At 37.6% G+C, this 134,348-nt stretch overlaps 5 protein-coding genes and 1 long non-coding RNA gene across 7 annotated transcripts; all 6 read right to left on the reverse strand.

Moving 5' to 3' along the window:
- Positions 1-8,735: 8,735 nt before the first annotated feature.
- LOC18111198 (disease resistance protein RPV1) lies at positions 8,736-64,775 on the reverse strand. The gene is made up of 7 exons (XM_052445382.1): positions 64,628-64,775; positions 27,173-27,241; positions 12,558-13,088; positions 11,200-12,280; positions 10,693-11,100; positions 9,947-10,616; positions 8,736-9,403 (listed from the first exon to the last, which is right to left on the reverse strand). The coding sequence occupies exons 3-7, from the start codon at positions 13,052-13,054 to the stop codon at positions 8,736-8,738; spliced, it is 3,324 nt and encodes a 1,107-aa protein (XP_052301342.1). The 5' UTR covers positions 13,055-13,088; positions 27,173-27,241; positions 64,628-64,775.
- On the reverse strand, positions 20,436-64,666 carry LOC18095349 (disease resistance protein RPV1). Its single transcript, XM_052445383.1, has 7 exons — positions 64,559-64,666; positions 26,374-26,904; positions 25,043-26,120; positions 24,722-24,943; positions 23,698-24,459; positions 23,050-23,608; positions 20,436-20,572 (listed from the first exon to the last, which is right to left on the reverse strand). The coding sequence occupies exons 2-7, from the start codon at positions 26,868-26,870 to the stop codon at positions 20,436-20,438; spliced, it is 3,255 nt and encodes a 1,084-aa protein (XP_052301343.1). The 5' UTR covers positions 26,871-26,904; positions 64,559-64,666.
- On the reverse strand, positions 36,834-95,001 carry LOC18102848 (disease resistance protein RPV1). The gene is made up of 8 exons (XM_052445384.1): positions 94,505-95,001; positions 93,060-94,023; positions 92,598-92,906; positions 91,367-91,542; positions 90,852-91,261; positions 39,046-39,189; positions 37,487-37,614; positions 36,834-37,384 (listed from the first exon to the last, which is right to left on the reverse strand). The coding sequence occupies exons 1-6, from the start codon at positions 94,999-95,001 to the stop codon at positions 39,113-39,115; spliced, it is 2,433 nt and encodes an 810-aa protein (XP_052301344.1). The 3' UTR covers positions 36,834-37,384; positions 37,487-37,614; positions 39,046-39,112.
- LOC112325546 (uncharacterized) lies at positions 88,294-90,419 on the reverse strand. Of its 2 annotated transcripts, none has more exons than XR_002979545.2 (3): positions 90,293-90,419; positions 88,734-88,861; positions 88,294-88,632 (listed from the first exon to the last, which is right to left on the reverse strand). It is a non-coding gene; the product is annotated as an uncharacterized LOC112325546 (long non-coding RNA). The 2 variants fall into 2 exon arrangements; XR_002979546.1 differs by lacking the exon at positions 90,293-90,419 and adding an exon at positions 89,590-90,004.
- A 15,146-nt stretch (positions 95,002-110,147) lies between the features above and the next one.
- On the reverse strand, positions 110,148-111,371 carry LOC112325550 (uncharacterized). Its single transcript, XM_024592249.1, has one exon. The coding sequence runs from the start codon at positions 111,369-111,371 to the stop codon at positions 110,148-110,150; it is 1,224 nt and encodes a 407-aa protein (XP_024448017.1).
- Positions 111,372-119,661: 8,290 nt separating this feature from the next.
- On the reverse strand, positions 119,662-120,209 carry LOC18102849 (stigma-specific STIG1-like protein 1). Its single transcript, XM_006377103.3, has one exon. It carries the CDS (start codon positions 120,121-120,123, stop codon positions 119,662-119,664), a length of 462 nt encoding a protein of 153 aa, XP_006377165.1. The 5' UTR covers positions 120,124-120,209.
- Between the last annotated feature and the right edge of the window lie 14,139 nt (positions 120,210-134,348).

Consider the following 134,348-nt stretch of genomic DNA (forward strand, 5'->3'; position numbering starts at 1 on the left):
TTTGGGTGTCATACCAAAAATCACGCAACCTACTTCCATAGTAACAAATTAGAATTTAAAACATTAAATTATAAAACAAAAATAAATATTATTTTTGATGTTACCTAGTTGCCGCGTGATTCTCCCATACCCTCCTCACAACATTGTTGTCCGCCCTATCCCACTCAAATTTGTTCTGTGTATATAAATAATTTATATAAAATAAAAATAGTACAAGATATAAAATTATAAAAATCATTTATTAAAAATAAGCTGGAAATTAAAAATTAACACCGACCTGAAATCGCTTAAACCATGCATCGATATTAGGTTTCCACTCAGGATGTTTGGAAACCTGGCTCCATTGAAACAATGGAATCTCCATCGACGATTTAAACGCCAATGTTATAGTCCTTGCATCCTCAATGTTTGTAAACCTGAAATTAAATAAAAGTAGTAATTAATATTAATTAGTTGTTCATAAATTATGTTATAAGTATATAAAAAAAAATCTAAAACCTAAACGAACTTACATTGAGAGGTCATCCTTCCATTGTGCCTGGTACTTGCGGGTGAATTGACCCCACTGTGAAGGCACACCGCTTCTGCGCTGTGAAACCGCGCTAGAAGAGGCAGCATCACAAGTTGGCGTAGATTCCTCGCCGTGATCAGCACCTAAGGATACGTCCTCCTCGCTGCTAGAAGAACTAGCTGCAACCGTCTTTTGACGACGTGCTGTAGATTTCATTCTACGCATCTACACACATGTATACGAATAATTAACTTCGATTATTTTAAAAAAAAATTCGACAGAGTCTCCCCTGTACTGGGGGGTCCCAAGTTGTCGACAAAATCATATTACACTTCCAATTTTATTTCACATCCCGATCCAATCATCCTGGATCTCAACCCAACTCATCATCATCAACACAACATTTTATTCAATAACATCATATAGAATTACAACGATGAACATTCAAAGGAGATCCTAAAGAAGAACTAAGAAGAAAGGCAAGGCGATAGAGAAAGGAACAGAAAAGAAAGCAACAAGAACAAGGAGAGGGAAACGAACAGGGGGAAAAGAAAGCAACAAGAACAAGGAGATAAAACGAACAAACAGAAATTCAACAATAACAAGGAGAGCAATACAAACAAGAAGAGCCTAAAAAGATAAACGAAGAAGGAAAGCAAATAGAGAGAAAGGAACAGGGAAAAGAAAGCAACAAGAACAAGGAGAGGAGAAACGAACAGGAAAAAAAGCAACAAGAACAAAGAGAAAACGAACAAACAGAAATTCAACAATAACAATTATAACAAGACAAACAATAAGATCAAAACTAAAAAACTAAAATTAATAAATAAAATTAAAAAACTAAAAAACACTACACAACACACAAAATTAAAAAACATTATATCAATTCAAAATAAATTTGGGAATAAAAAATGCTTACCTTAATAATGTGTTGAATTTAAGATTTTATCTACAAACAATATACAAAACAAAGAACACCAAAAAAAATAATCATAATTAAAATAAAAAAAATACAAAGATAAAGAAAAAAAATACATACCTTTTGAAACTTAACTTGAGAAGAAGATCACACTTGAGAAGAGGAGAAGAGAAAGGGAGAAGAGGAAAGGAGAAGAGGAGAAGAGAAGTGAAAGGAGAAGAGGGGGAGAAGAGGAGAAGAGAAAGGGAGAAGAGGAAGGGAGAAGAGGAGAAGAGGGAGGAGAAGAGGGAGAGACGACGGGGGAGAAGAGGGAGGAGAAGAGGGGGAGACGACGGGGGAGAAGAGGGAGGAGAAGAGGGGGAGAAGAGGGGGAGACGACGGGGGAGAAGAGGGAGGAAGGGAGGGGGAGACGACGGGGGGAGAGGAGGGGAGGGAGGAGACGGTGCGGGGGGGGGGTGGGGGGCCGGTATATATAGTGAAATTCCGACGGAATTACCGACGGCCCTTAATTGCTGTCGGTGCGATTAATTTCCGTCGGTAATTCCGCCGGAAATTAATTGAAATGCGCACCAAAAAAGTTCGAAAATCCCGCCAAACTTTTCGATCCGTCGGTAATCAGTCGGAAATGCCGTCGGTGATGTGCAAACGGGACACGTGTCAGACATGCGTGCAGACAATTCCGTCGGTGATGCCGTCGGAATTGGCGTCGGCAACGCCGTCGGAAAGCCGTCGGTGAATGTGGCAAAATCCCGTAATTTTTTTGCAACTCTCTGTGAAATACCGACGGGTTATAGTCCGTCGGTATATTCGTCGGTGAATGTGGCAAAATCCCGTAATTTTTTTGCAACTCTCTGTGAAATACCGACGGGTTATATTCCGTCGGTATATCCGTCGGTGAATGTGGCAAAATCCCGTAATTTTTTTGCAACTCTCTGTGAAATACCGACGGGTTATATTCCGTCGGTATATACGTCGGGAAACCTGTAATTTTTCTTAATTTTTATATGTAACCCTCTCAAAAAATCTTGAATTGCTAACTAAAAAACACACACAACACAATAACAACGGCTGACCCTTAAAGAAGAATAAATATTTCATGTTTCAAATTATTACATTATAAAAATAAGGCTTTATAACATGTTTAGTTAGTCGGAATTTTCATCTTCGTCTTCCATTGAATTGTTATCATCAGCTTCATCGCACTCTTCAATTTCGTTATCATCTTCTTCAACAACATTCTTTTTTCCACTAGTGGAGCTCAGAACAACATTCAACTCCACTGCGTCAACATCAACAAGACTATCGTTGAAAACGCGAAAATTCGAATTTTCTTCTAAGTCAATCGACGGAGCAACTCGGTATGGTTCAACCAACTCACTAGCTTGAAAGACTTCATCTATCACACTTGTGTCTTCGTTCTCATCCTGAACAACCTCGACACGACCCTTGGGTTTTGTTTTTAAAACGGATAACCAATCAACTCTTGATCGGTCCTTTCTAAAGGAAGGGGTGTATGTGTAATAAACTTGTTGGCATTGCTTTGCGAAAACAAAGACGTCGTTTACGTTGCGGTGTCTAGCTTTTGAATTGATTTCAACGAGACCATAGTGAGGATCTACTCTGATTCCTCTGTCAGTTGTGTCATACCAATAACATTTGAATAAAAACACTCTATTTTGCTCGCTATGATATTGCAGTTCGATGACCTCTTCCAATCTACCGTAGTAGTCAACTTCAAACTCACTAGAAGTCGATCCCTTAATACAAACACCGCTGTTGTATGTCTTTCTTCTATGCCCGTATTCTTCAGTATGAAAGACATATCCATTGACAAAATATCCATTATAGCACTTGACTTTTCTTTCAGGGCCCAGACATAGTAAAGACAGTGAAATAGCAGCACTACCTCCCATTTGATAAACCTAGCTTGTAAATTAAATACAACAATAATCAATAAACGGATATTATGTAACATTGACTACAATTAATTACATTGCAAGAGATAATGAGTTTGTGCTAGGACTTACATGTGTTCTAAACCATGTGGCAAATTGTTCATCTTGTAATTGAAAGATCTGGGATTCGGTCAGCTGTGAGTTATTGGACAGTAAGTATCGTCGATGTTGCCTGCAAGGTTGTTCCAAAGTATATGAGTGTATGGTATCACAAAACATAAATAGTACACTCTTGACAAAGTTTAAGTCGAACATCTACTTACTTAATAAAAGGTCTCAGCTCATCACAGTTAAATAGGACATAATTGTGTGCTTGTCTGAACTCTATTTCAGAAAAATATCTTCCCCTCACGGCATTTTTAGGTGTGGGTCGTCCAGGATTGGAGAATATTGACAAGTTCCCACTTGAATGCACTTCACCACCATCATCATGCCGTGGAACACGGTTTATCCTCGTTCTCAAATGAGGTTCGAAATAGTATGAGATAAATGTTGAGATCTCCTCAACAATATACGCCTCACATATTGACGCCTCAACATGCGCCTTGTTCTTAACCTTTTTTTTAAGATTGAACAAGTACCTGCATATATATATATATATATATATAAAATTATCAATTAAAAACATTAAAATAAAAACATTTAATTATAAATGTCATAGCAACTGTAATATCTAACCTCTCGAATGGATACATCCATCTGTACTGGACCGGTCCTCCAACTTTTACCTCAAACGGTAAATGTACGGGTAGATGCTCCATTGAGTCAAAAAATGATGGAGGGAATATCATCTCAAGTTTGCATATTGTCTCGACGATATTCTTTTCAAGCCTCTCAATGTGATCAACATTCAACTTGCTGGAGCATATATCTCTGAAGAAATGACTAATCTCCGTTAGTGCATCCCATATCCCCTTTGGCAACAAATCACGAAAAGCTAATGGGATGAGTGTTTGCATAAACACATGGCAGTCATGACTCTTCATTCCATATAATCTGCATTCCTCCGTATTAACCAGCCTTGATATGTTCGAGGCATGTCCATCGGGGAAACGCAGACTCTTAAGCCATTTGTAGACTAGTAGTTGTGCGTTTTTCTCTAGCACGAAGCTTGCTCTTGGTTTTGCGACCCGTGACCCATCACAAACCAACTCCATATTTTTACGGTTACAGAACAGCGCTACATCCAATCTAGCCTTGATGTTGTCCTTTGTCTTCCCCTTCACATCCATGACGGTGTTGAAAATGTTCTCAAACATGTTCTTTTCAATGTGCATGACGTCAAGGTTATGGCGGAGAAGATTGGTCTTCCAATAAGGAAGCTCCCAAAATATACTTCGCTTCACCCAATTATGGGTCAAACCAAAACCAGGAAACTTCTGCTTACCTGATTGGAGACCAAACACAATTTCACCGTACTCTGACACAACATCAAACAATTCTTCACCGGAAAGACGCGGGGGTGCAACATCATTTTCAACCCTGCCAACAAAGAAATCCTTTCTGTTCTTTCTGTACCTGTGGTTATGTGGCAAGAAACGACGGTGACAGTCAAAAAAAGAAGCTTTACCCCCGTTTGTTAGCGTGAATGCCTTGTTGTTCTCCATACAATATGGACATGCTAGCTTTCCATGCGTGCTCCAACCAGAAACCATTCCATAAGCTGGGAAATCATTGATAGTCCACATCAAAGCCGCTCTCATAACAAAATTTTGTTTCCTCGAGATGTCATAAGTCAAAGCTCCAGAGGACCACAACTGCGTCAACTCATCAATCAACGGACGAAGACAAACATCTATATTCCGCCCCGGACTGCTCGGACCTGGTATGACCATAGATAAAAACATGAACTCCGGCCTCATACACATCCCCGGTGGCAAGTTATAAACCGTCAGTATGACCGGCCAACAAGAATAAGGAGCAGCAAATGACCCGAATGGATTGAATCCGTCTGTACACAACCCAAGACGCATGTTCCTTGATTCAGCTGAAAAGGGAGGATGCATACTGTTAAAGTGTTTCCAGGCTTCACCGTCAGAAGGATGAACCATCACTCCGTCAACCGCATGGTGTGATTGGTGCCATGTCATGTGCTCAGCAGTCCTTGGTGACATGAATAACCTCTGCAGTCTAGGTGTGATTGGGAAGTATCTAAGTTTTTTATATGCCACGAGAGTCTTCCCTCTACCAGTTCTGGGTTTGTAACGGGAATGCCCGCACGTCATGCACTCGGTCATCTCGGCATTTTCAAGGTAGTATAACATGCAGAAGTTAGGGCATATATCAATTTTCTGGTATCCTAAACCGAGGGGTTTCATCATGGACTTGGCAGCATAGAAGTTCTCTTTCAGCCTGTTCCCTTCAGGTAAAATGCTTCTCGCCCATTCAATAATCTTGTCATAACCGGCCTCACTCAACCCGTGATCTGACTTGATGGTGAACACCTGTGCTCCGGCTGATAATTTACTGTGGTTCGTGCAGCCATCCCATAATGGTTCGTCAGAATCTCTCAACAGATCAAAAAACCTTGCTGCATCTGCATTAGGTTCTTCTTCTACGATTGGACATCCCCTGACATTATCTTCACTCATTCTCATTGCATCCATAACCATAATCCTGTAAGGATTACTGTTCTCATTTCCAACTTCATGCATGTTACTAGCACTAGAAGTTGACCCAACCACCTGTTCTTCCATGCTCTCATCAGGAACAAATAGTTCTCCGTGAGCATACCAACACAGGTAATCTTCCATGAACCCTTTGGTTAGAAGATGCATCGTTACAACATCTTGATGCAGAAACTTTAAATTTTTACACTTCCTGCATGGACACCTAATACCGCCATCAGTAAAATTCCTCGGAATAGATGTTGCGAAATTAATAAAACCCTGGACACCGTTACAATAATCCATCCTCCGCAATCCTTGGGGTGAGTTCCGATACATCCATGAACGATCATCCATGACTTCTATTGAACCTCTATAAAACATAACAAAAATATTGGTTTTCCCCGACATTATCCAACAAGCTAAAACAACACTTATGTTAAATATTCATTATCAATTATCAACTATCAACGTTCATACATACAAATTTATACATATATAAATTTACAGAATTACTCACAACTTCGAAATATAATTGATAACAATTAAACAAGACACTTAAATAAGCTATTAATTATTTATTTCATCACAACGACACATTTAATTCGGTGTAATTCAAACAAAATTTCAACAATTTACAAACAAATATAATTTGACAAAATCTAAAACAACCTATAACAACTACAAAATTATACATTCATACTACAAGTTTCTTTGACAAATAACAATTAAACAAGTACAAACGTTAACAAAATACATATACTAAAACAATAAAATTCACAATTAAATATTAAAACTAATTAAAAAGGATAGATTTACTTACAAAAAAATGATAAAATCTACAAGAAACGGATATTGTGACCACGTACAAGATATAAGAAACTTGAGTGCTCGTGTTGAGAATAGTGGAGAGTTTGGGATGGGTGTTTGGCTGCAGTTTGGGAGGAGTTTGGGAGGGGAGAGGTGGGATGAGAAAGAAGAAGAAGGAGAAACAGAGGATGAGAGTGTCGGCAGATGGGTGCATATAATGGTTTTTTCCGACGGTATCACCGACGGAAGGAATCCGTCGGTGATACCGTCGGTGATGCCGTCGGTGACATCGCCACGTCACTGTACGACTATCACAGTTTGAATCCCTCGGTACTTTCCGTCGGTAAAATCCCCTGACGTCACCATGCCGTTGTGTATTTCCAGACGAAATGTATATTCCGTCGGTGAAGTCGACGGTATATACCGACGGAATATTTCCGTCGGTATATACCGACGGAATTACCCACGGAATATTTCCGTCGGTATATACCGACCGAGTTTGAGACGGAATTATGTCCGTCGGTAATTAATACTGACGGAATATTTCCGTTGGTAATTCCGTTGCTTTTCTCCAGTTTTCTGGTAGTGTTTGAACATGGGTGAGTCAAACTTTTGGATTAATTCTTGCTTTATCCAATCTTGGAACTCGACTAAGTGATCACAACCATCTGCTTTAGTCCACCAGATTAGTTTTGGAACTCTTTGCAGTCAATAGCAAAAGGACACATCCAACGAGCCCAAATGGGATGGAAGCTCTGGGAGTGCCTGAGCGATGAGTAAAGTACTTGTGCGAGTTGCAGGATTGATGTCGATAGTTCAAGATCGACGGCACACCAATAAGCTGAAGTATTCATATATTATTATCTTACTTTATCTATAAAACAGTTTTCAAGTTATTTCCCAGCAATCAAATCCTCCATGCCCCTTCAGAAAAAAATATGTGTACAAATGATAAATCTCTATGCTGAACCAACAAAACCGGTTGATGAGATCATCAATAATTAGTTTCTAACAGTGAATTAATTTAAGTGATTCTCAGTTACAGCAGAGTTACATTCCACAATATAACATAATACTAAAAGAGATAAGAGAGAGAGAGAGTACCTGCAATCTTCACTTTCCCTTCGCTGATGTTCTCTAATCAGTTCACCAACTTTCTGTTTTTAAAGAAAATATTAAAATAATTTTTTTTTTATTTTTAAAAAATTATTTTTTTATATCCGCATATTAAAAAAATTTAAAAATATAAATTTTTTTAAAAAAAACTTTTAATTTTTTTAAAATATTTTTGAAATATAAAAATAAAAATAACCGTGGAGCCATTTTTATGTTAGGACTTTTTTTTTTTATTTGCTCAAATCATTTATCACGCGTTTACTAGGGCCAGTAATTCTTGTTATAATTACCAAAAGGGACACTAGACATAATCCCTCAGTTGGGGGGCCATCTGCTAAACCTAGCCCCCATCAACTCTCACGGTTCTTCTTTGCAGGATCGTTAATCGGAATCATGAACAAATTGCACCTTTTGATTCAGAAAAACCAGACTTTCGAACCAAGATCTCAAAGTACCTATTTTTTATGAAAAGAAAGAGTCTCAGTGAAAATTTTAGGATTTTCACTTTTTGATTATTGAATTTTATTTCTATCTGTCTATCTTTTCATTTGATAATTTTCAATCAAAATTGATCTTTAAATTTTTAATTTTGATAATAAAATGATATTATGTGATTTTGAAAAAAAATAATTTAAAAGCCTTTACAAATATTTATAAATAAGGTAAAAAAAAAAAAGATGGAAGATTACTAGAGATACAATACTCTTTTCATGATAAGCTTTTTTAGAAAAAAAAATCTCTCATAAGCTTTTAAGGTTTTTTTTTTTCATTTATGTTTGAAATCTAAAAACACAAAACTCTACTGAATGAATCCTATATTAATACAGGTTGAAGACCTTTCTTTGCCAAAAACACCAAGCGAAATCGCCATCATAAAATTCAGTACGGAAAGCACAATAATAATTTCTAAAAATACGGGAAGCTATTTCTACTTTGGCTACGTGTGCTGCATCATCGCTACTGTAGTGGGCATTGATAACTTCATCCTTTGATTGGATATCATCATCCTTTCCTTCCTCTTCATACAACCATCGTATACCAATCGTCCTTGTTTGTATAGCACGTGGACGCACTGAAATACTCACGTCATCACCATTATCAAATGTAGGATCACCGACCCGTAATTTGCAGTGGCATAGCGATTGGTATTCACGAACCCCACGCGGGTAACCCCAAGCGAAGATAGAGGCTTGACGACGCAAGGATCGACCACTGGTATTGTTTCTGATTTCCATATAAAAAGGATCATTGTGACTGTACCCTGACGTCACACAAGACCTTGTGAACAGATTAAAGCCACATATCCGGTGCGCAGGAGGTGAGGACATTTTGAATGAAAAGTTATCTACAAACTCATTCTGAATTAACCATTTATCCTCTTCTTCCTCCTCATGAAACCTCCTTAACATCTCATCTTCATCAAATACATATTCGACAACGTTGAATATGCCATCTATAAATATAATCTGTACCACCGAAACAATGTCTATAAAATGAGCAAAAGAAAAATATTCAAATGTAGATTTCAAAGAAAATAACATGGGCGAGGGAGGACCTGAAATCTCGATGGCTGTATTTGAGCACTAACCGTTTCCATTATTCTGAACATGTGTGAGTCGAACTTTTGGATTGATTCTTGCTTCATCCTGTTGGGTAAGTCCAGAACTCAAACACACACAAATTTACGTGGTTCGGCAACTTGCCTACTCCACGGAGCTACTGGTTTGTATTAATCAAGCTTAGAAACAATACAAACAACAAAACAAGGAGGAGGAGAAAATCTTCTCTACTCAACTCAAGCTCTCTCTCTCACGTTTTTCTCTCTGTGTTTTCACTCTTCACTGCGTTCTTCACACACAGGCACACAGCTCTTCACTGAGCATACATATATATTAAGCTAGGAGTGAAGGGCATAAATCATGCCATGATTTATGCCCACCGTTTGCCTCCACTTGTGCTAAGTGGAGATTAGGTATTCCCACTAAGCACATAGTGGAGGTGGGACATTGCTTGTCTCCAAATAGCTAACAATCTTGGAACTCGACTAATTGATCACAACCATCTGCACTAGTCCCACCGGTTAGATTTGAAACTCTTTGCACTGAATAGCAAAAGGACACATCTAACAAAATCAAATGGGATGGAAGCTCTGGGAGTGCCTCAAGCATTTTGCAATTTCTTAAATATAGGCCTCTGAGTAGACCAAGATCCTTGATGCTTTTTGGAAGAAAACGAATTGGAGTTCCACTTAAATCTAGTCTCTCCAAGAAGCGTGGCAGTGAAAACAAGGTAAATCTCAACATTTTCCTAGCTGAAAACCTAGAGGGAAAGAATAGCTTCAATGGAAGAGATGTAATGTATGATGTACTTGCAACAATTCCATCGCTTTGAAGCAAGCTATGCCCCTGATGATGCTCTAACGCCATATTCAGGCTGTCAAGATTTGAGCAACCATCTACAACCAGCTCTTGAAGTGAATTCAATCTACTCATTTCTTCTGGAAGCTCCATAAGACTTGTACAATTTCTTAGATTTAAGATCAACAATCTTTGTAAATCACCAATAGATTCGTGAATTTGAACCAAACGGATGCAGTCTTCAAGTATTAGCTTTTCAAGGGCTGGGAGACCCAAGAAGTTTGGGGTTCTAATAAGATCAAGAGAGTGACGGAGATCAAGAACTTTCAATTTTGGAAGAAACTGCGAAAATACATGAATTTAGTTGTTATCAATTGAAAACGAAAAAGATAGCTATACAGAGAGACTAGATTCATACCAGTTTGCCTTTCCAAGCATCAATTAGATTGCTTCTGGATAGATCAAGAACCACTAGCTTCTCCAAGCATCCATGATTTGGTATGGATCTCGAAGAGAATCCATGCCAACATAACCATATCAAATTCTTAGGGAAGTGTTCAAAACTTCCATAGAACTTCGTGTAATTTAGTTGGAGAAATTTTACAACTGGCATCTTTTTAAAAGCATCCTTGCTGAGGACAGGAAACAAACTTGTTTCGCCAGTTTGTAATTTTCCCCCATCGAAAAAATCAGAAAGCCATTGTTGAAAGAAGTTAAGCATGCGGCGCTTGCGACAAACCATTGAATCAGTACCGACAACTTCTGCATAATGATCTTCCATTAATGCATGCATATCAATGGTAAGGCCACGCAATTTTTCAGCATCCTGTATTAAAAATATTAGAAGTACATAAGAAAGGAATGAACATGTCAGGGCACCACACAAACCATTTAAGCAGACATATAAAAAAATTGAGCTACTTACAGTAGTTCCTTTCAAAACTGTAAAAGCATCCTCGTGACGCCATATTCTTTGACATTTGGGTGATTCTTGACGAGCAATTTCCCTACCCATATCTCTTACTAGTTGATGCATCCACAACCTTTGATCACTAGTGTTGATTTCAACAAGGCATATATCGATGAGATTGTCAATCCCAAATCTTGCACCTTTATCGAGCCCGTCCAGTATCCTAACTACATCATCCACATCCATTCCATTAAAGAAACATGCGATATCAAGGAATAAGTTCTTCGGATAATCACCATCAAGAAAGTCGTAACTTATTCGAAGAACCTTTTGAACTTCAAAATTAGGAATCACTTCCATTTGTTGTAATGCGCTTTCCCATATTTCTCTTCCTTTTCCGGACAATGAAGAGCCAATAACTCCAAGAGCTAATGGAAGTCCATTACAATGACGTATTATTCTCCAAGAGTCTTCTACAAAACCATCAACAGGGTCAGCTTGTCCAAAAGCATTCCAACTGAAAATCTCAAGTGATTTTTCATCATCTAGCGGTTCAACTTTGCACCGGACCCACTCAATATCATTAGCTGAAAACAGACCCTTATTTCTGGTTGTTACAATGATTTTACTTCCCTTACAAAGCCAGTTTTGCATGCCAATGATTTTATTAAATTGGTCCCTTTTGTCCACATCATCTAGAACAATAAGAGTTTTTCTGCAACACAATGCATCCTTAATCTTCAGAATTCCTTCATCTTCATCATTTATCTCATCAACAATCTTTTTTAGGATGTCGGAAAGAAGTTGCCTTTGTAGGCAAACTATATCCTTTGATCTAAAATTTGATAGGAAACTCTTTCCTTCAAATTTATGAATATTCTGATTAAAAACACTCTTTGCTATGGTTGTCTTCCCAACTCCACCAATTCCATAGAGTATAGCAATGGCAGCATCATGGGACCCATCTTGCAACCATGAGTTGATATAATTTACTAGAGGATCTCTTCCAATGAAATGAAGGGGTAAATGAAACATTTTTTGATCCAATTTCTTTGAGACCTTCTCCACAATAGATTGGACAAACTGTGCCTCGTACCTACATCAAAATGTAAAATACAATGTGCGATTATTAGTAGTCTCTCTATAAGTAATAGAAATAAACAACATTTAACTAAGAAATTAAAGCAGGTTGCGTGTCAATGATTTGATAGTTAATGATTGAAAAAAAAAAAACAACGAAGAAATCATAAGTATTTTATTTTATTTTTCTTATATGTTTTCTTATCAGTACACTTAACTGAAAGAAATTAAGAGTTCACGACCAGCATTCTTGTCTTATGCTATGTGTAGTTTCATCAAGAGATGCAACTTACCCATCTCCTAAAACCATTCCAGCTAAATCTGTAACTTCTTTCAAAGCAATCCTCCACCCACTCACCCGCTCCTTCTCCTCGTTGAAGCTCTTTTCATGTTTCACAAATGCTGCAGCGAAGCTCCCTGTTTGACGTCCGACTTGGGATGGATCCACATCATAGAATACTGGCAAAACTATGCAGTCATCATTCCTCTTACGTTCCATGATCATTACAAGTTCATCGAGGCACCATCTCGACGAAGCATAGTCTTTGGAGAACACGATTATCGATATTTTTGATTGTTGTATTGCCTTCTGGAGCTCGAAATCTATATTCTCTCCTCTCCGAATTTCATCATCATCTCTAAATGTGTGAATCCCTGCTTGAACCAGGGCCATGTAGAGGTGATCGGTAAAGTTCTTGCGGGTGTCTTCACCTCTAAAACTCAAGAACACTTGATATTTACAATTAGAAAACCGTGAAGAGTAGGATTCTTGATACTTCCCAGCAGCCATTCCGAGTCTAGCAAAGATAAGACTTCTCAAAGATCTGAAAAAAAAAAAAAGAGTTGCAGGATTGATGTCATAGTTCAAGATCGACACAGCACACCAATAAGCTGAAGTATTTGTTAAATAATATTTATGTAGTCTTATTTATTAAGGGTAGAATAGTACTTTCAGTTTGACCTATATATACTTTATTTGTATTTAGGTTAACACTATGCATTCATAATAAACAGATTATTCAGAATTGTAGCCTCCTTTTTGTAGTTGATCTCAATTACTTTAACATGGTATCAGAGCTAGTTTTATGGAACGAAGCTTAATCCCGAACACAACTTCGCGGATCCAACTTCTGCAAAATTTGGAGTGAGATTTTGTCTTCCGCTTCTGCAAAATTTGGTATTTCGTCAGTTTCTGCAATTATTTTGGTATTTCGTCAGTTTCGTCTTCCCTTCAGCTTTTACAATTTGGTAATTCCGTTCAGTTTCTGCAAATTTGTTTTGTGTTTTGGAGTAATCGTATAAGTTTGAGAAGATATTTGTTTAGTTTCTGCAATCTCTGTTCAGTTTCTGCAATTTGGTATTTTGTTTTCCGCTGCTTTTGCATTCTGGTTCTTTGTGATTGTTGATTATGGCTACTGAAAGAGATGATTCGCTTCAGTCTGTGAGTGTGAGGTTGGATGGGAAGAACTATTCGTATTGGAGCTATGTAATGAGAAATTTTCTTAAGGGTAAGAAGATGTGGGGATATGTTAGTGGAACTTATGTGGTACCTAAGAATACTGAAGAAGGAGATATTGTCTCGATAGATACATGGGAAGCAAACAATGCAAAGATCATTACTTGGATCAACAATTCTGTTGAGCATTCTATAGGTACACAGTTGGCAAAGTATGAGACAGCAAAGGAGGTTTGGGATCATCTGCAACGGTTATTCACGCAATCAAATTTTGCAAAACAGTATCAGTTAGAGAATGACATACGAGCTCTTCACCAGAAGAATATGAGTATTCAGGAGTTCTATTCTGCCATGACAGATCTTTGGGATCAATTGGCTCTTACAGAATCGGCAGAATTAAAAGCATGTGGTGCTTATATTGAACGTAGAGAGCAGCAACGATTGGTATAATTTTTAACAGCACTTCGCAGTGATTTTGAAGGACTTAGAGGTTCAATTCTGCATCGTTCTCCACTGCCCTCTGTTGACTCTGTTGTCAGTGAGTTATTGGCTGAAGAAATACGTCTTCAGTCTTATTCTGAAAAGGGAATTCTTTCTGCTTCGAATCCTTCTGTACTAGCAGTACCTTCTAAGCCATTCTCTAATAATCAAAACAAGCCTTACACAAGGGTTGGCTTCGATGAGTGCAGTTTCTGTAAGCAGAAAGGTCATTGGAAGGCTCAGTGTCCTAAGTTGAGACAGCAGAATCAAGCTTGGAAGTCTGGCAGTCAGTCACAATCTAATGCTCATCGATCACCTCAGGGTTATAAACCACCACACCACAATACTGCAGCAGTAGCTTCCCCAGGCTCTATTACCGATCCTAATACTTTAGCTGAGCAATTTCAGAAGTTTCTCTCCTTGCAGCCACAAGCAATGTCCGCTTCTTCCATAGGTCAGTTGCCTCATAATTCCTCAGGTATGTCACACTCTGAATGGGTCTTGGATTCTGGTGCTTCACATCATATGTCTCCAGATTCCTCATCTTTTACCTCAGTGTCCCCTTTGTCCTCCATTCCTGTTATGACTGCTGATGGCACTCCTATGCCCTTAGCAGGTGTTGGTTCTGTTGTCACACCTCACTTGTCTCTCCCTAATGTTTATCTTATTCCAAAACTCAAATTGAATCTTGCGTCTGTTGGTCAAATATGTGATTCTGGTGATTATTTAGTCATGTTTTCTGGTTCTTTTTGTTGTGTACAGGATCTGCAGTCTCAGAAGCTGATTGGGACAGGCCGTAGGGAGAATGGGCTATATATTTTGGATGAGTTAAAAGTGCCAGTTGCTGCTGCTGCCGCTGCTGCTACTACTGCTGATTTGTCTTCCTTTCGTTTGAGTCTTTCATCTTCTAGTTTTTATTTATGGCATTCCCGTCTAGGTCATGTTTCGTCTTCTCGTTTGAGATTTTTGGCATCCACAGGAGCTTTAGGAAATTTGAAAACTTGTGACATTTCTGATTGTAGTGGATGTAAACTGGCAAAATTTTCTGCTTTACCTTTTAATCGAAGTATTTCTGTTTCATCTTCACCATTTGATTTGATTCATTCTGATGTATGGGGACCTTCTCCTGTTTCCACAAAAGGAGGGTCTCGATATTATGTCTCTTTTATTGATGATCATACTCGTTATTGTTGGGTTTATTTAATGAAACATCGTTCTGAATTCTTTGAGATATATGCAGCTTTTCGAGCTCTTATCAAAACTCAACATTCTGCTGTGATCAAATGCTTTAGGTGTGATTTGGGTGGGGAATACACCTCTAATAAATTTTGTCAAATGCTTGCCTTAGATGGAACCATCCACCAAACTTCATGTACAGATACTCCTGAACAAAATGGTGTAGCTGAAAGAAAACATAGGCATATTGTCGAAACTGCTCGTTCTCTCTTGTTGTCTGCTTTTGTTCCTAGTGAATTTTGGGGAGAAGCTGTTCTTACTGCTGTAAGTTTGATTAATACAATTCCATCTTCTCATAGTTCGGGTCTATCTCCTTTTGAAAAGCTATATGGGTATGTCCCTGATTATTCCTCATTTAGAGTCTTTGGTTGTACTTGTTTCGTTCTTCGTCCTCATGTAGAACGCAATAAGCTATCCTCTCGATCCGCTATTTGTGTCTTTCTGGGTTATGGTGAAGGTAAAAAGGGGTATCGTTGTTTTGATCCAATAACTCAGAAACTTTATGTGTCTCGTCATGTTGTCTTCCTTGAGCATATACCTTTCTTTTCTATTCCATCCACTACTCATAGCCTGACAAAATCTGATCTTATTCATATAGATCCTTTTTCTGAAGATTCTGGTAATGATACCTCTCCCTATGTTCGATCAATTTGTACTCATAACTCTGCAGGTACTGGTACTTTACTCTCTGGCACACCTGAAGCTCCATTCTCATCTACAGCCCCTCAAGCTTCATCTGAGATTGTGGATCCACCTCCACGTCAGTCCATCCGCATTCGTAAGTCCACAAAACTACCAGATTTTGCTTATTCTTGTTATTCTTCATCATTTACTTCCTTTTTAGCTTCTATTCATTGTCTCTTTGAGCCCTCTTCCTATAAAGAGGCAATTCTTGATCCGCTTTGGCAGCAAGCTATGGATGAGGAACTTTCTGCTTTGCATAAGACAGATACTTGGGATCTGGTTCCTCTACCTCCTGGTAAGAGTGTTGTTGGTTGTCGTTGGGTGTATAAGATCAAGACTAATTCTGATGGGTCTATTGAGCGATACAAAGCTAGGCTGGTTGCAAAAGGATACTCTCAACAGTATGGTATGGACTATGAGGAGACATTTGCCCCGGTTGCCAAAATGACTACTATTCGTACTCTTATTGCGGTAGCTTCGATTCGTCAGTGGCATATTTCTCAGCTTGATGTTAAAAATGCATTCTTGAATGGAGATCTTCAAGAAGAAGTTTATATGGCACCCCCTCCTGGTATTTCACATGACTCTGGATATGTTTGTAAGCTTAAGAAAGCATTATATGGTCTCAAACAAGCACCTCGTGCTTGGTTTGAGAAATTCTCTATTGTGATCTCGTCTCTTGGCTTTGTTTCTAGCAGTCATGATTCTGCTCTTTTTATTAAGTGCACTGATGCAGGTCGTATCATTCTGTCTTTATATGTTGATGACATGATTATTACTGGTGATGATATTGATGGTATTTCAGTTTTGAAGACAGAGTTGGCTAGACGATTTGAAATGAAGGATTTGGGTTATCTTCGATATTTCCTAGGTATTGAGGTAGCATACTCACCTAGAGGTTACCTTCTTTCTCAGTCGAAATATGTTGCAGATATTCTTGAGCGGGCTAGACTTACTGATAACAAGACTGTAGATACTCCTATTGAGGTCAACACGAGGTACTCTTCTTCTGATGGTTTACCTTTGATAGATCCTACTTTATACCGTACTATTGTTGGGAGTTTGGTATATCTCACCATTACTCGTCCAGATATTGCATATGCTGTTCATGTTGTTAGTCAGTTTGTTGCTTCTCCTACTACTGTTCACTGGGCAGCTGTTCTTCGTATTTTGCGATATCTTCGGGGTACAGTTTTTCAGAGTCTGTTACTTTCATCCACCTCTTCCTTGGAGTTGCGTGCATACTCTGATGCTGATCATGGTAGTGATCCCACAGATCGCAAGTCTGTTACCGGGTTCTGTATCTTTTTAGGTGATTCTCTTATTTCTTGGAAGAGCAAGAAACAATCTATTGTTTCTCAATCATCCACCGAAGCAGAATATCGTGCCATGGCATCTACTACCAAAGAGATTGTTTGGCTACGTTGGTTACTTGCTGATATGGGAATTTCCTTTTCTCATCCTACTCCTATGTATTGTGACAATCAGAGTTCTATTCAGATTGCTCATAACTCGGTTTTTCATGAGCGCACTAAGCACATTGAGATCGATTGTCATCTTACTCGTCATCATCTCAAACATGGCACCATTGCTTTGCCTTTTGTTCCTTCTTCCTTGCAGATTGCAGATTTCTTTACCAAGGCGCATTCCATCTCTCGTTTTCATTTTCTGGTTGGCAAACTCTCGATGCTTGTAGCTGCCGCATCGTGAGTTTGAGGGGAGATGTTAAATAATATTTATGTAGTCTTATTTATTAAGGGTAGAATAGTACTTTCAGTTTGACCTATATATACTTTATTTGTATTTAGGTTAACACTATGCATTCATAATAAACAGATTATTCAGAATTGTAGCCTCCTTTTTGTAGTTGATCTCAATTACTTTAACAGTATTCATATATTATTATCTTACTTTATCTTTAAAACAATTTTCAAGTTATTTCCCAGCAATCAACTCCTCCATGCCCTTTCAGAAAAATATTTGTATACATGATAAATATCTATGCTGAACCAACAAAATCGGTTGATGAGATAATGAATAATTAGTTTCTAACAGTGAATTAATCTAAGTGATTCTCAGTTACAGCAGAGTTGCATTCCACAATATAACATAATACTAAAAGAGATAAGAGAGAGAGAGAGAGAGTACCTGCAATCTTCACTTTCCCTTCGCTGATGTTTTCTTATCAGTTCATCAATTTTCTGCTTTTAGGTGAACCTTACAAGTCTCTGTGGTCCGGGTCACTTTCGCGCTAGGACCATTTTCATTTTTTTCCTTTTTTTTTTTTTTTTCAATTTGCTTAAATCATTTAACACTCGTGGAGTATAATCCCTCTCATCAATTCACACGGTTCTTCTTACTTCACCCACCAGTATGAAAAAGGCACGTGGAGGATCAAGGCTCTTCATATCTGACATGGAAAGCTTAGTAGGCTCAAGCCTGTAATTATTGATTCTAGCTTTTTCTTTCAATTATTATAGTTTATTTGATATTTCAGCACTATTATTTTTTTAAAAATATATTATTAAAATATAAAAATAAACAGGCTCATATATATATATATATAAATGCAAATTAAAGTTTAAACTATATACATTATTAAGTATCAAGTCCCTATTATTCTTTAACAAATATTCCATTAGTTTTAGTTATTTACTTCCATGTGATGTGAATATCAAATTTACTTTCTACAAATATATATATATATTCATGAAATAAAAATATTCTTGAAATTTAAAGCTTATTTTTTTACTAAAAATTATTAATTTTATTATCTGAGGGTCTTTAAACTACACCAAAAGAGATTTTTTTTGCAGGTATTAGATTTTTTACCCCTAATCATCTACTTTCAAAGCTTTAAAGAATAAATATTAATCTGAGATTAATCACTATTCAAATATCAAATAATATTATTTTTTAACATGCTAAATTTTAAAACATCATCGAGGAGGAGGAGGGGGGATGCGATAGTTTTAGCATAGAAATGAGAAATGCCATCGATGATGCTAATCAATTGTCCAAAAATGACTTGTGACATGTAACCTCCTGGTTTCTAGTCACTGAGAAGCACTGTGTTACCCACTGCCCAATAAAATAAGACAAAACATTAGCTAAAAACCCTTCACCCACATATTCACCCGCTACGTGGGTATGGATATGATGGAATTTGAAGTGTTTAATGGTTTGTTTTTATCGTTAAAGAATTAATTTAATTTAATAATTTAAGTTGTTAGAAGAAATTTTAAAATATGATTTATATTATTTTATCACACACTTTTTAAGTGAAAACCTTTAAACTTGAAACTTGCACAGACTCACATTACCTTATGCTTAATTTTTATCAAATATACTGAGATAGTGAGATTCAAACTCGTGACCGTTTGATTATCAAGGCTCTAATACCATGTCAAAGAACCAATTCAACCCGATAGCTTAAGTTGTTATGTGAGGTCCTAAGATATGATTTATATTATTCTCTAACAGATATAAAAAACTATAACTTAGATTTTTTATAAATAAAAAAATATTAATTTAACTATATCTTGTTAACTCTTACAATATCAAATAATTATTCTTAAAATAAAAAAATAAAATAATTTTATTTTTATAAAATAATTGATTTGAATTGATTGTACAACGCAGTTACCCGAAATTTATTTTAGATTTGTCCTCAGAGCAAGTCTACAACTGGGCCCAAGACGTGGGCGAATGGTTTTAAAATTGAGAGAGAAAGGGTGGATTGTAATTTTAAGACAAGTCATCCCTACAAGTCCACTCTCTCTCTATGGTATGGAACGTTTCCGCGTGAGGACTTTTTTGGTTTTATTTTCAAGACTTGGATGCACACTGAATTTTCCTGAAGTAAGAAATTGTTTTAAAATTGAGAGGATTGTAATTTTCAAGACTTGATGGCTATTCACATCCTGAAGTAAGAAACAAGTTTGAAAAATCTGATTAAGAGAAGTTGATGGCTATTGACATCATTTCTGTTTCTCTCTTTTTTCTTCTCAAATCTTTTGCTTTGTGGTTGGTATTAGTGTGTTCCTTTAACATTTTTTTTTTGTACAAAGTAAATTTCATATTTACATTACATGGAAGTAAATAACTGAAACTAATGGAATATTTGTTAAAGAATAATAGGGACTTGATACTTACTGTATATAGTTTAAACTTTAATTTGCATTTATATATATAAATATAAGTCAATTATTTCACTAGTGAGATACTAGCTAAGAATCATGAAATAAAAATATTCTTGAAATTTAAAGTTTATTCTCTTATTTATTGCAATCTTTTACTAAAAAAGACCATCAGCTCAACCGGCCCCAGGAACCCGCACATGACAGCGCCCACAGACGTCGTCCCCTTCCTCATCCACAAGCTCTCCTTTGCATAGACCGGCCACCAGCAGCTGCACAACCGTCGACAGAAACCCATTCGCCTGTCGGCCGCCTGAACAGAGAAGAAGGCGAAACCAAGAGAAAAGCTAATCTAAAATGGAAACAAACAGATCCGTGAACAAGAAAGAAAAAAACTAAAATCAACTGCTTGTTGCGTTTTTGGGTGTTTTGCAGGTCATCGCTGGCGTAGGGAGACAGAGAAGAGGAAGACGTTCCCGATCCACCGGTTTCGTTGCCTTCATCGGCGGCGGCGAGTGGAACAACGCGTCGCCACTGTTCCAGCACTGTTCCCGAGGGTTTATTTATGTTTTTTTTGTAATTTTCAGACATTGTTGTGTATATTTAGATTACTGTTTGATTTATTTTGAACTTTTAATATTTTGTAACATGCAAATGCAAATGTGGGTGAATGAGAAAAACATAGTAAAAAAAAGGGATGTGTGTGTGTTTGTATTTTTTTTTATGTAGGTTATTGAATTAAAAAAAAAGGAAAATATAGTGAAAGTGAATGTGTCGTTTGTATTTTTTTTATGGATGCTTTTTTTTTTTTATGGTAAAATTGAAAAGAATAAAGAAGAATTTAACATTTTAATTTGTTCACGGTCAAGAATTATAAACTTACACATAAGTCGTATTTCTAATATCCGATGAAAATATAATTTTTAAAACTTCTTTAACACATCAAAGCCATGAAGCAGCTTACCTCAGGTAGGGTGTGTTAGGGGTGCTAATACTTTCCCTAACCACAACTAGTCCCTTACCCGTGAATCCCTGACAAGACCAGTACACCTGAGTTTCCTAGTAGCCCTCAATTAAATATTAGGTGGCGACTCCCAACGAATCAAATCAAGCAAACGAACAAAAAATCACCAGCAGACGCCGCGCAAGTGACGTGCGACACTATTTTACATGCCCATGTTATGTTATAAGTTGGGTAAAAAAGAATGAACATAAAAAAAAAGCCAATAAAAAAAAATATTTGATATTATTATTAAACTCATATTAACAGGTCAACTTTGAAACCTTATGATTTGATTTTTTACCTAACCTGGATTTAAAATTAAATTATATAAAAGTTGTTTTGACATGACCCAATTAACTTGATTAATTTAAAGATAATCTAGTTAATTGGTAAAAAATATTTAAGGATAAAATTAAAAAAAAATTAAGAAGAAAAAAAGAAGAAGAAAAAAACAGATAAGCTTCATTATTTACATGTAAAGTGAAATTCCACGTGCTTTCCAAGTGTTTTTAGTTGTATGAGGTAATTTCCTTTCATTTCATCATTGCACATGTAACAATGGCGAGTCCCATTTTGACAATGCAATGCACTTTTGTACCTCTTATTTTCTTCCTTTATTCTTAAGTAGGTCTCCTACTTTAAAATTGTTTTTGTTAATTAATTGATAATGCCGTTTTCCATTCTCGTGATTAAGAAAACAACACCACGTAGTTTAAAAGGAAAAAAAATAATAATTAAAACAAAAACTTAATTTAAAAACGATGGGATCTATAGTTTTCGAAAAGTGTTGTGTCGGTATCAATCATATAGGTGACCCATATGCTTACAAAACCACACCATCATCTCATTTATTCGTCTCAATTAACCTGTCCAGTTGCTCAAGCACTCGGGACTCATTATTGTCCTCCATTCATTCACACCGGACATTTGGTGACGCTTCGTTACAAATTGTGTTGTAAAAGCACTATACTTATTAATTCGTTTCGTAACGGTGGGTCTTTCCCCCCTTTTTTTTTTTTTTAAATACCTTTTGAATTATTTTTTTATTTAAAAATATATTAAATTAATATTTTTTTATATAATTTTGATATACTATATTAAAAAATCTGAAAAATATCATTTTTATACCTTTTAAATTGAAAATATACTTTTGCAAAAGCATTTTAAATTAAAAATCATACTTTTACAAAAACATTATATAACGTATTATTAAACATACACTAAAAATAACCAGTAAAAAAATAAAGCACTCGACTAAAAATTGTTTTCGGAATGAAATAGCAGATTTTAGATGGTTTTTGCTACCCATAAAAATATAAACTCAATTTTGGTTTTCTCCGTGCTAGTAGATTTTTTTTAATTTTTTTTTAAAACACCCTAAATTCTTATAGGTTAGCCGCACATGCAGCCTGAAATTCTAGTAGTGCTGTCCACACGCCCATAAGAAGAAGACGACTAAGTCAAATACAAATATTATTATTTTTATTAAAATTTATAGTAGTATAAATATTATTATTTTTATAATAATTAATATTATAAATAAAATAATTACTAAATTAGAAAATAATTATTAATATTATTGAAAAACAATGATAGATTTAATTTGAAATATAAAATTAAAAATTATTATTATTATTATCATCATTAATAAATTTTAAAATACTGTTATTATTGAATGAATCCTAAATTAATACAAGTTCAAGACCTTTCTTTGCAAAAAAACCACCAAGCGAAATCGCCCCCATAAAATTCTATACGGAAAGCACAGTAATAATTTCTAAAAATACGAGAAGCTATTTCTACTTTGGCTACGTGTGCTGCATCATCATCATCGCTACTGTTGTGGGCATTGATAACTTCATCCTTTGATTGGATATCATCATCCTTTCCTTCCTCTTCATGCAACCATTCTACACCAACGGTCCTTATTTGAATAGCTGACGTGACAACCATTGAAATTATCACGTCATCACCATTATCAAATGTAGGATCATCGCCCCCTAATTTCCAGTGGCTTAGCGATTGGATTTCACGAACCTCATCCTCGAAACGCATATCTAAGACATGGGCTTGACGACGCAAGGACTGGCCACTGGTATTGTTTCTGATTTCAATACCAAGTTTTTCAGAGCAACTGTACCCTGACATCACACTAAACCTTGTGAACAGATTAAAGCCACATATCCGGTGCGCAGGAGGTGATGATATTTTGAATGAAAAGTTATCTACGAACTCATTCTGAATTAGCCATTTATCCTCTTCTCCCTCCGCACAAAACCCCCTTAACATCTCATCTTCATCATATACAAATACGACAACTTTGAATTTGCCATCTTTATATACGATCTGTACCACCAAAACAATGTCTGTAAAATGAGCCAAAGAAAAATATTCAAATGTAGATTTCAAAGAAAATAACATGGGCGAGGGAGGACCTCAAATCTTGATGGCTGTATTTGAGCACTAACCATTTCCATTATCCTGAACATGTGTGAGTCGAACTTTTGGATTGAGTCTTGCTTCATCCAATCTTGGAACTCGACTAATTGATCATAACCATCTGCTTTAATCCAAGGGTTTAGATTTGTAAGTTTTTGCAATGAATAGCAAAAGGACACATCTAACGACCACAAATGGGATGGAAGCTCTGGGAGTGTCTGAAGCATTTTGCAATTTCTTAAATATAGATCAATGAGCAGACCAAGATCCTTGATGCTTTTTGGAAGGGAACGAATTGTTGTTCCACTTAAATCTAGTCTCCTTAAGGAGCGTGGCAGTGAAAACAAGGTAAATCTCAACATTTTCCTCGCTGAAAACCTAGAGGGAAAGAATAGCTTCAATGGAAGAGATGTAATGTATGATGTACTTGCAACAATTCCATCACTTTGAAGCAAGTTGCGCCCCTGATGAAGCTCTAACTCCATATTCAAGCCGTCAAGATTTGAGCAACCATCTAAAACCAGCTCTTCAAGTGAATTCAATCTACCCATTTCTTCTGGAAGCTCCACAAGACTTGTACAGTTTCTTAGATTTAAGAACAACAATCTTTGTAAATCACCAATAGATTCGTGAATTTGAACTAAACGGATGCAGTCTTCAAGTATTAGCTTTTCAAGGGCTGGGAGACCCAAGAAGTCTGGGGTTCTAATGAGATTAAGAGAGTGACGGAGATCAAGAATTTTCAATTTTGGAAGAAACTGCGAAAATACATGAATTTAGTTGTTATCAATTGAAAACGAGAGAGATAGCTATAGAGAGAGACTCGATACATACCGGTTTGCCTTTCCAAGCATCAACTAGACAGCTTCTAGATAGATCAAGAACCACCAGCTTCTCCAAGCATACGTGATTTGGTATGGATCTCAAAAAGAATCCATGCCAGCATAACCATATCAAATTCTTAGGGATGTGCTCAAAACTTCCATAGAACTTCGTGTAATTTAGTTGGAGAAATCTTACATCTGGCATCTTTCTAAAAGCATCCGTGTTGAGGATGGGAAACAAACTTGTTTGGCCAGTTTGTAATTTTCCCCCATCGAAAAAGTCAGAAAACCATAGTTGAAAGATGTTAAGCCTGCGGCGCTTGCGGCGAACCATTGAATCAGTACAGACAACTTCTGTAAAATTATCTTCCATTAATGCATGCATATCAATGGTAAGGCCACGCAATTTTTCAGCATCCTGTATTAAAAATATTAGAAGTACATAAGAAAGGAATGAACATGTCAGGGCACCACACAAACCATTTAAGCAGACATATAAAAAAATTGAGCTACTTACAGTAGTTCCTTTCAAAACTGTAAAAGCATCCTCGTGACGCCATATTCTTTGACATATGGTTGATTCTTGACGAGCAATTTCCCTTCCAATATCTCTTACTAGTTGATGCATCCACAGCCTTCGATCAATGTTGATTTCAACAAGACATCTATTGATGAGATTGTCTATCCCAAATCTTGCACCTTTATCAAGCCCATCCAATATCCTAACTACATCATCCACATCCATTCCATTGAAGAAACATGCGATATCAAGGAATAAGTTCTTTGGATAATCACCATCAAGAAAGTCGTAACTTATTCGAAGAACCTTTTGAACTTCAAAATTAGGAATCACTTCCATTTGTTGTAATGCGCTTTCCCATATCTCTCTTCCTTTTCTGGATAATGAAGAGCCAATAACTCGAAGAGCTAATGGAAGTCCATTACAATGATGTACTATTCTCCAAGAGTCTTCTACAAAACCATCAACAGGGTCAGCTTGTCCAAAGGCATTCCAACTGAAAAGCTCAAGCGATTTTTCATTATCTAGCGGTTCAACTTTGCACTCGACACACTCAATATCATTAGCTGAAAACAAACCCTTATTTCTGGTTGTTACAATGATTTTACTTCCTTTACAAAGCCAATTTTGCATGCCAATGATTTTATTGAATTGGTCCCTGTTGTCCACATCATCTAGAACAATAAGAGTTCTTCTGCAACATAATGCATCCTTAATCTTCAGAATTCCTTCATCTTCATCATTTATCTCATCAACAGTCTTTTTTAGGATGTCGGAAAGAAGTTGCCTTTGTAGGCAAACTATATCCTTTGATCTAAAATTTGATAGGAAGCTCTTTCCTTCAAATTTATGAATATTCTGATTAAAAACACTCTTTGCTATGGTTGTCTTCCCAACTCCACCAATTCCATAGAGTATAGCAATGGCAGCATCATGGGACCCATCTTGCAACCATGAGTTGATATAATTTACTAGAGGATCTCTTCCAATGAAATGAAGGGGTACATGAAATAGTTTTCGATCCAAGTTCTTTGAGACCTTCTCCACAATAGATTGGACAAACTGTGCCTCGTACCTACATCAAAAAGTAAAATACAATGTGCGATAATTAGTAGTCTCTCTATAAGCAATAGAAATAAACAACATTTAGCTAAGAAATTAAAGCAGTTTGTGTGTCAATGATTTGATAGTTAATGATTGAAAAAAAAAACGAAGAAATCTTAAGTATTTTATTTTATTTTTCTTATATGTTTTCTTATCAGTACACTTAACTGAAAGAAATTAAGAGTCTTATGCTACGTGTAGTTTCATCAAGAGATACAACTTACCCATCTCCTAAAACCATTCCAGCTAAATCTGCAACTTCTTTCAAAGCAATCCTCCACCCACTCACCCGCTCCTTCTCCTCGTTGAAGTGCTTTTCATGTTCCATAAATGCTGCAGCGAAGCTCCCTGTTTGACGTCCGACTTGGGATGGATCCACATCATAGAATACTGGCAAAACTATGCAATCATCATTCCTCTTTCGTTCCATGATCATTACAAGTTCATCGAGGCACCATCTCGACGAAGCATAGTCTTTGGAGAACACGATTATCGATATTTTTGATTGTTGTATTGCCTTCTGGAGCTCGAAATCTATATTCTCTCCTCTCCGAATTTCATCAACATCTCTAAATGTGTGAATCCCTGCTTGAATTAGGGCCTTGTAGAGGTGATCGGTAAAGTTCTTGCGGGTGTCTGGACCTCTAAAACTCAAGAACACTTGATATTTACAATTAGAAAATCGAGAAGAGTAGGATTCTTGATATTTCCCAGCAGCCATTCCGATTCTAGCAAAGATAAGACTTTTCAAAGATCTGAACAAAAAAAAAAAGGAGTTGCAGGGTTAATGTCGATAGTTCAAGATTGACAGCACACCAATAAGCTGAAGTATTCATATATTATTATCTTACTTTATCTTTAAAACAATTTTCAAGTTATTTCCCAGCAATCAACTCCTCCATGCCCTTTCAGAAAAACATTTGTACATATGATAAATTAAATCTCTATGCTGAACCAACAAAATCGGTTGATGAGTTACATTCCACAATATAGCATAATACTAAAAGAGATAAGCAGAGTTACCTGCAATCTTCACTTTCCCTTCGCTGATGTTCTCTTATCAGTTCATCAATTTTCTGCTTTTAAATCAACCTTAAAAGTCTCTGTGGTAGGGGTCATTTCCGCGTTAGGACCTTTTTTTTTTTAATTTGCTCAAAATTGAGAGAGAAAGGGTGGATTGTAAATTTAAGACAAGTCATCCCCACAAGTCCACTCTCTCTATGGTATGGAATGTTTCCGCGTGAGGACTTTTTTGGTTTTATTTTGATCAAGACTTGGATGTTCAATATAATCACTAATTTTGGTGCCGGGAGTTGACGGCTATTGACCTGGTGAAGTAAGAAAAAAGTTAGAAAATAAACTCCAGAAGTTGATGGCTATTGACATCCTAAAGTAAGAATCAAGTTAGAAAAACCTAATTAAGAGGAGAAGTTGATGGCTATTAACATCATTTCTGTTTAATTCTCTCTCTTTTCTCAAATCTTTTGCTTCGTGGTCGGTATTACTGTATTCCTTTAACAATTTTTTGGTGAAGTAAATTATTATTTAGTTAATCCCTTTATTTTAATAACATAATATTAAATCCCTAAATTTTATATCTTTTTGCCATTAATTTCTCCTAGTTTTCCATTTCGTCTAATTTCCTTTGTCTAAAATATCTCCTGTATATTCCAATCAGTTTCTCTGACCTCACATGCTTTTATAAATGTTTTTTTTTTCTTCATAAAACATCGTTAGTAGACCAAACAGCATTTAGGAACGTTTTGTATCTAATGTCTTTCAAGTAGTTGAGCAAAGACAACTGATCATACAAAAAACAAATCGGGATTGCTTTCAATTTACTCCTAACATTTAGGACTAATGCAACTTTTGGATTATTTTTTAATATAATTTTAATACGTTTGATGTCCAGAAAACATCATTTTTATGTATTTTAAATTAAAATTATACTTTTATGAAAGCATTTTAAATTGAAATTATACTCTTATAAAAACACTATGCATTTCATTATCAAACATACACTAAAAATAACCAGCAAAAAAATAAAGCACTCGAGTAAAAATTGTTTTCGGAATGAAATAGCAGATTTTAGATGGTTTGTGCGACCCATAAAAATATAGACTCTATTTTGATTTTCTCTGTGCTGGTAGATATTTTTTTATAGACGACTGAGCCACACGGCCATCATATTTGTGCCACAATTTTTTTACGTGTCAGACTTTATTATATTGGCAAAGAGTTGCTAGTGGGCACTCCGTATAGCTAATGTTGGCGATGATCATGTTTGTTGGGATATTGCCATTTATTGGGCAACAACATGTGCAGCCTACCCTAAGAAGAGAGGGTTGCCATTGTCAATGGTAGTTGCACCAACCATTGACAAAATGGTGCAACCCATGTGCTGGCACCATTAATGCAGCCACCATACTTGCCTATAAATAGGCATACGTGAGAGAGCAAAATGTGAGAGGGAGAACGTGAGTGTGTGAAGAGAATAGAGAGAAAAGAGAGAAGAGCTGCAATGGCAGCAGCTGCAACATAAGTGTGTGAGATGGGAGTAGAGTAGAGTGAAGTGATCCTCCTCCATGTATTTGTATTGTATCCTTTCTCTATATCTATAATAATATGAACTCTCCCGTGGATGTAGGCGGTTTTGCCGAACCAAGTTAAATTTTGTGTTCCAGTGTGCTTAGCCTCCTTTGAGCAACTATCAGTACATCATCGGTCCGCGCTAGGGGAGTCGGAATCCCCAACAATTGGTATCAGAGCCTATGGTTTAAAGTGGTGTTTGATTTTTGCTCAAACATGAAAGTTGTCAAAATTGTGTATTGACCATACCACTGTGTAGAGGAGGAAGAGACGAAGCCACTGGTGAAAACGGCGTCGAAATCGAACGTCAGAAACGTTCGCACACGTCGTCACGCGCCAGCAAGGTTGCTGGTCACGCGCACAGACGCCCGCCACGCGTCACACGCGTCTTCTTCACCCGGATGGGCTGACCCGACCCACGTGCCAGACCCGGATAAGGATGACGTCATCATAACATAAGCATGACGCCAGCATGCAAAGTTGGCATGCCATGTCAGCGTCCAGTCAGCTGACACGTCAGCACAGTGGGACCCACCTGCCACGTCATCAGCCGCGAGCCGAGCAGAGCCGAGCCGAGTTGAGCCGAGCTGTTTTGGAGCCAAGCCGAGCCGCGAGCCAAGGGAGAAGATTCTGTGCAGCGGAGTCTACGTGCAACCGGATTTGAGATGGAATCTGGGCCGTTCATCAGGCCAGAATTGTTTTGATCAAATGTTAGCCGTCTAAAATGCGATTTGGACGATTCAGACTTGTTTCCAGCTAATTTGATCGTTCCAGATGCAATGGTACGGTCTGATCGTTGATATTTGAGACCAAAAGTGGTGGTGGTGAATTAACAAAAGAGATTGCCCGATCAGGAGGCATCTGAAGGTCATCGTGGTGGTCGGTGGAGATGAAGAAGAGGACTCACATGTTTGCCCAATTACATGTGTTGAACTGTTAAGTGGGGAGATTTGATTTGCCATTGAGGAAGGCAAAATTGGGACACTCTGGACACCCGGTTATGTGGACAATTAGAGGTGTAGAGTGAAAATTGATTAAGACTAATCTTGACGAATCTAAGCACTGGTAGTCTCGCCAGATGTTGAGAAATCATGTATTAAACCAGTATATTCCAGATCACTTGTAAAGGAAAGTCGCAACAAAGCTAGCAAATAGTTGTATATACAGAAAGACAGTACGATGGATAGATATTGCCTAAAGAGTTCTGTCTAGGAGATTGGGTTTTAAGCGGGACCAGTGTGACCTCCCCAATCTTTCCTGAGAACTTGCTTAGTGGAAGGATTATCCATACGGTACTATTTTCGTATATATAACAGTTTGTAATGAAACGGTTGAAGACTAGCAAGATGACGGCACAAGGGAGCAGTTGGGTTCCGTATGTTCAAGGATTTGATGAAGTGGTGATTTCTCTAAAGAAGTTAGATTTGGTGACTGTGATTTCTTGAGGGGAGAATTGATGAAGACCCTGATAATGGAAGATAAATACAGCAAGGGGATAAAGATTGGCACCCTATTTTGACTTGGACAGGTGTTGTGACAGGATGAGCTTTTGTCAAACATAAACAAGGAATAGGGAGAAATCTGGAGAACAGAAATTGCACGATAACACACGGAGATTGTGCAGGAGTACCCGTAGGATCCAACGAGGTACTGTAATGAGACAACAGGTGCAAGGAGAAGAAGTGTTCCCAGATAAAGCTCAGGGCAAAGACTATGTGTGAAGGTTGTACAACAGGAAGTCTCTTATGCTTTTGATGAAGACAACAAGCGAAGACCTTTCCGATGCATGCAAGGATGGAAAGATGAGCTGTTGTAGAAGCACCTAATTAAGGGGGTGCAAACGCCTGTGATAAAAGGCGACCGCCTATGATGAAAGGTGAAGACACCAAAGAGAGTTGGTGTAAGTGGAGCTGTCAAGCAGAAAGGCATAGAAGCTCCAAACATAGAAATCGAGGTGGAGGATTGCGAGGAATATACCGCAACTTTCTCTTTCTATGTAATCAGTGGCAGTGATCTCCCATAGTCCACATGATGGTAGAGAATTTTGGAGCCACTTTGAAGCATCTCAGTTGAAGAAGGATGCGACCGCCTATGAAAGGCGAAGACACCTTAGAGAGAAGGTGTGAGGGCCATGATAGGAGCCCCAAGTTCAGACCGCTCCATGACAACGAGCGAAGACACCTTAGAGAGAAGGTGTGAGGGCCACGATAGGAGCCCCGGATCAGACCGCCCCATGACAACGGGCGAAGACACCTTAGAGAAGGTGTGAGGGCCACGATAGGAGCCCCAGTTCAGACCGCCTTATGACAACAGGCGAAGACACCTTAGAGAAGGTGTGAGGGCCGTGATGGAAGCCCCAGTTCAGAACGCCCCAGAGCCAATATGATGGCTAGATATGAGTGGACAGGTGTATAGCCAATGAAGTGGCTATGATGAGTATGAAGACAAATGCAGGATTGAATTTCATGGATATTGCCCCCATGCTAAAGATCAATGAGCTAGAAGACATTTGCCTTGGACAATAAGTGGATGACTTGTGGAGCATTAAGACGCAACTGCTATGAAGGAGCAGAGGGCATGCGCAGGTTCTGGGAACAAGTTGACTCTTGTCAAGGTGGTGAGCTCGGTAATGGCATTGTAATACTCAGAGTATGAAGACAAATATGGATCAACGTTTAATGGGTTGCCCCCATGGTTAAAGGTAGAGAGCTACCTGGCCTCATAAGACTAAAAGCGAGAGACTCACGGAGAAGTAAGGCGTGGTTCCTAGGGTGGAACAGAGGGCAGACGCAACTCCTGGATGAGTAGACTCTTGGAAGAGTGGTGAGCTTGTGATCACATTGAAATACTCAATGACTGTCGCACTTGGAAATATTCCATTTGAGGGGGTGTTGTAAGCCTTGGTGTAAGGCTTGAAAAATCATTCCAGACCGAGCATGATTGATACGCTCGAAGGGGAATTTTGTGTTGAAGACGCTCTCAGAATGGTAAGCTTGGAAGAGCTGCGAGTTGCAAGCTTGTGGTGCTGAAGAAGCAAGCGGACAGTTGCCCCACATAAATGTCAAAGGGGGTGATTGTTGGGATATTGTCATTTATTGGGCAACAACATGTGCAGCCTACCCTAAGAAGAGAGGGTTGCCATTGTCAATGGTAGTTGCACCAACCATTGACAAAATGGTGCAACCCATGTGCTGACACCATTAATGCAGCCACCATACTTGCCTATAAATAGGCATACGTGAGAGAGCAAAATGTGAGAGGGAGAACGTGAGTGTGTGAAGAGAATAGAGAGAAAAGAGAGAAGAGCTGCAATGGCAGCAGCCTTGCTGCCATTGCAGCAGCTGCAACATAAGTGTGTGAGAGCTGGGAGTAGAGTAGAGTGAAGTGATCCTCCTTCTCCATGTATTTGTATTGTATCCTTTCTCTATATCTCTAATAATATGAACTCTCTCGTGGATATAGGCGGTTTTGCCGAACCACGTTAAATTTTGTGTTCCAGTGTGCTTAGCCTCCTTTGAGCAACTATCAGTACATCACTGGTCCGCGCTAGGGGAGTCGGAATCCCCAACAATGTTATCATTGGTGGAGGAGTTCAACGAGCCATCAAAAGTCAACTTGCTTTCCGCTGGTGTCTTTAGAAGATAAACTTATGCCAAGAGAGAGAGAGAGTTTCTCATGTTGGAAATGCAGAGTGTTTAACTCAGAGTCCTGTCTTGAACTCTAAGGCTGAGAAACATAAGTAGGTTTCCTCAAACTGGTACTACAACTACAAAAGAAGCATGCAAAAATTCGGGAAAGACATACAGAAGAATTTTGGATGGTTAGATCTCGGAAGGAAGGTTTAATACTCGGGAGGATGGATTGCATATTCAATTTCCTATCACTGAAAAGTTCTCTGCGATGATTCTGATAAAGCATGGTCACGATGGGGATGCGTTTGAGGAGGGATGATAATGAGAAATACAGCTGTTGAGATTATTCAGCCTGACTAACTTTTCTCGACATTTAAACCACCTGGGGGTTATGGTTTTGTTTCCAGCAAAATCCTTCTTGATTGGGGAGAGCTTAGGCCTATTGTAGCCAGATAACTTGGTACTCGCCGCATATATAATTGCTCGCCAAGTATGCTATAACGTGAATTGTTTATCCAGGTGCATTGAAGTGAAGCTGCCGAATCTGAGTCATATTCTCATGCATTGCAAGGTGGTCTGGTGGGTGTGGTGATGTGTTTTGGAATCTTTTTGCTAGATGCGAGTATGTGGGTATGAAGGTGGAAGATGATGTCTTCTTGTTTTGGCATAATAATTTAGCAAGCAAAGTCCCATACACAATAAATGGAAGAAAGAAAGAGATGGAAGTGGCAGGATCATCAAACCCAAAGATAGCAACACAAGAGAGTGCACGCGATGGTCTCCGTTCCTTGTGGAGATCAATACACCCTTTTGTTGATCCTGCTCAAAAATCTTCTTATTTTGGGTTTTTTGAAAATTGTTCATAAGAGTGTTTGGAAATGCGGTTGTTTTTTAAAGTTATTTTTACTCGGAAAAGTATTAAAATAATATTTTTTAATTTTTTATATACTTTTTGACATCAGCACCTCAAAATAATTTGAAAACACTAAAAAATAATAATTTGAAGTAAAGAAAAAAATAAATAATTAATTAATTTTTTTCAAAAACGTTTTTGCAATGCAAAAACAAACAATTACTTGTACCGATAAAAAAGTAACTGCAATAAATTTGACTAAAAAGGGCTTGGAAAAAGATAATCTAAGTCAACCTAGTCTAATCTTTTAAATCCATGACCCAAAAGATTAATAAAATTCTGATCAATATAATATTAAGGGATGTAATCGAAAAAGAAAGTTCCAATAAAAAAAAGATTAAAACAAAAATAAATAGAAATCAAAAGTATAAAAACCAAATTTGAAAAAAAAAACTAATTAAAGTATTGAGGGATGCAATTGAGAAAATAATTGAGCAAAAGAGTGATATAAAATATTGAGGGATGCAATTAAAAGGATAATTTAATTAAATAAATAATAAAAAATAAAAACAAAAATTAAAAGAATAATAATCAAATCTGAAAGGTGAAAAAACAAAAGGTAGATCAAATTAAAAGAAAATTCAAATTCTATGGATAATTTAAAATAAAACAAATAACAATAAAAAAAATAAAAAAACAATTTGAAAGAAAAATAAATAAAAGAATTGCTTTAAAAATATGAAAGGATAAGCTCTAAAATCCAAAAGAAAAGCAGAAAGAACAAAGGAAAAAAAAAATCACCGACGCAAAACTCAATATATTTTAAGTATTGATAAAAAATGGAGGTAAAGTTGCAAAGATTAAAATGTTATTGTGAAAGCCAGAGTTTTGCTGCCAGACAGCGTCGTACACATCATCCTAAGAATGTGGAAAAACCTAGGGCATGTTCGTGTCAGGTTCATGCGCAACCAACTTTTTGAGATTAATTATTATTTTATTTATGCAAAAATATTAAATTGCCTTGGGTGAAGCTCCATGGTTACCAAAAAAAAAAAAAAATACTGAAAAGATAAAACACTTCTTAACCCAGGGCAAAAGCAATTCTGATATATATGCATCCGAGTTATTAAATTGCCACCAGTGTTGAAAGTTTTGTCTCTAGAGACGTAGCAGTCATTTTATTGTGCAAATAATTAAATGACTATTATAACCTTGCTTCGTTGGCAAATTATGTTATGTTAATAGTAGCAAAACTCATCATTTCACGGCTATAATGACTCCTTGTGACTATAATAAATCTACAGTAAAAGTTGGAGCCCTCGCATAAAATTAATTAATTTGGAGGGAATTGCATGGTTTCATATTATAATCTGTGTACAGCTACTAGATATTAGTGGAGCGGTCCAATTCAATATATACGGCCTTATAATCAAAATCAATTAAACCATGTTAGGCTTTGAAAAAATTACAAATAGTTAATTAGGTAAAGTTTGGAAGAAAAAACACAAAAATAGACAACTTATAAGGTGTAGGTGAATCTCCCCTTCAGCATACCAGCAATTTCCTTTCTCCTAATAAACTATATTATTCCTACAATTCATACTAAGGGTCACTACTTAGTCACTCTCTCTCTTTTTCTCCACCTCTCACATTTATAATTTATAGCTTATTTAGTATTATAGTAGAGAATTTATAATTTATAGCTTATTTAGTATTATAGTAGTGAAAGGTAGTGATATGTATTTTTTATTTGAAAATATATTGAAATAATATTTTTTTTATATTTTAAAATTTAATTTTGATATCAATACATCAAAACAATTTAAAAACTAAAATATTAATTTAAAATAAAAAAATTATTTTTTAAAATATAAATTAAAATAAACATATTCTTACAAATTCAACTCTTTTTCATTCATCTAATTAACGTGTTTGGCACAAGTTTCATCGTTCCATGTTCTTCGTCTTTGACAAACCGTTACAAAAGCACTGTCTCACTTGACCTTGACAATATTGATTTTATTAAATTAATTAGCTTCACATTTTAAACATTAGACTACGTACGTTCCCAGGATGTCCAATATATATGTTCACCATTTTGGTTGCCACACTATATGCTTACGTATTTACCCGTGTACTTACGTATACTGCATGTAGGCTTATTTCAAAACTTCTGTTTTGAAAATTCTTTTTTCCAAAATTAAGAAAGGTAACTTCAAGATTAACAGCACAAATGAATCATGAAATTTCGATTCGAGAGTTGGTTTAAAAGTACTTGTAAAATAGATATTTTAAGTTCAATTAGTCAGATTTACAAAAACAACTATAAATATTTTTAATTAAAATTTTTTAAAATTAAATTAGAGATATGAAAATGTACATTGGGGGTAAGATAATCTTTTTATATGGATTACATTATTAACTACAGTGTAATTATTAGGAATAAGATAGTCTTTTTCATGGAACACGTTGTTATTATCGTATTAATCAAGAGCAAATATAGGTCTTAGAACATTTTAGATGTACATTGAAATAACTTAATTACACTTAAAGATGCTTTTTTTTCAAAATGGAGGTCTAGGGGCTTTTCAATTTTCATACCCTTTTCTAGAATAGTAAAATGACTACATTGCTTTAAAAAGCAAATAAATTAAAACTATCGTCAAAGGTTTTTCTTATATTTTTATCATGTTTTTTTTATAATCCATTTGAAAGATGAGCAAATTAATCTCTTAATAAATATAAAATATTAATAAAAAAAAAAGGCCAACACGCATAACAAATGTGTCATCAAGTGGATACCACTCGTACCATTTAGGCGGGGTGTGTGGTGTCTTTCAGCGGTAAAAAACAAGCAACCACCATGTCCTCTAAAGCGTTAATGGTGGCACAACCGATGAGGTGATGCATAGGACGTTATTCGTGGCGGTTTGGCTGTAATGAAATTTGTTTTCCTCCTCCCTTTTCTTTTCTCTCACATCTCCTCGGGATTACTGGTAAAGCAAAAACTCAAAGTTATCCTCCCATTTTGTTGTTCTTTCAATTGTAGTCATCATTCTTTTGATTGGTCTTTATTTATTTTGAATCTTTTTTTTATTGTTTTTTTTTTATAATTTCATCTCTTATCAATTAGCTATATTTGATTTTATATCAAATATTAATTATTCTTATTATTTTTTTTTTAATATCCTTTTCTTAATTGAATTTTTTTTTCAATTTAATCCCCCATCATTTTATTTCATTTTATTTTTAAGTCAGATTTCATCCTTATATTTTTATTTTTATTTTTTCTTTGGATTTTTTTTATAATAACTCTGGATCGTTTTTTGAAATTGATTTTTTTTATTTTGTCCTTTAACATTAGATTGGTTGATAATTTGGTTTTGTGTGATTTTTCTCGGTGCGGTGGTGATCTTGATCTTATGACCTAGGTCACGGGTATTAAATGTTAGCCTGGGTTGTCATTGGTCTTTTTTTTACAACAATCTTTATTTTTAATTTTATTTTTCAATATTAGGTTTATTAAGGATTGAACTTCTTTATTTTTTTCTATGTACTTTCTATGAGGATAACCCAACATCACGACCTAGGGCAAATTTATCATGCTAACTTAGACTGGCTTAGGCCTTTTACATTATTTTATTTTATTTTATTTGTGACATATTTGGTCCTCATTCATTTCAATGATTTTTTTTGCTTTTTTCCTTTTTTGAAATTAATTTTTTTATTTTATTCTTCAACAATTTGATTGTTGAGAATTGGATTTCATAATTTTTTAGCCCCAGCGGGTTTGAATGAAAAAAAGTTCATGAGCCGTACGTGAAGAAAATTTTATGAACCTTTATATAAATATATATATATATACTCTTAGATTTGATGCCCGCACTTCGCAGGGGTAATCTTTGGAGACGTTGATATCTTCAATTGTGAGACGTTGATATCTTCAGTTAAGTTCCTTCCTGAGCCAATTGAGTCCATGTTCAAATGCAGGATTGAGTTCAATGACAGCGAACTTCTTTCAAACTTTTCGTGCAGTTGATGATGAAATGTAACTACTTTCGTTTTTGCAGAAAGTGCTTCTTTGCAAGCTGTACTGCTGTACATTTCCATGGTCTGCTTCAGCTTAAGCCTCCATCTTCTCATCTCAGCTTCTAAGCAGACCTACACTAAATGCACAATCCACAACTGATATCTATTTTTTTCACAGTTTTCATGCTAAAAAAGCCTACTGGTAGTATTGGTTGAAGAACACTTTGCACTTACTGCATTTAAATTGCTCATAGATTAAAACTATAGAAATCAGCCATATGAACTGAATCGAGAGTAGGGCATCAAGGCGACTATATATCCAAAAAGCTGGTGTGTTGCTGCCTTCCAATCTAACACCCAAACTGTGAAAATGGAAAAGAATAAGTCATAACCATAAATAACATTCAAGCAAAAGTATTGATATTGAATTCCTAGCTCTAGCAATACCCATGCTTATGGTATTCACTCTTTTATTTTTGACTGAGTAACAGAAGCCATTGTTATATTCCCACAGTAGCAGGTGGGAAATTTTCCCTTCGACCATGCTTCAAACAATCTCGTTAAGCATAAACTATAAAGAGTTTGAAACCCTTAAATTATTTAACATGACAGGGATGAAGAAATTTCTACACAAAAATCTACATAAACATGAACCATCGCCTGAATTTAAACAAACATTGTAGGGAAAATACAGCAAACAATGCCTAAATTTGGGCATGAACATATAGGAGGGGAAAAAAGAAGGCAAAAAAAAATAAAAATACAGAAGCGAATCTGCCTAAAGAGATCAACTTAAACAAAGAAACCTAACCAACATCTCCGAAGGAAGAATGGAAGCTGTTAAAGATAAAATAAACTGGAAAAAGGCAAAAGCAAAGTCATCAATCTTTCATAAAAAGAGCAAACCACAAAGACATAGATTAAGCAAGACCAAAGAGAAAAAAATTGGAGCAACAAAACAGAACCCATGAGGAAGCATGCAGGGGAAGAAAAAAAACAAAACTGAAGAAGGAAAGCTGCAACACTCAAACACTAATCCAGCAGCCCCTCTCTAAATCAAGCAAGAAAAACTGCAGCTACCAGACCTGAAAAATTAGAGGACAAATGATGAACATCAATGCTAGCATGAAGAAGAAGCAGAGCCATGAAACACTTAGTCGAGCACTACTATACACTGCCACAAATAAAGCTCTGCCTTTTTTCCAAAGCCATCATCAACTTTCCATCCCTCTCCATCCTCCATGTCACTTGGCTACTGTGTGTTGTCATTATCATCTTGAAACACTTTCACCACCAAGGTTCATCACCACCATGGTGGCTTTGTCAATGGAGACCCCAACAACTACACCCTTAACACGCGTTAATCATTACCATGTACTCTATGGAGTAATTTACTGTTTTTTTATCCCATAAAAGAAAATCTAGTGATTGGAAGGTGGCAGCCACACCTTATTTTTCAAAGACTTATCTTGATAAAATCATATTTTCTAAAACCAAGAAAACCATAAACATGTCTTTTTTTTTTCTTTTTTTTTACAGCCTTACAAATAATTAAAACAGACTATCTTACAAAAACCAAGAACCAACACCAAAAAGACAATGACCATGATTTCTTTAACAGCAAACACAAAAATGCTGAAAATAAACAATTTCGTGCCATGGCAAATGAATTAATCTCATATAATCTCATCCAAAAGAATATCTCATTATATAATAAGCCTTAAAAAGCCTTGAAAGAATCTTCAAACAATCACATCGAAGAAAATAAGTTGAAATGTAAAAACAATACAGACCTGAGTGAAGACAAATGTGTCACGAGATAATCTGTTGCTCGCTGATCTCCTCCGCAATTCGAAAGAATCAACCCCTCTCTCTTACAGCGCCACCAACCATGCAAGAGGCTAAACAAAGATGCCTCCCTTTTTCTTCCAATATCCCTACCGAGAAAAATAAGCACAAAACTCATCAATATCAAATGACAAAAACAAAAAAAAAAATTGCAGAGTCTAATCAACAGTGGTTACAATAAAAAAAAGACTAGATAATGACATGAACTTTGTGAGGAAGCCTTGACTATTAAAGCCTTAAAATATAATACCAAATATCTAATTGCTTTAAAATATAATAGATTATTAATACCCTCTCACCTTTCTTTTCAAATAACCACGAACATACTTCCAAGTTGCCAGGATTATAACGCGCAGCACAGGATTATAACGCGCAGCACAGGAATAATTCCTAAAAATATGAGAAGCTGTTTCTACATTGGCTAGATGTACATCATCATCATCATCATCATCATCATCGCTACTGTTGTGGGTTGTGATAACTTCCCTGTATGATGAGCTACTACTTTGGGATGTGATAACTTTATTCTTTGATTGGATATCATCATCATCACCATTTCCTTCCTCTTCATGCAACCATAGGACACCAACCATCATTATTTGAATAGTTGGATCAAGTGGAAGCACTGAAATACTCACGTCATCACCATTGTCAAATGTAGGATCATCGCCCCCTAATTTCCAGTGGCTTAGCGATTGGAGTACAGCATTCCCGTGCTTGTAGCCACTAGGAAAGAAAGAGGCGGGACAAAACAAGGATCGACCACTGGTATTGTTTCTGATTTCGAGATAAACAGAACCACAGAGAAGGGTTTCTGACGTGGTACAAAACCTTGTGAATAGATTAAAACCATATATCCGGTGCGCAGCAGGTGAGGCTATTTGAAATGACAGGCAGCCCACAAACTCTTTCTGAATGATCCACTCCTCTTCTTCCTCCTCATAAAACTTAAACATCCCATCTTCATCAGCTACGACAACGTTGAATACGCCCTTAAAAACTGTTACCTGTACCATCAAAACGATGTCCATTATAAAATGAGCAAAGGAAGAATTTTCCAGGAGAAGTACACAAATGTAGATTTGAAATACAATAAAACGGGTGTGTGAGGACCTGAAATATCCAGGGCTGTATTTGAGCGTTGACCGTTTCCATTATTCTGAACATGTGGGAGTCAGCCTTTTGGATTAATTCTAGCTTCATCGAATCTTGGATGTCAACTAATTGATCACAATCATATACTACAGTCCAAGGGATTAGATTTGGAACTGTTTGCAGTGAATAACTACTAGACACGTCTAACGAAGACAAATTGGATGGAAGCTCTGGGAGGGTCTGAAGCATTTTGCAATTTCTTAAAGTCAGGGCTATGAGTGGACTGAGGTCCTTAATGCTTTCCGGAAGAAAACGAATTGGAGTTCCACTTAAATCTAGTCTCGTCAAGGAGTGTGGCAATGTAAATCTCGAAGTTTTCCTTGCTGAAAACCTAGAGGGAAACAATAGCTTCAACGACAAAGATGAAATGTATGATGTACTAGCAACAAATCCATCACTTTGAAGCAACCTGTGTCCCTGATGATGCTCTAACTCCATATTCAGGCTGTCAAGATTTGAGCAACCATTTAAATAAAGCTCTTGAAGTGAATTCAATCTACTCATTTCTTCTGGAAGCTCCACGAGACTCTTACAATTCTTCAGATTTAACATCATGAGACAATGTAAATCTCCAATAGAATCATGAATCTGAGCCAAATGGAGGCAGTCTTCAAGTATTAGATTTTCAAGTCTTGGCAGACCTGACAAATCTGGGGTTCTAATGAGGCCATGTGAGTGACGCAGATCAAGTATTTTTAATTTTGGAAGAGACTGCAAAAACACCCGAATTTAGTTGTTTTCAATTGAAAATAAGAGAAATAGCTATGGAGAGAGACTAGATACATACCAATTTTCCTTTCCAAGCATCAACTAGACTGCTTCTGGATAAATCAAGAACCACAAGCTTCTCCAAGCATAATTGGTTTGGTATGGATCTCAAAGAGAATCCATGCCAGGATAACCATACCAAATTCTTAGGGAAGTGTTCATAACTTCCATGGAACTTCAGGTAATTTAGTTGGAGAAATTTTACATTTTGCATCTTTCTCAAAGCATCCGTGCTGAGGACGGGTAACAAACTTGCTTGACCACTTTGTACTTGTTCCCCGAAGAAAAGGTCAGAAAGCCATTCTCGAGAGGGGAACGTAGGAAGACGATAATGTTGAAAGAAGTTATGCTTGTGGCGAACCATTGAATCACCACAGATAGCTTTGGTACAATTATCTTCCATTAATGCATGCATATCAATGGTAAGGCCACGCAATTTTTCAGCATCCTGCTTCAAAAATATTAAAAGTATATGAGAAAAGAAAGTAAAAGAATAAACAAAATGAGGTACTTACAGTAGTTTCTTTCAAAATAGTAAAAGCATGAACATTTTAAGACGCCTAAATACCATGCAGATAGGAAAACAAAAACAGGTACTTACACTTGTTTCTTTCAAAACTGTAAAAGCTTCCATGTGATGCCATATTCTTTGACACTGGGGTGATTCTTGACGAGAAATTTCCCTTCCCATATCTCTTACGAGTTGATGCATCCACAACCTTTTATCACTGTTGATTTCAACAATTTCTACAAGACATCTATCGATGAGATTGTCAATCCTGAATCTTGCACCTATACCGAGCCCATCTAGTATCCTAACAGCATAATTGTAATCCATTCCATTGAAGAAACAAGCAATATCAAGGAATAAGTTCTTCTGGTATTCATCATCGAGAGAGTCGTAACTTATTCGAAGAATCTTTTGAACTTCACAATTTGGAATCACTTCCATTTCATGCAATGCACTTTCCCATACTTCTCGACTTTTACCAGATAATGAAGAACCAATAACACGAAGGGCCAATGGAAGTCCATTACAATGATTCACTATTTTCCAAGAGTCCTCTACAAAACCTTCAACAGGGTAAGCTTGTCCAAAGGCATGCCAACTGAAAAGCTCAAGTGATTTTCCGTTATCTAGAGGTTCAACTTTGCACTTAACCCACTTATCATTAGCTGAAAGCAGACCCTTATTTCTGGTCGTTACAATGATTTTACTTCCTTTACAAAGCCAATTTTGCATGCCAACGATTGCATTGAATTGGTCCCTTTCCTCAACGTCATCTAGAACAATAAGAGTTCTTCGACAACATATTACATCCTTAATCTTCAAAATTCCTTCATCAACATCATTTATCTCATCAACACTCTTTTTTAGGATGTCGGAAAGAAGTTGCCTCTGTAGGCAAACTAAACCCTTGAATTCCTTTGACCTTTCTCTAAAATTTGAAAGAAAGCTCTTTCCTTCAAATTTATAAAAGTTCTGGTTATAAACATTCTTGGCTATGGCAGTCTTTCCAACTCCACCAATTCCATAGAGTAAAGCAATGGCAGCACTATGGGACCTATTTTGCAACCATGAGTTGATATATTGTATTACAGAATCTCTACCAATGAAATGAAAAGGCAAATGAAATATTTTTCGATCCAAAGTCTTTGAGACGTTCTCCACAATAGATTGGACAAACTGTGCCTCGTGTTGGTGGGAGAAACCACTGGTGGTGGCTTTGAAACACTCAGAGGGGATAAAACACACTGTTTTATTACAAGAACAAGAAGCTTACAAACACACAGAAGCTTACAATACACGCCCTCTCTCTTTCTCTCTAGTGTTTCTCTCTACTCTCTCCACAGAATAACATAAGCTTAGCTTGCTATTTATACACGAATTCAAAACAAGATAATTCAACCTTCAAGTGTGAAGGCGGCTGGCGGCCAATGGTGTGAAGGCGGCTGGCGGCTGCGGCTGGTGGCTGGTCGGTCACAGCTGGTGGCTAGCTGGCCGGTGGTTGCCTTCCTTGACCTTCTAGATTGATTGAGTTTAATACAACAAATCTCCCCTTTAAACTCAATCGAGGGATGTCATGCCAAGCATGAACTTCATTCTGATAAATGCTTCTCCTTTTAATGGCTTTGTGAAGATGTCAGCAACTTGATCATTTGTGTTGCAAGATATCAGTTGGACTTCTTCATTCTTCACATGTTCCCGGATAAAGTGATGACGTGTATCAATGTGTTTGCTCCTCTCATGATACACTGGGTTCTTTGCCAATGCGATTGCTGATCGATTGTCAATATAAATCCCCGTAGGATTTTCTTGAGGAAATCCCAAAAACTTCAGCATATTCCTTAACCATATTGAGTGGCATACGGCTGAGTTGGCAGCAACATACTCAGCTTCACAGCTTGATAATGTTACAATCGATTGCTTCTTGGATGACCATGTGAAAGATGTGTCTCCCATGAAAAAGACAAACCCTGTTGTGCTTTTCCTTTCATCCAAATCTCTACCCCAATCACTATCCGAGTAGCCTACAAGATTAAAATCTTTACTTGAGGTATAAAACATACCTTCATTCATTGTGCCTTTGATGTAGCGAAGAATTCTCTTGGCTGCATTCAAATGAGATTGGTCTGGCGTCTCCATGTATCTGCTGACGAGTCCGACTCCGTAGAGTATATCCGGTCTGGTACATGTCAAGTACCTTAAGCTTCCTACTAAGCTTTTGAAGTAAGTTGGATCAACATTTCCAACCTTACTCTTCCTCAATTCCACTCCATTCTCAACTGGAGTTGATACCGGATTGCAGCTTTCCATCTTGAACCTTTCAAGAATATCTTTGGCGTAACCGCTTTGGGATACAAAAATCCCTTCTTCTTTCTGCGTTACTTCCAAGCCAAGAAAATGTGACATTAGACCAATGTCAGTCATCTCAAACTCATGTACCATGTTTTGTTTGAAGTCGTCAAACATGGTAGGGTTGTTGCCGGTGAATATCAAATCATCAACATACAGGCACACAAATAAGATGCTACCATTTGCTCCTTTCTTCACATATATGGCGTGTTCATATGGACATTTCTCAAATCCATTATCTTGAAAATACCTGTCAATTCTGGTATTCCAAGCACGCGGAGCTTGCTTCAAACCGTAGAGAGCTTTCTTCAACTTGTATACTTTGCCTTTATTTTCAGCTTCAATGTATCCAAGTGGTTGTTCAACATAGATCTCTTCTTCTAGGAAGCCATTCAGAAATGCTGACTTCACATCGAGTTGATAGATCTTCCATCTATGTTGTGCAGCTAGTGAGATCATCAGTCTGATTGTCTCTAGCCGGGCTACTGGAGCAAATACTTCTCCATAGTCAATGCCTTCTCTCTGTTTGTAGCCTTTAGCCACTAATCTGGCTTTGTATCTTTGCACTTCTCCTTTTGCATTTTTCTTTGTCTTGTAAACCCATTTGACACCTATTGCTTTCTTGTTTTCTGGTAGATAAGTCAGCTTCCAGGTATCATTCTTCTCAATGGCATGTATTTCTTCATCCATTGCTTCTATCCACTTCTCTTCTGTGATAGCTTCATCGAAGCTTAGTGGGTCACTATCTGCAAAGAAACAAAACAGAGTTGTATCTTCCATGACCTGAGTGGTATCGTACAACTCTTCAAGATTTCTCATCCTTCTTGGTCCTTCTGACGAGGATGTTGCTGCTGGTGTTGATGATGATGCTCCTGGTGTGTTCCTCCTGTTGAATACAGGGAATCTGTGTACCGGACTTTGTGGTTCAGCTGTTGGTATAATCACCGGACTTTGTGGTTCAGCTGCTGGCACAATCGGTTCTTCGACAAGTACTGTTGGTACTTCTTCACCTTCAAGGATCAAATCCATATTGATCCATTTGACTACTTCTTGATCATCATTCCATTCCCAAGATTTATCTTCTTCAAAGATAACATCTCTACTCATAATCACCTTCTTCGTGATGGGATTATACAGCTTGTATCCCATCCTTCTCTCACCATATCCCATAAAGATGCATCTCTCGCTTTTATCATCGAGCTTTCTCCTTCTTGCATCTGGGATCTTTGCATATGCCACACAACCAAAGACTCGTAGATGAGTAACACTTGGTTTGTGACCACTCCATGCTTCTTCTGGAATGACTCCTTGCAAACTTCTGGTTGGGCAGCGATTCAGTAGATACACTGCACATGATACAGCTTCAGCCCAGTATTGCTTGGGCAACTTCTTTGCTTTGAGCAGACTTCTTGCCATGTCAAGAATCGTGCGATTCTTTCTTTCAGCTACACCATTCAGCTGTGGTGTATAAGCTGGTGTTGTCTGATGTCTGATGCCTTGTTGTGTACAATAGGCTTCAAAGTCATTTGCTGTATATTCTCCACCTTGATCAGATCTCACTATTCTGATCATGTAGCCACTTTGCTTCTCCACAATTGCTTTAAAATCTTTAAAACAATTGAATACTTCTGACTTCCTCTTCAGAAAGTATATCCACGTCTTTCTACTAAAATCATCAATAAAAGTGAGGAAGTACCTATTTTGTCCAGTCGACATAGGCGTAATTGGGCCACACACATCTGTGTGTACTAACTCCAGTGGCCTCTTTGCTTTCCAGGTTGACTTCTTTGGCAAAACTGGATCTGTGATGTTTGCTGAGGACACAACTTTCACAGACTTCATCTGGATGATTCAATGTGAGGCAAACCTTTGACCATCTTCTTGCTTGCTAGCATCTTCAGACTTGTGAAATTCAGATGTCCAAGCCTCAGGTGCCAAAGCCATTCTTCACTGTTGGTGATGGCACTCAAACACCTTGCTGCATCATACTGGATGTTCAAAGGAAACATCCTATTCTTGGACATTTTCACATAGGCCATTAATCTCCAATTGTTGTCTCTAATTGTCAGATGACAATTCTTCGAGTAAAAAGTATATCCTCTCTCCAAAAGTTGACCTAAGCTGATCAGGTTCTGCTTTATGGCTGGGACATAATAGACATTGGCGATGTAGCTGGAATCGCCGTTCTTCAACTTGATTGGGATGCTGCCTTTACCTTTGAACGGAACCTTTGAGGTATCTCCAAAAGTAACTAGACCTTGTTTGGTCTCATCTAGATCACTAAATAACTCTCGGTAGCCGCACATGTGATTGCTGGCTCCAGTATCTAGATACCATATATTTTCATGTTTCTCGCCAAATTCTTGTTGGACAAGAAATGCAGCTTCTGCTGTGTCATCCTTCTCTGCATAGTTGGCTTGCTCACGTATCTCCAACGGAGCTTTCCTTCTGCATTCAGTGCTATAGTGCCCAAATTGATTGCAACTATAACATTGGATATTCCTCTTGTCACGGTTATTGTAACCGCCTCCTCTTCCTCTAGGAGTGAATGCTTGTTGTCCTCTACCTCCTCTGGTGGTGTTTCTACCACCTCTTCCTCTAAAGCTTGTATTCCAAGAACCTCTTCCTTGGAATCTCTGGAATCCTCCTCTGGATTGTTGACTTCCTGTTTGAGTGGTATATCCACTTGTTGAAGTCTCCCCTTGCTCATATCTGTCCTTGAGAGACAGCTTTGCTTGTAAGGCATGCTCAATTGCCTTATCTCCATTTCGCTTTACAATCTTCTGCTCATGAGCTTGCAAAGAACTCATAAGCTCATCAACTGTCAACTTGTCCACTTCCTTGGACTCTTCAATGGCGACAACAACAAAATCAAATTTTGGATCTAGGGATCTCAAAATTTTCTCAGTAATTCGAGAATCGACGATGGCTTCTCCATTTCTCCTCATCTGATTGACTATCACCATAATCCTTGTGTGATAATCAGAAATAGATTCCGAGGACTTCATTTGCAATAACTCAAATTCACCTCGCAAAGATTGAAGACGAATCTTCTTGATTCTGTCAGCACCTTTGTATTTTTGTTGGAGAGCCTCCCATATGTCATGTGATGTTTCAGCGGAAGCTATGATCTCGAATGTATCTTCATCAAGACCTTGGTAGATGATGGTCTTTGCTTTGTTGTCTTTCTTTCTGTTGACTTTCAAGGCTTGCTTCTGTGCCTCTTGTAAAGCATCTTCTTCTTCTTTGAACTCTGGTTCATCATAACCATAGTGTACAATCTCCAAACACTCTTGTGAACCAAGGAATGCCTTTAATCTGATGCACCAACTATCATAGTTGTCTTTGGTCAGCTTCGGGATGAGTGTTTGTGTACTTTCTGTAGTCATTTTGCTCTTGGAATGACTATATCTCCTTCTGGGAGTTGAATTTGGCAAAACGGACACTGTAGATCGATCCGGAATGGTCGAAATAGTCGGGAACCGGTCTGAATTTGTAGAAATCAGGTCCGAAAATGGGTGAACCGGTCACAACACCAAATCTGGGCGTCGGGCGGTTCGCTGGGTTGAACCGGGAATATTCTGCGGAATATTCTATCGGCTCGGCTTAGGCTAATAGCGGCTCGGCTTAGCGGCTAGGCTTGAAAAAGGAATATTCTTGGGAATATTCTTCGGCGCGGCTGGAGGCTCGGCTTTCGGCTCGGCGCGGCGCGGCTTAACGGCTCAAATATGGCGCGCGTGGACGTCACTCGTCTTCTTCCTCTGGCGCGCGTGGGTGCGACTGGGCTACAGTCACCGGATCTTCAGTCGGCGCGTGTAGCTCACCCCGGTGTCCGATTGAGCTGATTGTTGCGGCAGTGAGTTCGTATGGATGAGCTCTACACGTTGGAATGATCAAAACTTGTTTTTGACAACTTTGAAAATTCGGATATCTCCCAAAAACACTTCTGTTTTCTGACGAACGGGGCTCTGATACCAATTGTTGGTGGGAGAAACCACTGGTGGTGGCTTTGAAACACTCAGAGGGGATAAAACACACTGTTTTATTACAAGAACAAGAAGCTTACAAACACACAGAAGCTTACAATACACGCCCTCTCTCTTTCTCTCTAGTGTTTCTCTCTACTCTCTCCACAGAATAACATAAGCTTAGCTTGCTATTTATACACGAATTCAAAACAAGATAATTCAACCTTCAAGTGTGAAGGCGGCTGGCGGCCAATGGTGTGAAGGCGGCTGGCGGCTGCGGCTGGTGGCTGGTCGGTCACAGCTGGTGGCTAGCTGGCCGGTGGTTGCCTTCCTTGACCTTCTAGATTGATTGAGTTTAATACAACACCTCGTACCTATATCAGAAAAGTAAAATACAATGTACAATAATTAGTAGTCTCTCTAGCTATAAGCAATAGAAATAAACGACATTTAGCTAGGAAATTAAAGCAGGTTGTGTGTCAATGATTGATGGTTAAATTTGGAAAAAAAAAATCATGAAACAATGAAGAAATCTTAGGTATTTTATTTTATTTTTCTTATATGTTCTCCGGATTAGGAGTGGTTTAGTTTCTCTAAATTGGGAGTGGTATTATCAATCTTCGTCTAAATACTTAAATGCAAAAACTTTATTAATTAAGAGTTCAGAACCAGCATTCTAATCTTATGCGATGTGTAGTTTCATCAAGAGATATAACTTACCCATCTCCTAAAACCATTCCTCCCAAATCTGCAACTTCCTTCAAAGCAATCCTCCACCCATTCACCCGCTCCATCTCCTCCTTGAAGCGCTTTTCGTGTTCCACAAATGCTGCAGCGAAGCTCCCAGTTTGATTTCTGACTTGGGATGGATCCACATCATAGAATACCGGCAAAACTATGGAGTTAGTAGTCCTCTTACGTTCCATGATCATAACAAGTTCATCGAGGCACCATCTTGACCGAGCATAGTCTATGGAGAACACGATTATCGATATTTTTTATTGTTGTATTGCTTTCTGGATCTCCAACTCTATATTATGTCCTCTCTGAATCTCATCATCATCTCTAAATGTGTGAATCCCTGCTTGGACTAGGGCCGTGTAGAGGTGATCGGTAAATTTCCTGCGGGTGTCTTCACCTCTAAAACTCAAGAACACTTGATGTTTACAATTAGAAAACCGTGAAGAGGAGGATTCTTGATATTTCCCACCAGCCATTTCGAGTCTGGCAAAGATAAAACTTTTCAAGGATCTGAACAAATGAGGGAAAAGCAAAAAAAAGTTGCAGGATTAATGTGGATAGTTCACGATCAACGGGACACCAATTATATACTGTCTCTATGGTACGGAACGTTTCCACGTGAAGACTTTTTTTGGCTTTATCTACAAGACTTGATGTTGATTATAATCGCTAATCTATTTCTTGGGGGTCAAGTTGATCTGAATGAATAAAATGACATGTAGTCATGCATCGTAACAATCAAACAGTGAAAATAAAAAAATAATTAATTAATTGTTGAAGTCAAATGCGAAGCACACTGGGATTTACAGACATGTTGAAGAATTGTAATTTCTATGGACACAAGTCCGAAAAATGCAACCTGAATTTTCCATGGCTAATGGCTCTTGATTCAAATCGGAAGCAGAAAGTCGGAATGTCCAGGCATGCCCAGTATGCATAGAAAATTTTATGGCTATTCACATTCTGAAGTAAGAATCAAGTTAGAAAATAAATTCCACAGGTTCATGGCTCTTGACTCGAATTGGAAGCAGAAAAGTCGGAATGTTAAGGGATGACCAGTTATGCGCAGAAAGTTTACCAAAACTTTCTGCGCATAACTGGTCATCCCTTAACATTCCGACTTTTCTGCTTCCAATTTGGAATGTCAAGGCATGACCAGTTATGCATAGAAAATTTTGGTGCCAAAATTTTATGGCTATTGACATTAATTCTGAAGTAAAAATCAAGTTAGGAAAATAAATTCCACAAGTTGATGGCTCTTGACCAGAATAGGAAGAAGAACGTCGGAATGTCCAGGCATGACCAATTATGCATAGAAAAGTTTAGTACCAAAATTTTATGGCTATTCACATTAATTCTGAAGTAAAAATCAAGTTAGGAAAATAAATTCCACAAGTTGATGGCTCTTGACTCGAATCGGAAGACGAAAGTCGGAATGTCGAGGCGTGACCACTTATGCGTAGAAACTTTTAGTGCCAAATTTTTATGGCTTTTGACATCCAGAAGTAACAAACAAGTTAGAGAATAAATTCCAATGGCCAGTTTATCAAGTAAAGCTATTTGGCATGATACTAAGGGAATGACATTAATCAAGAAATACTCTACTATCGTCCATTAATATCTCTTTAATAAATGAATTAACTTCCTTTCCAATTTAAACACTTTAATACGACTAAAAAAAAAAAAACCCAACTCCCAGTACTAAAACCTCTTTTTTAAAGAAGACTAACATGGTTTCTTGAGATATTTCAACAATCATGTTTTTTTTAATAATAATAATAATAATAATAATTGAGTTGTTAAAATTGCAAGGGAATAAGCTATAAAGGAAATAAAAGTCTTTTTTACAGTTGTCAAAATTCAAGTTTTATTATTATTAATTAATTGTTGAAGTCAAATCACAATCAAAAATTTGATTTTTCACCGCCTGAATATTCCATATGCGTTTAAGCTATATTTTTGTCGGCATATAAATTACCTATCAAGATTTTTCATAGAAGAGTTTCTCATCAAGGATTTTAGATCTATTGATAATTCGGTCGGTAAAGTTACTTATCGGCGGATTAGCTGACAGAATATATTCACGATAAAAAACAAATATTTGTTGATTATTTTTTTGTCGACCAATGCGTCGGTAAATATTACCGATGGATCACTAACAAACTAACCGTCAATAATTGATTTATTATCACTAATGAATTTCCTAATGGAATTGCCAACACGCAAATTCTATATCAAACTAGTTTTCAAAACAAGTAATAATGTTATCAACAAGGAAAATATAGATTTAATGTGGACTCGCCCTTTACGTTGTGGCAATGGTCGTTTATTCATGGATTTTAGGGACCCGATGTCGTCATCACGCCAACAAGGGGATCCTTGTTCAGTCTTGTATAAGTTTGAGCTTTTGATAAACCTTTCAGCTGTCAATTCAAGTCGGTTTCTTTTGTCAACTGTAACAACTTAGACTCTTTGTATCTTATGTGACGACCATTTGCAACCCAATGGTCTTGGAATTCAAGATGCTACATGTTGGGCTTGTTATAGTGAGATTACACAGGATACAACTTAGTAGGTAGGTTCTAGTCGTTAAGTGCATTAAGAGATAGATTACTATCTAGTCTCAAAAAGTTTTTTGCATGCTCAGTGATTGTTCTCGAAAAGTCGATGTGAGGCTTACAAGTAGTGTGAAGATAGAGACTCTTAGTAATATCAGATTGGTGTACCATCTACTATCGAGTAAACAATCAAGCGAGAGCTGAAAGGTTTCATGAGTCTTGCTCAGGTTAGTCGTTAAGGTACTATTACTTCTCCACCTATCCTAAAATTTAAAGTGTGTGCTCTTGAAATGATACTTGACAATAGATATGCGTGCTAAAACAATAAAAAAAATGATAACCACATAAACATAATATAACAAACATTTTTTAGCAATTAACAAACAAAAGGCAAAGTCTAGTCCTAGAATTTTCTAGTGGAGTCGTCATTCTGTCATACCTAGACGTCACGGTGATCAATTAAAATTTTTCAAAGGAAAAAGAACATACATCTAGCATCTTGTTTTTTAGGAAAAAATATCTAGTTCAAGGAGTCGTCACCTAGTATTATAGTCACTAGAAACCCTGACTAGTCAACAAATATTTTATGGTATGGGACTGATTATGCGAAACAGAAGATATTATCACCCCTTAAATGTTCTACCTGAGACAAACTGCATTGTTGGTTTCGTCTAAAATTGCTAATAATTTGTTTTTCTCTTTTCTAGTCTTCTTATAATGTTCCTGACTCTGGCGTCAATAAACATTTACTTACAATATTTTCATCTCTGGCATTGGTAAATATTGCACAACCCAATAGGTATGATATTGGTGACTCTGGTGCTAGTGAATAAATCCGTAAAATATGAATTTAAATAAATAAAAAATAATTTTTCTATGCTTTTTTTTTTGTTACCTCTTTTATTTATTATTATTTGTTCTTTTTAAACAAGAAGAGAGAATTTCTCTCTATGTTTGTGTTTAACAGTAATGGTTCATAAATTGAATATGAAAAAAAAAAAAACAACATGCGAAGAAAAATAGAAGGTAATTAATTACCTTCTCACTGTTTTGTGAATTTGAAAATGCAAAACAGGGCAGGAGAAAGAAGACTTACCTGGGCGTGCTGCTGGAGCTGGTGGCCTGGGGCGACGACGTCTGGACAAGGGTTCTTCTTCCTTCTTTGTTCTTCTCTCTATTCTGTGTCCCCTCAGTTCGTCCCCTGTTCGTCCTGGGCCTCTCTGCTCTTTCTCTCTGTCCTTTATTCCCTCCTCTGTTCTGGGTTCTTTCTCTTTCTTTTTTTTTGGGTTCCTCTCCTTTTGTCCTCCCTGTTCTCTGCCTTCGTTTTTCTTTTATAGGGTCAAAATTCGTTCCTTATCTCCCAGGATCCACATCAGCCTCCCTGGTTGCTCCGCGTTTGATGGGCTTAAAGCATCAACAGTCCTGCCATTGTTGGACTGTTGATGGAGCTTATCTTCGCGTCTGGGAAGGGTCGTGGGGGTGAAGGTTACCGAACTAAATCCTAGGGGTTCTGTGGGTAGACAATGCGGCCTTGAATTTGGCCTGTGTGTGGTGATCGATCTGCTCTGGCCAGAGCCATTTTCGGTGGCATCACCGACCGGATTTCACCTGTTTTTTCTTAGGAAGAGGAGAGCAGTGTTTGGAACAACGCCGTTTTAGGCTGGGACTATCGTTGTTCACTTTGCCCCTTGAAGTATCAGTTCTCTCAGTTTCTATCAAAATTGTCTCTCAAATTTATAATTCCATCTAGATTAATCCTTTTTTAATTGGTGTTGTCTGAACAAAATCTCAATTTTTCTTCATTCATTCCATTTTTTCCATTTCATTCATCGTTTCATTTTTTTTATTTACATAAAATAAAAATCAAAAATTGAATTATGACAAAATTAACAATACTACTAGCTACATGCGTGAATGGCTTACCTTAAACAATATTCATGGCACGATATCTCTTTATGCATAACTACACATCCCATACACACATGCACTGCCTTTCTTGCACTTGTTATTGTTAGACATTGGGTTCGCACACTGACCATTATAGCAAATCTCCGGATATTTGCTATAATGACATATCATGACAATCCGAGTCTGGGCTAGAAAGCGGTTGTCCCTCTCAGAGATTTTGAACTTGTTTATTGTTTCTCGGCCCGAGCAACATCAACATATTCCTCATCTTCATTATTAGTGAAATCAAGGGATAATTCTTCTTCAGATGGTGTAGCAGAAAGACCAACGGCTGAAGACACGAGTATTGCTTGTAAAAAGAATATATTAAGAAACTTTATGGCTTTTTTTTTTTTTTTGATAAGCGATACATGATAAGCCAAAGACAGGCAGAGAATCCAGAGGCTATCCTGAAAAGAATAGCAATCAAGCAGCGTGAAAGGAACCATAAAAAATAATATAAAAAAAAATCCTCGTTTGTTCAGATATCAAAATAAAATGAAATAAAAAAAATGAGAAAAGCATAATAGTATGTTTTGCCCACCACATCCTTAGACTAAAAAAAACTAGGCTCTGAGGAGGCCCAGGCCCAGCTCGACCTTAGCTATCCTTTTTTTTTTCTTTTTTGAGCCTGAATCTAACCCAGCCGTACAGGTTCAAACTAGTAACCGGTCGATTTATGTCTGCAGGCATGCGTTCAAGTGTGCATGCACAGTAGAGGGGTAATTAAAATTGCAGGAATGGGTGGAAGAAGAAACTTACCTGTGCTGGCGATGAAGACGTGAAGTCGCTGGTCGCTCGGGCTCCTTCTCCTCTGTTCTCCTTCTGCTCGTTTCCTCTTCTTTTATCTCTTCTTTTTTTTGGTTTCTGTTTCTCTCTTCTTTTGGTCTCTCTGTTTTTCTGGTCTTCTCCCCTTTCTCTTCTCCTTTTTTTTACACCGGTGATGGAAGTCGTGGGAATTGCCGTGTGCCTGTGGGTTGTCGGTCGGTGTTTTCTTTGCAGGGGGTCTGCTCTGTTTCCAGAGGAAGAAGATGATGAATGGAAATGACAAACGACGCCGTTTCTGGACTGGAGTGGCTGTTTTTGAATTTGGTCTTTGAAGTTTTAACATTTGTTGAACAGACCCCTGGAAAAATGTCAATTAGGCCCCTTCATTTTGGTGCCTTTTACAAAGCAGTTTTTGGCTTCTAATCAATTTAGTCCTTAATTGATTCCAAACTTTGATGTTTTTTTAATTAAGCCTCTAATTTATTTAATTAAACTAATTCTAAACTAAATTAAATTCTCAAACTTATCAATTCTTCAAAGTGAAAAAAAAATAAAAAGAAAGTGGAATTTTACATATATTTTGGTCAAAAGAAAGTTCACAGATAAAATGAAATATTGAATATATCTTATTATAATAATACAAGATCTTATAAATAAAAATTAATTAATAAAATAGTATTATATGATATTGAAAAAGAATACGAAAGCCATTACAAATATTTATAAATAAAAGATCTCATGCTAGACAAAGAAAGGAGGAAGATTACTAGAGATACAAAACTCTTTTCATGATAAGCTTTTGAAGCAAAAAAATAATAATAAAAAAACTCTTTCAAAAGCTTTGGAGCTTTTTTTCATTTTACGGTTGAAATCTAAAAAAACAAACCTCTACCTAATGAATCCTAAATTAATACAAGTTATGCTTACCATGGAAAGCACAATACCACAAAGCGAAATTGCAAGCACTGGATTTACCATGGAAAGCACAATAATAATTTCTAAAAACAAGAGAAGCTATTTGTACTTTGGGTACGTGTGCTGCATCATCATCATCATCGCTATTGTAGTGGGCATTGATAACTTCATCCTTTGATTGGATATCATCATCATCTTCTCCTTCCTCTTCATGCAACCGTTGTACACCAATAGTCCTTGTTTGAATAGTTGGATCAAGTGGAAGCACTGAAATACTCACGTCATCACCATTATCAAATGTAGGATCATCGACCCCTAATTTCATGTGCATTAGCGATTGGAATTCACGAACACCACGCTTGTAACTCATAGGGAAGACAGAGGCTTCGGAAAGGATCATAGCCACATATCCGGTGCGCAGGAGGAGGTGAGGATATATTGAATGAAAAGTTATCTACAAACTCATTCTGAATTAGCCATTTATCCTCATGAAACCACCTTAACATCTCATCTTCAAATACATATACGACAACTCTGAATGTGCGACTATACAAAGCTAGCTGTACCACCAAAACAAAGTCTATAAAATGAGCAAAAGAAAAATATTCAAATGTAGATTTTAAAAACAATAAAACTCTGAAATCTCGATGGCTGTATTTGAGCATTATTTTGAACATGGGTGAGTCAAACTTTTGGATTAATTCTTACTTTATCCAATCTTGGAACTCGACTAAGTGATCACAACAATCTGCTTTAGTCCACCAGATTAGTTTTGGAACTCTTTGCAGTCAATAGCAAAAGGACACATCCAACGAATCCAAATGGGATGGAAGCTCTGGGAGTGCCTGAAGCATTTTGCAATTTCTTAAATTCAGGGCTCTGAGTAGACTAAGATACTTTATCTTAAAAAAAAAAGACATTAAAAAATATTAAAATAATATTTTTTTATTTTTTAAAAATATTTTTTTATATCTGCATATTAAAAAAATTTAAAAATATAAATTTAAAATAAAAAAAAATAAAAACTTTTAATTTTTTTTTAAAATATTTTTGAAATATAAAAATAAACATAACCGTGGAGCCATTTTTATGTTAGGAATTTTTTTTTATTTGCTCAAATCATTTATCACGCGTTTACTAGGGCCAGTAATTCTTGTTATAATTACCAAAAGGGACATTAGACATAATCCCTCAGTTGGGGGCCATCTGCTAAACCTAGCCCCCGTCAACTCTCACGGTTCTTCTTTACAGGCGGTATCCAATAAATCAAGTCATATCTCATCGATCGTTAATCGAAATCATTGAACAAATTGCACCTTTTGATCTCAAAGTACCTATTTTTTATGAAAAGAAAGAGTCTCAGTGAAAATTTTAGGATTTTCACTTTTTGATTATTGAATTTTATTTTTATCTGTCTATCTTTTCATTTGATAATTTTCAATCAAAATTGATCTTTAAATTTTTAATTTTGATAATAAAATGATATTATGTGATTTTGAAAAAAAAAATTTAAAAGCCTTTACAAATATTTATAAATAAAAGGTAAAAAGAAAGAAAGATGGAAGATTACTAGAAATACAACTCTTTTCATGATAAGCTTTTTTAGAAGAAAAAAAAAATCTCTCATAAGCTTTCAAGCTTTTTTTTTTTAATTTATGTTTGAAATCTAAAAACACAAAACTCTACTGAATGAATCCTATATTAATACAGGTTGATGACCTTTCTTTGCCAAAAAACACCAAGCGATATCGCCATCAAAAAATTCAGTACGGAAAGCACAATAATAATTTCTAAGTATATGAGAAGCTATTTCTACTTTTTTTTTTTTAGAAGTATAATATTGCATTAGAATACGCCAAGATCTGGCGGGGGAGACCTAAAAACATAGAAAATCTGCTTACAGCTCACATTTAGCAGATCTAAGAAATGAAATGATAAACAACCCAAGAAACCAAAAATACAAATAGCAGCTAAGAGAAGCAAAGTTGATTCCAAAATAACAAAATAGCAGCTAAAAGATGCAGATTTGGTGCCACAGACCAAGATGAATTGCCAAGTAAACTTCCAACTTGAACCAGATTTGAGTTAAACAAAATATTGCCATCTTTCCTCAACTTAACCGAAAACAAAACCAGTCATGGCCTCTCCAGAGATCAGCCTTTGACACCTTAACAAGAAGAGGAGCAAGATCGCGCGCCACACTAAAGCGGAGAAAAACCAGAGCAGATAAAAACAAGATCATCAAAGAAACCCCTAGACCTGCAACAGCAGATTCTGATACCAAGAAGTTTCACACAAGACAAAGATCTGACAAGCTCGAATTACCTCTGGATATCTTGGAGATTCAGCTCCTTTCTAGAACCAAAGCAATCTACAGTTCATTGGCACGCACCAAACAGTATCCTGCAACTTTTCTTCAAAAACTGTAAGAGACCGAACCAACCTGGAAAACAATCCAGATTCCCCAAAAGCTGCACCCAGAAATTAAAGAAATAGAAGACCCGCATATCAAGCAAATTAGAGCCAAGCGACAAATTCAGTGTTTCTAAAGACTCCCTGTTTGGCCATGTGATCTGCCGTATGATTACTCTCACGAAGAGAATGAGTGAATGTGAGAGAACCAAAACATGAAGCTACTCTCTGAATAGAGGAGAAAAGATTGTGATGCCGCCAAGGCCTATTATGGGGGTTATTCATCCAGCTAATGACATTGGCCGAGTCAGATTCAATAATAATGTGTTTATGATGCAGGCGGCAATTAGAGGCTGATAATTCAATAGCTTTGACAACCGCTTTCAGCTCGGCGACATTGGAGTCTAAGATCCCAACTGACAAGGAGAAAATACCAAGAATAATCCCATTATGATTTCGCAAGACTCCGCCTATACCTGAAGGGCCCGGCTTCCCAAGAGAGGAGCCATCCACATTCCATTTGAAGCTATTAATCATAGGGGGAGACCACACAACAACTACCCTTTGGTTTTTAGAATTAGTCCATCGTAACAGCCCTTCTGCTGACCTTAGCAAATCTGAAGCGGAATAAGAAAAATCAGGTTCTATAGCCTTTATCCAAAAGCAGAGACGAGTAATAATAAGGATAAATAGAGTATCATAATTCGGGGTTGTCTGCTTGAATATCACATCATTACGATGTAGCCAAAGAGACCATGCCACTGAAAAAAACAGCATCAACCAAGCTTTTTTCTGAAATTTTCCATAAACCAAAGAATCCCACTGAGAGAAAAGGGCTGCCAAGTTCTTTGGGCAACACCACGCTAAGCCCCACCAATTGATAATTTTAGACCAAACTATCTAATGTTTGTGACAATGCAGAAGTATATGATCAACCGATTCTTCCTCAGCTAAGCAAATGGGACAAGCAGCAGCTGAGATGTCCAATATACCTCTTCTGACCAACATACTACGAGTGTTGATTTTTTTAATGATAGCCATCCAGCAGAATACTTCAACTTTAGGAGGAACGATTCCTCTCCAAATCCCAGTAAAGGAGAAGCTAGTGTCCATTGGGGGTTTGGGGCTTAATAGCCCACATAGAGATTTGATCGAGAATCTACCGGTGGAGTTGGCTTTCCAAATTAATCTGTCCTCTGCGTCTTTGTCCAGCTGCACTTTTGAAAGAATGGCAGTCATTCGGTCTAGAAGGCCATAGTTTCTACCTCGCAAGGGTCTACTCCATGTGAATAGCCAGTGCCAAGCATGACCATCCCATATCCCCATCTTATCAAGGCTTGCTTCTTTATCATTAGTTAACCGGAATAGGGCAGGAAACTGATCTGCCAGGCTACCAGTAGTTGTCCAATCATCAAGCCAGAATTTAATCCTCTTGCCATTTCCAACTAGCATCACAGATTGATGTTTCACAATGTCTTGCAATCTAATATCTGTAACACAATGATTAACAATACGAGACCAAGTACTTCCAGTTCCTGCAATAGGATATTTCGGAATAATTGAGGAGCATTTAGTGTTGTATATGTTGTTAATCACATCCTTCCACATGCTCGACTCCTTCGAACCAAACCTCCATAGCCATTTGAACATCAGGGCTTTGTTTTTGTCCCTTAGAGATCCGATCCCAAGACCACCATCATTTTTTGCCAGAGAAATAATTGACCATCTAACATTGCATATGTTCTTACCTCCCTCTTTTCCGGACCATAAAAAAGATCTAAATTTCTTTTCAATGGATGATGCAATTGCCGTAGGCATAGGGAACAAAGAGAGAAAGTATATGGGCAAATTACCTAAGACAGATTTGATTAAGCACAATCTACCCCCAATAGATAATAGTCTGCCTTTCCACGAAGCCAACCTAGCACTGATATTATGGAGAATAGGCTTCCACATCAAAGTTCTACAAGAGCTTGCACCAATGGGAAGGCCAAGATATTTGAATGGGAGGCGCTCCTGCTTACATCGGAGAATTTGTGCAGTGTAATTACATATATGTTCATCTATACCCACACCAAATATGCTGCTTTTGCAAAAGTTAACCTTCAGACCTGACATTAATTCAAAGCACAGAAGGATGCGCTTGATATTCTGCATGCTGAATAAGGAGTCTGAGCTGAAAATAAGAGTGTCATCTGCGAATTGGAGGTGAGATAAAGTATATCCATCCTGGCCAATCTTAATACCCTCGATCAAACCCAAATCACAGCCTCGCTGCAACATACAACTCAATCCCTGAACTGCAATATTGAAAAGAAAAGGAGAGAGGGGGTCTCCTTGCCGTAGCCCTTTTTCCAAGTTAAATTCTGCCGTTGGAGATCCATTGACAAGCACAAACATCTTTGATGTTGAAATGCATTGCATGATCCAACCTCGCCACCTGCTCCCGAAACCCATAACAGCCATTACTTCATTAATGTATTCCCATAAAACAGAATCGAAAGCTTTGTGAAAGTCTAGCTTGAAGAGATATCCTTTTCTCTTTCTCTTCTTTAAGAAGTGAATCGCCTCATTAGCTATCAAAACGCTGTCTAGGATTTGTCTTCCTTTTATGAAAGCAGTTTGGTGATCACTGATGACTTCTGACATAACTTGCTTCACCCTGGTTGCCAGTATCTTTGAAATGATCTTGTAAAGGCTTCCTACCAGACTGATAGGCCTAAAATCTTTCAACTTATTGGCACCTTGAATCTTCGGGATAAGAGTAACAAAGGAGCTATTGATGCCTGGAGGAAGGAGGTTTGTCCGATAGAAGTCATCCACCATTCGAACAATATCCCCCCTATAATGTTCCATGCTTTCTTAATAAAGAAGAAATTAATACCATCAGGGCCTGGAGCTTTGTTTCCTTCACAATCCCAAACTGAACGGAATTTCTAAAGCATGCAATGATGTGGGCTGAAGCTTTAGGAAGTCCAGATTACAGCAGGAGGCTCTAGGTCTGTCATGCTTAGAGTATAGCTTACTGAAAAAATCAAATACAGCTATCTTCACATCAGACGGTTTAGTTAGAGTCGTTCCATCAACATCCAGGGAGAAAATCTGATTCCTTTTGTGTCTTGTTGTGGCTGATAGATGAAAGAAACGAGTGTTTCTGTCTCCAAGCTATTTCTACTTTGGGTACGTGTGCTGCATCATCATCATCATCGCTAATGTTGTGGGCAGTGATAACTTCATCCTTTGATTGGATAAAATCATCATCCTTTCCTTCCTCTTCATGCAACCATTGTACACCAATCGTCCTTATTTGGATAGCTGGATCTTTTCGACGCACTGAAATACTCACGTCATCACCATTATCAAATGTAGGATTATCGCCACCTAATTTCCAGTGGCTTAGCGATTGGAGTACAACATTACCGAGTGGACCACCGAACCGTGATTTCATGTGCATTAGCGATTGGAATTTCACGTCATACTCACGCTTGTATCTTGTACAAAGCAAGGATCGACCACTGGTATTGTTTCTGATTTCAATATAAAAAGGATCATTGTGACTGTACCCTGACGTCATACAAGACCTTGTGAACAGATTAAAGCCACATATCGGGTGCGTTCCAGGTGAGGATATTTTGAATGAAAAGTTATCTACAAACTCATTCTGACTTAGCCATTTATCCTCTTCTCCCTCTGCACAGAACCCCCTTAACATCTCATCTTCATCAAATACAAATACGGCAACGTTGAATATGCCATCTATAAATGTCATCTGTACCACCGAAACAATGTCTATAAAATGAGCAAAAGAAAATATTCAAATGTAGATTTCAAAGAAAATAACATGGGCGAGGGAGGACCTGAAATCTCGATGGCTGTATTTGAGCACTAACCGTTTCCATTATTCTGAACATGTGTGAGTCAAACTTTTGGATTAATTCTTGCTTCATCCGATCTTGGAACTTGACTAATTGATCACAACCATCTGCTTTAGTCCCATGGTTTATATTTGGAACTCTTTGCAGTGAATAGCAAAAGGACACATCTAACGACCACAAATGGGATGGAAGCTCTGGGAGTGCCTCAAGCATTTTGCAATTTCTTAAATTTAGGTCAATGAGTAGACCAAGATCCTTGATGCTTTCTGGAAGAGAACGAATTGTTGTTCCACTTAAATCTAGTCTCCTTAAGGAGCGTGGCAGTGAAAACGAGGTAAATCTTAACATTTTCCTTGCTGAAAACCTAGAGGGAAAGAATAGCTTCAATGGAAGAGATGTAATATATGATGTACTTGCAACAACTCCATCGCTTTGAAGCAAGTTGCGCCCCTGATGATGCTCTAACTCCATATTCAGGCTGTGACGATTTGAGCAACCATCTAAAACTAGCTCTTGAAGTGAATTCAATCTACTCATTTCTTCTGGAAGCTCCATAAGACTTGTACAATTTCTTAGATTTAAGATCAACAATCTTTGTAAATCACCAATAGATTCGTGAATTTGAACCAAACGGATGCAGTCTTCAAGTATTAGCTTTTCAAGGGCTGGGAGACCCAAGAAATCTGGGGTTCTAATGAGATCAAGAGAGTGACGGAGATCAAAAATTTTCAATTTTGGAAGAAACTGTGAAAATACATGAATTTAGTTGTTATCAATTGAAAACGAGAGAGATAGCTATAGAGAGAGACTTGATACATACCGGTTTGCCTTTCCAAGCATCAACTAGACACCTTCTGGATAGATCAAGAACCACCAGCTTCTCCAAGCATACGTGATTTGGTATGGATTTCAAAGACAATCCATGCCAACATAACCATATCAAATTCTTAGGGAAGTGCTCAAAACTTCCACGAAAATTAGTGTAGTTTAGCTGGAGAAATTTTACATCTGGCATCTTTCTAAAAGCATCCGTGCTGAGGATGGAAAACAAACTTGTTTGGCTAGTTTGTAATTTTCCTCCATCGGAAAAGTCAGAAAGCCATTGTTGAAAGAAGTTAAGCCTGCGGCGCTTGCGGCGAACCACTGAATCAGTACAGAAAACTTCTGCATAATTATCTTCCATTAATGCATGCATATCAATAGTAAGGCCACACAATTTTTCAGCATCCTGCATAATAATATTAAAAGTACATGAGAAAGGAAAGTAAATGAATGAATATGTTAAGGCCCCACAAACCATTTAAGTAGACATAAAAAAGTTGAGCTACTTACAGTAGTTCCTTTCAAAACTGTAAAAGCATCCTGGGGGCGCCATATTCTTTGACATTTGGGTGATTCTTGACGAGCAATTTCCCTTCCCATATGTCTTACTAGTTGATGCATCCACAACCTTTCATCAATGTTGATTTCAACAAGACATCTATCGATGAGATTGTCAATCCCAAATCTTGCACCTTTATAGAGCCCATCCAGTATCCTAACTGCATCATCCACATCCATTCCATTGAAGAAACATGCGATATCAAGGAATAAGTTCTTCGGATAATCACCATCAAGAAAGTCGTAACTTATTCGAAGAACCTTTTGAACTTCAAAATTAGGAATCACTTCCATTTGTTGTAATGCGCTTTCCCATATTTCTCTTCCTTTTCCGGACAATGAAGAGCCAATAACTCGAAGAGCTAATGGAAGTCCATTACAATGGTGTAATATTCTCCAAGAGTCTTCTACAAAACGATCAACAGGGTTAGCTTGTCCAAAGGCATTCCAACTAAAAATCTCGAGTGATTTTTCATCATCTAGCGGTTCAACTTTGCTCCGGACACACTGAATATCATTAGCTGAAAACAGACCCTTATTTCTGGTTGTTAAATGATTTTACTTCCCTTACACAGCCAGTTTTGCATGCCAATGATTTTATTGAATTGGTCCCTTTTGTCCACATCATCTAGAACAATAAGAGTTCTTCTGCAACATAATGCATCCTTAATCTTCAGAATTCCTTCATCTTCATCATTTATCTCATCAACAGTCTTTTTTAGGATGTCGGAAAGAAGTTGCCTCTGTAGGCAAACTATATCCTTTGATCTAAAATTTGATAGGAAGATCTTTCCTTCAAATTTATGAATATTCTGATTAAAAACACTCTTTGCTATGGTTGTCTTCCCAACTCCACCAATTCCATAGAGTATAGCAATGGCAGCATCATGGGACCCATCTTCCAACCATGAGTTGATATAATTTACTAGAGGATCTCTTCCAATGAAATGAAGGGGTAAATGAAACATTTTTTGATCCAATTTCTTTGAGACTTTCTCCACAATAGATTGGACAAACTGTGCCTCGTACCTACATCAAAAAGTAAAATACAATGTGCGATTATTAGTAGTCTCTCTATAAGTAATAAAAATAAACAACATTTAGCTAAGAAATTAAAGCAGGTTGTGTGTCAATGATTTGATAGTTAAAACCAAATAATGATTGGGAAAAAAAAAAACAACGAAGAAATCATAAGTATTTTATTTTATTTTTCTTATATGTTTTCATATCAGTACACTTAACTGAAAGAAATTAAGAGTTCACGACCAGCATTCTAGTCTTATGCCATGTGTAGTTTCATCAAGAGATGCAACTTACCCATCTCCTAAATCCATTCCAGCTAAATCTGCAACTTCCTTCAAAGCAATCCTCCACCCATTCACCCGATCCATCTCCTCCTCGAAGCGCTTTTCTTGTTCCACAAATGCTGCAGCGAAGCTCCCTGTTTGATTTCTGACTTCAGATGGATCCACATGATAGAATACTGGGTAAACTATGCAGTCAGCATTCCTCTTACATTCCATGATCTTTACAAGTTCATCGAGGCACCATCTCGACCAAGCATAGTTTTTGGAGAACACGATTATCGATATTTTTTATTGTTGTATTGCCTTCTGGAGCTCCAGCTCTATATTCTCCCCTATCCGAATTTCATCATCATCTCTAAATGTGTGAATCCCTGCATCAACCAGGGCCTTGTATAGGTGATCGGTAAAGTTCTTGCGGGTGTCTGCTCCTCTAAAACTCAAGAACACTTGATGTTTACAATTAGAAAACCGAGAAGAGTAGGATTCTTGATATTTCCCAGCAGCCATTCCGATTCTAGCAAAGATAAGACTTCTCAAAGATCTGAACAAAAAAAAAGGAGTTGCAGGATTAATGTCGATAGTTCAAGATCGACAGCTCACCAATAAGCTGAAGTATTCATATATTATTATCTTACTTTTTCTATAAAACAATTTTCAAGTTATTTCCCAGCAATCAACTCCTCCATGCCCTTTCAGAAAAATAATTGTACATATGATAAATTAAATCTCTATGCTGAACCAACAAAATCGGTTGTTGAGTTACATTCCACAATATAACATAATACTAAAAGAGATAAGCAGAGTTACCTGCAATCTTCACTTTCCCTTCGCTGATGTTCTCTTATCAGTTCATGAATTTTCTGCTTTTAAATCAACCTTAAAAGTCTCTGTGGTATGGGCAATTTCCGCGTTAGGACCTTTTTTTTTTTTTTAATTTGCTCAAAATTGAGAGAGAAAGGGTGGATTGTAAATTTAAGACAAGTCATCCCCACAAGTCCACTCTCTCTATGGTATGGAATGTTTCCGCGTGAGGACTTTTTTGGTTTTATTTTGATCAAGACTTGGATGTTGAATATAATCACTAATTTTAGGACTAATGCAACTTTTCTTTTTTAGTCGTTTCATTACTAGAAAACTAGCAAATAGCTAGAAAATACCTACAAAAAATATTCCACCAATAAGATAGAAAATTTATGCCATTTATTTCTGACATAGATAAGGATGAAATATGTAATATCAAAAATTTCTGATCGAATAAAAAAATAATAATAAAAATTCCTTTTAAAATTTCACTCTGAAGGTACTCAACGAGCTCGCATTGTAAGTGGATATCTATCTTTCAAGTGTTTATTCTTGGTCGGCACCTAACAATTAATGGTTGTCAGAAGCGTTCCTAGAAGAACTAGCAATGATCATGTTCATATAACACGCGATTGATTCTCCCCTTAACATCTACACAACTTAAAAAATTAAGATGTCATAAACCATTCCTATTTTTTAAAAATAAATTAGCAACACCTCCTCTATACAAGAGAAAATAATTTAAATTAGATTGCTACAAACCAATTGATTTTATTTAATTTGTTTCACTTTAGTGAAGAGTTCACTCAACTTGTATTTGACCTAGTTTTAAGATTATTATTTTTTAATTTATTTCTATTAATGCATATATTTAATTGGCAACCTTTATTATGTTTCAAATTGTATGTTAATTAGCCAATTGCAGGTAAATGAGTTTAATTCTGAACTAATTACCTAAAAATGTTTTTAATAAGTGAAAGTCAATTTTGGTTTCTATTTTCTTGTTATTTCACAAACAAATCCTCAATTGGTTACAATCTTTAATAATTTACTTTTCAATTATGCCACTTGATTTCTTTGATTGAGCACTTAGTGTCTTTTACAATATGGTCCTTGGTCTTGATATTCTTTAATTTCATCCTCAATTTCCCTTTTATACTTTTAATTCTTTTGATTTAACCCTTGATTAAAATAATTTGCCTCTTAAAACTTCAACACCCATTCATTTGAGTCTTTGAACCTTTAATTATTGCAATCTTGACACTAATTGATTCTCAAACTTTGATTTTCTTCAATTAAGTCCATAGTTGGATTAATTAACATAAACCAAATTTCAATTAAGTCCCCAGACTTATTGATTCTTCTAATTTCTAACAAATTAACTTCTAAACTTTGTTTTTCTTTCATTTTAGCTCCTGATCAAGCCACTTAAACCTTTTTAAAGTTCAATTATGTCCTTGGATTTTTTAATTTAATTGAAAAACAAAATTGAAAAAAAAACTAAAATTCAACAAATTTTCTCATATGAAAAAAATCCAAAACAACAAAATTCATACAATTAAGAACATAAAAATAAAAATAAAAGCAAAAAACACACAAAACTTAGAGAAGAAATAGTAGAATTCTTACCTTATATTAGTTGTGGGTTAATTTGAGAATAAAAAAAATGACATGTTATGAGTTAATTAACAAATAAAAAATTAAACAAACGGAGGAGAAAAGAGAAGGAGAAGCCATACTTGTTAGAGAAAAGAGGGTTGTTGCATGAGGAGAGAATGAGAGAGAGAATAAAAAGAAAGAGTGAGAGGTTTAGTTGGCGAGATAAATAGCAGAAGAGGAAGAGAGAAAAAAAAGAGAAGTTGTAACATCCCTATTTTTATTCCGGGACAAATTCTCAATTTAACATGAAAATCCAGGATTTTTTTTGCATACCATATTTAATAGGATGCTCTAATGAAAACTAATTAACAATAAACATTATCTAACACAAGCACATGATTTTCATATTATACAACAAAACATCCAACACATAAACAACTTAATAACCATGTCTTCACGAATCATTGCAAATTCTTGGTGGTGAATGACAGTTTAACATCCTTTTGGCTAGACAACTGGATTGGTAACTACCCTCTCAAAACAGCCTTCCCCAGGCTATATCTTTTGTCTTCCTCTAAATCCGCTTTGGTGGCTGACATGGGTAGATGGAGCAATGGAATCTGGAGTTGGTTCCTGCAATGACCCAGACCTCTATTTCATTTTGAACAAGAACAACTATCACTTTTATCATCATTGTTGGATTCCAAGCCTTTGTTTTGCCACAAGATGGATAAGAAGATTTGGACTCTCAACAACGATGGCCTCTTTAGTGTAAAATCTTGCTCCAAAATGATGGACCAGCTGTTCTACGGTGGTGCTAAACCATTCCAATCTTCTGTTTGGATAAAACTAACCCCACCAAAAGTGCAACTTTTCCTCTAGCTTCTTATCCAAGATAAAGTAACCACAAGAGATTTTTTATTTTAACATAACTACCTCATCTTTCAGGAATCATGATGTGCTTTCTGCAATAAAAGCTTGGAATCTTCAAGTCACCTCTTCATTCATTGCCACTTCACTTGAAATATATGGATGAAACTGCTTTCTAATCGGGGCTTTTGTAGTGTTTTTCCAAAATCTGTTGATGATATGTGCTACCAATGGTCTTCCATGGTTAAAGGCAAGCAGCAGAATCTCTCATGGCAACTTCTTTTCTTATATGTTGTATGAAATCTTTGGCTCCACCGGAATGATGTCATTTTTAATGTGCTGTCGAATCTGAGTAATATTCTAAAGCATTGCAAGGTGGTCTAGTGGGTGTGGTGATGTATTTTGGATTCTTTGCTGGTTGAGAATAATTAAAGTTGTCGCACGTCATAAAAAATCCGCGCGGCATCGGCTGGCGATTTTTCGTTGTTATGTTTGATTTGAATTTGATTGTTTCGTTGGAGTCGCCACCTAGTAATTTATTGAAGGCTACTAGGAAACCGGATGTACTGGTCTTGTCAGAGATTCGCGGGTAAGGGACTGGTTGTGGTTAGGGAAGGTATTAGCACCCCTAACACACCCTACCTGAGGTAAGCTGCTTCGCGAATTTGATGTGCTTAAAAAAGTTTTAATAATTGTTTTTTCATCGGATATTAGAAATACAACTTACGTATAAGTTAATAATTCTTGACCGTGATCCAATCAAAATATTAAATTCTTCTTTAATCTTTGCAATTTCATCATAAAAAAATATATATAAAAAATAAAACAAATACAAACACACACATTCACTTTTACTATATTTTTGTTTCTTTTCTTTTCTTTTCTTTTCTCTTTCTTTTCTTTTTTTGCTTTTTTACATCCACAATACAAATTATAAAAATTCAAAACTAAATAAAAATTATATTAAATAATCCAAATTTACAAAATAGTCCCCCAAAACTCCAGGAATTGCGGAGGAACACTTCTGGAATCGCAGCAACAGTGCTGGAACAGTGGCGGCGCGTGGAGCAACGCGCCACCGTCACTGACAGCGCGCCGCCGCGATTTGCCGGGAAAATGGTGGGTTCGGCTCAGCTTCTGCTCCTCTTCTCTGCCGGTGGTGCCAATCACTGTCACCTGCAAAAAGAAACACAAACGCAACAACAAGCTGTCTCCTTTCCTTCTCGGTTTTTGGTTTTAGATCTGCTTCGGTTTCTTCTCTTGGATCTGTCCCGTTTCTCTGCCTCATCTCTTCTCTGTCTCAGATCGCCGGTAAGGAAGGGGAACGGGCGAGAGGGAGGAACAGTGGCTGAGAGGGGGGCTGGCTCCTGTGGAGGCCGATCTGCGGGGAGATGAAGGAGAGAACGGGGATGGCCGGGCGTTCACGATCTGGCAGCTGGTTCAGGAGCAGGGGCTGTTGGGTCTGTCGCGTGGGCAGAAACTGCCACTGCTGAGGTCGGTTGAAGGAGAAGAAAACAGCGGGGGCTGCCGCTGCGCTTGGGGGAGGAGCTGGAGACGGCGCCGAAGGAGACGATGAAGGCTGTTGGAAGCAGTGAGCTGGGTCTGCTGGTGGAGGAAGGAGGACTGCTGCTGGCCGGTCTGCGCCGATGAGGGAAGCTCTGTTGCGTCTGTGTTGATGAGGGAGACCGTGGCTTGTGGCCGGTTGAAGAGGGAAGATCTGTCGGCTGTCGGCTGTGGGCTGGAAGGCGGTGCCCTCGGTGGCTGAGAGAAGACCTGGTGCGTGGCTGGTTTGTTGTGGTCTGAAGAGATGATGGGGAACAATGGAGGTCGGTCTGAGGGGGACAATGAGATGGGGACGGCAGCCTTCTTTGTTGGCTGGCTTTTTTTGTTTCGGCTGGGGAACAGAAAGGTGAGGGGGAAGCGGTGAAGATCTGTGGTTTGGGGGAACAGAGTGGCTGCTCCGGTATAAAAAAATCAAAGGCAAAGGTGGGGGCCCGGCTTGTCTTGGCTTCAGGAGAAGAAGACTCGGGGAGAAAAATTCAAACCAGCCGGGGGGGCGGCTGTTTGCAAAGAGATAGGGTTAGGTCTAGGGTTTGTTTTTTTTGTATTTTTCTGATGTTTCAAAATTACCCCCCCTTTGTTTGAGTTGTGGACCAGTATTTATAGGTAAAATGTTGCATGGATCTCAAAATTGGTCCCTCAACTTTCTTTTTTGTAAATTTGATTTTTCTTAATTTTTTTTTGTATTTTTTGCAAACGAGTAATATCAACGTCGACTCAATGAAGAAAATCAATGATTTTAAAAATAACGCGTTAAAGGTTGAACGCGTTCCAAATGTCTTGAAAATTTAAATTCTTTTGAGACGATGCTAAAAATGCTAAAAACGATGCAAATGTATTAAAAATGTATTTTTTTGGATTTTCAATGTTTTTTTGCTATTTTTGGATTTTTCTGAAAATTTATCAAAACATGGGTCAAAAATTGGGTAGCAACAGATGCCCCCTCTTTACAATGCTTACGAAGCAAAACTCCTCAATGTTTCGCATAGTAAGCTTTGTAAAGAAAAACTCTAAATGTTCCCTTTTTTTTGTGTGAGATCCCATCGGGCGATCTCCTTGAACCAAAACCAAAATCTGCGTGGTTGGGCTAACCTGAGATCTCGTCCGACGATCCCCTTTAACCAGAACCAATATCCTGTGTGCGGTTGGGCTAACCTGAGATCCCGTCCGGCGATCCCCTTTAACCAGAACCAATATCCTGTGTGGTTGGGCTAACCTGAGATCCCGTCCGGCGATCCCCTTTAACCAGAACCAAAATCTGCGTGGTTGGGCTAACCTGAGATCCCGTCCGGCGATTCCCTTTAACCAGAACCAATATCCTGTGTGGTTGGGCTAACCTGAGATCCCGTCCGGCGATCCCCTTTAACCAGAACCAATATCGTGTGTGTGGTTGGGCTAACCTGAGATCCCGTCCGGCGATCCCCTTTAACCAGAACCAATATCCTTTGTGTGGTTGGGCTAACCTGAGATCCCGTCCGGCGATCCCCTTTAACCAGAACCAATATGAGATCCCATCTGGTGACCTCATTAAACCAAAACTAAAAAAATGTGTGTAACTCGGTCAACCTGAAATCCCATCTGGCGATTCCCTTTAACCAAAGCTACATGAGATCCCATCTGGCGACCTCATTCAACTGGAACTTAAAAAAAATGTGTGGTAGCTCGGTCAACCTGAAATCCCATCTGGCGATTCCCTTTAACCAAAGCTACATGAGATCCCATCTGGCGACCTCATTAAACCAAAACAAAGAATGTGGAACAAATGGTCTCATTGTAATGGGTGACGAACCCAAGAAAAATGATGGTCTCATTGTATGGGTGACGAACCCAAGAAAAATGATGGTCTCATTGTATGGGTGACTAACCCAAGAAAATGATGGTCTCATTGTATGGGTGACTAACCCAAGAAAAATGATGGTCTCATTGTATGGGTGACGAACCCAAGAAAAATGATGGTCTCATTGTATGGGTGACTAACCCAAGAAAAATGCTGGTCTCATTGTATGGGTGACGAACCCAAGAAAAATGATGGTCTCATTGTATGGGTGACGAACCCAAAAAATGATGTTTTTTTTTTTTTTCAAAAAAAATGGTCTCATTGTTACGGGTGACCTACCCAAAAAAATGTTGGTGAGGGCTCAAAGGCGCACTCAAAAGGAAGTAGAGTTATAAAACGCACTACCTGAGAAGTGAGGGCTCAAAGGCGCACTCAAAATGAGGTAGGGTTAGAAAACGCGCTACCCCAAAAAGTGATGATGAAACACCGATATGACAATGTTGAAAACAATGCATTATGATCAATATGCATGTACACGTACCTGAGAAATATAGGTCCCCATTTCTTCATGGTGTCTTTCTTTTCTCAAAAGTTGAAGTGTTGGTAGTAAACTTCGATGACTTTTTCGCTCTTGCTTACTCGAGTTACATTTTGTGATCTTGACCTCTAGGAAAGATTTGATGTTATCATACTTCTTTATCCTCTACCCTTGATCTCAAGAGTTGTCAATTTTGCCCGATTATTCTTAGAAAGGGAATCATGGAGCCAGCCTTACCATGCATTTTTCGATTGCCCCCAAGCTTGATCATGCCCCCAAGTGTTCAATTCGGGTTTGGGGATGAGGCTATGTGAAGGAAGGTTTGACAAAGAGTTGTTTTCATGCAGAATTTTTGGAATTCCAAAACTATTCCAGACACAGAAATCACTTTGACATTGATTCAAAGCAAACTCATTCTGAAGAAATTCAAGTGATTCCTATGGAGAGGTTTCCAGAAGTGATGAAAACTTTTTGTTTTGCTTTTGGTGAAAAATATGAAGTGACATTTGGTTGGTCAAAAAAAGATTAAGATTTAATTTGAGAGTTACCGAGAACCGGTCTTCAAAGCATTCATTTTATTTGCATGAATAATGATTTTGTTTCGCATGAGAAAACACTGCCTACCGATCCAGATTGCTTGCCTTTGATCAAAAAGGGCTTGATTAGGCACGTAATGTAGGCTTGGGCTATTGGTTATGAAGAAAAAGGATATTTACAAGCTCAAAAGGTGTTTAAGGGATTTCAAGACTAAGGATCACTTGTGCTTGTTTGCTGACCTTTTGTCTTTGGAATGTCTTTCCAAAATGGTCTATCGTGCCCCCTAGTGTTGGGCTTGGACTCTTTCTCTTTTTTGTTTTCTTCATTTGATTTTGAGCATCGTTGTATTAGGTTTTTTTGCTCAAAATTTTTGGATCCTTTGGATTTTTTTCTTCATGCCCCCAAGCTTTGTTTGGGCACTTTTGATGATTGAGAATTTTCTTTTATGCCCTCCAGTGTTGTTTGGGCGCTTTCCATCATTGCGGGTTTTTTCTGTCTCTTGCACTTGCCCCCAGTGTGGGGTGTGATCCTAGCCAAGGTTATTTATCTCAAGAAAAACATTAGGCTCAAAAGGGGACTATAAATGATAAATTTTAGCCTCGTGAACGGATTATCAAAGATGGCCTTTCTTCATTTCAAACTCATGCATTCAGGATCGGTAAGCCTTGCTTTCATGCAGTATGCAACGTGATTTCTCATTATTCATTCAAATAAAATTCAACTTTTGGAGTCACTTCATAGTTGTATGGTTACCTTTCCAATGAATCACCTGAATTTCCAGAACTCGTTTGTTTCAGACAAATATCAACATGATTTCTATTTTTGTACTAAACTTTGAATTCCCAAAAATCCTTGTGAACATGTGTGATTATGCATAGTTTTGGAAGAAAAGGGAAACACAGCTAAAGATTCTTGGTGTTATGCTTTCATGCTCAACGGTTATGCTCAATGTGTTATTTGCATGAAACAACAAAAATGAAGGTGTGTCATGAAGACCGGAAAACACATGATCTTATTTAACAAGAAAGGCTCATTTGACAGGGAAAGTCTTATGAAATTGTGAGCCAAATTACCAACAAAAATTGGAACAGGTTGAAACAAAAATCAAGAAGTTTTGCAGGCATGATCAAACTGAGGTGGTTTTTTTTTTTTTTTTTTTTTTTTTTTTTTTTGCTGAACAAGAAAAGGCTCCATTATGCACCGGTGGTGCAATTCCCCTTCGGTTAGCCTTCCCACAAAAACTTTTGCAGAAACGTTGGATTGCGTTGAGGCATATTGACCAATGTTTGCCTCCAATTTCTTCAGGCTAAGTCGTTGTTGGGTTTTGAACAAAGATGAACGGTCGGTTGGAATGAACTTTCTTAGAGTCATTTTTCAGTATTTGCTCGAGTAAGCTATAGGCGAGTCGAGCTGGTATTCAGAAACTCCAACTCTTCTTAAAAATAGACATTACGGCGAGCACACTCTTCATCTTCCGTGTTTTTTTTTTCTTCAAAATCGAGTGTTGTAGACTCGTAGGGGACCTATTTTTCATTCTGGTGCATGCATGAAAAATGTATGAACATGTAATCTATATGATGAACTCGCCCTTCGAGGGGTGACATATGGTCGTAACTCTTGTATGATGAAACAAGAATCTTGATTCTTGCCCAAACTTTACAATGAAAATTTTCTGAGTGACGGCCATTGGGTCACCTAAAAGTCTTGAGTTCAAGATGCTTCAAGAAGGGTTTGCCCTGATGCAAATAAAAAATAACACATACAACCTAAGGACAGGTTCTATTCATTATGTGAACAAAAGGTAGGTTTACTACTTGGTCTCTAAAAAGGGTCTCTTATCTGCCCAGTGACGTTCTTCGTAAAGACAGTATGGGGGCGTTGCAAGGAATAGTTAAGGTACGTCTACCCACCATTACCAAGCAGGCACTCAGATATGAGTTCGGTTTTTCACGCATCTGAACCCTGACCAATAGTCATAGGGCAGATCGCTAATTCACCACCTAACTTAGAAGCTTGTGTGTGCTTTAAAAATAAATACAGGTGATGCATGAAACAATTCTAAAAATGCATGGATAAAACAAAAATAAAACAAGACAAAAATGCAAAAACTTAAACACATCAAATACACAAAGCTTAGTCCAATATTGTCAGAAACAGTACCTTCCCCAGTGGAGTCGCCATTCTGTCGCACGTCATAAAAAATCCGCGCGGCATCGGCTGGCGATTTTTCGTTGTTATGTTTGATTTGAATTTGATTGTTTCGTTGGAGTCGCCACCTAGTAATTTATTGAAGGCTACTAGGAAACCGGATGTACTGGTCTTGTCAGAGATTCGCGGGTAAGGGACTGGTTGTGGTTAGGGAAGGTATTAGCACCCCTAACACACCCTACCTGAGGTAAGCTGCTTCGCGAATTTGATGTGCTTAAAAAAGTTTTAATAATTGTTTTTTCATCGGATATTAGAAATACAACTTACGTATAAGTTAATAATTCTTGACCGTGATCCAATCAAAATATTAAATTCTTCTTTAATCTTTGCAATTTCATCATAAAAAAATATATATAAAAAATAAAACAAATACAAACACACACATTCACTTTTACTATATTTTTGTTTCTTTTCTTTTCTTTTCTTTTCTCTTTCTTTTCTTTTTTTGCTTTTTTACATCCACAATACAAATTATAAAAATTCAAAACTAAATAAAAATTATATTAAATAATCCAAATTTACAAAATAGTCCCCCAAAACTCCAGGAATTGCGGAGGAACACTTCTGGAATCGCAGCAACAGTGCTGGAACAGTGGCGGCGCGTGGAGCAACGCGCCACCATCACTGACAGCGCGCCGCCGCGATTTGCCGGGAAAATGGTGGGTTCGGCTCAGCTTCTGCTCCTCTTCTCTGCCGGTGGTGCCAATCACTGTCACCTGCAAAAAGAAACACAAACGCAACAACAAGCTGTCTCCTTTCCTTCTCGGTTTTTGGTTTTAGATCTGCTTCGGTTTCTTCTCTTGGATCTGTCCCGTTTCTCTGCCTCATCTCTTCTCTGTCTCAGATCGCCGGTAAGGAAGGGGAACGGGCGAGAGGGAGGAACAGTGGCTGAGAGGGGGGCTGGCTCCTGTGGAGGCCGATCTGCGGGGAGATGAAGGAGAGAACGGGGATGGCCGGGCGTTCACGATCTGGCAGCTGGTTCAGGAGCAGGGGCTGTTGGGTCTGTCGCGTGGGCAGAAACTGCCACTGCTGAGGTCGGTTGAAGGAGAAGAAAACAGCGGGGGCTGCCGCTGCGCTTGGGGGAGGAGCTGGAGACGGCGCCGAAGGAGACGATGAAGGCTGTTGGAAGCAGTGAGCTGGGTCTGCTGGTGGAGGAAGGAGGACTGCTGCTGGCCGGTCTGCGCCGATGAGGGAAGCTCTGTTGCGTCTGTGTTGATGAGGGAGACCGTGGCTTGTGGCCGGTTGAAGAGGGAAGATCTGTCGGCTGTCGGCTGTGGGCTGGAAGGCGGTGCCCTCGGTGGCTGAGAGAAGACCTGGTGCGTGGCTGGTTTGTTGTGGTCTGAAGAGATGATGGGGAACAATGGAGGTCGGTCTGAGGGGGACAATGAGATGGGGACGGCAGCCTTCTTTGTTGGCTGGCTTTTTTTGTTTCGGCTGGGGAACAGAAAGGTGAGGGGGAAGCGGTGAAGATCTGTGGTTTGGGGGAACAGAGTGGCTGCTCCGGTATAAAAAAATCAAAGGCAAAGGTGGGGGCCCGGCTTGTCTTGGCTTCAGGAGAAGAAGACTCGGGGAGAAAAATTCAAACCAGCCGGGGGGGCGGCTGTTTGCAAAGAGATAGGGTTAGGTCTAGGGTTTGTTTTTTTTGTATTTTTCTGATGTTTCAAAATTACCCCCCCTTTGTTTGAGTTGTGGACCAGTATTTATAGGTAAAATGTTGCATGGATCTCAAAATTGGTCCCTCAACTTTCTTTTTTGTAAATTTGATTTTTCTTAATTTTTTTTTGTATTTTTTGCAAACGAGTAATATCAACGTCGACTCAATGAAGAAAATCAATGATTTTAAAAATAACGCGTTAAAGGTTGAACGCGTTCCAAATGTCTTGAAAATTTAAATTCTTTTGAGACGATGCTAAAAATGCTAAAAACGATGCAAATGTATTAAAAATGTATTTTTTTGGATTTTCAATGTTTTTTTGCTATTTTTGGATTTTTCTGAAAATTTATCAAAACATGGGTCAAAAATTGGGTAGCAACAAAAGTATTGAAGAATGCAATTGAGAAAATATTTAAATTATAAGAATGATATGAATTATTGAAAGATGCAGTTGAAAAGATAATTTAATTAAATGAATAATTAAAATAAATAAATAAATAAAGATCAAATTTGAAAAGTGGATCAAATTGAAGAAAAATCTAATTCTATGAATAATTTCAAATAGAACAAATAACAATAAAAATAATAGGGATTAAATTTAAAAGAAAAATAAATTAAAAGGTTGCTTTAAAAATATGCTGATTTTTACATCCTTCATGTGGCAGCATGCCAACTCGTGCTTGGAGTGCAATGGTTGGAAACCCTTGGTCCTGTGGAGATGGACTATAAGAAGTTGACCATGTCTTTCACAGAAGATGCTGTATCTCATACTTTCCATGGAATCAAACCAACGAGCATCGCAGCCTTGACTGAGAAGAAACTTTATGGATTGCAGGGTGTTGGGTTTTTCTTCCAAATAATACCAACTGCAAGCAATGTTCAGAAACCTTCTTATCCGCATGACATGAGCTCACTTTTAGCTAAATATTCTTCAGTCTTTGCAGCCCCTACAGGATTACCACCCCCACAAACGCATGATTATCAAATTCCACTACAACCACAAACTGTGCCAGTAAGTGTCCGACCTTACAGATATCCTTATTATCAGAAAACTGAAATTGAAAAAATGGTGCAAGAGCTGCTACAGACTGGACTGATAAGACCAAGCAATAATCCATTTTCCTCTCCTGTTTTGTTAGTGAAGAAGCCGGATGGAGCATGGAGGTTCTGTGTAGATTACCGTGCTTTGAATGATATTACAATCAAAGATAAGTATCCTATTCCGGTGATTGATGAATTATTAGATGAACTTCATGGATCAAAAATTTATTCAAAATTGGATTTGCGTTCTAGTTATCATCAAATACGAGTACGCAAGGAAGATGTTCCTAAAATAGCTTTTCGCACTCACGAAGGTCATTACGAGTTTGTAGTGATGCCGTTTGGCCTCACCAATGAAAATTCCAAAGCCTCATGAATGAGCTTTTTTGCCCTCATCTTTGAAAATTCATCTTGGTGTTCTTTGACGATATTCTTGTATATTCAAAATCATGGGAACACCACCTTATACATTTGCAAACTATACTTAATATATTGTCCACTAACTCCTTGTTTGCAAAGGAAGAGAAATGTTGTTTCGGAGTTTTACAGGTGGACTACCTGGGGCATCCAATTTCTGCACACGGGGTATCAGTTGATCCTAAGAAAATTCAAGCAGTACTGGATTGGCCGAAACCAACAACTGTGAAAGGGATGCGTGGCTTCCTCGGGTTGGCTGGATATTATCGCAAATTTATACGTCACTTTGGTGGAATATCAGCTCCTCTAACACAGCTCTTGCATAAAGACGGCTTCCATTGGACAACGGCAGCAGAACATGCCTTCAAACAACTCAAAGAGGCATTAATGTGCCACCAAAACATATGTGACAAGACTCAATGTGCGACTATACAATGCAGTTGAGAATAACAGAATGACTTAGGTTGGCCTTAGCCAACCTTTCCTATTTATATATGTAGGGCAGAATACGGCAGTAACCGTAGGGATTACAACATTGGAATAATCCTATATTAATTTCCTATTTAGAGATATACATGCTATACATTCTATAATATGCCCCCTCAAGCTGAGGGTGGAGGATCGACCCGAAGCTTGAACCTGAAAGCAGTAAAGGACGCAACGGAAAGTGGTTTGGTGAAGACATCAGCAAGTTGATCCCGAGAGGGGATAAAGTGAATCTGAATTTCCTTCTTCGCAACCCGGTCACGGACAAAATGATAATCTACCTCAACATGCTTAGTACGAGCATGAAAGATAGGATTCGCCGAGAGATAAGTCGCACCAAGATTATCACACCAAATAGTAGGAGCAAAGACAGAGGGAACCTGTAGATCTGTTAACAAATATTGAAGCTAGATGACCTCAGCAGTACCATCTGCTAAGGCTTTATACTCAGCCTCAGTGGAGGAGCGGGCAACTGTACGTTGCTTGCCGGATTTTCATGAAATCGGTGTCTGACCAAAGAAAACAAGATAGCCACCCGTAGACTTGCGATCATCAGTACTCCCAGCCCAATCGGCATATGAAAAACCATAAAAAGCAAAAGAGGTACCTCGAGTGATATGAAAACCATAGGATGTCGTTCCTTTGAGGTAGCGAGTATGCGTTTAACAGCAACCCAATGAGAATCTGTATGGGCATGCATCTACTGACAGACTATGTTAACAGCAAAGCAGATATCTGGACGAGTGGATGTAAGATACTGAAGAGCACCCACAATTTAACGAAATCGTGTGGGATCAGAAAATGGATGATCCAGTTGTATAACAAGTTTAGAAGGAGAAACTGAAGTATCAACGGGTTTGCAAGAAGTCATACCAGCCCGAGTGAGGATGTCAAAAATATATTTGTGTTGGCCCAACATCAGACCCATACCTGTAGACTGAACTTCAATACCGAGAAAGTAGTGAACATCACCTAAGTCACGAAGCTTGAATTCAGAGCTTAGTAACTGGACTAGGTGATGAAGCATATATCATCAACATAGATGTTGCTACCCAATTTTTGACCCATGTTTCGATAAATTCTCAGAAAAATCCAAAAATAGCAAAAAAACATCGAAAATCCAAAAAATACGTTTTTAATACATTTGCATCGTTTTTAGCATTTTCAGCGTCATCTAAAAAGAAATTAAATTTTCAAAGGTCTTTCGAACGCGTTCAACTTTTCACGCGTCATTTTTAAAATTATTGATTTTCCTTATTGAGTCGACATTGATATTGCTCGTTTTAAAAAAATACAAAAAAATTAAGAAAAATCAAATTTACAAAAAGAAAGAAGTTGAGGGACCAAGTTTGGAAACCTAGCAACATTTTTGCCTATAAATACTGGTCCCCTTAACACACTCAAGGGGGGGCAACTTTTTTTAAAAAAACACAACCCTAAACCTAAACCTAAACCTAAACCTAAACCTAAAACCTATCTCTACCAAACAGCAACCAGCCGCCCCTTGACGAAGCCTGCTGCCCCCCCTTCCCCCGGTTTTGATTTTTTTCTTCCAAGCCGCCACTCACAGCCTCACATCACACAAAACACAGCTGCCACAGCCACACCGCATCCCATCTTCTTCTCCCTGACACCCATCGCCCCATCTCCTTCTTCACCCGAGAGCCCCCCTCTCTCAAGCTCTCCGATTTCCCTCCATCAAGCCACACAGCAGCAGCAGGAGTCCCGTTCACAGGCTCTTCCCACCGAAGAACCCAGCGGCGGTCGACAGCAGCAGCACCCACAGACGTCGTCCCCTTCCTCATCCACCAGCTCTCCTTTGCACCGACCGGCCTCCGGCGCTCCTTCCACGGCCACCGCCAGATCTACCAAGAGGAGCGAAAATCATCAACGCCTAGACCACAGCGGCGACACCCACAACTCCACCGCCACCTGAAGCAGAGGAGAAGAACAAGAAACACATAACAGACCGATCTGTAGAAAGAAGCGGATCCAAAACCGAGAAGAAGAGAAGTAGAAGCCAAATCTGACAAAAAGAAGAAAAAACCGAAGCAAGGAGGAAGATTATAAATATTTATAAATAAAAGATCTCATGCTAGACAAAGAAAGGTGGAAGATTACTAGAGATACAAAACTATTTCATGATAAACATTTCAAGAAAAAAGAAAAAAGAAAAAAGAAAAAACTATTTCAAAAGCTTTCCAGTTTTTTTCATTTTACGGTTGAAATCTAAAAAAGCAAACCTCTACTTAATGAGAAGTTCTAGACCTTTCTTTGCAAAACACCACCAACCGATTTTGCCATCATTGGATTTACCATGGAAACCACAATAATAATTTCTAAAAATACGAGAAGCTGTTTCTACTTTGGCATTGATAACTTCATCCTTTCCTTCCTCTTCATGCAACCATTGGACACCAATCGCCTTTATTTGGATAGCTGGACCATGTGGAAGCACTGAAATACTCACGTCATCACCATTATCAAATGTAGGATCATTGCCCCCTAATTTCGTGTGCAATAGCGATTGGATTTCACGAACATCACACTTGTATCTCATAGGGAAGAAAGAGGCTTGACAAAGAAAGGATCGACCACTGGTATTGTTTCTGATTTCAATATAAACATAACTAAAGCCACGGTATGCTGACGTCACACAACTTATGAACAGATTAAAGCCACATATCCGGTGCGCAGGAGGAGGTGAGGATATTTTGAATGAAAAGTTATCTACAAACTCATTCTGAATTAGCCATTTATCCTCTTCCTCCTCCTCATAAAACCCCCTTAACATCTCATCTTTGTCAAATACAGATACGACAACGTTGAATATGCCATCCATAAATGTTATCTGTACCACCAAAACAATGTCTATAAAATGAGCAAAAGAAAAGTACTATTCAAATGTAGATTTCCAAAACAATAAAATGGGTGAGGGTGGACCTGAAATCTCGATGTTTGTATTTGAGCACAAACCGTTTCCATTATTCTGAACACGTGAGAGTCAAACTTTTGGATTAATTCTTGCTTTATCCGATCTTGGAACTCGACTAAGTGATCACAACCATCTCCTTCAGTCCAACTGTTTGGATTTGCAAGTCTTTGCAGTGAATAGCAAAAGGACACATCTAACGAATCCAAATGGGATGGAAGCTCCGGGAGTGCTTGAAGCATTTTGCAATTTCTTAAATATAGGTGTCTGAGTAGACCAAGATCCTTGATGCTTTCTGGAAGAAAACGAATTGGAGTTCCACTTAAATCTAGACTCTCCAAGAAGCGTGGCAATGAAAACGAGGTAAATCTCAACATTTTCCTCGTTGAAAACCTAGAGGGAAAGAATAGCTTCAATGGAAGAGATGAAATGAATGATGTACTTGAAACAATTGCATCACTTTGAAGCAATTTGCGTCCCTGATGATGCTCTAACTCCGTATTCAGGCTGTCAAGATTTGAGCAACCATCTAAAACCAGCTCTTGAAGTGAATTCAATCTACTCATTTCTTCTGGAAGCTCCAAAAGACTTGTACAATTTCTTAGATTTAAGATCAACAATCTTTGTAAATCACCAATAGATTCGTGAATTTGAACCAAACGGATGCAGTCTTCAAGTATTAGCTTTTCAAGGGCTGGGAGACCCGAGAAGTCTGGGGTTCTAATAAGATCACGAGAGTGACGGAGATCAAGAATTTTCAATTTTGGAAGAAACTGTGAAAATACATGAATTTAGTTGTTATCAATTGAAAACGAGAGAGATAGCTATAGAGAGACTTGATACATACCGGTTTGCCCTTCCAAACATCAACTAGACAGCTTCTGGATAGATCAAGAACCACCAGCTTCTCCAAGCATACGTGATTTGGTATGGAGCTCCAAGACAATCCATGCCAACATAACCATATCAAATTCTTGGGAAAGTGCTCAAAACTTCCATGGAAATTAGTGTAGTTTAGTTGGAGAAATTTTACATCTGGCATCTTTCTAAAAGCATCCGTGCTGAGGATGGGAAACAAACTTGTTTGGCCAGTTTGTAATTTTCCCCCATCGGAAAAATCGGAAAGCCATTGTTGAAAGAAGTTAAGCCTGCGGCGCTTGCGACAAATCATTGAATCAGTATAGACAACTTCTGCATAATGATCTTCCATTAATGCATGCATATCAATGGTAAGGCCACGTAATTTTTCAGCATCCTGCATAATAATATTAAAAGTACATGAGAAAGGAAAGTAGATGAATGAATATGTCAAGGCACCACAAACCATTTAAGTAGACATATAAAAAAATTCAGCTACTTACAATAGTTCCTTTCAAAACTGTAAAAGCATCCCCTTGACGCCATATTCTTTGACATTTGGGTGATTCTTGACGAGCAATTTCCCTACCCATATCTCTTACTAGTTGATGCATCCACAACCTTTGATCACTGTTGATTTCAACAAGACATCTATCGATGAGATTGTCAATCCCGAATCTTGCACCTTTATCGAGCCCATCCAGTATCCTAACTGCATCATCCACATCCATTCCATTGAAGAAACATGCGATATCAAGGAATAAGTTCTTCGGATAATCACCATCAAGAAAGTCGTAACTTATTCGAAGAACCTTTAAAACATCAAAATTAGGAATCACTTCCATTTGTTGTAATGCGCTTTCCCATATCTCTCTTCCTTTTCCGGACAATGAAGAGCCAATAACTCGAAGAGCTAATGGAAGTCCATTACAATGATGTACTATTCTCCAAGAGTCTTCCACAAAACCATCAACAGGGTCATCTTGTCCAAACACATTCCAACTGAAAAGCTCAAGTGATTTTTCATTATCTAGCGGTTCAACTTTGCACTCCACACGCTCAATATCATTAGCTGAAAACAAACCCTTATTTCTGGTTGTTACAATGATTTTACTTCCTTTACAAAGCCAATTTTGCATGACAATGATTTTATTGAATTGGTCCCTTTTGTCCACATCATCTAGAACAATAAGAATTCTTCTGCAACATAATGCATCCTTAATCTTCAGAATTCCTTCATCAGGATCATTTATCTCAACAGTCTTGTTTAGGATGTCGAAAAGAAGTTGCCTCTGTAGGCAAACTATATCCTTTGACCGAAAATTTGATAAAAAGCTCTTTCCTTCAAATTTATAATAGTTCTGGTTAAAAACACTCTTAGCTATGGCTGTCTTTCCAACTCCACCAATTCCATAGAGTAAAGCAATGGCAGCGCCATGGGATCCATCTTGCAACCATGAGTTGATATCTTGTACTAGAGCATCTCTTCCAATGAAATGAAGGGGGACATAAAATAGTTTTGGATCCAAATTCTTTGAGACATTCTCCACAATAGACTGGACAAACTGTGCCTCGTACCTACATCAAAAAGAAAAATACAATGTGGGATAATTAGTAGCCTCTCTATAAGCAATAGAAATTAAAGCAGGCTGTGTGTCAAAGATTTGATAGTTAAAGCCAAATCGTGATTGAAAAAAAACAGCGAAGAAATCACAAGTATTTTATTTTATTTTTCTTATATGTTTTCTTATCAGTACACTTAACTGAAAGAAATTAAGAGTTCACGACCAGCATTCTAGTCTTATGCTATGTGTAGTTTCATACAGAGATACTACTTACCCATCTCCTAAAACCATTCCAGCTAAATCTGCCACTTCTTTCAAAGCAATCCTCCACCCATTCACCCGCTCCATCTCCTCGTTGAAGCTCTTTTCATGTTCCACAAATGCTGCAGCGAAGCTCCCTGTTTGACGTCCGACTTGGGATGGATCCACATCATAGAATACTGGCAAAACTATGCAGTCATCATTCCTCTTACGTTCCATGATCATTACAAGTTCATCGAGGCACCATCTCGAAGAAGCATAGTCTTTGGAGAACACGATTATCGATATTTTTGATTGTTGTATTGCCATCTGGAGCTTGAAATCTATATTCTCTCCTCTCTGAATTTCATCATCATCTCTAAATGTGTGGATCCCTGCTTGAATTAGGGCCTTGTAGAGGTGATCGGTAAAGTTCTTGCGGGTGTCTGCACCTCTAAGACTCAAGAACACTTGATATTTACAATTAGAAAACCGAGAAGAGTAGGATTCTTGATATTTCCCAGCAGCCATTCCGATTCTAGCAAAGATAAGACTTTTCAAAGATCTGAACAAAAAAAAAGGAGTTGCAGGATTAATGCCGTTAGTTCAAGATCGACAGCACACCAATAAGCTGAAGTATTCATATATTATTATCTTACTGTATCTTTAAAACAATTTTCAAGTTATTTCCCAGCAATCAACTCCTCCATGCCCTTTCAGAAAAACATTTGTACATATGATAAATTAAATCTCTATGCTGAACCAACAAAATGGGTTGATGAGTTACATTCCACAATATAACATAATACTAAAAGAGATAAGCAGAGTTACCTGCAATCTTCACTTTCCCTTCGCTGATGTTCTCTTATCAGTTCATGAATTTTCTGCTTTTAAATCAACCTTAAAAGTCTCTGTGGTGTGGGCCATTTCCGCGTTAGGAACTTTTTTTTTTTAAATTTGCTCAAAATTGAGAGAGAAAGGGTGGATTGTAAATTTAAGACAAGTCATCCCCACAAGTCCACTCTCTCTATGGTATGGAATGTTTCCGCGTGAGGACTTTTTTGGTTTTATTTTGATCAAGACTTGGATGTTGAATATAATCACTAATTTTGGTGCCGGGAGTTGACGGCTATTGACATCGTAAGAAAAAAGTTAGAAAATAAACTCCACAAGTTGATGGCTATTGACATCCTGAAGTCAGAATCAAGTTAGAAAAATATAATTAAGAGGAGAAGTTGATGGCTATTAACATCATTTCTATTTCTCTCTCTTTTCTCAAATCTTTTGCTTCGTGGTTGGATTTACTGTATTCCTTTAACAATTTTTTTGTGAAGTAAATTATTATTTAGTTAATCCCTTTATTTTAATAACATAATATTAAATCCCTAAATTTTATATCTGTTTGCCATTAATTTCTCCTAGTTCTCCATTTCGTCTAATTTCCTTTTTCTATAAAATCTCCTGTATATTCCAATCAGTTTCTCTGACCTCACATGCTTGGATACACACTGAATTATTATTTAGTTAATCCCTTTATTACGTCTAATTGCTTTTTTCTAAAATATCTCCTGTATATTCCAATCAGTTTCTCTGACCTCACATGCTTTTATAAATGTTTTTTTTTTTTCATAAAACATCCTTAGTAGACCAAACAGCAACGTATTGTATCAAAAAAATTGTATTGGGTTTAGACCAAAACGTACTGTATCAAATGTCTTTCAAGTAGTTGAGCAAAGAAAACTGATCATACTAAAAACAAATCGAGATTGCTTTCAATTTACTCCTAACATTTAGGACTAATGCAACTTTTGGATTATTTTTTAATATAATTTTAATACGTTGATGTCTAGAAAACATCATTTTTATACATTTTAAATTAAAAATATACTTTTATGAAAGCATTTTAAATTGAAATTATACTCTTATAAAAACACTATGCATTTCATTATCAAACATACACTAAAAATAACCAGCAAAAAAATAAAGCACTCGAGTAAAACTTGTTTTCGGAATGAAATAGCAGATTTTAGATGGTTTGTGCGACCCATAAAAATATAGACTCAATTTTGATTTTCTCTGTGCTGGTAGATATTTTTTTATAGACGACTGAGCCACACGGCCATCATATTTGTGCCACAATTTTTTTACATGTCAGACTTTATTATATTGGCAAAGAGTTGCTAGTGGGCACTCCGTATAGCTAATGCTGGCGATGATCATGTTATCATTGGTGGAGGAGTTCAGCGAGCCATCAAAAGTCAACTTGCTTTCCGCTGGTGTCTTTAGAAGATAAACTTATGCCAAGAGAGAGAGAGAGTTTCTCATGTTGGAAATGCAGAGTGTTTAACTCAGAGTCCTGTCTTGAACTCTAAGGCTGAGAAACATAAGTAGGTTTCCTCAAACTGGTACTACAACTACAAAAGAAGCATTTAAAAATTCGGGAAAGACATACAGAAGAATTTTGGATGGTTAGATCTCGGAAGGAAGGTTTAATACTCGGGAGGATGGATTGCATATTCAATTTCCTATCACTGAAAAGTTCTCTGCGATGATTCTGATAAAGCAGGGTCACGATGGGGATGCGTTTGAGGAGGGATGATAATGAGAAATACAGCTGTTGAGATTATTCAGCCTGGCTAACTTTTCTCTACATTTAAACCACCTGGGGGTTATGGTTTTGTTTCCAGCAAAATCCTTCTCGATTGGGGAGAGCTTAGGCCTATTGTAGCCAGATAACTTGGTACTCGCCGCATAATTGCTCGCCAAGTATGCTATAACGTGAATTGTTTATCCAGGTGCAGTGAAGTGAAGCTGCCGAATCTGAGTCATATTCTCATGCATTGCAAGGTGGTCTGGTGGGTGTGGTGATGTGTTTTGGAATCTTTTTGCTAGATGCGAGTATGTGGGTATGAAGGTGGAAGATGATGTCTTCTTGTTTTGGCATAATAATTTAGCAAGCAAAGTCCCATACACAATAAATGGAAGAAAGAAAGAGATGGAAGTGGCAGGATCATCAAACCCAAAGATAGCAACACAAGAGAGTGCAGGCGATGGTCTCCGTTCCTTGTGGAGATCAATACACCCTTTTGTTGATCCTGCTCAAAAATCTTCTTATTTTGGGTTTTTTGAAAATTGTTCATAAGAATGTTGGGAAATGCGGTTGTTTTTTAAAGTTATTTTTACTCGGAAAAGTATTAAAATAATATTTTTTAATTTTTTACATATTTTTTGACATCAGCACATCAAAATAATTTGAAAACACTAAAAAATAATAATTTAAAGTAAAGAAAAAAATAATTAATTAATTAATTTTTTTCAAAAACGCTTTTGCAATGCAAAAACAAACAGTTACTTGTACTCATAAAAAAGTAACTGCAATAAATTTGACTAAAAAGGGCTTGGAAAAAGATAATCTAAGTCAACCTAGTCTAATCTTTTAAATCCATGACCCAAAAGATTAATAAAATTCTGATCAATATAATATTAAGGGATGTAATCGAAAAAGAAAGTTCCAATAAAAAAAGATTAAAAAAAAAATAAAAATCAAAAGTATAAAGACCAAATTTAAAAAAAAAAACTAATTAAAGTATTGAGGGATGCAATTGAGAAAATAATTGAGCAAAAGAGTGATATAAAATATTGAGGGATGCAATTAAAAGGATAATTTAATTAAATAAATAATAAAAAATAAAAACAAAAATTAAAAGAATAATAATCAAATCTGAAAGGTGAAAAAACAAAAGGTAGATCAAATTAAAAGAAAATTCAAATTCTATGGATAATTTAAAATAAAACAAATAACAATAAAAAAAATAAAAAAACAATTTGAAAGAAAAATAAATAAAAGAATTGCTTTAAAAATATGAAAGGATAAGCTCTAAAATCCAAAAGAAAAGCAGAAAGAACAAAGGAAAAAAAAAATCACCGACGCAAAACTCAATATATTTTAAGTATTGATAAAAAATGGAGGTAAAGTTGCAAAGATTAAAATGTTATTGTGAAAGCCAGAGTTTTGCTGCCAGACAGCGTCGTACACATCATCCTAAGAATGTGGAAAAACCTAGGGCATGTTCGTGTCAGGTTCATGCGCAACCAACTTTTTGAGATTAATTATTATTTTATTTATGCAAAAATATTAAATTGCCTTGGATGAAGCTCCATGGTTACCAAAAAAAAAAAAAAATACTGAAAAGATAAAACACTTCTTAACCCAGGGCAAAAGCAATTCTGATATATATGCATCCGAGTTATTAAATTGCCACCAGTGTTGAAAGTTTTGTCTCTAGAGACGTAGCAGTCATTTTATTGTGCAAATAATAAAATGACTATTATAACCTTGCTTCGTTGGCAAATTATGTTATGTTAATAGTAGCAAAACTCATCATTTCACGGCTATAATGACTCCTTGTGACTATAATAAATCTACAGTAAAAGTTGGAGCCCTCGCATAAAATTAATTAATTTGGAGGGAATTGCATGGTTTCATATTATAATCTGTGTACAGCTACTAGATATTAGTGGAGCGGTCCAATTCAATATATACGGCCTTATAATCAAAATCAATTAAACCATGTTAGGCTTTGAAAAAATTACAAATAGTTAATTAGGTAAAGTTTGGAAGAAAAAACACAAAAATAGACAACTAAGGTGTAGGTGAATCTCCCCTTCAGCATACCAGCAATTTCCTTTCTCATAGTAAACTATATCATTCCTACAGTTCATACTAAGGGTTACTACTTACACTCTCTCTCTCTCTCTCTTAAATTTATAATTTATAGTTTGCAGGAGATATATTGATATGTATTTTTCATTTAAAAATATATTAAAATAATATTTTTTTTATATTTTAAAATTTATTTTTAATATCACGTCAAAACAATTTAAAAATTAAATTATTAATTTAAAATTAAAAAATATTTTTTTAAAATATAAATTAAAATAAACATATTCTTACAAACTCAACTCTTTTTCATTCATCTAATTAACGTGTTTGGCACAAGTGTTCTCAAGCAAGTACTTCGTCTTTGACAAACCGTTACAAAAGCACTGTCTCACTTGACCTTGACAATATTGATTTTATTAAATTAATTAGCTTCACATTTTAAACATTAGACTACGTACGTTCCCAGGATGTCCAATATATACTGTAGGCTTATTTCTAAACTTCTGTTTTGAAAATTCTTTTTTCCAAAATTAAGAAAGGTAACTTCAAGATTAAGAGCACAAATGAATCATGAAATTTCGATTTGAGAGTTGGTTAAAAAGTACTTTCAAAATAGATATTTTAAGTTCAATTAGTCAGATTTACAAAAACAACTATAAATATTTTATGAGCCGTACGTGAAGATAAATTACAAATATAAAAGCGTGCATTGGAATAAGATAACCTTTTCCTATGGGTCCATGATAGGCTTTTGGCCCCAGCGGGTTTGAATGAAAAAAAGTTCATGAGCCGTACGTGAAGAAAATTTTATGAACCTTTATATAAATATATATATATACACTTAGATTTGATGCCCGCACTTCGCAGGGGTAATCTTTGGAGACGTTGATATCTTCAATTGTGAGACATTGATATCTTCAGTTAAGTTCCTTCCTGAGCCAACTGAGTCCATGTTCAAATGCAGGATTGAGTTCAATGACAGCGAACTTCTTTCAAACTTTTCGTGTAGTAGATGATGAAATGGAACTACTTTCGTTTTTGCAGAAAGTGCTTCTTTGCAAGCTGTACTGCTGTACATTTCCATGGTCTGCTTCAGCTTAAGCCTTCATCTTCTCATCTCAACTTCTAAGCAGACCTACACTTAATGCACAATCCAGAACTGATATCTATTTTTTCACAATGTTCAAGCTTAAAACACCTACTGGTAGTATTGGTTGAAGAACACTTTGCACTTACTGCATTTAAATTGCTCATAGATTAAAACTATAGAAATCAGCCATATGAACTGAATCGAGAGTAGGGCATCAAGGCGACTATATATCCAAAAAGCTGGTGTGTTGCTGCCTTCCAATCTAACACCCAAACTGTGAAAAGGGAAAAGAAGAAGTCATAACCATAAATAACATTCAAGCAAAAGTATTGATATTGAATTCCTAGCTCTAGCAATACCCATGCTTATGGTATTCACTCTTTTATTTTTGACTGAGTAACAGAAGCCATTGTTATATTCCCACAGTAGCAGGTGGGAAATTTTCCCTTCGACCATGCTTCGAACAATCTCGTTAAGTATAAACTATAAAGAGTTTGAAACCCTTAATTATTTAATATGACAGGGATGAAGAAATTTCTACACAAAAATCTACATAAACATGAACCATCTCCTGAATTTAAACAAACATTGTAGGGAAAATACAGCAAACAATGCCTAAATTTGGGCATGAACATATAGGAGGGGAAAAAAGAAGGCAAAAAAAATAAAAATACAGAAGCGAATCTGCCTAAAGAGATCCAACTTCAACAAAGAAACCTAACCAACATCTCAAAAGGAAGAATGGAAGCTGTTAAAGATATAATAAACTGGAAAAAAGAAAAAGGCAAAAGCAAAGTCATCAATCGTTCATAAAAAGAGCAAACCACAAACACATAGATTAAGCAAGACCAAAGAGAAAAAAATTGGAGCAACAAAACAGAACCCATGAGGAAGCAAGCAGGGGAAGAATAAAAAAAAACTGAAGAAGGAAAGCTGCAACACTCAAACACTAATCCAGCAGCCCCTCTCTAAATCAAGCAAGAAAAACTGCAGCTACCAGACCTGAAAAAGTAGAGGACAAATGATGAACATCAATGCTAGCATGAAGAAGAAGCAGAGCCATGAAACACTTAGTCGAGCACTACCATACACTGCCACAAATAAAGCTCTGCCTTTTTTCCAAAGCCATCACCAACTTTCCATCCCTCTCCATCCTCCATGTCACTTGGCTACTGTGTGTTGTCATTATCATCTTGAAACACTTTCACCATCAAGGTTCATCACCACCATGGTGGCTTTGTCAATGGAGACCCCAACAACTACACCCTTAACACGCGTTAATCATTGCCATGTACTCTATGGAGTAATTTACTGTTTTTTTATCCCATAAAAGAAAATCTAGTGATTGGAAGGTGGCAGCCACACCTTATTTTTCAAAGACTTCATCTTGATAAAATCATATTTTCTAAGACCAAGAAAACCATTTACATGTCTTTTATTTCTTTTACAGCCTTACAAATAATTAAAACAGACTATCTTACAAAAACCAAGAACCAACACCAAAAAGACATGACCATGATTTCTTTAACAGCAAACACAAAATGCTGAAAATAAACAATTTCGTGCCATGACAAATGAATTAATCTCATATAATCTCATCCAAAAGAATATCTCATTATTTAATAAGCCTAAAACAGCCTTGAAAGAATCTTCAAACAATCACATCGAAGAAAATAAGTTGAAATGCAAAAACAATAAGACAGACCTGAGTGAAGACAAATGTGTCACGAGATAATCTGTTGCTCGCTGATCTCCTCCGCAATTCGAAAGAATCAACCCCTCTCTCTTACAGCGCCACCAACCATGCAACTGGCTAAACAAAGATGCCTCCCTTTTAACCATCTAAGTGGTGGCTCAGTGGTAAGAGCTTGGGACTAAGAGATTTGCTTTTTCTGTGGTCTCAGGTTCGAGCCTCGTATTGCTTATATGATCGCTACTGGAGGCTTACATGGTCGTTAACTTCAGGGCCTGTGGGATTAATCGAGGTGCGCGCAAGCTGGCCCGGATACCCACGATAATTGATAAAAAAAAGATGCCTCCTTTTTTCTTTCAATATCCCAACCGAGAAAAATAAGCACAAAACTCATCCATATCAAATGACAAACAAAAAAAAATTTGCAAGTCTAATCAACAGTGGTTACAATAAAAAAAAGACTAGATAATGACATGAACTTTGTGAGGAAGCCTTGACTATTAAAGCCTTAAAATATAATACCAAATATCTAATTGCTTTAAAATATAATAGATTATTAATACCCTCTCACCTTTCTTTTCAAATAACCACGAACATACTTCCAAGTTGCCAGGATTATAACGCGCAGCACAGGAATAATTCCTAAAAATATGAGAAGCTGTTTCTACATTGGCTAGATGTACATCATCATCATCATCATCATCATCATCGCCGCTACTGTTGTGGGTTGTGATAACTTCCCTGTATGATGAGCTACTACTTTGGGATGTGATAACTTTATTCTTTGATTGGATATCATCATCATCACCATTTCCTTCCTCTTCATGCAACCATAGGACACCAACCATCATTATTTGAATAGTTGGATCAAGTGGAAGCACTGAAATACTCACGTCATCACCATTATCAAATGTAGGATCATCGCCCCCTAATTTCCAGTGGCTTAGCGATTGGAATACAACATTCCTGTGCTTGTAGCCACTAGGAAAGAGAGAGGCGGGACAAAACAAGGATTGACCACTGGTATTGTTTCTGATTTCGAGATAAACAGAACCACAGAGAAGGGTTTCTGACGTGGTACAAAACGTTGTGAATAGGTTAAAACCACATATCCGGTGCACAGCAGGTGGGGCTATTTGGAATGACAGGCAGCCCACAAACTCTTTCTGAATTATCCACTCCTCTTCTTCCTCCTCATAAAACTTAAACATCCCATCTTCATCAGCTACGACAACGTTGAATACGCCCTTAAAAACTGTTACCTGTACCATCAAAACGATGTCCATTATAAAATGAGCAAAGGAAGAATTTTCCAGGAGAAGTACACAAATGTAGATTTGAAATACAATAAATAGGGTGTGTGAGGACCTGAAATAACCAGGGCTGTATTTGAGCGTTGACCGTTTCCATTATTCTGAACATGTGTGAGTCAGCCTTTTGGATTAATTCTAGCTTCATCGAATCTTGGATGTCAACTAATTGATCACAATCATATACTACAGTCCAAGGGATTAGATTTGGAACTGTTTGCAGTGAATAACTACTAGACACGTCTAACGAAGACAAATTGGATGGAAGCTCTGGGAGGGTCTGAAGCATTTTGCAATTTCTTAAAATCAGGGCTATGAGTGGACTGAGGTCCTTAATGCTTTCTGGAAGAAAACGAATAGGAGTTCCACTTAAATCTAGTCTCGTCAAGGAGTGTGGCAATGTAAATCTCGAAGTTTTCCTTGCTGAAAACCTAGAGGGAAACAATAGCTTCAACGACAAAGTTGAAATGTATGATGTACTAGCAACAAATCCATCACTTTGAAGCAACCTGTGTCCCTGATGATGCTCTAACTCCATATTCAGCCTGTCAAGATTTGAGCAACCATTTAAATAAAGCTCTTGAAGTGAATTCAATCTACTCACTTCTTCTGGAAGCTCCACGAGACTCTTACAATTGTTCAGATTTAACATCATGAGACAATGTAAATCTCCAATAGATTCATGAATCTGAGCCAAATGGATGCAGTCTTCAAGTATTAGATTTTCAAGTCTTGGCAGACCTGACAAATCTGGGGTTCTAATGAGGCCATGTGAGTGACGCAGATCAAGTATTTTTAATTTTGGAAGAGACTGCAAAAACACTCGAATTTAGTTGTTATCAATTGAAAATAAGAGAGATAGCTATGGAGAGAGACTAGATACATACCAATTTTCCTTTCCAAGTATCAACTAGGCTGCTTCTGGATAAATCAAGAACCACAAGCTTCTCCAAGCATAATTGGTTTGGTATGGATCTCAAAGAGAATCCATGCCAGGATAACCATACCAAATTCTTAGGGAAGTGTTCATAACTTCCATGGAACTTCAGGTAATTTAGTTGGAGAAATTTTACATTTTGCATCTTTCTCAAAGCATCCGTGCTGAGGACGGGTAACAAACTTGCTTGACCACTTTGTACTTGTTCCCCGAAGAAAAGGTCAGAAAGCCATTCTCGAGAGGGGAACGTAGGAAGACGATAATGTTGAAAGAAGTTATGCTTGTGGCGAACCATTGAATCACCACAGATAGCTTTGGTACAATTATCTTCCATTAATGCATGCATATCAATGGTAAGGCCACGCAATTTTTCAGCATCCTGCTTCAAAAATATTAAAAGTATATGAGAAAAGAAAGTAAAAGAATAAACAAAATGAGGTACTTACAGTAGTTTCTTTCAATATAGTAAAAGCATGAACATTTTAAGACGCCTAAATACCATGCAGACAGGAAAACGAAAACAGGTACTTACACTTGTTTCTTTCAAAACTGTAAAAGCTTCCATGTGATGCCATATTCTTTGACACTGGGGTGATTCTTGACGAGAAATTTCCCTTCCCATATCTCTTACGAGTTGATGCATCCACAACCTTTTATCACTGTTGATTTCAACAATTTCTACAAGACATCTATCGATGAGATTGTCAATCCTGAATCTTGCACCTATACCGAGCCCATCTAGTATCCTAACAGCATAATTGTAATCCATTCCATTGAAGAAACAAGCAATATCAAGGAATAAGTTCTTCTGGTAATCATCATCAAGAGAGTCGTAACTTATTCGAAGAATCTTTTGAACTTCACAATTTGGAATCACTTCCATTTCTTGGAATGCACTTTCACATACTTCTCGACTTTTACCAGATAATGAAGAACCAATAACACGAAGGGCCAATGGAAGTCCATTACAATGATTCACTATTTTCCAAGAGTCCTCTACAAAACCTTCAACAGGGTAAGCTTGTCCAAAGGCATGCCAACTAAAAAGCTCAAGTGATTTTCCGTTATCTAGAGGTTCAACTTTGCACTTGACCCACTCATCATTAGCTGAAAGCAGACCCTTATTTCTGGTCGTTACAATGATTTTACTTCCTTTACAAAGCCAATTTTGCATGCCAACGATTGCATTGAATTGGTCCCTTTCCTCCACGTCATCTAGAACAATAAGAGTTCTTCGACAACATATTACATCCTTAATCTTCAAAATTCCTTCATCAACATCATTTATCTCATCAACACTCTTTTTTATGATGTCGGAAAGAAGTTGCCTCTGTAGGCAAACTAAACCCTTGAATTCCTTTGACCTTTCTCTAAAATTTGAAAGAAAGCTCTTTCCTTCAAATTTATAAAAGTTCTGGTTATAAACATTCTTGGCTATGGCAGTCTTTCCAACTCCACCAATTCCATAGAGTAAAGCAATGGCAGCACTATGGGACCTATTTTGCAACCATGAGTTGATATATTGTATTACAGAATCTCTACCAATGAAATGAAAAGGCAAATGAAATATTTTTCGATCCAAAGTCTTTGAGACGTTCTCCACAATAGATTGGACAAACTGTGCCTCGTACCTACATCAGAAAAGTAAAATACAATGTACGATAATTAGTAGTCTCTCTAGCTATAAGCAATAGAAATAAACGACATTTAGCTAGGAAATTAAAGCAGGTTGTGTGTCAATGATTGATGGTTAAATTTGGAGAAAAAAAATCATGAAACAATGAAGAAATCTTAAGTATTTTATTTTATTTTTCTTATATGTTCTCTGGATTAGGGGTGGTTTAGTTTCTCTAAATTGGGAGTGGTATTATCAATCTTCGTCTAAATACTTAAATGCAAAAACTGAATTTATTAAGAGTTCAGAACCAGCATTCTAATCTTATGCCATGTGTAGTTTCATCAAGAGATATAACTTACCCATCTCCTAAAACCATTCCTCCCAAATCTGCAACTTCCTTCAAAGCAATCCTCCATCCATTCACCCGCTCCATCTCCTCCTTGAAGCGCTTTTCGTGTTCCACAAATGCTGCAGCGAAGCTCCCAGTTTGATTTCTAACTTGGGATGGATCCACATCATAGAATACCGGCAAAACTATGGAGTTAGTAGTCCTCTTACGTTCCATGATCATAACAAGTTCATCGAGGCACCATCTCGAACGAGCATAGTCTATGGAGAACACGATTATCGATATTTTTGATTGTTGTATTGCTTTCTGGATCTCCAACTCTATATTATGTCCTCTCTGAATCTCATCATCATCTCTAAATGTGTGAATCCCAGCTTGGACTAGGGCCGTGTAGAGGTGATCGGTAAATTTCCTGCGGGTGTCTTCACCTCTAAAACTCAAGAACACTTGATGTTTACAATTAGAAAACCGTGAAGAGGAGGATTCTTGATATTTCCCACCAGCCATTTCGAATCTGGCAAAGATAAAACTTTTCAAGGATCTGAACAAATGAGGGAAAAGCAAAAAAAAGTTGCAGGATTAATGTGGATAGTTCACGATCAACGGGACACCAATTATATACTGTGTCTATGTGGAGATTTGTCTAGATTTTATTGATAATAACAATACCCCACCACTATGCTTAGTGGAATCACCATTAGTGATTAGTGCCACAATTGGTGGCATGTTTCAAGGCTCTCCTTTCTGCTATCCTTTCTCCTGTAAATGGAGACAAAGAGAGAGCAATAGAAAAGTGTGCAAGTGAAGAGGTGTGTGCAATAAGTGCAACTTTGAGAGTTGTGAGCAGATTTGAGAGAAATACCGAGTGTTTGTACTGGGGTTGAGTTGAGTGTTTGTATTATTCCTCCAATAATATACAATCTGTTGTCTCCGTGGACGTACCCGGTTTTGAGAAATCACGTAAATCTGCTTGTTTGTGTTTTATTTGTGTTTGCTTCCGGTCAGTATGCACAACAGTCTATGGTACGGAACGTTTCCACCTGCAAGACTCGATGTTGATTAGAATCGCTAATCTATTTCTTGGGGGTCAAGTTGATCTGAATGAATAAAATGACATGTAGTCATGCATCGTATCAATCAAACAGTGAAAAAAAATTAATTAATTAATTGTTGAAGTCAAATGCCAAGCACACTGGAATTTATAGACATGTTGAAGAATTGTAATTTCTATGGACACAAGTCCGAAAAATGCAACCTGAATTTTCCATGGCTAATGGCTCTTGATTCAAATCGGAAGCAGAAAGTCGGAATGTCCAGGCATGACCAGTATGCATAGAAAATTTTATGGCTATTCACATTCTGAAGTAAGAATCAAGTTAGAAAATAAATTCCACAGGTTGATGGCTCTTGACTCGAATTGGAAGCAGAAAAGTCGGAATGTTAAGGGATGACCAGTTATGCGCAGAAAGTTTTGGTGCCAAAATTTTATGGCTATTGACATTAATTCTGAAGTAAAAATCAAGTTAGGAAAATAAATTCCACAAGTTGATGGCTCTTGACCAGAATAGGAAGAAGAACGTCGGAATATCCAGGCATGCACAGAAAAAATTTTATGCATAGAAAAGTTTAGTACCAAAATTTTATGGCTATTCACATTAATTCTGAAGTAAAAATCAAGTTAGGAAAATAAATTCCACAAGTTGATGGCTCTTGACTCGAATCGGAAGAAGAAAGTCGGAATGTCGAGGCGTGACCAATTATGCGTAGAAACTTTTAGTGCCAAATTTTTATGGCTTTTGACATTAATTCTGAAGTAAAAATCAAGTTAGAAAAATAAATAACACAAGTTGATGGCTATTGAATTCCAGAAGTAAGAAACAAGTTAGAGAATAAATTCCAATGGCTAGTTTATCAAGTAAAGCTATTTTGGCATGATAGTAAGGGAATGACATTAATCAAGAAATACTCTACTATCGTCCATTAATATCTCTTTAATAAAGGAATCAACTTCCTTTCCAATTTAAACACTTTTTTAAAGAAGACTAATTAAAAAAAAAACCAACTCCCAGTACTAACACCTCTTTTTTAAAGAAGACTAACATGGTTTCTTGAGATATTTCAACAATCATGTTTTTTTATAATAATAATAATAATAATAATAATTGAGTTGTTAAAATTGCAAGGGAATAAGCTATAAAGGAAATAAGTCTTTTTTACAGAGTTGTCAAAATTCAAGTTTTATTATTATTAATTAATTGTTGAAGTCAAATTACAATCAAAAAATTGATTTTTCACCGCCTGAATATTCCATATGCGTTTAAGCTATATTTTTGTCGGCATATAAATTACCTGTCAAGATTTTTCATAGAAGAGTTTCTCATCGAGGATTTTAGATCTATTGATAATTCGATCGGTAAAGTTACCTATAGGTGGATTAGCTGACAAAATATATTCACAAAAAAAAAATATTTGCTAACTATTTTTTTGTCGACCAATGCGTCGGTAAATATTATCGATGGATCACTAACAAACTAACCGTTAATAATTGATTTAGTATCAATGATGAATTTTCTAATGGAATCGTCAACACTCAAATTCTATATCAAACTAGTTTTCAAAATTATACAATCATGCACAAGTAATAATGTTATCAACAAGAAAAATATAGATTTAATGTGGACTCGCCCCTCACGGTGTGGCAATGGTCATTTATTCATGGATTTTAGGACAAGGGGATCCTTGTTCAATCTTGTTTAAATTTGAGCTTTTGATAGACCTTTTAGCTTTCAATTTAAGTCGATTTCTTTTGTCAACTGTAACAACTCAAACTCTTTGTATCTTATGTGACGACTATTTGCAACCCAATGGCCTTGGAATTCAAGATGCTACATGTTAGGCTTGTTATAGTGAGATTACACAGGATATAACTTAGCAGGTAGGTTCTAGTCGTTAAGTGCATTAAGAGATAGATTACTATCTAGTCTCAAAAAGTTTTTTGCATGCTCAATAATCGTTCTCGAAAAATCGATGTGAGGCTTACAAGTAATGTGAATATAGAGACTCTTAGTAATATTAGATTGGCGTACCAACTACTATCGAGTAAACAATTAAGCGAGAGCTGAAAGGTTTCATGAGTCTTGCTCAGGTTAGTCGTTGAGGTACTATTACTTTTCTATTTATCCTAAAATTTAAAGTATATGCTCTTGAAATCATACATGACAATAAATATATGTGTTAAAAAAAAAAAAAGTGATAACCACATAAACATAATATATCAAACATTTTTTAGGAATTAACAAACAAAAGGCAAAGCCTAGTACTAGAATTTCCAGTTAATATATTTAATTAGTTGAACCTAATAAAAAAAGTGATAACCACAATAGATATGTGCTGCTGGAGCTGGTGGCCTGGGGCGACGATGTCTGGACAAGGGTTCTTCTTCCTTCTTTGTTCTTCTCTCTATTCTGTGTCCCCTCAGTTCGTCCCCTGTTCGTCCTGGGCCTCTCTGCTCTTTCTCTCTGTCCTTTATTCCCTCCTCAGTTCTGGGTTCTTTCTCTTTCTTTTTTTTGCGTTCCTCTCCTTTTGTCCTCCCAGTTCTCCGCCTTCGTTTTTCTTTTATAGGCTCAAAATTCGTTCCTTATCTCCCAGGATCAACATCAGCCTCCCTGTTTGCTCCGCGTTTGATGGGCTTAAAGCATCAACAGTCCTGCTATTGTTGGACTGTTGATGGAGCTTATCTTCGCGTCTGGGAAGGGTCGTGGGGGTGAAGGATACCAAACTAAATCCTAGGGGTTCTGTGGGTAGACAATGCGGCCTTGAATTTGGCCTGTGTGTGGTGATCGATCTGCTATGGCCGGAGCCATTTTCGGTGGCATCACCGACCGGATTTCACCTGTTTTTTCTTAGGAAGAGGAGAGCACAGTGTTTGGAACAACGCCGTTTTAGGCTGGGACTATCGTTCTTCACTTTGCCGCTTGAAGTATCAGTTCTCTCAGTTTCTATCAAAATTGTCTCTCAAATTTATAATTCCATCTAGATTAATCCTTAAAACATTTTTTCTTCATTCATTCATCATTTCATTTTTTTTATTTACATAAAATAAAAATAAAAAATTGAATTATGACAAAATTAACAATACTACTAGCTACATGCGTGAATGGCTTACCCTAAACAATATTCATGGCACGATATCTCTTTATGCATAACTACACATCCCATACACACATGCACTGCCTTTCTTGCACTTGTTATTGTTAGACATTGGGCTCACACACTGACCATTATAGCAAATCTCCGGATATTTGCACTTCTAAAGACACATTCCACAGTTGAGCCCGTCTGTCATCACATATCATGACAATCCGAGTCTGGGCTAGAAAGCGGTTGTCCCTCTCAGATATTTTGAACTTGTTTATTGTTTCTCGGCCCGAGGAAGATCAACATATTCCTCATCTTCATTATTAGTGAAATCAAGGGATAATTCTTCTTCAGATGGTGTAGCAGAAAGACCAACGGCTAAAGACACGAGTATTGCTTGTAAAAAGAATATATTAAGAAACTTTATGGCTTTTTTTTTTTTTTTTTTGATAAGCGATACATGATAAGCCAAAGACAGGCAGAGAATCCAGAGGCTATCCTGAACAGAATAGCAATCAAGCAGCGTGAAAGGAACCATCAAAAACTGAATACAAAAGCTTATAAAAAACCGAAGCTTCAGTCTAGTAATAAAAATCTTAAAGCTTCTTCCATCAGAGAATCCAGAGGCTATCCTGAACAGAATAGCAATCCACACACAAACCCCTGCTCAAAACTATAGAAAATTCAAGCTGAAGAAACTTATATTCAAGGCTTCCAATAAGCTCAAGTCCACGCTGTAAGATCCACCAATCTATTCACCCCTTGTTTTGCAAATGGAGTTAGCTTCTCGAAAGGTGTGACAGAAGGAAATGTTACCAGTCCAGAAGAAAACCTGGAAACTTTAACAAAAAGCTCATGGAACTTCCAAGGTCTAGAACAGGGATTGTTCATCCAACTGACCACTGAAGCAGAGTCAGATTCCACCAAGAAATTGAGCCCAACAAAATCATTCTTTGATGAAGACAGATCAGTGGCTTTAACCACTGCTAGTAGCTCAGTTTTATTGGAGTCCTTGTTGCCCACTGAATAAGAGAAGATACCTCTAACAATCCCCCGATGATCCCTTAATACCCCTCCTCTACCTGCAGGCCCTGTTTTCCTTTTGAAGAACCATTTTAATGTAAGAACATCAGGTGGCTTCCAGAATAAGGAGGGTCTATTGTTTTTGACATTGATCCAAATCACAAGACCATCAGATGAGAGCCATAAATCTGATAATCTGATGCAGTATAATAGAAATCTGCGTTGATGGCTCTTAACCAAGTACACAGCCGTGTTAATATTAAAAAGAAATCTGCGTTCACGTCTTGTTTTATAATGTGAGTATTGATTTAGGAGAGTGTTGTAGATATAGATGCTTTGCATGGAGAAGGATAGACAATTACGGAGGTATTTATAGAGAAGAAATTAAAGGAGCTGGATTTCTCTTTGATTATGGGAAATTGCATGGTTAATTTCTCATGTTGTGTGCTATTAGTGGAGTGGTCTTATCAAACACAAGCTGAACCAATTAAGTTAGGCTTTTAATGAAAATTATGTGTTAAATTAGGTCAAAATTCGATGACAGATTATACAGCTAGGATAAGGTAGGCCAGTCTCCTCTTTATTAGTAGTTATCAATTTCTTGCGGCCTGGATAACGTAAAACAAACACGTGGAAACTTTTAATTTTTTTGTTGCAATAAAACATCTCAAATGCTTAACTAAAGCTTGATCGGTTTAACAAAATTAATCTGTATTAATAAATAAATAATTAATTATTAATTATAAATGAAGACTGAAAATTAAAAAAAAATTCATTACTCGTCATGCTATTTAGCATTTTTTATTTAATTATATATCAATATTTTATTTAAAAAAAAAAACTAAACCAAAACTTCACACATTTCATATGCTTTTTATTTATTCAGGTTCGCACATTGTCATGATCCCTTACATGGTCCATATTTCAACTTCGAGTTGGCTCAGCATGGCCTGTAATTGTTAAAACAATTTTAATGTAAGAACATCAGCTAGCTTAATTGCGATCTGATCGCCCATTTCAAAACCCAAATCGGCTCTTAAAACAATTTTAGTGTGTTATTGTTCTAACCTTTGCTTAACATGATAAGACAAAATTGTGAAAAAATAAACCCCCAAAGAATAAAGTTAAATAAAAAAGGATTACGAATTAAAACAAAGAGAAAACACCATATTAAATTAATCTCGGTTAATTCAAATTAACATTTTAAATTTATAATGTAATTGCAATGAGCTATAATTTGATATGACAATTCATCACATTCATTTCTCTTCTTATCTTTCCTTCTTAGACAGGTCTTAACTATTCTCGGTGAAATAAAATGTAGTCTAAATGAAAGAAACATCTAAGAATTAGGGACTAAAATTTAAAAAAAATTATCAAAAAATTAGTTACTAAATCAAATAAAAATTGGTTGATTAGGAATACAATTGAGAAACATAAATTCATGGTTGAGGTGATGAGTCTGATGACATAACATGGTGCATGATGCTTCCCCTAGTATCCGTTCGCGACTTTCATAGGCAGCATAGGAATCATCATGACGAGTTCTCTCTCCAAGGGCAGCACAAGTCATCGGTGAGTCGATGGTATAGCTCTAGTTGTCATTTTTCTTTTTCTTCTCCTTTTCTCTCACCCCCTAAATTTTCAAGCAAAACCTAAAAAATCCTAACATTGCATGCGGTCAACAAAAGTTTGTGAGAGGTTCTCCACAAAAATTAGTTTTTTTTTTTCTATGATATATAATGAATCTTATTTCTCACTTGTTCGTTGAAAAGAATAATATTTTATTACATGGATGACCTATTGGACGACAAGCGGGCATGCAAGAAATGTTTGAAGAACGTTTTGTTTTGGGTCTTTAATTTGGAGCTCATTTACCTCTTTCTCTAATTTAATTTCCTCAAAATTTGAATTCAAGATCTTTTCATTCACAATATCCAACACTTAGGAACTTGATATACCGTGGAGATCAGAAAATGGTGTAAAATGATTCACATGTAATTGATGAGCAAGCAAGTTTCCTTTAATTATTCACAATTAGAACAAATGTACCATTGATCATGCATTAATTTAACAAGATACCATTTAATTAATTAAAACCTTTTGGTTCAGCTCATATTAAATTGGTCTTTGCACCTTGCAGCCATATATAGCTAATTTGTCAACACAGAGTTTTTGACATATTTATTTTGGCAACCATCTTTAGCCCACCCCATTTGCTCCATTTTTCCAAAGCAAATCGTACAAGTCTCTCTTTGGACCTTCATCATGATTGTTGGAGAATATTATCTTTGTATCTTCACCCTTTAGCTCACCATGGCAATTAGTTTATTTTATTTTATTTTTTTTAATTGGAACTTTGCCAAATTTTACACTATTATAGAATGTATATTATGTATCTATCAGAATAGAAAATTAATATAGGATGTTGTAATCATTACAGTTACTCATGTATCTATCAGAATAGAAAATTAATATAGGATGTTGTAATCATTACAGTTACTGCAGTGTTCTGTTGCCTCTATATAAATAGGAAGGTTGGCTAAGGCACAACTTAACACATTCCATTATTCTCAACTTGGTATCAGAGCTACAAAACCCTAAAATAAATTAAACCTACTTTTCTCATAGCCTCTCAGCCTCCCTTCTTCAATGGAACAGCTGCCACATACATCTTCAAATTCTGCAGCACCAGCAGTCCAGCTTTCTTCTTCTCCGGCAGTGCAGCCCTCTTTTCTTGCAGCACCTTATGTGCTTTCCTCATGGCTGGTGAACGCCTCCTCTTGCAGCCCACGTCTGATGCCTCTGCTGCCTCTACTGCCGCAAGCATTATCTCCCTTTCTCACACTCATCAAGTCATCTCCCTCAAATTAACAAACACCAATTATTTATATTGGCGTATGCAGATGCTGCCTTATCTCCTAGGCCAAGGAGTTTTTGGTTTTGTTGATGGCTCCAACACATGTCCATCAACACATGTTCTTGCCCATGATGGTATCTCTCTTCAGGTAAATCCACTTTTTCAAACCTGGAAACAACAGGACCCACTCATTCTAAGTGCTCTTCTTTCCTCCCTATCTATGGAAGTTTTGCATCTTGTTGTTGGCTGTCAAAGTTCTTGTTCAGCTTGGGGCACTCTTGAGCGAGCTCTCGCTTCTACCTCCAACTCTCGTATTATGCAACTTCACGGCTCTCTTCAGGATCTTCGACAGGGTGATGAATCAGTAACTCAATTTATGCAAAAAGCGAAGGCCTTATTTGATGAATTGGCCGCTGCTGGTCGGCCAGTTTCACTTGAAGATTTCAATTTATATGTGTTTCGTGGTCTTCAGGGAGAGTTTAAAGACTTAGTTACCAGTCTTATTACCAAGGCTGAACCTTTATCATATGCAGATCTTCACAGCCATCTCCTCACACATGAATTTCTTCACAAATCTTCTGCTGCCATACATGCTCCTCTGCTGCCCACACCCAGCATTCCATCTTCTGCTCTTGTTGGCAGCGCCAGACTTTTGGCAATTCTAGCCGCAGCAGGGGCCGCTTCAACGGTGGCTGGCGTCCCAACCAGTCCAACAGCAGAGGCAACCGATTTGCTGGCTCCAGACCTGATCACCGCAGCTTCCAAAACTCCTCCTTCGGTGACAATAGGCAGGGCTCTTGGCAGCGCAATAGGGGGCAGAATCCACGCTGCCAACTGTGTCAGAATTTCGGCCATACAACTCCCCATTGCCCTCAATTCCAGCAGCGAGGTTATGGCCAACAGCCTACTGCCAATCTGGTGCAGCACAATCTCTCCTTAACCGGTTCTGTTGATTGGTTTCCGGATACCGGTGCCAATCAACACGTCACACCTGATCTTGCCACCTTGACTGCTTCAGAACCGTATCTTGGTAATGATAATTTGCATGTTGGTGATGGTAAGGGCCTCCCTATATCTCATCTTGGTCATACAAAAATATATACACCACATCGTTCTTTCACCTTATCTAATGTTCTTCATGTTCCTGCAATTACGAAACCTCTGCTCTCTGTTCAGAAATTTTGTCTTGATAATAATGTTTATTTTGAATTTCACCCTCGTGTGTTTTATGTCAAGGATCTCAACACCCATGAAATCCTTCTCTCAGGTCAGAGTAAAGATGGTCTCTATGCCCTTACCAAGTCTTCCGTCACGTCAGTTCCTCAAGCCTATTGGTCTCCCTGCACTTCTGCCTCTGCCGATTTATGGCATCGTCGACTAGGTCATCCTACTACATGTATTTTTCAATTGTTAATCTCGAAAAATAAGATCATTTGTAACAACAAACGTCTTAATTTTCAATGTCAAAGTTGTCCTTTAGGAAAATCATCACGTTTGTCTTTAGGACCTACGGGTCACAAAACTTCTGCTCCGCTTGAATTAATTTTTAGTGATGTATGGTGTCGCACGTGTGCGGCGTCGCGGCGATCACCCTCCACTCTCAAGGAAAAAAGAAAAATGGTCTATTTCTGGCAAAATATGAAGAGACAAGGAATTCTTGTCTCTTATCAGTGAAAATTTAGAATGGGAGTCGCCACCTAGTATTCTGGTCACTAGGAACCCTAACTGGTCTCAGAGATCGGGTACGGAGACTGGTTGCGTAAAGGGAAGGTATTAGCACCCCAAATACGCCCTACCTAAGGTAGGCTGCATTGTTTTGTCTGTTAAAAATCTAAAGTCATGTTGTGGTTTCTAATTGTTGGTCTATCTAAGGGTCAAGACAAGTCCGCCTTAATAAGGAGATCTTATCTTAATGCGGTAAAACCTAATCGTTCTAGTGTCCGAAAAAGAATTAAATATCCGGAATACGCATTACGTGTAATGTCATACCCCATATACTAAGAGATAAACAAAATAAAATTTTTGTTGTTTTTGAAATTTTGGCCAATGTTCTCTTGATTTTAATAAACTGGTTATTAAAGCCAAAATGCATGCTAAAACATTGTTTTTTGGTGTATGAAAAACACAATATGATTTTTTAGCTTTGAGACACGTGGCCGTATGCACAAAAACATTTTTTTCTTTTTTCAATTTTTTTTGTATTTTTGGGAATTTTGACGAAAACCGGGTATTTTAATACCGGATGCGTATTTTTTAAAATGACATAAAACAGACCGAGATTAAAATGCGTATTTTAATACGTGGAAAATCACAAATATTGAAAAATATCTGTTCTTTAAAAAAAATAATTTAAATAGGCCGGATTCGGCCCAGATCAATGGGCTAGGCCTGACCCGGCCCAAAACCAAATGGGCTGGTTACTGTGCACCAACACAGTAACCAGCCCCTTGACCATTTGCTGCAGAATGTGAATTATTCACGTTCTGCATGCAAATGCAGGCAGGGGCTGAGCAAGGAAACAATGGGGCAGCGGGAGGTTACCTGGGGCGGCGGCGGCGGCGGCGGCGGTGGTGCTGTTGTCGCGGTGGAGGGACTGCGGTGGCCGGCGGAGCTGCTCCTTCTTCTTCCTCTCCCTCCTCTGTTTTTTTGTTCTTTTCTGCTTCTTCTTCTTCTTTTTTTCAGTTTTTTCTCTCCATTCCTCTCTCTCTCTCTTTTTCTTCTCCTCTGTCTTGCTCCTCTCTTTTTTCTATTTGCCCCCCGTCCACTTTTTTTGTTGTCTCCCCCCCTGTTTTTATAGGCGAAAAACAGGGGAGCAAGTGGACGGGGCGGCCACTGTGCTGTCGCCCCTCCACCGTCTGTCCCACATGTGGAAAGCGGTGTCGGTGTCTTTTTGAAGGTGTCGGCTGGAAAGCTGAGGGCGGTGACAGAGGAAGGAAGAAAAATCTTCTTCTTCCCCTGTTTCGTGCGTCCAGGGGAAGAAGAAGATGGTGCCGTTTCAAAACGGTGCCGTTTCTAGCTTTCTTTTTTTTTTCTGGTGAACAGTATATGAAACGGCGCCGTTTTTCCAAAAACGCGTCGTTTCATTTAAATGGATTTTGGCACCAAATACGCGTCATATTCAAAATCAAGCCTTCAATTTGCGCGCGTTTTGCATTTTGGTCCTTGGTCTCGGATTTCTTCAATTAAGTCCCTAATTGGCCATAAAACTTCAATATTTATGCAATTAAGCCCCTGATTTGACCAAATTAACTTCCAAAAATTATAATTTGACCCCAGAACTTTAATTTCTTCCAATTAAAGCCTAAATTGACTCCAAAATCAATTTTTCTTGCAATCAAACTCTCCATAAATTCAATTAAACCTTTAATTGAGTCTATAAACACATGATTTTGGACTTTTCTTCCTCAAAATTGAATTTTCTTTGTCAACAAGGCTCTCATCAGTCAACAAAATATTGTTAAATTTTAATTTTTGTATTTTTAAACCTCCTCAACCAATTTTTGACCATTTTCTGAACATTCTGACATCCTTTTTCACGGTTCTATTTTTTTGCTTATATATTTTTTTTGATTTTTTTTGTATTTTTATCTTTTTTGTGCAGGGACCGAAAAATGGGTTACAACAGTTGCCCCCCTCTTTACAATGCTTACGGAGCAAAGCTTTTGCGTAGTAAGTGTTGTAAAGATAAATAAAACTATATTTCCAACACTGATCTTCTCAAAGCTTGGTTGACCAGTAACCCCATTCGGCGATTCCTTTATATCAACGCATAATATAATGTTTGGTTGGGTTAAACTGAGATTCCTTTCGCAAATCCCCTTTAACCAGAACCAAAATCTTGTGTGGTTAGGCTAAACTGAGATTCCTTTTCGCCAATCCCTGTAACCAAAACCAAAACTCCTGTGTGGTTAGGATAGACTGCGATTCCTTTCGCCAATCCCCTCTAACCAGAACCAAAACTCCTCTGTGGTTAGGATAGACTGAGATTCCTTTCGCCAATCCCCTCTAACCAGAACCAAAACTCCTATGTGGTTAGGATAGACTGAGATTCCTTTCGCCAATCCCCTCTAACCAGAACCAAAACTCCTATGTGTGGTTAGGATAGACTGAGATTCCTTTCGCCAATCCCCTCTAACCAGAACAAAAACTCCTCTGTGGTTAGGATAGACTGAGATTCCTTTGGCCAATCCCCTCTAACCAGAACCAAAATCCTGTGAGGTTAGGATAGACTGAGATTCCTTTCGCCAATCCCCTCTAACCAGAACCAAAACTCCTATGTGTGGTTAGGATAGACTGAGATTCCTTTCGCCAATCCCCTCTAACCAGAACCAAAACTCCTATGTGTGGTTAGGATAGACTGAGATTCCTTTCGCTAATCCCCTCTAACCAGAACCAAAATCCTATGTGAGGTTAGGATAGACTGAGATTCTTTTCGCCAATCCCCTCTAACCAGAACCAAAACTCCTCTGTGGTTAGGATAGACTGAGATTCCTTTCGCCAATCCCCTCTAACCAGAACCAAAACTCCTCTGTGGTTAGGATAGACTGAGATTCGTTTCGCCAATCCCCTCTAACCAGAACCAAAACTCCTATGTGGTTAGGATAGACTGAGATTCCTTTCGCCAATCCCCTCTAACCAGAACCAAAACTCCTATGTGTGGTTAGGATAGACTGAGATTCCTTTCGCCAATCCCCTCTAACCAGAACCAAAACTCCTCTGTGGTTAGGATAGACTGAGATTCCTTTCGCCAATCCCCTCTAACCAGAACCAAAATCCTGTGAGGTTAGGATAGACTGAGATTCCTTTCGCCAATCCCCTCTAACCAGAACCAAAACTCCTATGTGGTTAGGATAGACTGACATTCCTTTTGCCAATCCCCTCTAACCAGAACCAAAACTCCTATGTGTGGTTAGGATAGACTGAGATTCCTTTCGCCAATCCCCTCTAACCAGAACCAAAACTCCTCTGTGGTTAGGATAGACTGAGATTCCTTTCGCTAATCCCCTCTAACCAGAACCAAAACTCCTATGTGGTTAGGATAGACTGAGATTCCTTTCGCCAATCCCCTCTAACCAGAACCAAAACTCCTCTGTGGTTAGGATAGACTGAGATTCCTTTCGCCAATCCCCTCTAACCAAAACCAAAACTCCGTGTGGTTCAAACCCTTTGTTTTTGAAGAAAAATGGTCTATTTTCACGGGCGACTTGCCCACGCACTCACACTTACCCTGGTCTATTTTCATGGGCGACCTGCCCAAGTAGAACAAAGAAAGAGTGGTCTTATTGTAATGGGTGACCTACCCAAGTGAAGGAATGGTCGCATTGTAATGGGTGACCTACCTAGATAAAAACATGGAGAATGGTCGAGTTGTAATGGGTGACCTACCCAAAAATAGAAAAAGAAAAGAGTGGTCGTGTTGTAATGGGTGACCTACCCAGATAAAAACATGGAGAATGTGGTCGAGTTGTAATGGGTGACCTACCCAAAATGGAAAAAAGGAAAGAATGGTCGTGTTGTAATGGGTGACCTACCCAAGTGGAGGAATGGTCTCATTGTAATGGGTGACCTACCCAAATAAAAAACATGGAGAATGGTCGAGTTGTAATGAGTGACCTACCCAATAAAAGTGGTGAGGGCTCAAAGGCGCACTCGAAAGAAGGTGAGGGCACAAAGGTGCACTCAAAAAGGGAGGCAGGGTTAGAAAACGCACTACCTAAGTGGTGATGGATTAACAATTTGCTGAAATGTTTGAAAACAATGCCTTATGCATGATATGCATGTATACTTACTTGAGAAATATAGGCCCCCTTTTCTTCATGGTGTCTTTCTTTTCTCAAAAGTTGAAGTGTTGATAGTAAACTTCGATGGCTTTTTCATTCTTGCTTACTCAAGTCACATCTTGAAAGCTAGACCTCTGGAAGGGTTTTGCTGCCATCATACTTCTATGTCCTCCACCCTTTATCTCAAGGGCTGCCAAATTTGCCCGACATTTTCCTTAGAAAAAGGAATAATGGAGCGAGCCCTACCATGTGCTTTTGGATTGCCCCCCAGCTTGATCATGCCCCCCAAGTGTTCAAATTAGGTTTACTTTGGGGTGAGGCTATGTGAAAGTAAGTTTGGGTTTTTTGTACAATGAAATGTTTTCATGCAAAATTTTTGGAACTTCCAAGTTATTCCAATCATAAAAATCATTTTGACATTGGTTCAAAATAAACTTGTTCTAAAAAAATTCAAGCGATTCCTATTGCCAGGTTTTTTTGAAGTGATGAAAGCGTTTTGAAGCTTTTGGGTTAAAGATGAAGTGACATTTGGTTGGCCATAAAAGGTTTAAATTTCAATTTGAGGGTTATTGAGAACCAAATTGGTTCAAAGCATTTATTTTATTTGCATGAATAAAGTTTTGACCCGCACGAGAAAGCACTGCCTACCGATCCAGATTGTTTGCCTTTGATCAGAAAGGGCTTAATTAGGTACGTAATGTAGGTTTTGGCTATTGGTTATGAAGAAAAGGATATTTTGCAGGCTCAAAAGGTGTTTGAAGGATTTCAAGACTAAGGATCACTTGTGCTTATTCCCTGACCTTTTCTTTTGACTTTCTTGACAAAATGGATTTCTTGCCCCCCCCAGTGTCGGGTTTGGGCCTTTTCTCTTCTTCATCATTTTTGTTTGGTTGAGCATAATCACCTCAGTTGTTTTTGAGAAGCTCAAATCTTTTGGATCCTTTGGATCTTCTTTTCACAGCATCTATCTTCACTGTTTCATTTGGATGATAATGAAGGATTAAAAATTACATGATCAATTTCAGCACCCATCTTCACTGCTTTGTCTGGATGATTAAAAACTTCTCTTATTTGCCCCCCAGTGTGGGGTGTGATCCTAGCCAAGGTTATTTTTAAAAAATATAATAGGCTCAATAGGGGATTGCAAAGGATAGATTTCAGCCTCGTGAATGGATTATTAAAGATGGCCTTTCCTCATCTCAAACTCAATGCATTGAGGATCGATAGGTCTTGCTTTCATGCGCGTATGCCAAGCGATTTATTCAGTCAAATAAAACTCAGCTTTTGAGCCACCTTATGAGGTTTTATTTTTTTGTTTTTGTCTTTTTCTTTCAAGTTTTCTAGGTATATGTTTACCCTTCTAAGGAATCACTTGAATTTTCAGAATGCATTTGTTTTGGACAAATACCAATATGATTTCTACTTTTGTACTCACTTTGAAGATCCCAAAAATATCCTTGAAAACATATGAAATTATGTATAGTTTTGGAAGAACCAAAAGAAAACACCGAAGGATTATTCATGTTGTAGTTTTGTGAGCAAAGTTGTGCTCAAAATGTTATTTACATGTAATAACAACAAAAAGGAGTGTGATATGAACACAGGAAAGCACATGATCTTATTTAACAAGGGCTCATTTGACATAGACAGTCTTGTTCAAAAGCATGAAACAAAAGACAATAATAGGGCAGGCTTAATTGGCGAATCTGCTCTTACGCTAGCCTTCCTTTCAGGACTCAACGACGATGTAGAACAACACTACGGTCAAAATTTATGTCCTTCAAACTTGATGCTATCATTTCCATACCCATGCTGGACCATTGATGCTTTCCAGTTCCCCAAACAAGCCATTGCTAGTGTTTTTCTAATCCACTACTTCCAACATGATTCGGTAGATGATTTGTATTCACCTTAGGAGTGTCTTCAAATTCTATCCATCCGGCCGTGATTAATTGCAGAAGCTTTCTCTTGAAGACGTTGCAGGAATGGATGCTATGCCCAGCAATTCCAGCATGGTATTCACAATTAAGCTCTGGCTTATACCAATTAGGATAAGGTGGTTGCATAGGTGGCAGAGGTTCTGGAGCTATATGTCCGATGCTCAATAGTTTTTGATACATCTCATTCAAGGGTAGCGGCAATGGAGGTAGTTGTTCTTGAACCCTTTGGTAATTTCCAATTTGGCTTTTGGCTTGAAAGTTATGGGGCTCAGGTTTGATGTTGGTATTCTGGGATGGAGTGTGGTAGTTTTGGGATGATTTTTTCCTACCCCCGTAACCATCTTTAACATGGTGGACCTCCTTTCTCTCGAAACCTCTTTTTTCGGTAGGTACATAAATTCTACCACTCTTGACGCCTTGCTCTATGCGTTCACACACTACCACAACGTCAGTGAATTGTTGGGCTGAACTACCCATCACATGTTCGTAATAGGGTGCCTTGAGTGTGTCGGAAAACAAAGATACCATCTCTTTGTCCAGAAGTGGAGGATGTACTTGAGCTGCTGATTCTCGCCATCTTTGAGCATATTCCCTTACGCTTTCTTTATCTCTTTTCTCCAGATTTGACAAACTGGTTCTGTCGGGAGCTATGTCTATGTTGTACTTATATTGTTTGACAAAAGCATCCACCAGATCCTTCCATCTCCGGATCTTTGTGTTGTGCAATCTCATGTACCAGCTCAATGTTGCTCCACTTAAGCTATCTTGAAAAAAATGCATTAGTAGTTTTTCATCATGTACTACCTCTGCCATTTTATTACAGTAGGACCTGAGATGAGTCATGGGGCATTGTGTTCCACTGTATTTGATGAACTCAGGAACACGAAACTTCTTCGGGACAACTACGTTTGGGACCAAACACATCTCTGCCGCTCGTACCGGGTCATATAAGTCTATCCCTTCAATGGCTTTGAGTCTGGCTTCCAGCGCCTCTATCTTATCTTGATCAATGCTATCAGATGACTTAGCCTTGTGGGACTCGTTAGCAGATGCTTCCATGACTGTTAGGGCTGGTGCAGGTGTTGCTGACTGCACAAATGTTGGATTTTGCTGAGGCTCTTGACCATGTTCGCTCATTCTTTCTTCAAGTTGAACTATAGTAGGAGCCTGATTAAAGGTGACCGATCGGTTAGAAGGACCTTCACTAGAGGTATTTCTCAGTGTTTGCTCGAGTAAGCTAGTGAGATGAGCCACGCTTGTTTTCAGAGACTCCAACTCTTCTTGAAAAAAAAATTAAAATCATATTTTGTTGACTGATAAAAATATATAAGCAAAAAAATAGAACAGTGAAAAAGGATGTCAGAATGTTCAGAAAATGGTCAAAAATTGGTTGAGGAGGTTTAAAAATACAAAAATTAAAATTTAACAATATTTTGTTGACTGATGAGAGTCTTGTTGACAAAGAAAATTCAATTTTGAGGAAGAAAAGTCCAAAATCATGTGTTTATGGACTCAATTAAAGGTTTAATTGAATTTATGGAGAGTTTGATTGCAAGAAAAATTGATTTTGGAGTCAATTTAGGCTTTAATTGGAAGAAATTAAAGTGCTGGGGTCAAATTATAATTTTTGGAAGTTAATTTGGTCAAATCAGGGGCTTAATTGCATAAATATTGAAGTTTTATGGCCAATTAGGGAATTAATTGAAGAAATCCGAGACCAGGGACCAAAATGCAAAACGCGCGCAAATTGAAGGCTTGATTTTGAATCTGACGCGTATTTGGCGCCAAAATCCATTTAAATGAAACGACGCGTTTTTGGAAAAACGGCGCCGTTTCATATACTGTTCACCAAAAAAAAAAAGAAAGCTAGAAACAGTGCCGTTTTGAAACGGCACCATCTTCTTCTTCCCCTGGACGCGCGAAACAGGGGAAGAAGAAGATTTTTCTTCCTTCCTCTGTCACCGCCCTCAGCTTTCCAGCCGACACCTTCAAAAAGACGCCGACACCGCTTTCCACATGTGGGACAGACGGTGGAGGGGCGGCAGCACAGTGGCTGCCCCATCCATTTGCTCCCCTGTTTTTCACCTATAAAAACAGGGGGGAGACAACAAAAAAAGGGGACGGGGGGAAAAAAGAAAAAAGAGAGGAGCAAGACAGATGAGAAGAAAAAGAGAGAGAGAGAGGAATGGAGAGAAAAAACTGAAAAAAAGAAGAAGAAGAAGCAGAAAAGAACAAAAAAACAGAGGAGGGAGAGGAAGAAGAAGGAGCAGCTCCGTCGGCCACCGCAGTCCCTCCACCGCAACAACAGCACCGCCGGCCACCGCAGTCCCTCCACCGCGACAATAGCACCGCCGCCGCCCCAAGTAACCTCCCGCTGCCCCGTTGTTTCCTTGCTCAGCCCCTGCCTGCATTTGCATGCAGAACGTGAATAATTCACGTTCTGCAGCAAATGGTCAAGGGGCTGGTTACTGTGTTGGTGCACAGTAACCAGCCCATTTGGTTTTGGGCCTGGTCAGGCCCAGCCCATTGATCTGGGCCGAATCCGGCCCATTTAAATTATTTTTTTTAAAGAACAGATATTTTTCAATATTTGTGATTTTCCACGTGTATTGTTTTACGCTGTTTTGTTTAATCTCGGTCTGTTTTATGTCATTTTAAAAAATACGCATCCGGTATTAAAATACCCGGTTTTCGTCAAAATTCCCAAAAATACAAAAAAAATTGAAAAACGAAACAAATGTTTTTGTGCATACGGCCACGTGTCTCAAAGCTAAAAAATCATATTGTGTTTTTCATACACCAAAAAACAATGTTTTAGCATGCATTTTGGCTTTAATAACCAGTTTATTAAAATCAAGAGAACATTGGCAAAATTTCAAAAACAACAAAAATTTTATTTTGTTTATCTCTTAGTATATGGGGTATGACATTACACGTAATGCGTATTCCAGATATTTAATTCTTTTTCGGACAATAGAACGATTAGGTTTTACCGCATTAAGATAAGATCTCCTTATTAAGGCGGACTTGTCTTGACCCTTAGATAGACCAACAATTAGAAACCACAACATGACTTTAGATTTTTAACAGACAAAACAATGCAGCCTACCTTAGGTAGGGCGTATTTGGGGTGCTAATACCTTCCCTTTACGCAACCAGTCTCCGTACCCGATCTCTGAGACAAGTTAGGGTTTCTAGTGACCAGAATACTAGGTGGCGACTCCCATTATAAATTTTCACTGATAAGAGACAAGAATTCCTTGTCTCTTCATATTTTGCCAGAAATAGACCATTTTTCTTTTTTCCTTGAGAGTGGAGGGCGATCGCCGCGACGCCACACACGTGCGACAGAATGGCGACTCCACTGGGGACCCTTGTGGACTAAGCTTTGTTTTGTCTGATCATTGTGTTTTATTTGTTGGTTTGCGTGTTTTTGATATACATTTCCTTTATTTATTGCTTACGCGTTTTCATTTATGTACATATTTTCATGCATTGTATAGAATTGCCTCATGCATCACATGCTTTAAATTTTGGAAAGCACACACAAAACTTCTAAGTTAAGTGGGGAATTAGCGATCTGCCCTATGACCATTGGTCAGGGTTCAGATGCGTGGAACACCCAACTCATATCTGAGTGCCTGCTTGGTAATGGTGGGTATACGTGCCTTAACCATCTCTTGCAACACCCCTATACTGTCTTTACGAAGATCGTCACTGGGCAGATATGAGACCCTTTTGAGACCAGGTAGAAAACTTACCCATGCTCACATAATGAAATAGAACATGTCCTTAGGTTGTATGTGCTAATTAGGTTGTATGTGCTACTTTAGTTGCATAAAGACAAACCCTTCTTGAAGCATCTTGAACTCAAGACTTGTGGGTGACACAATGACCGTCACACAGAATATGGTCCTCGCAGAGTTTGGACAAGAAACAAGATTCTTGTTTCATCATGCAAAGGGGTACGATCATGTGTCACCCCTTGAAGGGCGAGTTCATCATATAAATTATAATGCATAACTTATTTCGTGTAAATAACATGCATACATGCCAGGTTGAAATATAGGTCCCCAAAAAGTCTACAACACCCGACTTCGAGCAAGAAACATGGAAGATGAAGAGCGTGCTCAACGTGATGCCCATTGTCAAGAAAAGTTGGAGTCTCTTCTTTGTCAACAAGGCTCTCATCAGTCAACAAAATATTGTTAAATTTTAATTTTTGTATTTTTAAACCTCCTCAACCAAGTTTTGACCAGTTTCTGAACATTCTGACATCTTTTTTCACTGTTCTATTTTTTTGCTTATATATTTTTTTGAATTTTTTTTGTATTTTTATCTTTTTTGTGCGGGGACCCAAAAATGGGTTACAACATATGGGGCCCTGCTCCTCTTTTTTCTTCAGATGACTATCGTTATTTTGTTATCTTTGTTGATGCTTATACTAAATATGTATGGTATTATCCTCTCATTGCCAAGTCTGATGTTTACTCTGTTTTTCATCAATTTCAGACTCTCGTTGAACGTCAATTTTCATTAAAAATAAAATCTGTTCAAACTGATTGGGGTGGTGAATACCGCAAATTATCCACATTTTTTCAGACTTTTGGTATTCATCATCGTCTGATTTGTCCTCACACTCATGAACAAAATGGCATAGTAGAGCGTCGTCATAGGCATATTGTGGAAACAGGTCTTACTCTTTTAGGGCAATGTAAAGCACCTTTTCGATTTTGGAATTATGCTTTTGAAACCTCTGTTTATCTTATAAATTGCATGCCTACTCCTGTTCTTGCCCATTGCTCTCTGTTTGATTGTTTATTTCACCGGTCTCCTGATTATCATTTTCTACGTACTTTTGGGTGTTTCTGTTTTCCTTTTCTGCGTCCATATAATAATCATAAATTGGATTTTCGTTCCTCTCCATGTGTGTTCTTTGGATATAGTTCCTCCCATCTTGGTTATCGATGTTTTAACATTGCATCTCACCGTATTTATATTTCCCGTCATGTCCGTTTCCATGAACATGTGTTTCCTTTTGATAATTCTGAACAGATTGCAAAGGTTTCCACCACAACCCCCATCCCACCCGCTACTGTCACCCTTCCAAACTTGTTAAACCACCCACCACCACCCACTTCCATCAGCCACCCAAACAGCCCACATCACACAGCTCTGCCACTCCAAACAGCCACCCGATCACAGCTCCCGACCATCCCTTGGCCATCATCACATGCTTGTTTATCTAACCCTTATGATGCAGGTTTAGGTCGTAAATTGATCTCCTCTCCTCATGGTCTTGGGGCACTCTCTAGCCCCTCCTCTGCTTCGCCCACCCTGGCCAGCATTCCTGCAGATTCGGTCTGTGCCGACAACCCCTCATCTGCTAACAGTCCTATGCTGGAGGCTGCTTCTTCATCATCCTCTCCCGCAGGTCTGCAACTTATGGTTGATTTATCTTCTTATCAGCTGCCACAGGTCTCCTCACTGCCACCATCTTCCCCTGCGTCTCCCCCAGCACGCAGCAGCCATCCTATGACTCTCAGACCGCGGCAGCCGAAGACAGCAAACCTGGCTGCTTCCGCTGCCGCCACCTCTGCCTACACACGGGTACTGCATTCTCCTTCTTCTGAGCCCTTTGCATTTTCTGATGCTGACCGGTATGCGTTTGGCATAATGCTATGTGTGATGAGATCGCTGCTTTGCACTCAAATCGCACTTGGTCTTTGGTTCCGTTTCATTCTTCTATGAATGTTGTTGGCAGTAGATGGGTATATCGGATCAAACGTCGTGTTGATGGTAGTATTGAGCGCTACAAAGCGCGCCTTGTTGCTAGAGGTTTTACCCAGCAGGAAGGTATTGATTATTCTGAAACCTTCAGTCCAGTTATTAAGCAGGCCACTGTCCGATTGGTTTTCTCTATCGCGGTTTTGCGAAATTGGAAGATTCATCAGCTTGATATTCATAATGCCTTCCTCAATGGTGTTCTTACTGAAGAGGTCTACATGAAACAGCCTCCAGGTTTTGTTGACTCTTCTCTTCCATCTCATGTGTGCAGATTGCACAAATCATTGTATGGTTTGAAACAGGCACCGAGAGCATGGTACACTCGTCTAAGTGATTTTTTGCTCTCCATCGGTTTCCGAGCTTCCAAGGTTGACACCTCCCTGTTTATCTTATCTGATGGTACTAATATCTTTTATCTCCTGGTGTATGTTGATGATATTCTACTCACGGGTAGCAACTCTGCTATGCTCCATCACCTTATACAGTTACTCAGCTTTGAGTTCAAGCTTCGTGACTTAGGTGATGTTCACTACTTTCTGGGTATTGAAGTTCAGTCTACCGGTATGGGTTTAATGCTACGTCAACATAAATATATTCTTGACATCCTCACCCGAGCTGGTATGACTTCCTGCAAACCAGTTGATACTCCAGTCTCCCCTTCGAAAGTCATTTTATTACCGGATCATTCATTCTCTGATCCTACACGATTTCATCAAATCGTGGGTGCTCTTTAATATCTTACCTTCACCCATCCAGATATATGCTTTGCTGTTAACAGAGTCTGTCAGTTTATGCATGCTCCTACAGATTCTCATTGGGCCGCTGTCAAACGTATTTTACGCTGTCTTAAAGGTATGACATCTTATGGTTTCCATATCACTCGAGGCTCCTCTTTTGCTCTACATGGCTTTATAGATGCAGATTGGGCTGGTAGTATTGATGATCGCAAGTCTACGGGCGGCTATCTTGTCTTTTTTGGTCAGACGCTGATTTCTTGGAAATCCGGCAAGCAACGCACTGTTGCTCGCTCCTCTACTGAGGCTGAGTATAAAGCCCTTGCTGATGGTACCGCTGAAGTCATTTGGCTTCAATACTTGTTAACAGATTTGCAGGTTCCCTCAGTCTCTGCTCCTACCATTTAGTGTGATAATCTTGGTGCTACCTATCTCTCAGCAAATCCTATCTTCCATGCTCGTACTAAGCATGTTGAAGTGGATTATCACTTTGTCCGTGACCGTGTTGCCAAGAAAGAAATTCAGATTCGTTTTGTTCCCTCTCGGGATCAACTTGCCGATGTCTTCACTAAACCGCTTCTTGTTGCATCCTTTACTGCTTTTCGGTTCAAGCTTCGGGTTGGTCCCCCACCCTCAGCTTGAGGGGGCATATTATAGAATGTATATCATGTATCTATCAGAATAAGAAATTAATATAGGATGTTGTAATCATTACAGTTACTGCAGTGTTCTGCTGCCTCTATATAAATAGGAAGGTTGGCTAAGGCACAACCTAACACATTCCATTATTCTCAACTTACACCAAACTGGATTAAACTTCAGATAATTAACCCACATATGGATCTATCATAGTATATTTGTTTTTGTATTTTAAAAATATTTTTGAAAAAAATTAATTTTTTTTATTTCAAATTGATTTTTTTGTGTATTTTTATATCGTTTTAATATGCTGATGTCAAAAATAATTTTTAAAAAATAAAAATATATTATTTCAATATATTTACAGGCAAAAAAGATTTTAAAAAAACTGATATTATAATACTAAATGGGCTAATATAGATTTTTGAGAGAGGAACTTAGAACTCAAAAGAATGGAGAAAAATAAAGAGGAAATAAAGGAGAGTGGAAATTTTTTCTCCTTGTACTTGGACTATAGATAAATATAAAAATGAAGATGGAAAAAAAAATTATTTCAGTCATTTAAAATTGAGAAGAAAAGGAGAAGCAAATGAAAACATTAATTATTAGTAACATTGATTCTAAGAAAGAAAGAAATATTACTTCAATTTCATTGGATTTTTTAGAGGTAAGATTTTGAATTCAAAATCAAGAATGAAATTGATGCCTTGTTTGTTTCCAGGAATTCATTTTCCTGGAAACCATTTTCTCCACTTTCCCATGTTTGACAACTATAAGGAAAACTAGTCAAAGGAATCCAAATTCCGGTCAAAGGAAGATAATACACTTTAAGCCAGGAAAGTTTTTTCCTTTCCTTATTTTAAGGAAAACACTTTCCTTTACTTTGTTCACAAAACATGTGAACGTTTTATGACTTTTGATGATTTCTTTGTTTTTTTAGGGGGGTGGGTGGCCCAGCATCCAAACATAAGGATTTTATAAATCATTTTATTGTAATTACAAGATATTTTTGTTTCTAAATTAAATTTAATTGGTTCCCAGTGACGAAAAATTAAAATTAAAATAGTTGTTAATCTAATGTAATATATAACTCTTACCATAAACTAATTTGGCTTTCTTCATATGAAAAAAAAAAAACTTATTTTAAGCTTTTAAAATTGAAAAAAAAAATATTTAACTTAAAAAATATTTCACAAGCTTATTTCTCTATAATATGATATGACATATATAGTTATATTTTATAAAATAAGCTATGTATGAATATAAGATATAATAAAAAAATTCATCATTATACTTTTTAGATTTCATTCTTTTATTGTAAGTGATTAAATATTTATATTAAATATTTAATATATATTAGATTAACTTGAAAAAAAAATTAATTCATTAATAAATTATTTTCCAGTTCATTTTCCATAACATAACCAAATACTGGAAAGTGTTTTCCAGTTCATTTTCCATAACACTACCAAACATCAGAAAATACTTTCCCGGAATTCACTTTCCAAAAGGAAACAACTTTCCTGCAAACAAACGGAGCCTGATAATTCAATTATTTTAGTAAATATTTTCTTTCGCGGACCCAGAGAGATTTTGTTTTGCACATAAGGAAATATTCACCTACTTAGAATACTTCTTCCTCCATAAGTGTACTGTACATGATTCCAGCTACTCTTACAACTTTCTCCATTCATCTTTAATTACTTTTTTTCTTTCCTCTCAAGCTGTAAAATTAATAAACATTAGCAAGATTAAAGGTGCAGTTTTCCTGATTAAAATAATGTTAAAAGATCTTTTTTTAGGTTTCGAATATATTGAGATTTAGTTTTACCTCTTAATTTAATGAATTGTTGTATTTTTCAATTTTCGATAAGATGAATTTACATTTCTCGTTGTAATAAATTAATTCAATGCTCCTTATCTCATATTGAAAAATGCAATTTAAATATGAAATAATCTTAATCTGTAAGAAAATAAAAAATAAGTTTGATAAAAACTAGAAAAAGTAAAAGACTGAACATAAACTTTATTAAGAACAATTAACATAAAACAAATGATCAAGACTTAAAGGTATATCCCTTATTACATTACATTATGGCATTGGATTGAAAGATTAAATAAACCCCAGCAAACCCTATGATTGGAAGATGGTTTGCCTTTATTCCTCACACAAAATATTATGTTACTAACATAAAACAAATCTCTAATTGTTTAGTCCCATATATATCGAATAGATATCGAATAGAAATGCATGGCGCCATGCGTTTCTATGCATAACTACACATCCCATACTGACATGCACTCCCTTTCTTGCACTTGTTGTTGCAACCTCCGCAATGATTCTTGTTATACATTGGGTTCACACACTTCCCTTTGCAACAAATCTCTGTGTACCTACACTTCTTACCACACTTCCCACAGTTAAACCAGTCTGTCATTTGATTCACACACATCTTCTTGCAGCAATCTGGACCAGGGCTTCCCTGAACTCGACAAACCCTAGGGTTCTTGTCACATGTCATGAAAGCCCGAGTCTGGGCTAGAACGCGGTTTGTCCCTCTCAGAGATGAGGTTGTTTCTTGGCTCTCAGTCTGATGATGGTCAGAGTTTTCCTTGTCTTCGAAATCGAAGTCAGGGAATGAAACTTCTTCCGTTGGTGTAGCAGAAAGAGTAATGGCTGAAAATGAAATGAGCATAGCAAGAAGAAAGAGTAGCTTAAGGAACTTCATGTTGTGGGTATTATAAACTCTATGCAAGCAAGATCTTATAGCTCAGGAAAGATTGAACTACTGAAGGAGGCAAGGCTGAGAGGGTTTTTGATACGGATGGTTTGATGTAGAAGAAAGGAGGCTTGATGAGGTATTTATATAATTCTTGATTGTAGGAAAACAAATCTTATTGATAGGAAATTGCATGGTTTTTCATGTTGTGTGCTATTAGTGGAGTGGTCTTATTCAACATTTTGGTAACTTACTATCAAAATCAAGTAGCAAGCAAAGTTAGCTCTCAAAATTAGGTAGGTGAATCTCCTCTTCTTTCTTTCACAAGTATCAAAATATCTTCAAAGCATTCTTTATAATTGGCAATTGATTACCTTTAGCGCTCATTGCGTGTTGTTTTCCCTTCATTCTTGACAATTACTTGCATGCATGGTATACAAAATAACGAAAAAAGAACCGTCAGAGAGAGAGAGATGTGTAGCTTTAATTAATTATTCTAAGTTAATACTCTACCACTAATCACCCAATGGCACTTTGATTCATTGTTATAGTGTCTTATTATTTAACAATTCTTCGCAAATAAATTGGACTTTTTTATACTTCACACATTGGCTAACATTAATCCATCATATTTGCTGTAGTCTAAAACATCTTCAGCCGACTTTTCTTGTTTCATTTTTCTCAAGCAAACCCTACGTCTTTGACAAACTTGAAAAACCGTTATGGGAGCACTTTCAGATCATGGCTAAATTGCTTTAGTCTAAAACCAGATGGCAACCGGAGCTTGAATCTCTAAAACCTGAAATAATTCAAAAGTAAGCCTTCACCCTTATCCACTGTCATTTTTATTTTTTTTAAGATTTAACATTATCATTGATCTAAAACTTTTATTATGCTTGGCTTATATAATTTAAACACCTTTTCTTATAATTAGATATAGATAATTTCTGAGAGTGAGCTGGTAGCTAAATTGGATATAGTCAAGTTGTAATGAGTTAACTAGGGGGAGAGGGCATCCCTATTTTGAATCCTACGATTTATATTTTCTAACCCACATGTAAATGTGTGATTATTGAGAATCTCAAGTTGGCGGGCTCTCCCCTATAGTTTGGCTCTTAGGAGTGGTCACCTGCCCGTGGGTCGTGTCCAAGAGTGTGTCCACGATATTAAAAAAAATATAGATACTTTATTTTTTAATTTTAGATTTAGTATTATCATCAATTTCAAATTAAAAAAAAGAAGTTGCCAAATTAGGTTGTTTTTGTCATTTTATATTGTTGCTACTCAATTTTTGACCCACCTTTTTAATAAAATTTTCGGAAAATAAAAAAAATAGCAAAAAAAAAAACAATGAAAATCTAAAAAAATACGTTTGTAATATATTTGCATCGTTTTTAGCATTTTCAGCGTCGTCTTAAAAGAATTTAAATTTTCAAAGGTTTTTTGAACGCGTTCGACTTTTCACGCGTCATTTTTAAAATCATTGATTTTTCTCATTGATTCGACGTTGATATCGCTCGTTGTCAAAAAATTAAGCAAAATCAAAATTTATAAAAAAAGAAAGTTGAGGGACCAAGTTTGGAGATCAAACAATATTTTTGCCTATAAATAGGAGTTTCCAACACATACACAAGAGAGGGTAATTTTAAAAGAAAAAAAAAAACCTAAACCTAAATCCACTCAACCCTTCTCCTATCTCTTGGAGCCGCCCCCCCCCCCGGCCATCTCTCTTCCTTCACACTACCTCACCAGGCTCCCCTCTCTCAGCCAACAAAAGAGGCCGCCATTCTCCCCCTTACCCTCTCTTCGCCAAAGACAAACCAGACCTCCTCCCTTCCCTTGGCAAAACTAAAACTGGCTGCCCCCTACCTTCTGCAAAAGAAAAAACCAGAAGCCAGCCAGCAGCTCCCCCCTCACTTTTCCCTTTCCCGTCACCAGACCAACCCCAGTCTTCTCCCCTCAACCGCAAGCCTCCCTTTCAGCTACAAGACAGCCATCACATTTCCACAAATCTTCCCTCAACAACTGTTTTCACCGCCAGCAACAGCAGCGCCGTCCTCGCCAGTGAGCCAGCAGCCCACACACGGCAGCGCCGGGGCAACACTCTTCACCTTCTCCCTCCGGCAGCGCCCGCAGACCAAACAGCCTCCAGCGGCAGCCCGAACACAGCAGCACCTAGAGATCAGCAGCCACCCTTCCTCCTTCTGCCAGCTACCCGAAGCAGAGGGGAAGACGAAAAACCCATAGAAGAACATATATGCAGTGAAGCAGATCTAAAGGAGAAGAGAAGAGGCAGATCCGAAAACAGTGAAAGAAGGTGAAAACAGTCTGCCTGTTGCATTTTTTGTGCTTTGCAGGTCACCGCCGGCGAGGAAAGGAAGAGGAGAAGAAGCCGCTCTAGACCCCCATGCTGCCTGGATTTTCTTGCGGCGGCGCGTGGAACAATGCGCTGCTACTGTTCCGGCGGACCCAAAATGCATCCCAGAACTGTTCCTGAATTTTTTTGGGCTTCATTTTGTAAATTTTAAATTGTTTAATGTAATTTTTATTTAGTTTTTTTTTGAATTTTTATAATTTGTAGTGTGGATGTGAAAAAAAGAAAGAAAAAAAATATAGTAAAAGTGAATGTGTGTGTTTGTATTTGTTTTATGGACGTTATTTTTTTATGAATGTTTTTTTTTATGATAAAATCACAAAGAATAAAGAAGAATTTTATATTTTGATTTACTCACGGTCAAGAATTATGAACTTACACATAATTCCTACTTCTAATATCCGATGAAAGAACAAAATTTTTAAAACTTCTTTAACACGTCAAAGCCACGAAGCAGCTTACGTCAGGTAGGGTGCGTTAGGGGTGCTAATACCTTCCCTAACCACAACCAGTCCCTTACCCGTGAATCTCTGACAAGACCATTGCAGCCGGGTTTCCTAGTAGCCCTCAATTAAATACTAGGTGGCGACTCCCAACGAATCAAGCAAACGAAAAGAAAATCGTCAAACCGACGTCACGCGGGTGACGTGCGACATATATAAATATAAAGTTGCCAAGAATTTCATTTCTTAACTCCTCATTAGTTTTAGGTTCTCACTAGGTGTGGACCCATGTTTCGTGCGACCCAATTGTACAAAAGGATTAAAAAAAAATAACAATTGAAAGAATGAGGATCAAAATTAAAATACAAAATAAAACTTAGTTTTGATTGAAGGGTGAAATTGAAAAGAAAAATCAATTTAACTAAAGGATAAAAAAATCAAGTGAATGAAGATCAAAATTCAAATAAAAAATAAAATTAATTTTTTGATTGAAGGAAGAAATTAAAATGAAAAATCAATTTAACAAAAGGATCCCAAAAAAATAATCAAAAGAATAAGGATTAAATTAAAAAAATAGCGTATCACAAATTGAGATTGAAGGATGCAATTGAAAAATAATAATTTTTTTTCAAAAGAACCAAGAATGAAAAATAGAATCTTTCAGTATACTCAAACCTTGGATTCTTCAAATAGAATCTTTCCACAATTCAATCTCAAGAAGGTCATCGTTACGCACTCATCATGGTGCTTTGGAGACCAGAGGCAATTTTCACTTCTTGACCTTCTCCATATGCTCTACAAAACTTCCTTTCCGGGATCCTTGCTCCTTGGTTGCAGAGGAGAAAGCATCTAGCAGTGATAATGAGAACTCTCCTGCAACAAAGGGTGGAGAGTTTCAAAAGAGGATTTGTGATAAAGGCACCATGAAGGAGAAACGTGGAAAGCCAGTGGTTGCTTCAGATAATGCATGACCTGGAAAAGGGGACAAGCTACACAATATCCACCATACCGACGGTGCCAAAAATATGCCATACTTAAAGATAAGCAAGAAGCAGCACCAACTTGTTAATTAAGAGCCTGAAGCAGTCCCGGTAAAAAAAAAAAAAAAAATCAATCTAAACCTCAGAACTGTGCGTTAGGTGAACTTGATAATTTGCATGTACAACCATATAAAGAATTTGTGGAAGAGGAACATAAGAAGTTGCAGGAGCATTGGATACAATTGGCGAACGAAGATCGTTCTGCAGCATATGCAGGCTGTGTTTCAGGATCAGATCGATCAAGGTGCAAACAAACATGGAGGATATGCGGGAACAAAACCAGGAGATCGTGCTTCAGGGTCGGAATAATAATGATGCAAATTCATAGCTGTACACTGAGTGCCAAATTATTTTAGGTTTTAAAAAGCTTTCAATATAACACCAAATCTAAAAAAAAATCAACTCAACCCATCATTATTTTCACATTTAATTTGGTTATCAAAATCATAACGGTCACAGCAATAATAATTTCTAAAAATATGAGAAGCTATTTCTGCTTTAGCTGCTACATGTACATCATCACTAGTGTTTGATGAGCTGCTATCATCATCAGTTCCTTCCTCTTCATGCAACATTCGTACACCAACTCTCTTTATTTGAACAACCGGATCATCTGTAAACACTGAAACACTGAATTCATCACCGGTATCAAACGCAGGATCATTGGACCTAAATTTCCAATAGCTTAGCCATAACAATTCAGATTTTTCAGCCGAAAATTCTATCGGAAAAATCGAGGGGTAAAAACCCCAGACTCTACCCTTGGTATTGTTCCTGATTTCAAGATAAACATGAAGATACGGATTGGATACTGGCGTAGCAGAAAACCATGTGAATAGATTAAAGCCACATATCCGGTGTGTAGCAGGTGAGGATATTTTGAATGACAAATGCTCTTCAAACTCTTTCTGAATTAGCCCTTCCTCCTCAAAAAACCCCAACATCTCATTTTCATCATATTCAAGGACAACATTGAATCTGTTGCCCTGAAGTTCTATCTGTTCCATCAAAGCAGAAATTATAAAATGAGCAAAAGGAAATTTTTTCTAAATATCCAAGAAGTACAAATTAAAATGTAGAGTTGAAATGCAGTAAAGTGGGCGACGGAGGACCTGAAATCTGCATGTCTGCATTTGAACGCTGACCATTTCCATTATTCTCAACAAGTGTGCGTCAACCTTTTGGATTAATTCTAGCTTAATCCAATCTTGGATGTGAACTAATTTATCACAATCACGAGCTATGGTAAAAGGGATCATATTTGCAATTCTTTGCAGCGACTAGCAATAGGACGCATCTAACCCAACCAAACTGGATGGAAGCTCTAGGAGTGTTTGAAGCATTTCGCATTCCGCTAATGAAAGGTAATTGAGTGGACCTGTCAAAGAACCATCTCAACCCAATAGCTTAAGCTATTAAATAAGGTTCCATGATATGATTTATATTATTCTCTAACACACCCCCTCAAGTGAAAGCCCTTTGGGCTTGAAACTTGCACAGGCCCACATTACCTTGTGCTTAATTTTTTTATCAAATAAATGGGGATGGTGAGATTCGAACTCGAGACCACTTGGTCATCAAGGCTCTGATACCATGTCAAAGAACCATCTCAACCCAATAGCTTAAGCTATTAGATAAGGTTCCAGGATATGATTTATATTATTCTCTAACAGGACCAATGTCCTTAATGCTTGGTGGAAGAAAACAAATTGGAGTTCTGCTTAAATTTAGTGTCGTCAAAGAGTGGCAATGTGAACGAGGTAAATCTGGAATTTTTCATTTCTGAAAACCTGGAGGGAAAGAATAGCTTCAATGGAAGAGATGTAATGTAAGATGTGCTTGCAACAATTCTATCACTTTGATGCAACCTGCGTCCCTGATGATGCTCTAAATCCATATCCAAGCTCTCAAGTTTTGAGCAACCACACAAAACAAGCTCTTCAAGTAAATTCAATCTACTCATTTCTTTTGGAAGTTCCACAAGACTTTTACAATTCTTCATATTTAAGATCAGGAGACAATGTAAATTACCAATAGATTCATGAATCTGGACTAAATGGACGCAGTTTTCAAGTATTATCTTTTCCAGGTCTGGGGATCCTTAGAAGTCTGGGGTTCTGATGAGGTTATGCGAGCTACACAGATCAAGAATTTTCAAATTTGGAAGAGACTGCGAAAACAATTGTTAGAGTACAATGCACAGGATGATGATAAGTGTAATCTTGATTAATAAATCTATTAGTTAGTTAGTTAGAAAAGTTAGTTACATGCAGTTAAGTTGTTACAGCTGCATGTATATATATAACTAACTAACTACAAGAAACATAATGAATTGAATAACAGAAAAGAAGGAGATTAAGAAGTTTTTCATTTTCTCTCGTCTCTCACTCAACCTCTGTGTATATACAAACAATAGATACATGTTAACATGGTATCAGAGCACGTAGCTCACGCTTGAAGATCCTCTCTGATTGCTTCCGTATTCTCTCTGCTTCTTCTTTACATTCTGCTCTCTGATTGATAATCTGATAACTTTTCAATGGTGACTGCCTCACAACTTCAAGTTCTGCAATCTCCAATCACAACTCTCATCTCTTCTATTCCTACATCGGTTAATGTCAAGCTGGATGATTCAAATTACCTCAATTGGAATTTTCAGATGCAACTTAAGCTTGAAAGCAATGGCATTATGGGATATGTTGATGGATCAACTCACTGTCCACCTCAACTCAGCTCAGCTTCATGCGAATCTGGCATCACTTCTTCTCAAAATGATGAATTCATAGTCTAGAAAATGCATGACCGAGCCATCATGCAATTGATCACTGCTACATTATCACCTATTGCTATGTCTTGCGCAATTGGTAGCACTAGCTCCAAGGATCTGTGGAATCGGCTGAAGGAACAGTTTTCAACTGTATCCAGAACTAGCATTTTTCAGATGAAATCTAATCTACAAACAATCAAGAAAGGAGCAGATTCGGTTTCAAAATATCTTCACCGTATTAAAAAAGCTAGGGACTATCTTTCGGCTGCTGGTGTATATTTTGTTGATGAAGATATAGTTATTTTGGCTCTAAATGGCTTGCCTACTGAGTATAACACATTCAGATGTGTTATAAGGGGACGTGAAAGTGTGATCTCACTGCATGATTTTCGTTCACAATTACTTGCAGAGGAAGTGATTATAGAAGCATCAGCTCATGCTCCTCTAATGACAGGAATGGCTGCAACTACAGGTTTTCCTGTGAATCATAGTTCGTCTCAAGCTGTTAACAGAGGATTTAAGCCTTATAGTGGGAACATAAACACTAGTAGAGGTCGCTTTATTCAGGGAGCTAGACACTTTCACTCTAGACCAGTGTTTTCTTCTATGGCACATGAACGCCCACACTCTAATCCTGGAGTTCTTGGCCCTTCCCCTGATCAACAGTTTCGCAGTCATTCTGCATCTATGATGCCAATCTGCCAATTATGCAATTCTGAGGGACATGCTGCCCCGTTTTGTGATGTTTCTCCTTATAAAAAACCCAAATGTCATATATGTGGCCGAATTAATCACATTACCTGGTTTTGCTTTTATAATGACAAAGGACCAAACTATATTGGCATGCATCCTACTGCTGCTTATCCTTCTCAACAGTCTTATCCCACACAATCACCACCTATGCAACATTCCTCATATCGAGCCCCTTCACCTCATCTTTCATTCTCATATGCTCAGTTTCCAGACTCACAGAATACTATGCAAGCCATGCACACCATGCTCAACTCTGCACCTCCAACATCCAATTCTTCAGGATCATCTCAAGTATGGCTCACTGATTCTGGTGCAACCAATCATATGACAGTTGATTTGAATAATCTGACATTGGCCTCACCATATCCAACAGCTGACACAATTCATACTGCCAATGGTGAAGGTTTGATAGTATCTCATGTTGGCCAGTCTATCATTTATTCTTCTATGTCTTCACTTAAGTTGGATTATATACTACTTGTTCCTTAATTAACTCAGAATCTATTGTCAGTTCATCGGCTCTGCCTTGATAATAATTATTGGCTTAGTTTTGATTCATTTTGCTTTTAGATTCAGGACAAAGCCACAAGGAGGATTCTTTACATAGGCTTGTGCAGTAGTGGCCTGTATCCTATCCATGCTTTTTCATCTTCATCTTCCACTCAGCCATCATCAGCTCAGGCATTTCTTAGCCAACTTGTTCAGTCTAATCTATGGCACCATAGTTTAGGACATCCCACAAATTCTGTCGTCTCCCTCATGCTGAATAAAGCTCATATTCATGTTCCCAAAACTTCTTCCCCTATGATGTGTCATCCCTGTCTTGCAGGGAAAGTTAGCAAACTGCCCTTTCCTCAGCATCATCATAAATTCACTTCTCCATTTGCCACTATCCATACTGATTTGTGAGGACTTGCACCATGTATCTCAGTGGATGGTTATAGATATTATACTATCTTTGTTGATGAATGTACACGTTATTGCTGGCTGTTTCCCCTAGTCAACAAGTCTGATTTGTTCTCTACGTTTGTTGCCTTCTATTCCTTTCTTGTTACACAATATTCTGCTACTGTTAAAACTCTGCAGACTGATGTAGGGGGGAATATACCTGCAATCGCTTGAAACAATTTCTCCTTGACAAAGGCATTGTCCATCACCTCTCTTGTCCACACACCCCTGAACAAAATGGGGTAGCTGAGAGGAAACATAGACATATTATGGAAACCACAATCACTCTATTGCACACAGCCAAACTACCATCTCAATTTTGGTCTTATGCATGTTTAACAGCTACAGACCTCATCAACCGTATGCCAACTCCTATTCTTCTTCACAAGTCTCCTTTAGAAATGTTATTTGGGTCTTCTCCGGATCTTAATCACCTTAGGATATTTGGCTGTGCATGTTTTCCTCTTCTTCGTCCTTATAATCATAACAAACTACAGCCCAAAACTTTCAAGTGTGTGTTTCTTGGATATGGCATCAAGTACAAAGGTTATTTATGCTATCATGTGCCTACTATGAGATTGTTTGTTTCAAGACATGTTATATTTGATGAAACACAATTTCCATATCCTGAATTCTCACATCTCTCCTCGCCCACAATTCAGTCATCACCATCCTATTCCTCCTCCACATGTCCCGTGCTTTTTGTTAATACAGAGAACACAGTTATCCCTTCCAGCCCTATTTCCCCTTCTCACCATACACCTGCTTGCTCTACTGTTTCTCCTAGTTCTCGGTCCATTACTGCTTCCATTCAAGCCTCTTCTCCTCCTCCTGTGGTGCCTAATATCAGTATCAGTTCTACTGCTTTTAATCCTGACAACTTGCAAGTGGTACTGTCCATTCCTTCTCTAAATTTGCATCCCATGCAAACCAGAAGCAAAAGTGGCATTAATAAACAGAAGGCTTTCTTAGCCAGTATTCGGGATTCTAGCATGGTGGATATGTCTTTGATAGAACCAACTACTTACAAATTTGTCATCAAAGCTCCTGTGTGGTTACAGGCCATGCAAGATGAAATTCATGCCTTACATACTCAAGGCACCTGGAGTCTTGTTCCCTTACCAGCAAAGAGGAACCTGGTGGGATGCAAGTGGATTTTCAAGATTAAACGTCATTCGGATGGGTCTATTGTAACACTTCACCTCACTAGCAAGATATTGTCCGCTTTGGGCCTCCCAGTCCACCCAAATCCAAGGCTTCCACCCAGGTCCCCCTCACGGGTTTGTTCTTGGCAGCCACGCATGGCCCCAAAACACGTCTTACTAGTCAAGGTGAGCATGCTCTTATAAGGCACTGGCTCTGGACGCTCGCTTCCGATGTAGGATATCACATCTATTGCTAGACACAAAGCACGGTTGGTTGCTAGAGGGTTTAGTCAGGAACCTGGCTTGGATTATGGTGACACCTTTAGTCCTGTGGTGAAACCTGCCATTGTTTGCTTGATTCTGGCCCTTGCTGCTCATTTTAATTGGCCTCTCTGACAATTAGATGTCAAAAATGCATTCCTGCATGGCATTCTTCAAGAAGAGATTTACATGTCTCAGCCCCCTGGCTTTGAAGATTCATTGCATCCTCATCTTGTGTGCAAACTGCATAAATCCCTCTATGGCTTAAAACAGGCACCTAGGGCCTAGAATGATCGGTTTACTCAGTTTCTGCCTTCCTTAGGGTTTGCCACCACCTATTCTGATTCATCCTTGTTTCTCAAGCATGTTGGTCCTCATATTGTGGTACCGCTCCTCTATGTGGATGATATTATCCTCACAGGAAGTGCGTCTGCTGCAATTCTACAGGTTATCCAAGCTCTCACCACTGAGTTTGATATCACAGATTTAGGCTCTCTTCATTATTTCTTGGGCATACAGATCACTCACACGTCTACGGGCTTGTTTCTATCACAATGTAAATATGTTGAGGATTTGCTGCTTAAATCTGAGATGGTTGATGCTAAGCCATGTGATACTCCATGTCTTCCTTATCATCGCCTACTTAAAGAAGATGGGGCACCGTATCCTAATCCTACAGTATATCGCAGCATTGTAGGGGCTCTAAAGTACTTAACCTTTACACGACCTGACATTGCATTTTCTGTGCATCAAGTTTGCCAATTTATGCAGAGTTCGATGGTGTCTCATTTCACTGTTGTGAAACGAATTTTACGCTACCTTAAGGGCACATTGCATGTTCGTATTTCTTACACTAAAGGAGATTTGCAGTTAAAGGCGTTCAGTGATGCTGATTGGGCAGGGAACCCTAATGACAGACGTTCTACTACTGGCATGGTGTTCTTTTTGGGAAACAATCCTATATCATGGTCCTCCAAGAAGCAACAAACCGTGTCCAGATCATCAACAGAAGCTGAATATCGTGCTTTATCCTTTACTACAGCTGAAGTGGATTGGCTCAAGCAGTTATTAGCTTTTCTGCATATTTCATTACCTCATGTTCCTATTCTTTTCTGTGATAATCTCTCTGGCATTGCTCTATCCTTTAATCCTGTTCAGCATCAACGGACCAAACACATTGAGGTTGATGTGCATTTTGTTTGTGAACGCGTTTCACAGAAGCAATTGTCAGTTCAATTTGTCTCCTCATAGGAACAATTTGTTGATATCCTCACGAAGGGGTTAAATGCCCCTCTATTTCATACTCATTGCTGCAATCTCAGACTTAGTTCTTCACGAGTCTGATCTTGAGGGAGGATGTTAGAGTACAATGCACAGGATGATGATAAGTGTAATCTTGATTAATAAATCTGTTAGTTAGTTAGTTAGTTAGAAAAGTTAGTTACATGCAGTTAAGTTGTTACAGTTGCATGTATATATATAACTAACTAACTATAAGAAACATAATGAATTGAATAACAGAAAAGAAGGAGATTAAGAAGTTTTTCATTTTCTCTCGTCTCTCACTCGACCTCTCTGTATATACAAACAATAGATACATGTTAACAACAATTACATGTAGTGGTTATCTATTGAAAATAGGAGATATAGCTATATAGAGAGAAACTAGATACATACCAGTTTGCCTTTCCAAGCATCAATTAGACTACTTTTGGATAGATCAAGAACCACAAACTTCTCCAAGCAAAAGTGTTATGGTATGGATCTCAAAGAGAATCCATGCCAACATAACCATATTAAATTCTTGGGGAAGTGTTCATAACTTCCATAGAACTTCATGTAATTTAGTTGGAGAAATTTTACATTTTACATTTTTTTAAAAGCATCCGTGCTGAGGATAGAAGACAAACTTGTTTGGCCAATTTGTACTTGTTCCCCAAGAAAAACTCAGAAAGCCATTCCTGAGCGAGGTATAGTTACCAAAAGGGACATTACACACCCGCATAATCCAACTCATCCACTCTCGCTGTGCGCCTGCTCTGGCCGTATCTCTATCCTTTCGCATCCAAAACCAGCATCAACATTACCCACCAATAAGAAAAAGGCACATGGAGGATCATGACTCTGAATTAGCTACTGGGTCGGCTACCGAATGGTGTTCCGTTTTGAGCCATTGAGTATTGCTGTGGAGTGGAGGGACATTGAAGCTGCACAATGTTTGGTGTATTCGGCTATAAAGTGTGGGTTTAGGGAATCAGGGATTACAAGTGCTGATGGCTAGAGGTTTATTGAGTGGGGGTTCTATAAGAATGGAAGTTCCATGGTGTGATAGTAATAGGATTCTGTGTGAGGTTTCCCGTTGACTTGGCTTATCAGAAAATTGGAAGAGAACTCGAGCGTTTTTTAGTTGTTTAAGAGAAAACAGCAAATGGGTTTGTGGAGTTCACAGTCTTGGAAAATGGTGAGCAGCAACAAGGGGATGATGATCAGCTGGAGAGAATATAAAATGGGGATGGTAATGTCCTCATTGATAATTTTCATTAATTTGCAGAGCTCTGATTCTGGATGTTACTTTAGTTGTCTTGAGGTAGCGTCATTTTGCAGAACATCTGTTGACTTTGTACTTTTTGATGCTTTATGTAATACTTCCTCTGTTCCTCCTGTTTCTTTCCTTTTGCTTTCTCTCTGGTTTTTCTGCTCGGGATGAAGACGATGGTGATGAAGGCGTGAGGTGCTGCTGGTTGAATGGAAGCGCCCTCCTCTGTGTTTTCTCGTTTTCGTCTCTGTGTTGGGCTCGTTTGCCTTCCTAGGTTCTGTTTCTCATCATTCGTTCCCCCCTGTTCTCTGTTTCTTTTTTTCTCTTCGTTCCTCCCTGTTCTTTGTTTTTATCTTCGTCCCTTCTGCCTCTCTTCCCTTCCTGTACTGTGTTTGCTCTGTTCTTGCTCTTCTATCCCCCGCCATATTCTTTTTTGTTTTGTTTTTTTTAAAAAACCCTCCCTATAGCCACAGAATGCCATGCGGTTACCCAGATAATAAAGAGCTTATGGGACTGTTATTGCAGGAGTAACGGTCGGCGACGCTTCGTGGGGCGTCCCTTTTTTTCTTCCTCGCCTGACGAGATGAAAAGGACGAACAGTAGCTTAAGCAACGGAGTCGTTTTCTTGACTAAAATGGTTATCTGCAATTGTGTCCCTGGATAAAATACAATTGGACCCCTACATTTCGGCATCATTTACACAATAATCCTTTGACTTTAATTTCATGCAATTATGACCCATATCAGCCCCCAAACTTTGGTATTTCTTCAATTAAGTTCCTGATTTCATTAATTAAACTAATTTAAAGTTCAATTAAGTCTCAAAACTTATCAACTCTTCAATTAAGCCCTTGATTTGATAAATTAAACTAATTTAAAGTTTAATTAAGTCCCAAACTTTCAAATTATGTTGTCTTATCCCAAATTCAATTATTCTTCATTGAATTTATTTTTATATTTCATTTTTTATCTTCATTTTTTTCATCATTTTTATGATTATTTTTTCCATCATTTTTATTAATATTTTTCCAGAAAATATAGTAAAAATAAATAAATAAATAAATAAAAAGAATAAAAGAGTAAAAAATTGGGTTATGACAATTAATATAAACCAAATTCCAATTAAGTCCCTAAACTTATTGATTCTTCTAATCTCAAACAACTTGACTTCAAAACTTTATTTTTCTTTCATTTTAGCTCCTGATCAAGCCACTTAAACCTTTCTAAAGTTCAATTAGGTTTTTTTTTGTTTTTTTAATTTAATTGAAAAAATTAAAAAAAATACTAAAATTTAACAAAATTTTCTCATATGAAAAAAATTCAAACAATTAAGAACATAAAAAAAATTAAAAACAAAAAACACACAAAACTTAGAGAAGAAATAGGAGAATTCTTACCTTATATTAGTTGTGGGTTAATCTGAGAATAAAAAAAATGACATGTTATGAGTTAATTAACAAATAAAAAATTAAACAAACCGAGGAGAAAAGAGAAGGAGAAGCCATACCTGTTAGAGAAAAGAGGGTTGTTGCTCGAGGAGAGAATGAGAGAGAGAAGAGAAAGAAAGAGTGGGAGGTTTGGTTGGCGAGATAAATAGGAGAAGAGGAAGAGAGAGAAAGAAAAAAGAGAGAAGTTGTAACATCCCTATTTTTATTCCGGGATAAATTCTCAATTTAACATGAAAATCCAGTATTTGTTTTTTTGCTTAACATATTAATAAAATGCTCTAATAAAAATTATTTAACAACAAACATTATCTAACGCAAGCACATGATTTAATATATCTTATTATAAATACATTTTATCATATTAATAGGGTATATGTAGAAACAAAAAAAAATTACTAATCAAATTTTATCATGTGTTATTTTTATTTTATTTTTTACATAAAAAGATGAAATAAAATAGACAAAATAACATGAAAAAAATGGACATTTACATATATTTTGGTCAATAGAAGATTAACA

The sequence above is a fragment of the Populus trichocarpa genome, chromosome 11 (genome assembly GCF_000002775.5).
Source record: "Populus trichocarpa isolate Nisqually-1 chromosome 11, P.trichocarpa_v4.1, whole genome shotgun sequence".
Classification (NCBI taxonomy): domain Eukaryota; kingdom Viridiplantae; phylum Streptophyta; class Magnoliopsida; order Malpighiales; family Salicaceae; genus Populus; species Populus trichocarpa.

What these genes read in the sequence shown, in the direction of transcription:
- LOC112325550 (XM_024592249.1), bottom strand. Translation starts at nt 111,371, where the DNA reads ATGAGCGAACATGGTCAAGAGCCTCAGCAAAATCCAACATTTGTGCAG.
- LOC18111198 (XM_052445382.1), bottom strand. Translation starts at nt 13,054, where the DNA reads ATGGCTGCTGGGAAGTATCAAGAATCCTACTCTTCACGGTTTTCTAAT. An exon ending in CAGTTTTGAAAGGAACTACT is followed by an intron (nt 11,101 to 11,199) that starts GTAAGTAGCTCA and finishes TTTTTAATACAG; the next exon opens with GATGCTGAAAAATTGCGTGG. An exon ending in ATGCTTGGAAAGGCAAACTG is followed by an intron (nt 10,617 to 10,692) that starts GTATGAATCTAG and finishes GTATTTTCGCAG; the next exon opens with TTTCTTCCAAAATTGAAAGT.
- LOC18102849 (XM_006377103.3), bottom strand. Translation starts at nt 120,123, where the DNA reads ATGAAGTTCCTTAAGCTACTCTTTCTTCTTGCTATGCTCATTTCATTT.
- LOC18095349 (XM_052445383.1), bottom strand. Translation starts at nt 26,870, where the DNA reads ATGGCTGCTGGGAAATATCAAGAATCCTACTCTTCTCGATTTTCTAAT. An exon ending in GGAATGGTTTTAGGAGATGG is followed by an intron (nt 26,121 to 26,373) that starts GTAAGTTGTATC and finishes TTTTTGATGTAG; the next exon opens with GTACGAGGCACAGTTTGTCC. An exon ending in TACAGCCATCAAGATTTGAG is followed by an intron (nt 23,609 to 23,697) that starts GTCCTCCCTCGC and finishes TTGGTGGTACAG; the next exon opens with ATCGTATATAAAGATGGCAA.
- LOC18102848 (XM_052445384.1), bottom strand. Translation starts at nt 95,001, where the DNA reads ATGGCTGGTGGGAAATATCAAGAATCCTCCTCTTCACGGTTTTCTAAT. An exon ending in GGAATGGTTTTAGGAGATGG is followed by an intron (nt 94,024 to 94,504) that starts GTAAGTTATATC and finishes GTTGCAAAATAG; the next exon opens with GTCCCATAGTGCTGCCATTG. An exon ending in GGTTTTAACCTATTCACAAC is followed by an intron (nt 91,262 to 91,366) that starts GTTTTGTACCAC and finishes TCTCTTTCCTAG; the next exon opens with TGGCTACAAGCACAGGAATG.